The 124,976-nt window shown below is 31.5% G+C and overlaps 10 protein-coding genes across 14 annotated transcripts; 4 read left to right on the top strand and 6 right to left on the bottom strand.

Annotated features, from left to right (window-relative positions):
- Positions 1-34,191: 34,191 nt before the first annotated feature.
- Positions 34,192-40,523, bottom strand: LOC111000901. Of its 2 annotated transcripts, XM_022270505.2 has the most exons (9): positions 39,858-40,523; positions 39,445-39,595; positions 38,829-38,883; positions 38,456-38,585; positions 38,123-38,251; positions 37,033-38,046; positions 36,404-36,539; positions 36,095-36,160; positions 34,192-35,404 (listed from the first exon to the last, which is right to left on the bottom strand). In XM_022270505.2, exons 1-8 carry the CDS (start codon positions 40,236-40,238, stop codon positions 36,114-36,116), a joined length of 2,043 nt encoding a protein of 680 aa, XP_022126197.2. In that variant the 5' UTR covers positions 40,239-40,523; the 3' UTR covers positions 34,192-35,404; positions 36,095-36,113. The 2 variants fall into 2 exon arrangements, with proteins under 2 accessions (XP_022126197.2, XP_022126196.2); XM_022270504.2 differs by having other exon boundaries at positions 34,192-36,160.
- A 501-nt stretch (positions 40,524-41,024) lies between these two features.
- LOC111000905 (survival motor neuron protein) lies at positions 41,025-44,338 on the top strand. Its single transcript, XM_022270509.2, has 7 exons — positions 41,025-41,206; positions 41,453-41,600; positions 41,818-41,979; positions 42,496-42,645; positions 42,938-43,059; positions 43,276-43,415; positions 44,228-44,338. The coding sequence occupies exons 1-7, from the start codon at positions 41,159-41,161 to the stop codon at positions 44,256-44,258; spliced, it is 801 nt and encodes a 266-aa protein (XP_022126201.2). The 5' UTR covers positions 41,025-41,158; the 3' UTR covers positions 44,259-44,338.
- Positions 44,339-45,882: 1,544 nt separating this feature from the next.
- LOC111000891 lies at positions 45,883-61,186 on the bottom strand. The gene is made up of 4 exons (XM_022270494.2): positions 60,517-61,186; positions 46,834-46,919; positions 46,352-46,661; positions 45,883-46,162 (listed from the first exon to the last, which is right to left on the bottom strand). The coding sequence occupies exons 1-4, from the start codon at positions 61,065-61,067 to the stop codon at positions 46,057-46,059; spliced, it is 1,053 nt and encodes a 350-aa protein (XP_022126186.2). The 5' UTR covers positions 61,068-61,186; the 3' UTR covers positions 45,883-46,056.
- LOC111000890 (spermine oxidase-like) lies at positions 50,928-70,235 on the top strand. 2 transcript variants are annotated; one of them, XM_022270493.2, is made up of 7 exons: positions 50,928-51,054; positions 65,172-65,342; positions 65,754-65,966; positions 66,104-66,311; positions 67,342-67,526; positions 68,369-68,743; positions 69,493-70,235. In XM_022270493.2, exons 2-7 carry the CDS (start codon positions 65,179-65,181, stop codon positions 69,728-69,730), a joined length of 1,383 nt encoding a protein of 460 aa, XP_022126185.2. In that variant the 5' UTR covers positions 50,928-51,054; positions 65,172-65,178; the 3' UTR covers positions 69,731-70,235. The 2 variants fall into 2 exon arrangements, with proteins under 2 accessions (XP_022126185.2, XP_022126184.2); XM_022270492.2 differs by lacking the exon at positions 50,928-51,054 and adding an exon at positions 64,083-64,185.
- Positions 70,236-70,446: 211 nt separating this feature from the next.
- Positions 70,447-78,015, bottom strand: LOC111000900 (histone H4 transcription factor). Of its 2 annotated transcripts, none has more exons than XM_022270503.2 (8): positions 77,912-78,015; positions 77,325-77,578; positions 77,012-77,156; positions 76,239-76,480; positions 75,061-75,270; positions 74,405-74,625; positions 73,212-73,445; positions 70,447-72,843 (listed from the first exon to the last, which is right to left on the bottom strand). In XM_022270503.2, the coding sequence occupies exons 2-8, from the start codon at positions 77,553-77,555 to the stop codon at positions 72,084-72,086; spliced, it is 2,043 nt and encodes a 680-aa protein (XP_022126195.2). In that variant the 5' UTR covers positions 77,556-77,578; positions 77,912-78,015; the 3' UTR covers positions 70,447-72,083. The 2 variants fall into 2 exon arrangements, with proteins under 2 accessions (XP_022126195.2, XP_045484249.1); XM_045628293.1 differs by lacking the exon at positions 77,912-78,015 and adding an exon at positions 77,657-77,886.
- Positions 78,016-79,235: 1,220 nt separating this feature from the next.
- LOC111000898 (ribose-phosphate pyrophosphokinase 2) lies at positions 79,236-81,712 on the top strand. Its single transcript, XM_022270500.2, has one exon. It carries the CDS (start codon positions 79,440-79,442, stop codon positions 80,466-80,468), a length of 1,029 nt encoding a protein of 342 aa, XP_022126192.1. The 5' UTR covers positions 79,236-79,439; the 3' UTR covers positions 80,469-81,712.
- Positions 81,713-86,016: 4,304 nt separating this feature from the next.
- Positions 86,017-87,442, bottom strand: LOC111000899 (triosephosphate isomerase). The gene is made up of 2 exons (XM_022270501.2): positions 87,314-87,442; positions 86,017-87,059 (listed from the first exon to the last, which is right to left on the bottom strand). Exon 2 carries the CDS (start codon positions 87,027-87,029, stop codon positions 86,283-86,285), a length of 747 nt encoding a protein of 248 aa, XP_022126193.2. The 5' UTR covers positions 87,030-87,059; positions 87,314-87,442; the 3' UTR covers positions 86,017-86,282.
- Positions 87,443-89,007: 1,565 nt separating this feature from the next.
- On the bottom strand, positions 89,008-90,756 carry LOC111000888 (60S ribosomal protein L36). Its single transcript, XM_022270491.2, has 4 exons — positions 90,631-90,756; positions 90,359-90,482; positions 89,942-90,034; positions 89,008-89,160 (listed from the first exon to the last, which is right to left on the bottom strand). Exons 2-4 carry the CDS (start codon positions 90,479-90,481, stop codon positions 89,029-89,031), a joined length of 348 nt encoding a protein of 115 aa, XP_022126183.1. The 5' UTR covers position 90,482; positions 90,631-90,756; the 3' UTR covers positions 89,008-89,028.
- A 276-nt stretch (positions 90,757-91,032) lies between these two features.
- Positions 91,033-93,200, top strand: LOC111000904. Its single transcript, XM_022270508.2, has 3 exons — positions 91,033-91,195; positions 91,269-91,430; positions 91,864-93,200. The coding sequence occupies exons 1-3, from the start codon at positions 91,157-91,159 to the stop codon at positions 93,136-93,138; spliced, it is 1,476 nt and encodes a 491-aa protein (XP_022126200.2). The 5' UTR covers positions 91,033-91,156; the 3' UTR covers positions 93,139-93,200.
- Positions 93,201-94,601: 1,401 nt separating this feature from the next.
- LOC111000906 (organic cation transporter protein) lies at positions 94,602-111,762 on the bottom strand. 2 transcript variants are annotated; one of them, XM_022270511.2, is made up of 6 exons: positions 111,417-111,762; positions 109,516-109,720; positions 101,084-101,339; positions 96,591-97,223; positions 96,050-96,228; positions 94,602-95,748 (listed from the first exon to the last, which is right to left on the bottom strand). In XM_022270511.2, the coding sequence occupies exons 1-6, from the start codon at positions 111,581-111,583 to the stop codon at positions 95,566-95,568; spliced, it is 1,623 nt and encodes a 540-aa protein (XP_022126203.2). In that variant the 5' UTR covers positions 111,584-111,762; the 3' UTR covers positions 94,602-95,565. The 2 variants fall into 2 exon arrangements, with proteins under 2 accessions (XP_022126203.2, XP_045484154.1); XM_045628198.1 differs by lacking the exons at positions 109,516-109,720; positions 111,417-111,762 and adding an exon at positions 102,561-102,638.
- Between the last annotated feature and the right edge of the window lie 13,214 nt (positions 111,763-124,976).

Raw genomic sequence — 124,976 nt, forward strand, 5'->3', positions numbered from 1 at the left:
AGAAGTAAACAGATTTTTCTAATGTATTTTAAGAAATTTACGTAATGCTTGACCTGGAGCCATAGATTCGTACAGATTTCAAAAGTAAAAAAAGTAATAATAATTTAACACTACTTCCAGTTTTCAAATAGATTTACGTATTTTTTTTAAATTAATATTTTATTAACAGTCAGTTGTATTCAATACTTTTTGTTTGTTCCCTTTTGTTAATATTTGATTCTATCTTTGGGTATATTTTCAGTGTATTTATTTGTTATTATGTATAATTTTTGTTAGCGTTATAGGATTACGTAATAAATAAAAAGCTGTAACCTAGCTTGACCCTTCCCTTGATTTAAACATGAAGCTGATTCTCAGACTGTTTCAAAAAGACTAGCAGATCTTACTATTTAATTTGTAGCTCTCGTCTGACTTTGCAAGTGACTTTGTATGTGACTGACATACGTATGTGACTGACATACGTATGTGAAGCCATGTCAACTGACAAATATCAAATATGACACTTGTATACAAATATGCCCAACAGTGTCCAGACATTCATTACAGAAATATAAAAAATACTTTAATATTTTTACGATACGTTTGTACCAGAAAAAACTAAATAAAAAATTATATTCTTATTAATTTTCTGTGTTTGAACATTACAATTTGATATTACTGGACGTTTGATTAGATATATATAAAACTTAAATATTAAATTGAGTTTACGTATTTTCAATGATTATCCTGTCTTAACCTTGGTAGAAAACGTAAATCTTTTAGAAACTAGTCGTTACCAATTGACGGAAATCAAAATACATTTTCTATGCAGTTTAATGATATAACTGAATTGAAGTTCATTTTTAAACGATTTCTGCTCTTTAGATCTTATGATGATGAGTATGAATATAAATGCATGCGGGTCTACGAGCTTCTATAGAACGAATTATGCAAATTAAATTAACTATCAATTGGAGCTTTAATTACGTCCCAATGATAAAAATAATTCATTTAAACCAACGTATTTAAGACGTTTTAACGATTAATTTGTTGAAAGTGGACCTTTTAATTAATTTGTTAATTCAACAATTTCTAATTTATGAGAGTGTTATACTAAACGTTGAATCTATCTGTGATCTTAAGCAAATTCAATCATATTAGTTTAGAATTGAATTTGGATAAAATATTAATAGGAACATTTAAATAGAATGTTAAAACAGTGTTGTTATAAAAAGAATGTTTTAGTTCTTTACGTAGCCTAGTATAATGACAAAGACGTATTATAATTAGAATCATCCCATGCATTACATTTTTGAAGAAAAGTTCACTTTCAATTTATTTTAATTATGTTGTTTCTACATGAAATAAAGTGTATAGAAAAAAATACACGACATTAAATATTTTATACGCCCAAGCTTAAATCCTATTTTTTTCATATAAAAATACAAGATTAATCTAATATATTCTGCAGAAGAGTCCGAAAATTCTCACCCGAACTCTCAAAACATCAATCAAACTGAGCAGTAATCAATCAATGCGTTCATTATCAAATACTTTATTAAATTGTCCAAAGAACCGTGACTTCAGCGTTTTCTATTCCAATGAACTCGTAAAACGTTCATCACGTATTCTTTTTTAGGTATAAATCTTTATAACGCATTTAAAAGTTTTTATTTTACACATAATACGCATATACACCCCCACACACAGACTAGATCAATCGCCTACTGATAGCAATCTTCCCGAAAGAATGTGGATACGAGGCTTCAAACTGACCTGACGTTATACACCCAACCCCAATAACCTATCCCAATCCATTTTTGACGATCTGAGATCTTATTTCAAATATTGATAAAAGTGTGCAAATAACCAATCGACGGATTGTTATAGCCATCGATACAAGCTATCCATGGTAGGTCGGATCGGTGTATTTCGATACACCTTTGTATGAAAATGACAGTTAATCTGTGCCAATATTCTATCTTAAGATTTTAAAATACACCAGTTTTTAAAATAATTAAAAAGCTGTTTGATATGTTTTAAACATAGACATGTATATTTTAATATTATTTGTACTGGTTTTATTTAGTTTATACGTATTGATTATTATCAAATATAGAAGAGCGATATTGCATTGTATTCGTCAAAAATGGATTGTTTTCGTATAGTTTGGTTATTGCGATGCAGATAGGAGATCGATCGACTGTCATGGTCTGATCTGAGATTGTTGAAAGCCAGTACACGATGTGGACGCCCTAAGTAAGGTATCAATATTATCAATTAGTTTTATCACAATGGAAACCAATCAATTTTTTTATACATTACAAACTATATTATAAATTAAATATATTGTAAAAAACCTATAATAACTATCGATGTAATCTTATAAAATCAAACATAATTCAAACCAAAATTAAATAATATTGTACTAGTTAGCCAGTACTGTGTTAAATACTAACTGGAAATGCTTAAATGAATTGTCAATGTCAGTTGTGGCCAATCTGTGGTTAATTACAAATGGCCTCATTAACGATTACTACAAACTCCGATTAACATACTGCTTTCTGACCACAGTTCTTGAAGGAGCATAATTACTTGGCTTAGTAGCACATTTATTTGGTTTCTAACGCAGAAATGGGAATTTATTTTAATCGTATAATATTATGATATTATATAATTAGTAGATGGTGAAAAGGCATCTGTGTCAAGACATGTCACAATAAATAATAGCCAACACTTTAAACTTGACGTATACACAGATACTTATAAAAGTAGCGATGGAGACGGAAGTAAAACTTCTTATGTTTAGCGTTGTAATGTTTCAGTTGCGTTGTGCAACGTCAAAAGTCAAGTTTATGTCTTGACAAGTAAATGGTTGTTTACAGAATTATAATTATGATTAGTGCCTAAGAAACCTTATCTCATCTTTTCAGTACAAGTTTTTATTGAAATAAAATAACAATAATTGTTTTGAAAATTAGTCGGGTGGTTGAGGGTCAGTTTTGCTATTTGATACAATAATTTTTCCTCAAGTCTGAAAAAGGTTTGGGCCTGCACATAGTTTGATTTCACCTCTGTAAACTATTTCAGTAAGACTGTATCCCATTCTTCATTGAAAAATTTATTGCGTTTAAGCTCAAAACTGTCTAAATATCAGTTATTTCACATATATAAGTAAATAAATAAATAAGTAAAATATATCTTATAAAAATTTAAAGTTAACCTTGCTGCTAAGTTTTCTTTCTTACTACTTTAACTTAATCAAGAAAAGTATATTCTACACGATTGAATCACACATTTATAAAGCAAATTAACTTCTTGCAATCGATTTAATTAATACATGAAATTGTACCTCGTCGAATAAGTGGCTGATTCGTCGATTTTGAGATGCCGTCGACTCATCTTCACAAGTCAAACACTGGGGACTAATTAGACGAGTTGTTAAGCTTTCGTGTTCATTTGATTATCCAACTTACACAATCCCTGTTCGCTTGTAAAAAGTAATTTGTAAAATTTATGAAATTTTTATAGAACAGGGGGCAAACGGGCAGGAGGCTCACCTGATGTTAAGTGATACCTCCGCCCATGGACACTCTCAATGCCAGAGGGCTCTTGAGTGCGTTGCCGGCCTTTTCAGAATTGGTACGCTATACTGTTAATAGTTTTTGACGGTTAATATTTTTCCAATATATTATGTTTGGATAATACGTTACGTTAAGTGATATTTAAATATGTACAATGAATGACATTTAAAGTGTTCAGTTCCAAAGATAGACGCTTCGTAACCTATTCCACGAAGTAATTTTAGCCAGTGTATTAAAAAAATATTCTTCCAAAACGTATTTACGTATTATTTAATAAGTATTATTTTTTATCACGAAAATATGCACAAACTACAAACGCAGCTTCATCCGTTCAATATTTTTTTAAGTTTATTATGTTCATTTAATCAGACAATCGCGCCTGGGTACAGCTATAAGATACATTGTATAAATATAATAAAATGCGTAAAACGTACCAAAAAAAATCATACATTAAGTATATTTAGTGAATCAGAAGATATTTTTTTAAATTATGACTAACCACAAAAAACCTAAGAACCGAAACCTAAGAACATTTGTCATTGGAATTTAAAATTAATATAATAATTGAAGACAGTTATGCAATATTGTTCAGACAGGAATTTGTTTATGTTTCCGACATTTGATAGGCAGAAATAATAAATAAGGTCAGAATTTCAATTAAACATTATATTGTTATGCTGAGCATTTGACCGGGCTACACGGAATTAAAATTAAATCGCATTTTGGTATTGGTTACTTGACCTTTACTTATTTTTATAAGGGTCAAATTCCACTTAACTGATAATTTTTCTTTGTTTTGTCGTCGAAATCTACACTGTACGAAATAAGATACCTTGCCTTACTTGTGAGAAAATCCTGAGGTCATGTCTTCGAGCACCGGCTGTGCAACAATTATTAAAAAAAATATATAAAAAATATTTTACTTTCTATGAAAGTATATAAAGTTTTTGGTGAAGGTTAACATCGTATCACACTAGTTTCTAGCCAGCGTAATTGTAACCGAGTAATCACTAGATGCTTCAAGAAAGATCAAAGGAACGGTTCAAAGTCAAAGTAAAAAATCATTTATTCATGTAGGTAACAAACACAATGTTATGAACGTCAAAAAAAATATGCATTGAATGCTTCTAATTTTACATTTACTGCCATTTCTGATAGGTTGTCTAATAGGTTGATATTCGGAGCCAAGACATAACGTGGTAATGTCACTAGATTATTACCTCTGTAATTACACAAAGGAAATGTGGCTTTATTTTCCACTTCCTTGCGACATTTGTTTTATTGTATCTTTAGGCTTTGAAAACACCGATGACATTATTTAAACAAATGATGAAATATTTACATTACAAGGTCTGAGACGATAATATCTTCAAACAACTTTATATCGTCTATACTATCAAAGCGTGTATGAAGGTATTGATAAATTCCTGAATGTAAAAGGGATCTTTCAGTTAACTGGTGCATTCCTCAAATTACTACGGTGTATTGAAGTCTTTCAGCAACAAACGATGTATGGAACGTCTATAACATATTGAAGTTATTGAAGATTAATAGACATTTTAGTTATATGTAAGATATATATATAGGGCTTCCAGCATGCAGAATGCCAATAAAATGTATAAAAAAGGCAGGCCGAGGTTCTACTCCACAAAAAATTTAGTACAAAGTAGATTGCCGATTGCTCTCTTCGTAGTTCAAGTAATTCATATGATAAATATTTCAGACATCTAGCAATAGTAACTACATTGTTTATATTGTTTTATCAAAATAATATTCGTTATAAAAAGTCGCTTGAAACAAAATTAAACATAGATATCTTATTTTCGGGGAAAACACATATTTGGATATATAAAACCTCGTATTGTTGTATGCATCGTGCATATTGTGCAAAAACAAGAAAATTAAATATTTTCCGTATTTAAATCTTAATTCAAAGACACTGTGGAACTATAAGAAATCCCACATCGCATATCAATGTCTATCAAGAGCTGAATGAATACCTGGGAAATCAAAGGAAATGTACACTCTCAAATTCCTTTGTCCCTACGTACGAATTCCCTCCACCTACATACGGAAGGCTTAAAATTATTCATGATCTACGAAGCTGTATACGAAATTGTTCTCCTTGTATGTACGTAGATAGAATTAGTACCGGACTAATAAGAATAATTAAGTACATTTTTATAATTTATTTTACTATTTAACTTCACAATTGTTCGAGCAACTTTGTTCGATAATGTTCTCAGATATGTATGTACTTAATATAAATAAAACAATTATTCAAACATTATTGCAACAATAAAACCACCAAACTATACATTTTTTTTGGTTACTATACTTTAAGAACGGCGCATTTGGATAAAATAATTTAAAAAGATATGTATGACCCCAATAATTCCCTATTTGTGCTACACAATTCGTAGCGCTGCATCACGTAGCAAATAAAACAATTTCCGTAGACCGCTACGGTCTTTGTAATTTTCTAGATGCCTTTGACTACAAGGTAATAATTTCTGTTCTCTCTGTGACCCATATAACAATAGACTTTAAGGATATATCTGATTATAACCTTAAAAAAAACTAGTTTTATAAATAATGCTAAGTCATACTGGGACAAGAATCGAGACATCAACGTAATATGTACTTGACAATATCTAGCAGCTTCAAAAACAGTTTGATCCGCAAAGTATATGTATTATAACAAACTGCATCAAAAAAAATATACAGATATAATAATAAAAACGATTGATCTAAAATATACCAATAAATGAGAGCAGTATTGGCCTAGTGGCTTGGCGTGCGACTCTCATACCTGAGGTCGTAGGTTCGATCCCCGGCTGTGCACCAATGGACTCTTTCTATGTGCGCATTTAACATTCGCTCGAACGGTGAAGGAAAACATCATGAGGAAACCGACATGTCTTAGACCCAAAAAGTCGACGACGTGTTTCAGGCACTGGAGGCTGATCACATACTTGCCTATTAGATGGAAAAAGGATTATGAAACAGATTCAGAAATCTGATGCCAAGACCTAAAGAGGTTGTAGCGCCACTGATTTATTTTTATTTTTAAATAAAATATACCAGTAATAATTTCTTTAATTATCAATACTTGCCTGATTGCCTGACATTAAATTGTATAATTTATTGCTGATTTAATAATTCCAATTGCATTTTACAAGTTGTATATTTCAAAAACTGTTACTTTCATTATTTGTATCGCTGAATAAAATATACCATTGACTATAATTAAAATGTTATCCATACTTTGGAGATAATGCAATTTACACGACCTCATTACCTCTCTTTTGATATAAAATACGATGGATGGAATACTTTTTTATATATCTCTGAGAGCACTTTCAAATTTCAATTTCAATTAAAATACTATAATAAGCAAATAGGTTTTGTTATATTTGAATTAAAACATTGCAATGCGCTTTCAAATTAAGAATTTGATTTCTCAGAGTTTAATTTGTTTTTAGATGTTGATCGTAAAATTGATAAAGGTATTGATTCCTATCAGATAGAAGATAGAATAAAAGATGGAGTGCATAGCTGGCATTTTCATGAAATATTTATATAGGCCTACTATATTAATAATTACAGAAAACCAATTTTGGTTTTATATACTAAAACTGTGTTTTTCGAACTGTGATTTTAAAAGTCTACGAAAGATGTGGAAATCATCGGCAATATCCGGTGAACTTTAGCCTCTTTGCACTAGAGATCACGAACCAGATAATAAAACCAGGAACACGCTTGCAAGAGATAGCGATAAAATGTTTTGTATATAACTATTCTTACATAAATGCTAAAATAAAAATAGCACTTTACGCAACACTTAATCTAAATTCACTCCTCTCCAAACTAACTTGTTTAGACTTTATGGTCTAATTAGTACTTACTTAAAGTTTTACATTTTTATATATTATTATTATGAATACTTTATTATCTTATTCAACATACACATAACAAAAATAAAAAAAAAACATGTTTCAAAAGTTGTAAGGCAACGGACGGCCTTATCGCTTACAAGCAATTCTTCCAGGCAACCCTTATGTGAAACAAAGAAAAAAAACACCAACACAGGGTAGAGTACAATAAAAAAACTAAAAAAACACGTTACTAATAAATAAATATATGTGTAAATAAAAATTTCAAAGCCAATCAAAGGTTAACAACAGGTTGTAGCAGAGCTAATTACGAGGCAGAAAGAAAATGATCAATAACACGCTTTTTTAAATAAATTTAAAGGCTGAGTCTAATATGAATACGTAGGGAATTCCATATTCATATATTAGGTCTCATTAAAAAATATCAGTTTTATAACTCATTCGTTGATGTTAAATATTACGTTTATCAATATAAACCTTCTGTAAGAAGCTTTATTTCCCGTTTCACTCCTAACAATGTGCAGTTCCGAAGATAACGGCTCGGTGAATACAGTGACATGTTCTCTCAACAACTTTGCACAAGTTTGCCGAGACAAATTGATCCACTTATTGAGCGTACATCGCGTATCAAATTATATGTAGCCATTAACACACCATACCAGAGATGTACCCATTGAACAAGAAGTTAATATAATAAATGATACTTTCGATATTATATTTCATGTAGTGTTGTGTAGCTCTAGTTCTTAGTGATCCTGTAAATATATAAGCCCTTAATCGCTAAAATTAAATATTCTGTTCTCATTGTACTTGTTACAAAATATTCTTAGGGCCTGTTTCACAATGTATGTATAAAGTGCCAAATAGCTATGCAACACATAAATTATTCGAAAGATAAAAGTTCCGAATAAGATACTTCGCGTTTCATGACAAATAGCGCTATCTGACAGTTGTGAAACGCAAAAATACTGTGTATCCTACAAATAAGTAATAAATAGCTTATGTGGAACTTATCCGGACATTGTGAAACAGGCCCTTAGACTGTTTGTTAAATAGTGTAATGAGTCAACTTTTAAAATATGAATACGTTGACTTTATTTTTTTTTAAATGTGTGCGTGTAATCGTCACACGTAAGATGTGTAACTTCTTTATGACCCATTTTTACGAAAAATGATCTACTATATGCAACTTCACTGAAATTGGTTAAATAAATTAAATTAGATAAAGTTTAATATACGGTTATTATCATTGATCTGATAACAAATAATACAATTATTTAGTTTCGTTGCACCAAATCAAATCACTAACGGCGGTCCCCAGTTTAATTTAATATTGGTTTAGTTTTTTATTATATTAATTTTCTTTTTTTTTATATATAGAACAGGCCCACCTGAGGTTAAGTGATACCGCCGCCCATGGACACTCTCAATACCAGAGGGCTCGCGAGTGCGTTGCCGGCCTTTTAAGAATTGGTACGCTCTTTTTTACTTTGAATGTTAGCAAATTAGAACAAAGACATCTTTTTAAATCTCATTTATTAACAAATAAGAGTATAGAGGAACTATCACTATATAACAAGTGCTCTTTAAAATGAAATATTTACATTATTTACAATTATCGTCAAAATGAGACAGGTGGGTAGTGTAAGAAAAATCACTCGTGGATTGTCATTGCACTGTGTACACGATTGATTAAATATATAATCTTTCAACCATTCGATTGTATTTTTACAGAATTTCATTAATTGTAATAGAATTATTACCATCATTGTTACGTTATTATATATTTTTGTTATTAATGGCTTCGAATCTCATCGAATCAACCGTGGGAAAAGTAAAAGACGGTGCGTAACGAAAAAATGTGACGGTAAATGTCTTTTCCAATGCCGATAAAGAACACATCAAGTCCACAATTACTATATATAGTTAATATACTCAAATAACATGTAGTAATATATACAAGAACGCGAAACTTAAATTTAGCTTGATCCTGTCGTGACGAGATTTATAACGTTGCAATTCTACATAGTTTATGAATAATATCACATAATTTCAACACTATAGCTGTAGATAGCTACTTGCTAGTCCTAATAAAGTGTGCTACACCAATTAAAAAAAATAAGTTTTCCAATATCCGTTTTTCGTTTAGTGAATAACAAAACTCGTTTTTTATATGGCTTTTTTTATACATGCTCCACCGCAGGCATACCAACGATCTCTAAACGAAAACAGAAAATTTTTATGCTTTGTAAAATATACTTTAGTACAAACCAATGAACACCGTAAAAATTAAACAATCTTTAACAATGTTCTTACGGGTGTGGTGCAGCCTTATTATAAGTTAATAGAATTCGCCAGACAATACGTCTAAAGACAAGTTTCAGCTCATCACTAAAACAATACTTCTTTGTTCTCAAAGCGGTGTTCTGGTTGACTGATTATTGATCTTTCTTAATAAATAATCCAAGTGACAGGGTAAAGACGAAAAAGCATTAATTGGATGTCAGATTAATTTGTCGCGTGATTACAGTAAAATACCAGTTGGTTTAAAGTTTAAGCGTAATTTCTGGTTATTATCACGTATAGACATATCTTCAATATAAGTCCGAGCGAATAATGTTCAAAAAAAGACGTTTATAAAAACCCGAAACTGTTCGGAATAGTTGTTTGGGTCTACCATCACAATACTTGATTCCACTGATATGAAACGTTCTATACACACGGATTTTCTTGAAGAACTCTATGATTTGGTTCCTATCCCTTCTATATAAAATACTACAGAAAAACTCTTTGATTCGGACCCAAAAACCTACTAAGGAAAACATGGGATTCAATACACAAAAATTATTTAGCTTATCTTTTCTTCTATTGAAAAATAATTTGGTCTGTTTTATAATTAAAGAGTTCAAGAAGTTGCACTATCGGAAGTACGTATACATATTAATTGTTGAAGTCCATCGAAGCATAACTGAACGTTTCTTAAGACATTTACGCCTATATACAAGCAGACTCGGCCAAGCGTGGCTGTGGCTAAAGTTTTTGGTATATTACATAGTAGTAAACTATTCAAGGGAAATGGTAGGAGAACTTATGTGAAAGTTTGGTACTTTTAACACAACGCCATCTGTTAGAATTGTATCAAATAATAAACAAATATTTGCATAAAATAATATTACAATTTATACCCGCAAAGATGTAAGCTATCCTATCTTTTATGTTAGATCAAACTGCACACGGTGTGCAAATTTAATTGATATCGGTTTGGTAGTTTAGGAGTCCATCGCGGACAAACAACGTGTCATGTGATTTATATATATAAAGAAGAACGCAGCAATTCATAAACAGCGATGGATGTTTAAGTCCTCTTGGGCGTATCACTAAATATCGAGTGAACTCGTTTGTAATATAAAACAGGACTAAATTTTAAAACAGGTCAATGATGAAAATGCTGTATAATACGTAAAGTATTGGCGTTTGTCCGTTACTCGTTGACCTTTGAACGAGGCTAGTGAAAAACATTTTCATTTTAGTTAAGAGCTTTTGAGCTTTTGTTTGCGGTCCGGAAAAGCCTAGAGCCTACGAAACTGTTAAAGTGGAAAATTAATGTTTATTTTTGAATACATATTATTTTGAAGGTCGTCTTTTATATTTTTTCATTTAGATGTAATAAAACTTAATAGACTTCATTATATTAATAAACGATTCTAAATGAGCACTAAAATATATAAATTACAGTTAGTTTAAGAGAATCACTATCACTGTAATTAACAGAGAATTTGAATTATCGTCTATAATTAACGTAGTATTGGTTCTCGCGCCTTCAAACCTCTCCTCCTGATATCTTTCTGTGCGAAATTAAATCTGCGCAAATAAAAAAAGAAGTGTAGGATGCAGACAAATGAAAATTGGCAGTCCATTTGCCTATGCAAATGAAACACAAATAAAATATGTGGCCAAGATCCTAATATCTTAGCTTTAGTGAAATTAGCAAATAATAATGTTTTTCAAACAATTGGCTTTACAAACAACGAGCAACATTTATTCGTGAGGTAAACAATATCTTTTGAAATTCGAACGGACGAAGAAGACAAAATCTCCGCTTCCGCTTCCGTCCCGGTAACTAATGCTCAGCGATACGGTTACGGATAGTGTTGTAACGGATATCGTATATATCCGTACAATGGACTTGTGAAATTGTTGAACGGTTATGTTAGATATGAAATTCTCAGATGCCTTACAACAAATTGAAGTAGCCTATTGTATTTCGGCTTACATCGTATGGATTTGATAGCAATCCTATACATTCTTGCCTAATATAAACATTTTGTTTAAAATACTGTTGGTAAAAGTTTTAATGGAAAAAATCTCTGTAATAATACTTTAATATTAATAAAATATTTATCGTTACAGGATAATTATTTATTACAATTAATATTACAACATTCACTTACGTAATAAAATACACAAACTAGTAATACGCGTAAAAAACTTAAAGTACATATAACAATAGGAAAAAATCAAAAGACTTATTGAAAATGCTATAACATTTTGTTAATTAATGTTATACTATCAGAGATGTGACGACTGACGGTATTTAAAAAAAATTAAGTTGCGCAAACAGAATTATCTCGCCTAGAACGCGGCCATATTGTGCAAAACAACAAAGATTTGCAAACAAAATAAATGTATTTGGTGGTAATATATAATATATAATAAATAAAATATAATATAGTAGTAGTAATACATATACATGTCATGTCTATCAAAAATGTAACTCACATACATATTTTTTCCTTTATGTTATTGATTTTATAGTAGCTGACCCGGTGAACTTCGTCCGCCTAACAATAGTAGTAATAACATTATTATAACTTTTTTGCAAATACAGAACTGTTTTGTTGCTTTATATAATAAACTGTTACTGTTATCAACTTGAAAACCTACCATTTTGCTAAATAATTTTTCCACTAAAGGAAATGTAACAAAAATAATCACTGTCGTTATAATCCTAGGACATCTGGGAAGTGCAATATCTTTTGAAGTAAATGAAAATCCCGAACAAAGAGTAAGTCTGAGTGACTGCACTTCGATGTTAAAGAAAATATAGTGTCGTTCTAGAAAATTTAATGTAAACTTTCGCATTTAATATAGGAAAAATCAAGCTATGAATAGTAAATGTTTTTTATTACATTTTAGATTGTCTTACGGTCTTCACTAAAGATCTGCACCGCGTTTTATTTTCGAGTATTAAGCAACTTTGAATCGAAATATTATAAGCCGTTTTGAGTTAATTTAATTTCAAATAACAGTGTCTTAAGCCGGTTTTCCATTGACACAAAACGAATGTGTCAAAGAAATCAGGATTGATCTAAACGATTATTGTTTCCTGTTTGACCAACAAAACAGACAGCGGTTACATTTGACGAAGTGTTCCCTCATACAAGTGCTTTCCAATTGAGTAAGGTGGTAGGAGAGATCACTTTTTAATTCATATTTCGTAAATCGTTTTTGTTGTTGTTGAGTTCATCCAAAACTAATTGCTTTGCAAAAGTATTTTTGTGAAAATAATTACTTATAATCGTGGTTAACCTCTTTTACACAATTTGATATACCATGTGTTAATTAAGGCTATAGTATATACCTAGTTTTACTAAAAGGATTTCCGTCTATTTATTAGTAGTACTGGCAACCATTAGGTAGCAGTCATTACTGGAAAGCCCCGCCTGACCTCTGCCGCAATTACTACTTAACTAGTTGGGCCTTCATTTGTGGCTTTTTTAATTTTCCGAGTAATTGGAATTTGGTAACAAAAATGCGGTAGATATGTAAGACATATAATTAATAGGACATATATGATGAGACAAAAGTTTGTTTCAAAATAGTATTTCTTAAATCTTATCTATTAATCAATCATGTGTGTTAGCGGGTTGATTTCAACAGAATTAAAAATAAAATATCTGATATTAATTCTAACTATAGTGTATTAAATATGAGTTCCATTGTGATATTAATAGATATTAAATTTTGTTTGGTTGTTTATTACTTATACTTAATTAAAAATTATTTCGTCTTATTAACAATACAATTACTTTATAGTATACAGTTGTGATTCATAATATTTCGCTTGTGATTTATTTTATATGAGGAGTACCCTTTAGGTAATACTTACAGTCCCCAGCTTTGCACCAATGACTCTTGGAGAAATAACCATCGGACTCTGAGTTCAAGACCGACAAAGGGATGAAGCGCCATTAGATTAAACTTAAAAAACATGCCGTTTATTTTGTAGTCAAAAATTGCATTTTTACCGACTATTTTAAGGGAATACCGTTAATTTTGTAGTCAGAAATAGGATTTTACCGACGGAAATTTTTAAACGGTAAAGAAATTAAGTATTCTCTCTACCATAATTACACCTGGCAACATCGACGTGAAAGGGAAATTATAAAAGTTGGTGGAGAACGTCTGATTGAAAGTTTGACAGAAATTGTTGAGGCTCACTGAACCATACTCTACCTGACAGTAAGCAAGTTTAATAAGACCTTTATTCATGTTCATTTTGCTATCAAATAAATTATTATTCTGTTGTTTTTTGAAGGCATATATTTGTACTGTAGTCTTATAATTATCCATATATTTGATAACTAAATGATTAACAGAAAGAAAATCTTTGTAACGGTTTGGTAGCCACAAGGCTTATCTACTTAAGAGTAGATATATTAAGTTAGTTGAAGTATGATTACAATTTATCAGGACTTCTACGTAAGTAAGTTTTTTTATAGTGCAGAGGGCAAATGGGCAGAAGATTACCTGATGTTATGTGATACCGCCCCACTTTTCAATGCCATGAGGGCTTGCGATGCGTTGCCGGCCCTTTAAGAATTGGTACGCTCTTTTCTGGTAGTGCTCTTTTCTAAGACGAACTTTTTGAGTTATGCGAAATAAAATTGAGATTGCACTTTCGATATCTACTCATGCCGAACTACGCTCGCCAAAACAGCTCGGGCTGAGCTGTAAAGGCCCTTAAGGCCAACATCGAGATTGCATTTAAAAAAAAGACATCGACTTGATTCAAATTACGCATCAGTTTGTCTATTCCTTACAGAAGGAGAGATTTGTATATGTTTTTTTTTCAAAATTTATTTTACTGAATAATTATATTTAAAAATCGAATGTACTTGTTAAAGTAAAACAACCTCTAATTTAGTTTTTTTTTATTATCAACAACTTTGGTTAAAATTAAAAATAATTATAATAATCTGTATATTTAAGTAGGCATAAATATGATATTCACAAAGTGACAAAAACGTAGTTACTACATTTTGAATATGTTCGCTTAAGAAATACAAAATAATACGGGATATAAAGACCTAAATGTAAACCTATTAACATTCATTGTTTCCGCAAAGGTACAGCTTAATACATAAATTATTACATTTATGTACATACATACATACTAACTTGACCGCAAGACGGAGTTCCATGAATATTTATTACATTTCTCAGATTTTTGCTTCAGTGAAGGTTGTTTTTACCTTAACAAGTATATTAGATTTTGAAATAATTATTCAGTAAAATAAATTCTTAAGATACGAAAACGCACATATACAATAAGACTTCATGAAGCAAGTACAATTTTAATGTATTTTGGCCTAATAAATAATATCTCTCCTAGAACTCTATTAACGGGTCAATGTGTTCCTGTGTAGTTTTACTTAAATACTACTGATGTTCAGTATTTAAAAGTAATTCACTAATTTGAATGGGCCATTTATCATTGGTAATTCGAAATTCGGTACTATTGAAAAGGATTTGAATTTCGAATCCTTTTCAATAGGACCGTTGTCTCAAGAAATCGAGAAGCCTCGACATTCACGTATTGGTGGAGCCTTTGTTCGTGGGCTCGAGTAATCTTTTTGACAGTTCTGGTCCTATACATCAAGGGCCCGACATTATTGACTATTCTCCTGAGCACTTTATCTTGGAATCGTTGGTTAATTTGGATATAGTTCTTACTGGTTAGATTACGAATAATTTGCTCCTGTTGTTGGTACTGCTACTACTAATACTGTGGTAATGTTAAGAACATAACGTTCTTAATATTAAAAAAAAAGTCTTTATATCTCAAGTTCCTACGAATTCCTACAAGCACATCCATATTAGCTGGGCCGCTAAACGAATTACGTTCTTCCTTTTCACGATTTTCTTAATACAACTAAGTTAAGCACGGCCGCTACCAGTTTTAACACGCGACCGCTCTAAACATGTCCTTATACCATACGACATACAATAATCCGTATATTATTTTGATCGTTTTTTGATAGCTTACTAAATATCACACGAATACTAATTTTAAATTAAATTTAATCACTAATTTTATTATTATTATTATATTATTAAATAAAAATTATACCGAATTATATGCCAGAACTAATAAACAGCATGCCTGCCAACTGGAATCACAGCGAAGTGATTTTATGCAATAGAAGTAATTATTTGCTTTGATCCAAACAATCTGGCTACGACGATACGAGCATATAATCTGGGGAAGAACGTCAAGTATTAAGTCAATCGTATCGTACGCTATAAAGAGACACCAGCACCCGAAGTGGTTGAGCAACGTACTGCGGTATTCGCAAGTAATCCGCTTTATAAGATACCTAAGATTAGGAGAAAATAACTTTAGAGTTCACGACCTTCTTCTTAGCTTCCACAACTTCAACCGTTTTGCTAGTCTTTACTTGTTCGAAGACAGTTTAGCCGTTTGGAGCAAGTACGAAGTTATTTACGAGACTATATTTAATATATTTTTATTAGTAAAGTATTGAAATATATTTAACGATCCGAAATATATACGAAAGCAACTCACAATAATGTGGTTAAGAATATGCTTTATAGATTTGTGTTGAAGAATATATTCAATCTACAAATGATAAATGTCATATTTAACCAAAGCTGGAATAAGTAGGTAGATCCTCTAGGAAAGTCCTCAATGATGCCATGATAAACGCTAAATGAAATTACTGTTGTTAACTTGCAATTACGCGGTACGAACACATATTACTATTATATATATTATTTTATTACATAGTTTCTGTACTCGTTTAATACGTGTTGATACGTACAAGATTACGTAAAAACATTAAAAAAACACAACTGAGGACGTGCTTAGTCTGACTTTAATAAAATGTTCAATGAAACAATTGCAGGTAAAAGACAGAAATATATCTATAATGGGTCGTATGCAAAGACTTAAAATATTACAATCGAAACAGCTCTTTTAGTTGGGGTTTTATTACTTGACATTGCATGGTTAACACAAACAACTATCAAAATAACTAATATTAAGATAAAATATAATATTATCATAGAACACTAAATGTTTTTAATATTGGAGACGAATTCGAATACTCGTAGATTAGACGACGATCAGATTTCATCATTCGAAAAGTTAATCAAACTATTTCATACCTTTATCAAATGAAATCTCTATAACATGGTAGTTGGAGAACAGATTCAATATTTTCTTATCTCTTCACCAAAGACAGGATTCATTCAATAACTGGCATAAATAGTAATTTCATACAAAAACTAACAAACCACAGCAGGGCTGGTAGAAGACTATTGCAATTAAAAAACCATATAAGATCTGTATTTTGTGAACATTTGTTTGTCTTTGGGACGAGAAACTATTAAGTTATGCCTATTGCTGTATTAGATAATTACTGTTAAATCAACATTTCATCAATCTTTATAAAATTCTAGAAATCTTTTAGTTCTTTACTAGGTTTTTAGACTTCACTTCAAACTGTCGTTGACGTAAGATAAATGTAAAAATAACAATATATACTTATAGTCTATACTCATTAGACGTTGCAAGCAACCGAAATACAAGACGATGGCGTTGTAGATTAATTATATTGGTCACCACTGGTCGATGGGCACCATTATACATCATAATATTACCTACGTTCGTTTGTACAATAATAATCAAGCCCACGATTTCGTCTATAATTTTATATTCTCACACTGAGTGTGTTATTTTGCCAAATTCATTTTCTTAGAAATAGAGTTGATATTTATTTAATTATTGATGTATGTTTATTAAGGTAATGTATTATTTTATTTGAGCTTCGTTTCCACAATTTTCATGCCTTGAACATATAACGTACCATTACATACAGATTACTACAATGCAGCATGTATTAAAATTTATATCAATTACAACGTATACATAGAGAAGAATACAACACAACAAAGACTAACTATTTCTTACAATTATCCATACACATTTAATAATTCCATATATATGTGTCATGAGTGGCCTTTTCTAACGTGTAACTCTATCACATGAAACATGTAACTATGAAGCATGTTGCCATATTGCTTCCTTTATAATGTACTTCCCCACAGAACCTACTACAGTTAATAAATACCACTTGGTATAACCCATGAATGATATGCTTTGGTGGCGTGGTAATTTTTTGTTGTAGCAATCTCTCGCTATCATATTATGGGTACAAACTCGATTCGAAAAGTCATTTTATAAATTCGCTTCTTTATCTGTTAGAAATTCAAATTCTTCAAACAGTAGGTGACGACCCTACATGAATTGTATGAGCAAATAAATTGTAGTGAGACCGTTTTATCTTCTGATTTGTATCGTAGGCGACGTAAATATTTGCCCCCGAGTAATATCTTACCCACCCAATGTCAATAGCTATTCGAATATTATTTACTGATACTTCACTTTGAGAATCCCTTTTCCTTGATATTGTTTGTGCTGGCGGTAATTTGAATCAATCGCGAATGTTCTTTTTCTGTTTACGACTTTTGTCACCGTAAAGTTTACGTATGACGAAATTTAGAGATAAATTTTGAGTTAAGACGAAAATTCAATAGATTATTCTAGTGGTATCCTGTAGGAATAATTATCAAAATGTCTAAAAACAACTAATATTATTTTAAGAGACAGTTAATTATACCTATTTCTAAAATTAATATATTTCATTTAAAATGCTAATTGGCTAGAAATACAATTACGTTTTGTGTTATCGGTAGTTAATGTTATCGATAGTTTCCTGAAAATTCACTTAAAATTAAGTATATTTTACGTGAATTTCGTTTCGTTATAATTCAAATAAGCTGAAACTCTTTATACATGCAAAAGGTATAATTTAAAATGTAAGGTGACTTCCGAGTATCGCAGAAGCCTTTTAAGAAAACAAAAGAATGTAATTTATGTACGTAAGGCAAAATATTAGGTAAATTGAATTCTCGCGTTAAGATTTTTTCGAGAACACGAGATGTGTATTAAGAGGGCGCGGTATTTAATTGAACGAGGAATTTAACCGTTACTTTTATATAAATTAGCAAACGCCGACTCCATAAACCTAGATAATACGCCACAGATGATATTACCTATTACCGTTTTCGTTGCTCAGTAGTTAATTCACATTGCACACATAAACCGGAAGTAACAGGTTCAACTCTTGGCGAACGAATAAATGTTTAGGTTTGGTACGCATAGCAGTTTTGTCTTTTTTCCAATATACAAAAGTTTTAAGTACTGTTTTTGCATTTTTTACTAGATGAAACTATGTATTTTAATTATTAATTAAGAAAAAAAATCCCGAGTAGTTTGTGGTCTCATATATTCCTGGACCTCTAGAGAGTTTAATTTTCATGAAACCTGTGATTTTGACAGAGAACAACAACTTCCATATAGTTATTTGATAATATAATTATGTGCTTCGAAATAATATTTTAATATCATTCGAAAGGATTATATTTAAATCATGTATCAACGTTTTTATAAATCTCTTTTAATTAAAAGCAAATAAAGTCGCCCCTTGACACATTAATTATAACCCAAAAAGTATTCATCAAATAGAACGTATTTTTACCGCCTCATACAGTATTTAAATGAGTAGAAAATTAATAGAAATTCAGATACTATTTAAATAAAATTAAAGTTTACCTAATCTAGATTGAACTCCCTTCTATTATTTGATATACCTTTATAGTGCATATTAATGTTTCGATTACCTAAGATATAATAATTATTTTTGATTGAAGGTAAACAAATCGATTTAGCTAAACCTCTATAGTAGTTCTTTACAATATCCGTGATAGTAGTCGAAGTCAGAATCATTTTATTTTACTTATTACTATAGGTATCACAATGTACCTACACTTATGAACGTGAAAAAAGAAATACATATTAAATGCTTCTAATTTTACAATTTTACTGCCTGTTCTCCAATCAAGGGCGTAATCAAGCAATAAATTCTCCGCCACTCTTTTTAATCGCCAAGTTTTTTTTACACAAGGTAAGGAGCTGCAACCATTAGACCATATTTCACATGACTTCTCAAGTAATGAACAGTTTAATAATAATCATAAAATTAAAACAAAGCTTAGAGGACAAATCAGCAAGAGGCATGGTGAAATAGGAGAACGCATTTAAATTATTGTGGGAACAACACGCAAAGACATATTCGAATTAACTGACATCACCGCGTACATGAATTCAAGTCCGACCAGTCACCACAATTAGCACCCGTTCACGAGTGTGACGCATGGCCAGTAACGTGTCCATAACGTGCCCCATTGATTATGATGATGAGATTTAGAAAAAATGTAGAATAAAAAATAAACATTTTGAAATACCAGTAACTGAAAGGCTATTTCTATATAAACACAATAATAATGTATCTAATAAATATTTACTGGTAGTTGTTAATAATATTTTACCATTTAATCAGGTTTTAGAGAGAAACAGATCAACTTCATTGCTTTAAAATTGCTAAGAAGCTCAAGGATCAGTTGAATTACCGAGTCATCTGATGCCCTCAATGGCCCTCATTACGACTAGGGACAAACATTTAGTCGTAAACAAAAAACATTACCACAGATTAGCTTATAATAAAGAAGTGATTAAAATTTATATGTAAATGACATAATACTATGTTCAGATATAGCTCAGACTACTTTTAATTGTGTGTCTTGAATAATATAACCTGATTATACGTTCACCTATCCACGTCGTTTAAAAAAATTCTTATTCATATAATTTGATGTGTTTTCAAATTTAGTTTTATATCTTTTTGCTGGCGTAGCTTTTCTAACACGCGTATTATTGCAACTTGTGTTATAACAATTCGTTTATTAAAATCATTCATTTCAATCAGCACAGCAATAAATGTTTAATATAATGCTGTGCTGATTTATATATATATAAATATATAGTATGTGCTCTCGGTTAATTGATCCTCTTAAGTTGAAACTATGTTTATTTCAATGCTATAATTCTACAGAAATAGTTGGTCTATGGCCCGCGGGTCATCGCAGGGATCGCTATTAATGTACCCGGCGTGAAATGGCAAAATGTCTGGATCACGCAAACGAGTTGAGATAACTCGGTGGCTTTTCAAAATAACATTGTCTTGACTATAATATTCAAATAATTTTACGTCTTGGTATATAGGGCTGACCCCTTATTTGTTATATAGTAACTACGCAGTTAGCTAAATAAAATTAATATTGAATATTTACTGCGTGTATTGTTTTATTACATTTTACCAAAATAAAGATGAAATTTTATTAAATGTAATCGTTTTGTTTGTGTGAAATTTTAACACTAATACAGCCATTTCTTACTAACTTCACTTCAATAAGATTTCTTTACATAAAAACATTTGTGTATCAACATTTAGATACTAACAACAGGAACATCAACAGCAACAAACATGTTGTACTTTGTAGGAAGCTAAGTATAGTGTAGGAGAATGGATGAGATAGGAAAAATTGCTTGTTTACCGTAACACGATAACATAATAGAATGTCACTTCGGCCAAGAGCCCGGTCACTTGGGGGTAATGAGTGTTCGTGACTATAAATTTTTATCTTACTTTCTTCTAGGAAGTCAATTAGAAGACGGACGTTTATTAAGTGTACTTGGCTTCCTGAAGAACAAGTGTATAAGAAACAAACTACATATTCTGAATCTTGGAATTATGTTATACACGTCAAACAAACAAAAATCATTTATTCATATAGGTATAATGGACACTTATGAACGTCAAAAAAAAAGAAATATTCATTAAATGCTTCTAATTTTAAATTTACTGCCAGTTCTCAAATCAAGGGCGTAGAACGGAAGTCTAGGAACTCTTTTTAATCGCCATTTTTTTTTTTAATAATGTTTGTAAAGAGCTGCAACCATTACACCATGTTCCATATGACATCCTAAGTAATAAAGAATAATAAAATAAATTAAAAACAAAGATTTGTCCTCTACCAGCAAGAGGCATGGTGAAATAGGAGCACTCACTTACATACTCGTGAGAACAACACGCAAATCCGTAGAATAAACAACTAATATCACTACTTAATACTAATTATTAATTGATGTTGATTTTGATCTCGGAGAGACACTGCGGCGCTTTTTCCTAATTCTAAGTCATAAAAACTATATTAAAGTAACTAATACGTGTATTATAAATACACAAGGTGAAATTATATAAACTATTTTCGTAACATATTCGTACCTAACAAACGAACGGTCTGAATGATATTTCAAGCACAAAGGCTACGATAAGCCTTGGTTTAGCGCGTATCCCCAAACATTACATATAAACCATTATTCGTACAAATATTTTACAAAGACAGAACCTTAACTAATCTTATAGCAAATTACTCTAACAAATAAACCAGTGCCGCTTTAGCAACATAACAACCGTTTAAGTCGGGGCCTCAAATTTATCTATATTTCGCGATAATTTCTTATAGAATAAGCAAGTAGACGATCAGTCTTCTGTGCTGACACATGCCGTCGACTCTTTGAGACTATCCTGAATTTCCATCCTGCATCGAACTTACGATCTCAGTGATGAGAGTCGAACACAAAAATCACTAGACTAACTTTATAGATTTGAAATTATAAATAAATCAAATAAAATAAGTTAAATTTGTAAGCAAGCGATTAACTTAAAAATGTTTTAATATATTTAAGATCCATTCATTACATACTACATAATGGTCGGAGATCGTTCTCTAGTCGTAGATTAATTGCAGTGCTCAGTGACTATATGTCTGCAATCATTTTCCTCTTGAACTTTATCTTGTTTTATTATAGGTATTTCTCTTTTAAGTATCAGTCCTTTATAAGCATTGTAATGCTATAGTTATAAGTTAGTTAAAAGTCCCTTATATGCGGAAATACAATTTGGAACATGTTCTTTAATTCACAGTCTAAAACTCGTGATGTAAGAAGTAGTTTAATATAGTTATAACTAACTTATATAAAAGGAGTCCCTTTAGGCAAGGTTCCGAAGATACTAGCAGCGTTCCCTCTTTGAATAGCTAGACTAATTCTTTGTGCGAGGTAGCTGCCAGCTCTTCGTTCTCCTGTGATGTCGACTAACCTTTTTGATAATTCCCTAAAAAGCTTTAATGCGCTAGGACCCCACGGACCAAAGGTCTCGACACCGAATGGGACAAAATCATATTCAGAGCCTAGACCCCTGTATTTGCAGACTTCAGCTTTTTCAGCCGCATCACAAGCCGCACCAGCTCTCTTGTTAGTTCCATGAAGATTGGAAGGGGCCAGTGTGTCTGAACAGGTGGCATCCCATACCAAAACCCGACCCATCTTCCATGGAATCAAACTCATACCGTCCGGTCTCTTGCCATCGTCTCTAGCAATTCCAGTCGGCTCAAGTAGATTAGGCACGTTGACGGTGGCAAGGGACCGATGTATGATATCGTTGAGTGCGGCATGTCTCGAGAAGCGGCTAGTATCTTCGGAACCTTGCCTAAAGGGACTCCTTTTAATAATATTTTTTAATAATTAAATTTTAAGGTTAGTTATTAGATATATTTTTAGTTTGTAATTGTATATTAATATAATTAACTTATATAAAATGATGTTACATACAAAGAAGTATGTTGCTTAAGGAAGTAATTAATTGTTATTTTTAATTAAACGACATAATCGAAATGTTGTTTTTATGTTTTGGCGTGGAATAAATTATCATCACATTCCAGTTTAAACCGAGTTAAGTTTTAATTGCTTTTAAGAACATATTACTAAATATTATGTCCGAAACAATATATATAACATATTCCTAATCTGATACTCTTGATAATATATTTCCAATAAGTAATATTTTACGTCCCTCTTAAGCCTTTGAGTCGCCGATGGTCCATTTGCAGCTAAACGACACATCATAACTATAAATTCTCTGAAAGCATATCCTTCTCTACGTCGGAAGTAAGCGGAAAAGCTATAACTGGCTTACGTTTCTATGAATTTTTTTTTTTTTGTAACAAACATTTGTATTTAAGATTATTTCATACAAGTACACCAAATACATAATTATAACTAAATGAATTTACTTTGTAAGGTCGATCTATTTCTGTTATTTAAATGAAATTAAATTGCCTGACGTATTCGGTATTCATTATCATGTAAATTATACGTGAAGTTAACTTTGGTAATTTTTAAATTTGACGAATTCATTCAAACGGATTTACACGGACACTAAGTTTTCGGCAATAAAGACAAGTAGATTGTTTTACTTTTAATTTAATTAAGGTACAATCATATTTTATTACGATTGTGACCTCTTCATGTCAGAATCACAGCCTAAATCCTTCTGGAAATGTTTTCTACAATGATTTTAATAACATTTCGAGGAATACTTTCCCACTCTTCTGCAATAACTATTTTTAGCAACCTTATGTTTTGTAGATCAGGTTGCGCTGATCAATTCGCGACTTTAGTAACGATTATTAACAATAATTTCTTTAATATTAATTTCTTTCGTTAACATCAAAAATGAAATTTGGACGTAAAATATAATCATGTCAAGATGATTATAGAAACATGCCAATACATTCATTAAATCTATTTCTGGTAATTATCATTAAACTAGAAAAAAAACAGTATAGTTTCCGTATTTTAGCAAAAAAATGTATAGGTATATCAGTTACCTACCTGAAACCCCAACCTGAACCCAGGGCGTGTATTTACTGTTGAATAATGATAACCTGAAAGCAACACACACCAGTATTAGAAATGTCACAAAAACATTCAAATTTATAGGGGTAACCTATTAATTGAATTCGATTCAAATTTGAAAAGAATTGAAATACAACACCTAAACGCGAGATAAGAAACAATCCGTCTACAACATTAGACATAACCGGACGATGTTGAGCTCGGCCACAGGCTGTGCAGGTCTAACCAAATCCGGCGAAATGTTTCCGCAAACTCATTTTAAAATCCATTTCCTTTGAATAACTGGAAGTGCTCGATTTTTTGATATGGCTACGACTTAAGTTAGTGCAATAAACTTTAGAGGGATATTTATATATATTTCGTATTTTAACATATCAAGGATATAATTATTTATAGTTATGAATATTATTATTTCAAACCCCTCCTTCATTACAACGTCCTAGCAAACGTTGTGTTCCATATTAAGATAATCATACTACGTTATATTACGCTATTAAAAATGGGGCTTAGAATGGAGAAAATTAATGGTTATGTGTATTTTAATGCCTTTTGACTTTGCAGTATAAATAATAGTTTACGACCTATTATAATACTTGTCGTACATACATATGTATGAGGCTTTTTTCTTAGAAAGAAATAGCAATAATGAAACAAAAAGGCGGATATAGCATCATCTATCAAGACGTATTCGTTGAAAGATATTGAGACAAAAACTATTCAAGTGTCCCCTTTTATTACCCAAGAAAAATGAATATAAGCTCTATCTTCCGTCGAATGGCTTGTAAAAGTTGAAGTATTTCGTTTCGCAAATATTGCTGAAGACAGAATATTTGCGAAACACAATTCGAGCGAATCATTTTATAATATGAATGTCTTTATGCATTTGCCGCATTTCGGTCTGATATTACGAAAATTCACCGTCCCCTTGGCACTTTTGGCAGCCGTGTTCTCGATTTAATCTCTGTCGAAGGAACATTATACTTTTCTCTTAAATTTTGGCTACGGCAAAGCTGTATTAATAAAAATTTAGCAAACTCCGTCGTAGGCAAAAGAGCCAATCTGACATTGGCCTCATAACGAAATATTAAACTTTGGTGAATCTGTGCCAATCTGAAAGTAGACTCAATTGATTCAATAAATTCACTTTAAGGTAATCAGCAAAAATATTGTTCAAATATAAAGAAAAGAAAAGAAAAAAGAAAAAAAAATTCAATTCAAGTAAGTTTTTTGTCCTAATTGATTTCGAAGTCATTTACGGCGTGGTTAGCTTTCCCATGCCTATTAAATCCAGTTCGCGTTTTTAAATTTTTGAATTCTTAATTCAAACCCAAATATTCTTGAATTTAGGTTATGTTTATCATAACACTTTTGCTTTTGTACTCTGTACGCAAAGTAGTAGTTTTGCTAAAGCTCCATTTTGTAAGTAGTAAAGTTACTATTAGGTGTAGAAAATAAAGACTATGCGCTTGCGTACACTTCGTCTGTGGTATTACCGACTTAACGATTAACGCAGGGCAAACAGTTCTACTGGGTACTATTCACAATTTACTTATAATAATTCAGTCACAAGATATTTTTATAGCGCTAGATTTCTGAATGTTTCCTTACCTTACATTCACTGAAACCTTGCGTTATCTATTTTTGGGTGTCAGTGTAAAGCTTAAAAAAACGTACTGCCGTTTGCGTCATACTTTCGGATATTTTTGTAAATAAATTTAATTACAAAAGAAGTTTTCATCGAAGAGCTATGAGGTATAAGTGCGGAAGGTATAATGACACTTGAGTTATAAACAAACCCGACGTCTAGACGTTTTGCGGTTTTGTATACTTGTCGGGCTCTTGTTTTGTTTTAGCGTTCCTATTGCAATTATCACCCATTTCTATTCTAACAATGTAAGGCTTGGGTTACAACATAAGTACTTTTTCGAAAGTCTTAAATACCGTCAACATACGTCTGGAACTTGTTAACAATTCTTAAATACAAAGTGAAGTTTAATCATCTTACGTATTTTTACTCGTAGCTTCGCTGTTGGTGCTATGTAGTATTGTACTAAAAAATGTCTTTAATTACTATACTCATGTGACCTTTTAACGAATTTATTAACGAAAATTACATTAGAATTATATTAAGAGTACACACAGCAACTCAAACTACATCGAGATAGCGTTTTCTTTATTAAATACTATTAAAATATATATTTTGATAATGATTACTCTATAAACGATAATATATAATAATTTAAAAAAATAATAAACTTTGAATTAAATGGTTTGGTATGGTCTGTAAAAGAACTTAATAAAAGTAATGATTGTTAATAAGATACATTACAAACATACAAAATTTTGCTTTATATTTGAATTTTAACTTATATTAAGAGAATACGATATTAAGTAGTTTTCAAACAGTTTGTATGAAATTGATCAAATATCAAATCACACACTCGGGAATAAAACGGATCATAAACTTTCGGAGCATTGCACTGTTTGAAAATGTATTCTATACTTTTGTTTTTATTCCTTTAATAAAATGAAAATGATGTGAGTGTTTTTTAACTACTTTTTATTTATACATAAGTAACGAAGTCAATATTGCCGCGTTATTTTTAAATCTACAACAAAATTAAGCTTAGCCTTTTATTTAGTGGTGCTAAGTTTTCCATCAGTCTCCGGGATCTATGTCATGTGCCTTAAGCAGTATCCCACTTGGGCCAAGACAGAAGATATTGTATATAATACTAGCAGACTCGGCCAAGCATTGCTGTGGCTAAGGTTTTTGTTATATTACATAGTTAGTAAGCTATTCAAGGGAACTGATGAGTAAGGTAGACAGCTTATGTGAAACGTTGGTACTTTTAACACAGCGCCATCTGTTAGATACAATATCAAATAATAAACAAATAACTTGCAATAAAATAAAATTGCGACTAATTTGAGATTTAAATTATCCTATCTCTCAAGTTGGATCGAACTGCACATGGTGTGCGAATTTTATTATAATCGGTTAAGTGGTTTAGGAGTCCATTGAGGACAAACATTGTGACACGAGATTTATATATATTAAGATATGGGTATAAGTGGGCTATTATTTCTGTATAAGATTTTAAACCTGTGTTTGGGTAACTATTTATTATACATCACTTGTCCATTAGTAAATTTTGTTCTCTATAAGAACGGCATATTCTTTTCCGTCTCGTAGATATCTTTTGAAAAGATACGTACTAATTTTCCTATCGAAGTTGAGATTTGTCTGTGTTCTTGTTCGACATACAGAAGTCTAAGTAGGCCTAAGTTCGTATCATAACCCTCACATCCAAAAATAATGATAGTGCCAGAAAAAAATAACTTTTATGATTGAATGAAATTGACATTTGCTTGTCCGTTATCTAGTTACGCGATCCCTTGATTTTATTACTAAAATACTCATAAAACATTTATTGTAATCGTTATACATCTATTGTACCTAGCATAGACAAAACAAACAAATTTTACTGACTTTATACTTTCAGTTATACTTAATATATTAGGTATATATTAAGCCGCTATAATCTGATTCTCATTTACATCCCATACACCGCATACATCCTTTATACTTTCATTACAACGCAGCGCAGATGGCCGTAATATTTCAATGTCAGCTCGAATCTTCCCCTTAATTACCCTCCATTTTTACCTGTCGCAGTCCATTAGCGGTGGAATATTAAAAATTAACGGCTCATTAAGCCAAAATCAAAGCCTGAAATGAATGATATTTTTAATGAAGTCGTTTTGATTAGACGTTTATCTTTCGCTCAATCAATTCGGTGTAATGTTGTAAGAGCTTTTTCTAAGATTATATTCATTCGTATTATCGTTATAAATTAAAAAAAAATTAAAAGCGATGGCGATCTTTATCCAATCAGACACGCGTTGAATAATCTTTCAGTTTGACAAATGAAAAACAAACGAGCCGCGCGTAACGACTTTTGCTTTAAAGTTTCTTCCGCCTTGATTTTTAAATCTACTTAACAGGTATATAATATAACAAATTTTCACATTTGGAATCTTAAAGTGAAACGATTTGTAAAGTAATAAATATAAACGTATATACTATATGTACGTTTAGCTCTAGAGTTTACTTAAAGACCTGAACAAATTGTCTATAGTTAGAAGCAGCGTCTACACTACGTTTTTGAGAAGGAAACTAGTAAGTGGCATAAGTGTACACTCGTCTTTATCAGGGGTCGTGAGTGGTGTTCCGTGGAGGCCACTTACGCTGAGCTTTTCATTGAATTCAAACAACGCTCTAATTGTGTCTAGTGTTCTATTGTCTATGTAGATGACTTTTAATTACTAGACAAATGACTCAGGCTTATTAGCCGTATTGGACGTTTGATACAATCCATTTAACACTTGTTTGGTTGTTCTAATTGCTTTTCTAAGAAATTTGTCACGATTTCTAAATTTTGCTCAAATCGAATGCCCGAATAGATACTTGGGAGACCAGTACTGACTTTTGCGACTGAGGCGTAAATTAGCTGCTGTGGTCTCTGGCAGAATGACCAGCGCTGTGAAACATTTTGCTGCTCAGCATAATGCTGAGCCAGGGCCAATTACAACCAAAGCACACATGCATAACACATTTGAAACGAGCCGAATGGGAAAAGGATTTTTTTATTGTATTTGATATTTTATTGATATTTTGTGTGGTTATGTACTCACATTTATTACAAACAAAACACACTTGTGTTTTGTTTGAAATAAATGTTATCTCTGTCTCTTTCTCTGTCTCTGGCAATAGAAGTCGTTAACTGTGTTGCAATTTTGCACAAAAAACTATTTAAGGCAGATCAACGTAATGATCACGCGACTATAGCATTTACTACTAATGCCCAAACCCAATAACCTATCTGAATCCATTTTTGAACATCTGAGATACTTTTTATCCTAATATTGATAAAAGTGTACCAATAACCAATCGACGGATTGTAATAGCCATCTCTCGATACAAGCTATCCATTGTAGGTCGGATATGTGGATAGACCTTTGTATGAAAAATACAGTTCAACTGTGCTAATATCGTATCTTAAGATTTTAACTTACACCACTTTTTAAAATAATTAAAAATCTATTTGGTATATGATATATCTTTGATGCGGCTGAAAAAGCTAAAGTCTGCAAATACAGGGGTCTAGGCTCTGAATATGATTTTGTCCCATTCGGTGTCGAGACCCTTGGTCCGTGGGGTCCTAGCGCGTTAAGGCTTTTTAGGGAATTATCAAAAAGGTTAGTCGACATCACAGGAGAACGAAGAGCTGGCAGCTACCTTGCACAAAGAATTAGTCTAGCTATTCAAAGGGGGAACGCTGCCAGTATCTTCGGAACCTTGCCTAAAGGGACTCCTTTTAATAATATTTTTTAATAATTAAATTTTAAGGTAAGTTATTAGATATATTTTTAGTTTGTAATTGTATATTAATATAATTTAATTATCTATATACATATATGTATAGTTTAATAAAACCAATTGAAATTTATTTTAACTTTTTTAGTGTTCATTTATTAGTACTTTCCATTGTATAAACTAGTATAAGTAATTAAATCAATAAAGGCTTTGGTATATTTTAAACATAGACATGTGTGTACGGTTTTATTTAGTCTTTTTGGTTTATATTGTTTTTCAAATATGATTGTAAAGAGCGAAGAGATTGCATTCTATCCGTCGCCAAAAATGGATTGTCTTCGTAGGGTTTGGTTATTGGGATGCAGATAGGAGATCGATCGACTGTCACGGTCTGATGGTTTTTAATCTGAAATTGTGGATTAATTATTGGGTTCGGGCGTAAAACAACAACATATCCCATTTCCTAATATCTAAAATTGTTAAAAATTATTCTGTAATACTTCATATAACATGACAAATTTCTGACTTCTGACATAGTCCTTTCTAATAAATACATTCTTATACCGCTATTATTTGTCTATCTTCAGATCACAGATGTGGTCTTCTGTCATGGATAGCGTAATGTTATGACTTATATCACGTTAATGGCACTCGACCGCTCATCGATCTCGACATATTGCTTCGATAAATCACGAATATCTTCAGAATAACCCCCATATATACCAGAGAATATTAAACGTTAGTTTATTTTAATACTTCATAGTAATTACTAAAAATATTAGTTTGTTTCATAAAAGTTTTATTGTAGGTTAGGTTCGACCTGTGTTTGTGGTGTATGTGTGCTTCGGACCCGTTAGGATCCTCTACCAGTCTTACAGATGATAAATCCTTGCGGTAGGAAGAACTTTGAAGCGTGTTTATAGTATGCTGATTATAGATGTCGTAATAGTTTCCAAGATCTTCTTTTTGCGACTTCACATACATCAAAAAACATCTACTAAAGTAAAGTTAGTATGTACTAATTAAGTAATTTTATACATTAGCTAACCAACCACTCAATGTTAAAACATTAGAAACACAATGCTATGACGAATTTATATTTGATTATAATTTCTTATACGTAAAAAAACATGATACATGATCATAATTACTAACACAATTTTGTAGGTTAAGAATATTTTGTTCTATTGTCTCTGTGTCTATTTTGGGTGATTTCTTTAAGATTACATTTTAAGTTGTTTTCACATAGCCAAAATGGGTAATATATTATTGTTATTATTATTAGCTGTTATTTTCATATTTGTATAGCAAAGATAGAAAAATATGACGAGCAAACATAATTAAATATATGTAATTTTTAAATCAACCAAACTACAATCTTCATAACCACATTTTCAATTTACCTTAATTGGCGTAATAATGTCAGTAGTCTCAAAATTGGTCGGGTGATCACAGTGAAAAGAATTCGGAAAAATATGGGTTCGGCAGTAACGCAATTCTCTTTATTGAACACTAAAACTGAACAGGATAAAGTCGGTAGCTTCGGAAAATTTTACACTGGCATGATTACCTGCCTTTGCCGTTTATTTAAAAATATGGTAATATAATTACAAAGTCTCCACATATACCACCACCACCACATAAACGAGATACGTATGATAAAAATACCGGTACAATTAATACCGCCAGGTTCCATTGGGTAAAATTGAGCACTGGAACAGACCTTTAGACAAGACAGAGAAAATACCATATGGTGAATGACATTGATTTTTCATTAATATAGATCGGAATATAAAAGTGTCGACATAGTCTAAAATATTTTTTTTTTTAATTATTCAGTATGTAAGATTATGGATACTGAACATCAAAATATATGCAAGATATGAAATACAGTTCTTATACATACACATAAAATGTAAAAACTTTTATTAACATACGAGTAGTTACTACACAACGAAACCAATCCTTATATACGTCTACCCCATGTTATATACCTTTAAGAAATAATAAATATAATAACAAGAATAAATAATATATAGTTACGCGCAGATTGCAACAGTTTAATAATGCCAGTGTGACACTACCTCATCAGCGTAAAACAAAAAAATCTGTTGTACTTACTTTATTAGATTTGATAAATTCTGCGTTCCTTTCAAATAAGTAAAATTTATTTGGATTCGTGAGCCAACATTTTAATTAAATTAAAATATTTTTACTGTTATGAAACATTTCATATATTTTAAAAATATGATAACTTTTAGATAGTTTAGATTAGATTTATAAGTTATTTCTTTGGGGATTTTATCACCAATTTTATGGTACCTATATCGAACGACCTGATTTTTAATCAACAAACTATTTTTAATTCAATTGAAACTTCTTACCGTTTTAAAAATACATTCAGTAATAAATGCATGATAAAATAACTTGCACAGCTTTAATAAAGTTCCGCCGATTATTCGAAAAGTTTTATCGATAAGTAATGTCAATAGTTTGATACTGCAATAATTGTTGTTCGAACAATGAAATACGCTTGCTGTCGCGATCAACGTTCAATTAATGAGGCTGAACTGTAGGTTTTGGTAGCTATTGTTTGGAATCATAACTGATTGCTTGATCTATAATATTGAGACAATAATTTGTCGCCATTTTGAAGCTCGCTGTTATCTGATAAACAAAATGGCGCTTTTGAAGATAGAGCCGCTAAGGTTACATACATTATTTTACAGGACCTGGATGACCGAGCTTAGCTCGGTATTTTTTTTTATAAATCGTGTTTTTTGGAAATCTTATTTAAGTACGAATAACATACTAATAAAAATATGAAATATGAATATAAATAATATTTAAGTTTTTATTTGACTAACATCTTTAAACGAGCAATTCTATTCTTCTAAGTTGATAAAACACGAATAAAATGACATTTTCTAGAAATGATTCCTAGCTAGATCGATTTATCGTACCTGAAACCCTCCGTATACTAAATTTCATGAAAATCGTTGGAGCTATAAAAGAATTGCTCGTTTAAAGATAATTTTACATTTTACATTTACGGGTCGTAGCGTGACGTCATCGTCAGCTACGGCAGCTACGTCGTAGAAGTCACTATAGGTCTCTAAACAAATTATAACATGTATATCATATTAATCAAATTCGTGATATTGGGTGCTATGATGCTGCAAAAAAGAATGAATAACACAAAGAATTAACACAAATTATGGGAAAACCCCGAACTATGAGATAGACCAATATCATATGATAACTAGAGAATATTACGTTAAAAGTGCATTTCACTTTTTATTTCGTGATTTGTTTTTATAAGCTTAAAAATTCAATGTCCATACCTATTCAAAAAATAATAAATCCTACATCAGAAGTGATAAAACCAGGGATATTTCTTGGCGCCCTTGCCACTTGTCATTCTGACGTGAAGCGTGATCAAACAAATCAAAGAAAATGGAGCGATAATATTATAATTTATGACTCCCATTAATTTATTGATCGGTGACATGCCCTTGGCCGTTAAATGATTGTTATTTGTCAGCTTATACCTAAGTCAAAAAAAAGTAATCATTTAAAAATATTAAGGTTTCTTGTTATATTATCTACAAAACGGTACAGTTTAAATTTTATAATATCAGTTCAATCTTCAATTACTATCGGACCAGGCTCAATTATCACGGTAGGATTTCGCATTATCTTAATGACGTCATTTACCCATGAAACGTTCAGATTTGAGGAATTTCGGCTGTCGCATAAGCGTAGATTAAGTTACCGCAATTGTTAATCTCATTTTGCGTTGCTACTATACCTGGGTCTTCAAATATTGTTCGTTACATTTTTTTTATAATATCTGCAAAAGGAAGCATCACTTGTAACACTTAACAAGTAATAACTACCTATATCGACTTTAATTAAATTAATAGAAAATATGTTGTAATGTAAAGTAGGTATTATTTGTCAAGGCTTTTTTTTATTTTTATTTTAAATATTTTTTTATAGAACAGTAGCCTCTGAGTAGCTGTTCTCAAAGCTGTGGACCGACGGAAGTCGAGATGATACAAGTGGAAATTCATATTCTACCTCGAAGTCCGATGGGGAAACTCAGCTGCAGGTCAAAAACATTATCAGAACAACTTCTCTATACACTCTCCATGGTAAATGTGGTAGAGAAAGACACCACATCGCTATGCAACGCCAAGAGATCAAGCCTCGCCAAGCTCGGAAAGTTATTGGTAGTTGACGATCGAACCGCTTTTCGTTAACTATGACCTTATTATGGAAGGAGCTGGACTAGGCCAAATAAAACATATTATGCGTTAAAAAACTTTATTAGAATACTACTCTAGAAAAACAAATAGATAAAGATACTAAAGTAGTATATTTATAGTACGTAGTGTCCACCTAGGATCCGATTCACTCGCGTGCGTTGTAATAATGTAATATTCCACTAAATAGCATTCTAGTTGTATTAAATATATATCGACCTAGTAATACAAGTTGCTCCATTACTTAAAGTATTCATTATTATACATAAAGTATATATTAATACATTTAAATTAAACCTAAAATTATGCATACCGTTTTCTTTTACTGCTTCCGACATAAACTGATTAGGCGTTAGTACGAGATACACTAAATACATTAATTCTTATTAAAATCTTAATTTAATCTTAATCAATTTAATTTAAATACATTTCCTATGTCTATTAATAATAACTAATAAAATCTAATTAACTATTGATAAAGTATTGCCTGGATAAATTATTGTTTATGCTTTTATAAGTATTTATTCTAAATAATTACTATTAAATCCTATTAATAAGTGCGTGGGAGCAAAATAATCAATAAAACCATTACATTAAAGATTTTTTAATTATAAGAAATTGGCGCCTATAAATTCGATATGAGTAATAAGATATTATATTGGATAAAGCCTTTAGACAAATGTTATAGTATACAAAAAAAAATATAAGCATGCATTATTCAAAATTTAATTACATAACATAATCTGTGCTGCTGCTGTTGCCATAGACGAATGTAATGTGATATGTTTGTATATAAAACTGTGACTAAAGAAAACGATGACTGCTTAAAGTCTACAAGTGTTCCACAATTGGCTATTTGACAGTGCGTAAAATAAAGTGTTATGAGTAATCTGGCAAAAACTTGGCATTAGAAATCCTTATGGAGTAAATACTTTATTAATTTATCAAAAAATCCGTAATTAAAAATATTTATACAGCAGTCACGTGACATAAGAGGGTCACACATTAGTCGAAACAACGATTATTCATCTAATACCAAACATCACTAAATAACATGGTAACATTATACTAGCAATAATGTTTCATTAAATTATTATAACTAATTATTATTGTTCAAGTTCGTATTTCACTAATTAAACACTTAAGTTATTTACACGGCTTACATAAATTATATTAAGATAAATAATTCATTAAAAAATTAGCTTATCAAATGTAAATCTTAAAATATTCGTAATTCTAATTAAACTCAAATCTCGACTGCGAAACGAAAGCTGAAACAATAGTGCGTTCAGATTGTGATTGGTGAAACGAAAACATGCATTGTGTCAAGTGTCGGAGAGCTCATTTCCCAAACCAATTTTTGTTTATTATATTGTGATTTAGAAATCAAAAGATGGCCAAACTTATTTCGCGTTATAGCCGCCTAACGCGTAACTGGGGCCTTTACTGAAAAATGGCTTGCCTATTAACATGAGAATCGATTACTGTTTCGCTAGTGATTGAATCTAATACCTCCCACTCAAACCACTTAAAATTCAGAATGAATTTTCATATTGTTTTATTCTGCATACTCTTACAACTTTCGCAGAAGTATGTATTTTAGCAATTTTGTAAAGCGAAGAAACATTAAAACGTCTTCCACCAAAACATAGAATGTAAACGACAAAGTAGGCGCGTAATTTTTATCGCTATAAACAAATTTAAGACTCATTTGAAAGTAAAATATTCGTTTCGCGAGCTTTATGTTTCCTTCGGGGCCAATTGAGGACTTTGGACCCGTATCTCATTATTGGACTATTTCTTAAGTGCTCAAGGTGTTCCATTTACCGTGGAAGTGGAGTAAGTATTGAGATAATATATCACCTGACGCCGTATTTTTTCTTATGAATCGAATACTACTATTCATTTGGAGAACGAGATCACATTATAAATACAGTCTTATATATACGTAAAAACATTACCATATTAAAAATGGTCTATTCAGACCATTCCAAGTTCGTGGCCGAAGCGCGATGGACTGAAATATTCTGATAATATTATTAAGTATTTATTATGAATATAGTAAATTTATACAAAAAATCCATAAACATTTATGCACCAATTGTCGGAACAATTTGACCATACAATTGTCTAACTGAAGAACTGTCCCGGAACTCTGTAACTCGCAATAGCTATAGCCATTACAGAGTACCGAGGCAGTTCTGTAGCATTAACAGCTGGAACGAGAATAACCTAAATAAAATATATGAAAATTTAATAAAAAAGGATACGAAAACACCTCTCCGCCTCAATGCTGTTGCTAAATTTTACCAACGCGGAACCAGGCGTAGTAAATTCTAATGATACTACTTGAGCAACCTTTGACAATTTACAACAAAGATTTGCAAATCCTACTTGCGATGGCAACTAGAAAGAATAATAAAGCAGAATAAAAAAATGACAAATGCATAAACGAAACACCACAAATTTTACAACGATATCATTATTATTTATTTGAATTTAATATCAATGTTATAATATACTTCTTGGTGGTAACTATTTATGACTGAATTAAATATATTTTACTATAGAAGCATGTGCAATCAATATCTTGAATTTTAATATTTTGTCATATTAAAAATAAATAGTACAATATTTTTCATCATTGATATAATATGGAAACAATGTTATTACCACATCAGCTCTACGAGTTTGAATCACTAAGGAGTTAAACACTATTTTGTAAGGAGGTATACAACCTCCTTTTGACAACTTTGTATGACGAATCAGTGTTTTATCTGTATCTGTGGTCACGTCACTTTTAAGAGTTTGGATTCAAACATTCTCACACACAAGCAAAGTCTGCGCCAGTCACAAAACGATTTGGCATTTTTTATGTATTCATTAAAAGTATACTTACATTTGTAATATGAAGAGTAAAAGGATCTTTTGCCTTCAGTACCATAACAGGTTGTGAGCTTCTATGACCACTAGATAACCCTGGCCCACTCGCAAGTCTAGATGGTGATGCCGCCATGGGCTTATCAGGTGGGGGCACGGGTATAGGGTTAGGCTTAGGTCCTGAGTTTTGAACAGGTGGGAACATTCTTGGCACAGGTCCAATTGGCCCATGTTGCATAAATGGACCTTGAGGCCTAAAACTCGGAGGAATTTGAGGATTTCGCAAATCGAAATGTCCTGGACTTTCCTGTCCAATTTTGGCTCCATTTGGCGAAACTTGGAAATTAGTCACAGGTTGAACACTAGGTCCCGGCTGACCTTGAAAATTACATCCAGGGTAATTAGGACCGGGTGGATATTGACCCGGAACACTTGTAACTTGGTTGTAATTAGGCCTAGGAAAGTTTTGCATGTTAGTATTTAAGCACCTAGACTGAACGATTGGTGGACAATTTAGAGGTGGACCACTTTGAATTGTCAATTTTTGACCAACTGAAGGCGATTGCATACCACCAAAAGACCCTGACGCTAAAGTATTGACAAGCATACCTGAAGACTTTTCATGGCGAATTCCCATTAATAAACTAGAAGGTTGGGTCGGTACATATTGCGATTGTGGGGGGCTAAAAAGTGGGTTACTGGAATTAGTAGGCTGAAAAGCTGGTAATTTCTTTTGACCAATTGCACCAAACTGGCCCGACGATCCGCTAGGTTTAGAAGGTGAGTATCGATCAAAATCATCGGGTATTTCACCTGATTTACCGAACAAGGATGCGTTAATAAACGAAGGAGCACCGTTTACAAAACGTTCGTATTCTGCTACAACATCGTGTAGGGGTTTTCCGGTCTGCCCAAGACCTGTGCCAAATTTTTGGAGACCTTTTGGTAAGGGTATTGCCGAATCTGCCATAGGATCTAAGGAAACATTAAGGGATTGCCCATAAAATATTTGACCATTCAATAAAGATATTGCCTGAAATAAATATTTATAACTATTATATGTATCTATTATCATTTCATTGTATATAAGAAATATAATTTGTTTTTACCTGAACGGCTTCAAGCGGATGGCTGTACATAATTTTCGCACATTTATTAATTGAATGTATTATCACACAAATAACCACGCGTCCTGCCATTTCGAAGAGATCGCGTAGTTCTGACTTATCACACCGAAACTAAAAGGGTGTATAAAATTTATCTTTACTTTACTAACTTAGAAATTAAGTTAAGTTATAGTATCGGGTACAAAAAAGAATTTGTTTTATTTTATTACGTAAATAAATATAATAATTGCATTAATTTAGTTGAGATACAAAATTATATATAAAACATATGAAATATAAGAAAGAAAAATGTGTTCAATATATGTATAAACTCACATTTGAAACACTAATCCATTTCACTAATGGTGGTTCAATATTAAAACTTTTTAGAAACTCTGGATTCAAACCATAAAGATAATTCTCTAGACCAGCTTCACTAAGCTGGGATTTGCATGATGGTGGTTCACTGTAAAAATACAAAATATATACCAGAGATGAAATATATAATTTTGAACTATACAAATAAATTTTAACTAGTTATAATGTTTGAAAAAAAAGTAATTTTAAAAGTTACACAAACTTTGAATACCCAATACTAAATAATTTATTAGCATTGGTGCACAGCTGTGGTTCAAACCTTCCGTTGCTGAAACTGTTAGGCCAATATTGCTCTGTAATGTGGGTCGTACATCTTTTTTTTTACTCTTACCTTTTTTCAATTAATACTGTTTCATCAGAGATTTCACTTTCTGAATCAGTTTCGCCTAAAAATACAAGTTCAGGTGGTTCATTGTAAGCAGTTTTATGCACAATAACTGTTTTATTTAAATACAATTAGAATAACAAAAGATAGGTAAGTATAAAAACTGAATTTATGTCAATTTAATTTTAAGTCTATTAAGGGTCAATATTTGAACTATCTGCAAATACTTAAAATTATTTTTATAATTAAATTTTTCTACTTGCCCATAATTATTTATGCTTAAAGGAAAATTGCAGGTCTCTAAACAAATTAAAGGTGCCCTTACAATTTATTATTTATTTCATAAATCCTATTAAGTATTGCATAAACAAACAAATTTAAAAAACTACTAGGCCTGGTTAATAATTTGAAATTCAAGGTTTACAGATTATAAGATTCAATAGTTATAATGTCAATATACATAGGGCACAGAACATTATTACAAATAAATAAATGAAAATTGTCAGAAGAAATGTATCTTTGCTAATTGGCAGTAAAATCAATTTAATCAATTGGCTTTATCTAGTGTTAAAATAATTATAATTATTATTAATTATTTCATACTTCTACTGTATTTACTTACCTTCAACTTGAATTTTAAGGTTTCCTTCACCTTTACTTTTGAGTTTACTAAGAATAAATTTATACTGATCTCTATTATTAAACCTAAGCCGCAGTTGGTAATCAGACTTTTGACATCGTGAATCTATCATGCCCATAACATTGACACCACACTGAAAATGGGATAAAGTGTACAAAACTTAGTATTTAATTTGACTTCTTCTGGACAGTTGTTATATCATTTGTAGCAATAAGAAAAAAAATTTTCTTTCATTTCATTACTTAACAAGTATTTCAGAACATTTAGTTGTCAAAAGTAACAAAACCTTTTGCACTAAATCATTAAAATAAGCTTGTAAAATAATAATATTTAATTTATATATTTTCTTACAATATTTTCCTACAATGTTGTAAAATTACTATTTTTTGGCATACCTCATCAGTAACATATTGTTTAATTTCATTGTATGTCCACTCTCCAGGTAAATTTGAGACTGTCACAGCAAATTTACTTTTACTTTTCCCTATATTTCGATAATCATCAAGAAAAAAATCATTTGAGCTGAAATCCTGACTGTCAGAGAACCTCCGTCGTTTAGTTTTATTTATTGATGAGTTTAATGTACTATCATCGCTTAGACCATCAAAATCAAGTTCTGTTTTACGTTTTGATGCAAGTTTATAGTCATCACCAAGGGATTCTTCACATAACTCCGGTTTGTTGGTGGTCTTAGATATGTCATGTAGCTTTTTCAATTTTGTAAATATTGCATGGTAATTATTAATATCTGTAGTTTCCTTTTCAACCGAGGCCATTTTTTCGTTTTATGTAGATGAATAAGTATCGTTACGTTTTCAAAGATATGTTGAACATTGCGAGTAAAAGTACATAGTAGCAGAAATAGACAACTTGGGTTATTTCTTATTATTTTAACAATAATTATGATCCAATCTTCCAAATATTATACCCGATCCTCACTTCTCATTTATAAAATAACAGCTATGAAACATTTTATTGCTTTATTAAAAATTGTATTTGTTATTATTTACCTACTACATTATTTACACACAATACAGATATCTATCTAAGATGTACTCTAGACTCTAGCGCCTACAAAGGACAATTTATTCAAAGACTACAGATCAAGTAGTCAAAAGACTGACTGTGTTTAGTAACATGTGCTTAGAGTTAGATTTACTTAGGTAGTTTGTTTCAAAATGTGTTGGTTTTCTAAATGGAACGTATTTTATTAAATCGCAATTTTACACTTGAACATTAATACATACTTCATAAATGTTTATTCATTATAGCCTCACTAGCGGGTGTCTTGAGATATTGTAATATGTGTGTTGTAGTTTGATTACGCCTGTACACATTTTCTTCTGATGACTCCAATATTTATATTGAATAATGCAAACTCTTTATTTAAAGTCGCAATATGTGAATATAATATAATAAACTATTTTCGTTTTAGTTCATTGGCTAGAAGGGCGTGACATGCGTTTTTTACTTCAGAAACTTGTCTATTTAATTATATATAAATACTCGTCTACCTTATCTGTGACAATGCTACTCTACAAATCTGTAGTTAAAGAGGATTCTGTGGGAATCTGTTTATTTTTTTTTTGTAAAATTTAAACATAAATTTTAAAAACTATAAAAACTTATAAATTTAAGAGTTGCACAAATTTTCTATTGTGGTTTGTACTAAATTTATTTTAAAATCTTCGGCACCATGTCTCAGAATGAAATTCTTTACGTAAAGGGAATGGACCTGGATGAAGTAAGAAAGTTTTTCGTATTCGATTTTTTTATAACTGGTTACCTAGCTATCATTATATTATACAAAAAGTCCATGAAATAAAATAATAGCGTGACTAATTGTACATCATTATATAATCCATGGTTTCCAAGACGTATTGTGTTTAATTCTATAGAAAAAAATGACTTTAAAATACTTAGAAGTATGCGAGATTGCAGCAGGTGTCCAGCGACCACCGACACCGTTGTGATAAAACTTTGTTTTTAGTCTCAATCTGAAGAAGATGACGGCAATGTCTGGGATGACAGGAAACTAAATAATGCATATGATAAAGCTATAAAAATAGTGAACGTAGAGGTAGCCAAAAGGATTGCTATGTCTACCAACACTCAGACTGAAACTGATTCAAAACAGAGTATGTTAAAACAATTTAATTCACTGCTTAAACTTTAATGATTAAGATTATGCAAAGTACCCAAGCTGTATCTGTATCTATTATCTATCCAATGCTAGGTTTTAATATACATATATTAAAGATTTTCATTGCCAAACTTGTTTAATGATTGATAGTTATATCCCATGAATAATAGAACATTTATTATAAAATCTCATGTAAAGCCATTACATTACAGATCAAGTAAAACCAAAGAAGGAACAACCCAAGAAAAAATCTAAGAAAATCAACTGGAAAGCTGGAATGTCATGCAGAGCTTTATATGATGAAGATGGACTCGAGTATGAAGCAGTAATCCTATCTATACTTAATGACAGAGAATGTATAGTCCAATTTTCTGGTAAACAATTCTAACTACTATTTATTTATTTCATCTCACATATCTGTATACTGGGGGTAAAATGAAACCAACTTTAATAAATCTAAGTAAAAGTATTCACTGTATGCTTGGGGTTTGTTTACCATTTGATTTGCAGAATACTAAAAAATGTATATTTTTTATTTGTTGTGTATATAGCCAGCCTAGACACTTATCTCTGCATTCTAAAATACTATATTAGTCTAGTTGTACTATTTATACAACAGTGCAATGTAAAGAATAACTATAATTTGACCACTCTTTATATCATAGTTCAGATAGTCAATCCTTATTGTATCTTATATAAATACTAGTTGATAACATTTAAAAAAATATATTTGAATTATAACTATGTGCCAATTTATAAAAATTATAAATTGTGTTAAGATATTCTGAGCTCAAGCTAGTTTTAATATATGCACAGTGCAAATTACGAATTACCTATGTTAAATAATTATCAACAATTTCAGTATACCTATATCATTCTGAATTTTTCAGAATATGATAATTTACAGAAAGTAGAACTTAGCTCTTTGCACCCAATCATTCAAAAGACTCAATACTCTCAGTTAGAAAAAGATGATGATGGATTTGAGAGCCAGTCCCCATATGCTGATGATGCGGAATTAGCACCCACGTCACATGTGGGTAAGGATTAAAAACAAATCTTTGTTTTGTTAATCATTTACTTGAGTTTTGTATTTGTTTGGACATTAATTAGTCCTTAAAAAAATTTAGAGTTTTTCAAAGTTATGTACACTTATACATTTTGAAAAAATGTGTAAATCTTTAGTTTTAACTGCAACCACTAAAACATTATAAATCCACTTCTATAAGTCAAAAAACTTATGATTATTTGGAACTTTAGGCCACTCTAATGAAATATTTTTGTTACTTAAACAAGTCTACAGCTAACAGTCTCTTTAAACTATGTTTCCAGATTCTATAAAGCAAATTTATGAAAGAGTAAGTTCTAACAAAAAGAGAAATAAACAGAAGTCAAGAAATAATTCATTCACATTACCCGATATACCAATGCCTGATATGTCTATGATTAGAAATGTAAGTTATTTATTGTAACTATAATTTTCTAATTTAAAATATCTCTAGATTAATATTCAGAAGACTTGATTTGGTACTTTTAAGTAACATTAAAAGAAAAAGTATTTTTAAGTTACGACATATATTGTTGATGTATATTCCCATACATGTAAGTACTATAAATGAAGGATTTTTTGCATATATATATATATATATATATATAATGTTTAATTTTAGATGGGTGGTATAGAGCTTCCCTTTCCACCACCTCCACCACAGTTGGGTGAAGTACATGATGAACAACAAGCGGTGTCCTCAATGCTTCTCAGTTGGTACATGAGTGGGTACTACACCGGTCTCTACCAGGGTATGAAAAAGTAAGTATTGCATCTATGATAAAACATATATTGTAGTCATTCCCTATTAACTAATAAAATCTCTACTAAGCCACATATTTACATTATTGCTACACATTCAACATGCCTTAAAAGTTTTACCTACTAGACATGCAAATTTCCTCACCATGTATTTCAACACTACGGTCAAGTGTAAAAACAGAGGCCATATAAAATGAAAATTCCATTGTGCAAAGCTTGACCTCAAGGTTAACATTCATATGCTCAAGTCATTATGTTAACACTGGCCTTAAATTATAATTCCTGTTAAGCAAACATAAATTCTTAAGGCCATATCCTATCAATCAACCAAACTTCTAATTTAGCAACTTAGAATTTACAAACTACTAATTTACAACTTTAATATTTGGTCGGATTCGTGTAAAAACATGTACAATTTTACCAGAAAGTAATAATGAAAAAACACTCGTTTTATTCAGTTTTATCTACCACATCATTTCAGTCATAAACAAGTATGTGGATCTATGAACTCACCTTCCTATAACATTTTTACTAAATCTAGGTAATATTCCAAATTCGAGTTGGCAACACTGATATGTAGTGCATTACTAATCAGTATATGAACCTTAGTTTTATCAAGCTATTGTGAAATTATTCACCACTGAATAGAAAATAAGTTATTAATTTGACATGATATTTATGTTACTCTAAACAATTTTATGTAAATAATATATAAATATATCACAATAAAATAATTTCTACTATTGCAATTTCATGAAAAGATTCAATTCATTTACTAAAGACATAAAACTAATTTGTGAAAAAAATTTCAGGGCCAAAGAAGACATTAGAAGAGGAAAATAACACAAGGACATTAAACACTTTTTTATTTTGTGTCTAAAAATTACATAAAGTTAATTAAGAATAAATTAATTATGCCTCCAGATTCGTGTTTATGTACAAAATATACAATAAATCAACCAATATAGTACTATTTAACATTCTCGAATTGGCTAAAATATTTCCTAAGAAATATCTGAATAAAATCAATGCAATGCAAAATTTGTGCAAATACTTTAAAATATTTTTTTCTTAATTTCCAATTTTATTATAGTTTTATCTGCATCACAAATGAGGGTTTTGATACCGTCAAATCTGATTATAATTTGACAGATGTTAGTTCGCACTTAGTTTGCTTTTGAATGTTAGCTAAACGGTCTTAATCATAAAATTAACGTTGCCATCAAATACAAAGATAATGTTTTGTCACATATATTAAGTTATGGAGTCGAATATTTAATACAAATTTATTTATATAATATTCATGTGATATAAATAAATATGTATGCGTTGCGGACCATTCCTTTAGACAAATAAGTTAGGCTCATGTTCCCGATATCTTTAATTTTCTATAAACGGTTTTAAAGTAAAATTCACACGGTAAACTTTGGACTTAAATTATATTTAACTAAGTTCAAAATTATTCACATAGATTTTCCACATGTAACCACAGATAAACAGTATGTAAAATGACACTTGTATTTTCATACATAAATATTTTTTAATTCAAGTTACTAAAGGCACTGAGTCTTAAATTAAAACATTTATAAATATCTTATTGATTTACTTAAATAAATGGCGAATTTAAATTAATTGATAAATATGTACAGATATAATACAGTTAACCGTAATGGTTGGAAAAATCACAGTCATTCCAACAATCTATTTTCTTTTGAAATTGTTATTTAATCAGGCAAATGCACCAATTTAACCAAAGCACTCTTAACATACTTTCTCTTTCATCGCATCGTAAACACAATTTGTCAGAAAGAGACGAAAGAGGATTTTAGTTAAGTGTTCAATTAGACTGATATAAGTTTTATGAACAATGAGATTAGATTGTCGTTAAAACTTCTGTGATTTGAGTAGCCACACACAAATTTTCAATATTTTTGTTTCATTACATTCATGAACCAAAAATATAGGTTAAATTGAAAAGATGACTTATATTTTGTTAAGCTTATCACTGTTAAAAATTATTTATAGAAATGCATACATTTCAACCAAAAGTACTTAGTGTACAGACAGTTTGAAATTATATTTGTTGAAATTAAATTTTGTATATAACAAGAAAACAATCGAAAGTTTTCAAGTTAAGTAATTATTAGATTTAGATATTTTTTTTCACGTTAAAAATGTTAAAAAGAAATATTTTCTGACTGTCCAATTCTATTTTCATAGATTAATTAATTTGCCATATTACTTAGCGACTATAGATAATTTCAACTTACAATTATTTAAATTTAGGGTATATTTCAAAATGTCCGGATAAGTTCCAAATAAACTATTTATTACTTATTGGTAGAATAAACAGTATTTTTGCGTTTTACGACTGTCAGATAGCGCTATTCATTCTGAAATGCCAAGTATCTTATTCGGAACTTTTATCTTTCGAATAATTATGTGTTGCATAGCTATTTGGTACATTATCCATACATTGTGAAACAGGCCCTTAGTGTTCTAAATTTAAATAATTGTAAATAAAAATCCTTAGCCGTAACTTTACAATGGACATTAGTAAAGAAAACTATGACTGCCACATATTTTCACAGAATTTATATGACAGTTGTGTTAAGATTGGCTATGCTAGAGTCTGTGGAGTTTAAACAAGTGTGCTAAGTTCGTGTGTGTCGTGGCTTAAATCGATGGTAGCAGCTGGGACACCTGGAGTTGCCGCACCTTCACCGGGTGGTGTACTCGTTGGAGGCCTGAAACATGAAATTGAAGGTAAGAAAAATATTGAAACAAAACCTATACAATTCAAAACTTCGGGTTTGTAAAAAAAAATCGTACTTATTACAATTTATCTAACACAGAATTTAGGTATGAAATATTATTACAAAAAGTTATATAAATAGAAGATTACAATGTCATTATATATTTAAAAAAAAGATTACCTAATAATATAAGGCCCGCCCTGCTGCAAAAGCGTGATTGGATGCGTATACGGCGCAGTCATGCTGTGGTGAAAGCTTACATTGCCGACTCCAGTGTTATTCAAATGTCCATTCATAACCACCCCGTTTGACGTGTTCATTGCAATTTCTTGCGTACGAAATGCTTTCACCAAATTGGTCTTTTCCTTCTGCCATACGAAGACGTTGTGAACCATAGCGCACCCGCAGAATATAATGCCCACGCCAATAAATACCGATGTGACTATTGCGGGTGTTGAATGGAATTGTATAAATGTGTAAAGTATTATACCTGCAATGGAATAGATTTTATTAATAACTTCCAGTTACATTTTAAGGAATACAAAAACACGTCTTTTTTAAAGTAATTTATGTGTTCTCTTAACGAAATTATTACTTAATTTGTTTAGCATGAAACGTTACGAACATACGCATCTTAATAATTGTTAACTTTAAAAATTTACCTGTTAAAAATACGGGTATAGAAATAAAAAAGCCTCCGACGGCACAGACTCTTGTGATGGCTGACTTCTGCAAATATTTGTTAGACCTGGAAACAGAAAATCATTATTAATTCATATTTACACAATCCGTAGCTAGTTATATATTTATCCTAATTTTTATTGAATCCAATTTAAAAGAAAGACTGTAGAATAAGAAATGGAAATATTTTAATCCTCATTTAAAGAAGCCATAGCTCAAAGCTTGTTTGTCAAGAGACTTATTTTGTTAGCTAAAGGATTATGGACTTGGGGCCGGTTTAGGATTTCTATGAAGTCTTCGTAGTAAGAACTTTCTATTGCATCCAGAAAATTATACTACAACTACAATTATAACAATACTTGTTATGTTATATGTCCCTAGATGCGGTTGATAAAAACCATTGCAATTGGAACCTAAAGTTCAACGGAATTTATATTACTACAAAATTTTTATTATGTAATAATACGATTTGAGCACGTTTAAAACTTGTTAATACATGTAATATATTTGCTTCAAGCTCACGGTTACACCTGGCTCATATAGGGCTGGCAAAACAGACGCTCTTATTATTATTTTATTATATTAGGCCAAAGTTGTACATACAATTGAAATTGTTTAAGTGCTCGGCACATGGACGGGTCGCGCATTTGTGGGCCTCTGGGCCATTACGGGGAAGTCCCCTGTAAAATACACTGTCCGAAACCAAGTGACGGGGAATTCCCGTTCCGTTCGATAGACACGCACGTGAGTTTATTGATCTCAAGGATTCCAACCTTAGGATTGATTTTTTTTAATAGCAGATTAACTGCAGTCCAAAAATCCCTTAAATAAATCCGCCCTGCAAATAGGTTGGTCAGAAACTTTGGATGCGCAAATGCCGTTTTTACCTAGTTTTAATTACTATTATTATATTTTAAAAATTAAACGCTGTCGTCTTTCGCAAATAAATATTGCGCTTTGTATATTCTAAACGTTATATCACTACGCCCTTCTGGAACAATGAGAAATCTTCTGGAATGGTTTTCATAATCTAATATCTTTACGCAGCAAAGCTCACTCGCAAAACATTTTCAATTCCCACGTCGTTCAGGGTTATGCAACTTCTACAAAAAGCTACATAAATCCAGTTTCAATTAGTGACCTACAAAAACTTGTCTCTGGACAGCCCTAATTATAACGCGGCTAAATTGAATCGCTACCGGTTCTTCAATTTCCATACGTGTCATGTAGTTGTTTATTTTAATCGGGTTATACTTGTGTCAGTGACATTTCATTTAATAACTGTCATTAAGTGCAAACCTGCGGTGTTTTGTAACGTTGAGATGTCTCAAAAGACCGGTATGATGGGAAACCAATCCAACCAAATACTCCAGAGTTCCATGGTTTAGGTTTTATCTGTAGCTGTATAGATAGCGTCAACTACAGAGTTTAAACCATAAAAAAAACTATGATTGTCCAAGCCTTTGACGGGCGCTTAACTTTGAACGTCAGACTTTTGTAAATAAAAAAAACATTTATATCGTATGCTTCAACGATATTTTATTTATTACAAATAAATTTTTAACTGCAGGTTTGCCATAATATTATCATCAAATCGGGTTACCAATGCATCCTTGTATTATCTGCATCAAACCATGACATTAATTCGTGCTCTGCAATATATCAGAAAATAGTTTTCTTTAAAAGTTATTTTTACTGCATAATTACTTTGATCATTAAATAACTTCATAGCTGTATCTATTCGAAACCAGTTTAACTAGTACGAACGTATTGGGCCTATTACCATATTTAAATACGAGCATTTAATAAACAATTTTCAACTAGATTTAAAACTTCATTAAGTAGGAAATGTCAAGGGGACATTAAATTTAAAACAGCCTACTTGTTAACTAACAAGGAAGTTAAGATCATTTACATTTGTTGTTTTTTTTTTATCTCAATGTGTGTGTCCCTTCTAGTTTGAAATGTGTTCCACAAATTTAGTATAAGATTTGTTATGCATGATATAAGTTTAATTTTGATGTAAAGGAATGAAGGCTCAGGGCTATTCAATGACGCACGCAGTGCCCTTACAGAATACATATCTATTTCGGAAATATCGAAAAATTGCAATGGAAATAGAAAAAAAACAAAGAAATCGGAAAAAATGAATAACTTAGTAACTTTTATAAAAAAACTATTAGTTATTGTTAATTATTGCAATAAAAGTCCTAAAAATTATGGAATATGTCACAAAAAGACCGTTAAAAATAATTATGTTTTATAAAATTTAAACAAATAGTCGTTGGTTAAACCTTATTTTATATGTATTTTAACCTATGTCAAACGAAATGAATATATTTAGCGTGTTATTGTTCGAACTCTGATAAGAAAATGGTAATTTATCCGAAACTACATTTATGTTACACTGAAACTTTTACTTTGAAACTCTACATTTTGTTTAAAACACAATAATTCAGGAGTATTTGTAAATAGTATTGAATAAGGCTGATATTGCCTTTAATGATAAAATATTGTAGCGACTAGCGACAACTGTGATGACGTAATACGCTTACAAAGTTATTCTAACCGATTAGGATATATACAAATTCGCCACTTATGTATAAACCACTGAGACCTTTAAACTAGTCAGGTTTTAACAACTTCCTCCACGATATTCTATAGAAAACTTTATTTTTGGTAAATAGTTTTATTAAGCAGTCCTTCACAGATTTTCCTATGGCATTACAATGTTATTTATTGTAAGAGCATTAATTATTAACGCAAGTGCATTATGTTGATTAGTGCGATATGATTATCTGCATAATAAAATAGCATATTCTATGTAAATAGTTTATTTATCTTATATACTATGGTGGTGTTTTATTCCAATTTAATAATTATGTTATGAGATATTCTTTCATGCTTAATCTACGCGAATTTCATTTCATTACAATAATATCTTTATTAAACTTTAAATATCTCTTACATAATTGTACATACATCACAATACTTTTATAAAACAGTTAATAATTGTTAAATAAAACTTTTCCCGCTTCCCGATATGAAATTTTTAAACGTTTATGAAACAAAAGTAAAAGAAAAAACACGATTTCTATATAAATCATACCTAGTATTGCAAATCAATGAAAGTGATAAATGAAGGTTTATTTTTCAGGGACCTTAGTGTTTTATTCCTACAAGTCGCCGCTAAGTTTCCGCCCAGTCGAAATAGATCGGCAACTCAACACCCAATGATACCAGACTATGCCGGGGTCATGGATACCGTGGCCAGACGTCCCGTTTTGAACGGACTGTCCATTTTTTTAAATTAGCGTCCCGGTGTCCTTGAAATTGACCCGTTTTTAGAAACCACGCGACAATTTGAGCAGCAAAATATAAACATATAACATATAATAACAAAAATATCGCGCGAAGAGTTCATTTTCATTTATGTTTAAAATCGTCGCCAGCTATATTAGAACAAATTTGTTCTTCTGAGAAATATAAGTATTAGTAAAAATATTGGATACCTATATTTGTGATTCGTTAAAAGTTATTTGGACATCTAACTGTTTCTAAATAAATAATTTAAAGTTTTTTTTTAAATTGACAACTTATTCAAATAACATTTTTTGTACTTATGAAAGTCAAAAAAGAAATACCATTGAATCCTTCTAATTAAACATTTACTGCCAGTTGTCAAATCAAGCGCGTAGAACGGCAGAGAAGAACTGGCAATTAACTCTCTGCCACTCTTTTTGATCGCCATATTACCTTTACACAACGTTTGTAAAGAGCAACCATAACACCATTTTCCATATGACATCTTAGGTAATTAATAATAATAAAATAAATTAAAAATTAAAAACATTATTATTTAACCTAAATTAAACCAATGTCCCGTTTTGAGTCAAAGAATAAATGGTCACTTTAGTCATGGATAGCATACATTTATACATAGTATACATTTTATACAAGTGATTTACTTATAAAGCGGAAAATAATAAAATTATTGTAATTATACATCATCCTTTAAAAACAAATAGCTATACGCGATTATCCATAAATTGATAACTAAACCATTTACAACGTAAAAGGTAAACAATGTGAATTTAAATATGTCCAGGATAAGATTGTGTTATCAGTAACACTTGCTGCTTCGCCGCCATTTTTGTTATTCGCTCTCAGCTGACGACCGGTTCGTACAAGAAATTCTTAAGGTATGTATATTCAAGTAATCGTGAACATTCCTCTGTTTGACTCGTGGAATTTTATTTTTATAAATGGCGGGAAAGGTCGTTCTGACTCGGTTACTAGTTTGATTTATTAGTCGATCTGTATTTAAACAAATTCCCCAATTAATACTAAAGTATATAACTAATCATTCACGTTTCTTTGTTTTGTTACACATACATAGACTCCGTGATACAGTTAATTCGAAGATTTGATTTCAGATAAAACAGTATTTAATTACTTTTATGATATCCACCCAGTGCGAAACTAAATGCGTTAGATTTCTAATAACTTCTCACCGTTTTTTAATTGGATTATCTATGTATCTAATTAGTTAATTCATTTAATTTAAAAGCAAAGCGTTTGTTATGCTTTCACATCAATACTTTTCAAACTTCTGTAATTACAAAACCAAAACATTTTATAATAGAATACTCTTTTTTAAATGTACACATATACATGACCTGGATTCAAGTCCTTTCGCCGAATTGAAAGAACATTTTAATATAAACTGATTGGCAAAGAAAACTATTTATCTATTGTGTTACTCACAAAATATATAATCAATTATTACATTACAATGTTTGCAATCATGATACTTCCCATCGTTGTGAGAAATTTCACACTCCATTGTTATTTATTTATATTTGGTAATTGGTTGAAACATCAATTTGCAACTGACACACATAAAAAGCTTTATATTTTCCTCATACAATTAGGCAATCATCGCCTACGAAAGTTAAAATATATGTACTGGCGACCTTTGATATCGAAAGAAACGGACAGTCCCACTTCTCCTCCTACTCTACTAAGAGACCTTGCATGCAACTGCTACAGCAACCCTCCTACTAAATTTTTACCGTCTTTCAGTTGTTTATTGACAGTAGGATTGCAATGTCTTGCACACAACATGTGATCCGCTAATATATTCTCTCGCTCACACATATACCACTAATACTTAGGAATTATTCAAATAGTGAAATACCTTTTTTCTAAATTTTTCCTTCTGGATAAAATTAGTATAGCTGAATTTGGTAATATACTCCATTATAATTAATCTTACAATCGGTATAATTCAATTTGGTTCCATTTTTGCTTGATAGTAATGCCCTTGGAGCTGTTATTATATAATCTTGACGTTTTAGTTAACAGTATTTTAATAACTCTTATTGACATCATCATGAAGTAGTAAAAATTAATTACACTCTCGTTACAGCAGATATTATCACCAAGTAGGTTTCCTTAATTATTAGTGATCTGTGGCCACTGTCGCGCATGCGCGGTAATGCTTCTTTTGGCGCCATTCTGATATGCTTTTTTTGTGCTGAATATGGCGGTTTTTTTTTGTTAATGTGATTGAAATTTAACACTATAGCAATTAATCAAAATAACCTCTGTTTTTTAAATCTATTTCTCCTTTTGGAATACGAAAGATTAAATTAAAAACTGAAAAACACACACAAATAACAGGTACGATACTATTACCATAAGACCTTTCATTGGGTAACGATACCTTTTCTAAGTAATAACTCTCGGTGAATCAATGTATGTGAAGTTGAATTTATAGGTGTGCCTTGAGAAATATTTGGGGATATTGGTTATAGAAGGCAACCCTTGCAATTTGCAAAAGAGCGCTCCTTATCGCATCGCATTCCCTCACTAAATTCACACAAAAATAAATTCTCATACATTGTATTAGGTAGCATAATTCATTGTTTACTTCGCAATATCTACCTGCATCTGAAGGTCGTACGCATTGCTATAATCATCTTATAATTGCGTATAAAAGGTTTATATCTACATTCTACAATGTACCAAGTACCTGCCCTTACTAACATTTACTTCGAAGCCTATAAGAGGGAACCGATGTTACCATGGCTATTATTTCTATATAAAAAACATCGTAACCATGGTAACAAGCACGATACTATCATCTTGTAAATTAAATGTTTAATAAATAAAATACAACACCTATCAAACTTCTTAATCGTGCGTTAGTTTGCTTTTATAAATCAGTACAAGTAGTTTATTTGTGATACAAAAGAAAAAAAGTCCTAGTTTTACACTGAAAGCGCGAGTGTGATTATTAACACCTGAAAATTGCAAATATTGTATCGTAAAAAAAGATTCTCACTGTTTGTTCAACGGTTTTTCTATTAAATGTAAATTTTCTAAGTACAGGAATTTGTGGTGAGTGGTTGAATTCGGATTTTTGGTATTTTTGCATTCTTGGTTTATTCGTTATCTAAGAAAAAAACCGGTTAGATGGTTGCATTATATTTAAGACGCAATATGAAGACCAAAAGTCAAAACGTAAACCTTTGTTTGTATGTTTTTGTCTGGCCTAGCCAATTCTGGAGGTGAGAGCAAAAAGTTGGAATGCTTTTGTAACGGCCGCTATGGAATTCGCATGCCGATACCATTCCTTAAATAACATTGAGTATAGCTTAATTTGTGAGAAGCTTTAGCCTATGGCCTAAAATAATGTGTGAAACTATCACACTTAAAACTTTTGTATTGCTATATTATCTACCTTAATATATTTTACTAATAAAATTTCATTAATACATTTTTATATAAATAAAAACGCGCAACAGAAAACTATTCTGCTACTAATTTATATTCCGTTTAATTATATAAGTAAATTTGAAATTAAATTCTTATTACAGCGATATGGTTAAATTTCTTATAAAATGCCGTCTTAAAATGAAAATATTCTCACCCAAGTTTTTCCATTAATCCTACGTTCTTATAATGCCTTAAATAGAAATAATGTTGAATATGGAAGTTTATTAACTAGGATAAACGGGAATATGCATTGTATGGAGATCATAATCTCCTTAATTTTAAACGGTTTAAGAATGCAATTTGTAGGGTTTCTGCAGTCACGAACGACACAGCATGTGGAACATCTATTATTTAAAAATAAGATAATTTGTATTAGTTTTCTTTTATTATATCTATTTTTTTCATATTTATCTTTATCTTGCAATTTTATGTTAATATATCTAGTGTGTATCCAACCGTGAAGGCTTCAAATAAAATGAAAACGAATGATTATGTATGTCACTCACGGTCATAGCTGTCAGCTTATGTGTTGCCATAGGTATTGGTGAAATTTCTTGAGCGAGCCTCCTGCCCGTTTTTTCTTTAAAAATAATAATTTTTCTAAAAAGGTTTTATGTATCAACAAGGGTTTTAGGACTCCAAATTAAATCTTTAAAGTGTTACGTAAACTTCGGGGCAGATAGTATGTATGACAATTATTATCTATTCTCTAATTTCAAAGACGCAAATTTAACGAATACTGCATTCACGAACACGTACTGTACGTACCTATAGATCAATGATCCTGTATTGAGTTCGTTAATAAACTAATAGTTCCTTTGCATCGATTCTCACGATGACAAAAATAAAATGCCACATGATACAGGAATTCCGCTGCGAAGCCTTAATCGACTCGAGTCAAACCCGTTTCCCGTGTTTCCTCACCATACTTTTAAATTAACTATTAAATCAAGGTAAAATCTTTTTCACCTTCAAAAACATTTGTATATATCAACATGTAAGAATCCTTAAAATAATTGCGAAAAAAACACTATTATTTATATAACTAGTAAATTGTACCTATTGTTTTGTTATTATTTACAATAAAACTATATGAAATAATGTCTGTACTGAAAAATACTCTTAGGAACTATGGAACCGATTCCGAAAATTCACTAGAGCTGTGCTAGTAATGCATGGTATATTATTTAATAATATAACTTAGAAATAATATACATAACTTAACGCAATATCTTTACTTTAATAATCGCGAATAATAATTATACTCCTAAACGGTTGGACCGAGTTTTTGTAGATGTTCAAGTGGATTCGATTTATAAAATTTTTACTTACTACGGTCCACAATTGTTCCGTCATATTTAAATAGTTATTAAATGTATACGACAACGTCTTTCTGGTCCGCTAGTTTAATTTAATAAGGTTTTTCAATTTTAAACTTGTGTTAATATAGTTTAAACATTAACTCATCATTCCACTATAACCTGCGTGGGAGTTTCAGAATGTCGTCCAACACGAAGTTGGCAGTTAGCAAACAAGCTTACCCACGCATTTCTACATTTCTTCACAATTAGTGGAATTTGTAAGCCTTAAGCTACCGTGTACGCATGTTAAGTAAAATTACATTGAACTTGGACATATTATTTATTGATGTAAATAAAAATAATATAATATTTTTCGAGTTCAAATTAAATTATATTACCGAAATATCTTTAGTCTTGCATTTTATCTATCCTAGTCGATTTTCTTATAAAAACGCAAAATAAATTATAAGTCTGCAAGGGTTGAGTTTAAGGACCTCCCGTAGAGTAATTTTTTGCAGCTCACCTCATCTATCCCCTAGTTTTTAGTAGTTTTATCCACAACATTTTGGCCATCTTGTATAATTTGAATTTAACTTAAAGAGGTCTTCGTTTCTTCTTTAATTTAGGCACTAAGTTTTTAATCTATGGTTCTTATCTCAATAACCTTAAAAGACAAAAGTTGTGTAAAAATAAATGCTAATTAATTATAGACTTAAAACTCAAATAAAACCTAAAATAGGTAATCCGCTTAAAATGAATGAACTTGATGAATGAAAAACTTGTTAACCTCGTATTATGATTCACTTCTTAGCCTTCTGATACGTTTACGGTATCACTTAAAATACAAGCCTACTTTTTCATATTAAATTAGCCTACATTCAGCGTATTTGAAATTAAATGTAGGCGACGATACAATATAAAATATTATGTCATACTGAGTAGAACCTAAATAGTATTTATGTATCTGTCTGAAAAAAAACTACTATCTATGGTGCGCGCACCGACATTTTTGTTTAACCGTAACATTGAAAAACTTTGCGAGGTCAGTCTTTAAATTTATATAATGGATATAATGTGATAAATAGTATGACTGGTATTGTAACATTTTGGTTCTGTTATTGTTTTTTTTATCACCCAAAGTATTAAACTAATGTTACAGCGATATCGCACATTATTTACATTCATATTCACAGTTAAAAACGCAAAGCCCGTAAAAGCATTTGTTATGAAGTTGCTTCTGAATTTTTACTATAGCTGTGTAAGAGTTGAAAAATATTTTACTATTCATACAATCATATTCAATAGCTTATTATTAAATGTGGCTAAAATTTATACCTTCTTTAACGTATATACATGTTTAGTATTTAACAGTACTATACATATCAAGCTACTAATATAAAATACCTTGGTAAAGAAATCTTACAAAGTGCACATAATTAACGTTTCTGCGAAATTTAATTCGTATTTTTTAAATTGTTTATACTTATTATACATTATATGTACGCTCTATCCACACTAATATTTTTAAAGGAAAGATTCGATTTTATGTAATGAATGGACTGAATGAAAAGCTATTAGAATCCCTAATGAACATAGACTATAGAATATTTTTCAACAAGTTAAAGTTTCGTATGAAAACTTTCATGATAAATTATACCTATAAAATAAGAAGTAACTATTGACAATAGAGCAAAGACATTCGGTACAGTTTTGTAGAACACATCTTTATCTATTATAAAGATACCATGTTATAAAAAAAAATCCAGCCACATTTTTTGCCTAGCATTACGAGTATAATAGAAAGAGGATGTCTTAACTTGACACCGGGGTTCTGCCCTAATAACGTGCAATGCAGTATCACAGTATAAAATTTCTATACTAGGTTTCAGAAGCGTATTCATTACAAGTATTAACTTTAAAACCCGTCTTCAACAGAAACAAAGTAACCATAAGTACTTTAATTAATTTTCCTATAAATTCGTGCATAATGTAAAGATGATGGGGCGTTATTAATTTAAAATAAATCTGTCATAAATATCTGTGGTAAATGCTCCCAAAACTAAGCCAGTAAAATACAAATGTAACAGCTTTTAGAGTTGAATCAATGATCAGTTACAAGGGAAGAATTCAAATAACTGCGGACCCTTTTACGCTGATAGAACCGGTTATCAGAAGATCCTTCGACAAGGTTACAGAATCCGATTATTTCCGGTCAATCACGATTCTAACAATTTGTACAAATTCCATTTAAATTTATTGTTCATATTTGTTATTTGGTTTAAATCTTAAACGGGTGTTAAAAATTGAACATATTATAGTGTCTCGTGCTGTAATAAGTTTAACTGGTTTTGCATATGCAATTTGCAACAAAAATCATAATAACGCAAAAGCGAAAATAAGAGTAAGGAGAAAGGTAAAAATGAAACCGAACTAAATAAAGAGAAATCTGGACATTTCATGAGCAACTGTAAGTGTTACGCAACGGAGACCGAGATATATGTATACTGAAAATGTTAATTTCAGGTTTCGAAAAAACTTTTATTTGATAGTCTCAGACCGGTATAGTCATAAACATATTCATCCGATATCTGCCATTCTTTTTCAATCCTTTAAAAAAAATTTCTTACTCGAACCAGCCAAGACAGTAATTTTTCAATCCTATCCAGGTTTCACTAACGAGTACTACCGACCAAACCAACTCTTCTTTATAAGGTTTTCGTGTACAAGTCTAAAGTAAATTTACCTAATATTCTATAAGATTTATATGTAAAATAGGTACTGACATTCTCAGCGCGGTTGACCCAAATTCAGCTGATATAGTACATTTCGTAAACGCTTGTTTACTCCTGCAATAAGGAAGTTTTACTTTCATGTTTCTTGTCGTGCCAAAAATTTTGAAACATCCGGAGGAAATAACATAAATGTGTACCAGTGTTAATATTTTTACATTTTATAGAAAGCAAAATTTTACAGTAAAATTGTACTGTAGCTTCTTATAATTTTTATAAGTACTTAGAAAAAATTTAATTGAGTCTAAAATTAACCATAGCTTAGATGATACAGTCTAGTCCCTAGAGAATTACATAGAGCAAATTTCTGAGTGCATTGACCTTGAATTCTCTTACATAAGATATGTATGTACGTACCTGTTATGCACGTTCTCTTTGATTCATTTTTATATTCATTTCATGGTCGAAATAAAATGTGTAATTTTATTTCCTAGTAACCAGAACATATCTTCTTTGATGATATTATTAAAGATTGATTATCAATATTTTCTCAATCGACGATAGCGACGTAAGTTCAAATTACACATATAAAAGTTGTACATGTTTACAATTTCATATTTTGGGCTTTGCAATTAAATTAAATAAGTGGACGATGGTTCAAAGTTTTCAAAGAAATTTTGTCTATCTTAATCGGCTGATATAGTATCAGAAACTTGTTTTTTTTTTTTCAAGAACTCATCTCAAAAAACATTCCAATAAAACTGTTTTAAATGTATTATTGGTAATCACTGTTTCCTAATATCATCCGTTTTAAGTCAAGGACTACCTTGATGTGTAATCATTAATCATTACAAATTGGCACTTATCTTTTCAATACTTTATTTATTTAATTTTACTTACAAACAGGAACATTATATATTCATAAGACAATATTTTGCGTAGGTAAGTTAACTGGAAAGTTGTGAGGTTACTTTCAAATTTTAACCAACTTCTTTATACTTAATTTCTCAGTTTCATTTTTATTTCACTATAGTAAGAAATAATTCATAATTCCCACGTAAATGTTACAGTTTTATTCCTGTAAAAGTTTATTTTTATGTACTATCCCCGCAAATAAAACAAACTAATATGTAGTTCGATTCATATTTTGAAAACATATTAAACGGCTCAGTACTATGCAGTAGCAGAAGTTTTTGAAAAATACATCGAAATTTATAATGTCATTGTATCATAATCAGAGATCGATCTACCTGGACTCCGGTAAGAGGATCAGTCATTTAAAGCATTTTATACTACTCTTGGGCTCGAAAGTCAGTGTTTAACATTAAATTTCATGTTCAATAAAACTATATCGTAGATACTATAGTAAAAACCAACCATTATCACTGACACATTAAACGTATGATTGAAGTAGACTGGCGCCCCTTACATCACTGAAGATGCAATATGTCCCTTAACACGTCAACATGATAATATCAAACGGGTGCGCCCAAGCACGCTTTACACCTCGGATTTAAGGTCATGATAGTCGGAAGACAGACCGGTTCTCAACCTGTCGGCATTTGCGAACTCGAAATATTTTGATTAGTCTCTATCATCACGAGTCCCGTATCCCGTTGTTGGCTCACATACCTTTAAAATATCTAACATTTATGAATCTGTGTCATTCGGCAGACTAAGCGAAGATAAAAATCAAAGACGCCCAGGTCAAAGTTTGTTAAATTTCTCAGCCGTTTGAAAATAAAGTCATGATTTTTTTATTATTATTTCGGTTTTCACTTTAGCTGCTAGCAATGAAGTTATTTAATAATTATCGTTTCATTCTCTCGGCTTGTTGCTCCAACAGTGAATGTATACTTGATCCAGCGAGCTAGAACCACAACAAGAATTCCACGCGGAAGACCGACTACCGGTACCTATATCTACTTAAAGTTTAAACCAATTACTAGTTTTATAAAGGATTGAGTGTAACGGAACATAAATATTTTCAGCAGTTTCTTATTTTGTAAATAATTGAGGTTTACTGTGGGAATGAAACTATAACGGAATTGAAACACGTCTTTGTTAAAATAACTATGTATACTAAATAAAGTCTGGTTAGGTTCTGGTTAGATTTAATCTAAAATCTTCCTAAAGTAATTAAAATTAATGCTGAAAAGTATTCCAAGTACTTACTTTCAAAGTTTTTTTATATGGAGTATTAAATCAAATTTTACTAAGCTTAAATAAATTAAGGTATGCCATAAATTGTAATTATATTTTAAATCAATAAACAATTTCAAATCCTACACTTCTTATCGGACCTTTACAAATCTTTCTGTAATGAGTTACCATACAATTTCTATTAAAATGCTATTACGGAAGAGATTGAGTCTATTTTGATTACTTAATCAATTTTCAAAACGACAATAGATTCTCAGCCAAACGAAAACGTTACGCTAATTATAAATGTTTGCAGAACAATTACAAATATAGAGCGTGTGCGCACGTTTTAACCGTTGAATGCGGAACATTTTTTACCCGCCATTAATAAATAACCGACACAACGACCGTTAACACCTGCCACCTTATGACTCCTAAACACTGATAATGCGATACCAATAAATTAAAGAAACCTGTAATAATTTGGAAATCGTATTCGGTAAATCATCCGAACTGGGACATCATGAATTCACGCATACCAAATATATATTCCTTACAGTTACACGATCTGAATTAACCTTTACAGATAACATATCCAAATATTTAAATAATTCCGTAATTGCACGTAACTTTGTATCCTAACCTGATCGCAACCGGTTTATCGTAGTAACGGATACTGAAAGTACCAGAAATTGATTGATTCACTCACCGGCCATTCGGCGCGGACGGGGAATGTACCAGCTTCACCGCAAACAGGAACTGAATAGCACAAACCAACAAACAGCAGAGGTTCAATGATAAAGTTAAGGCACATAGGGCTAATGTCACTTCATACACCACCGCAAATTCCTCAGGCGCGCTCGTCGCAGGCGCAGAAATTTTTAAAAGAAATAGAAGAGCTAGCAAAGCTAGGAGTAAGCTAACCAGGCATAACAACGCCAGGGATGTTAAGGCTTCCTCCGTAGCAGCTCTATTGCTTCTACTTCTTGAGGATTGTCTTGATGGCAACCCTGTTACGTTCCCATTAGCCAGTTTAGGTGGAGAAGTCACCGGAATGGGTGCGACGACTGGCACGGGTGGGTTTGTGTTCTGTGGTTGTGCTCCCGGGCTCACGCTAGCCGAAGTTCCTCCGACGGAGTGTTTGGATGAATCCAATGTGGAGACATTCAGGGGGATGTGATGGTGCGGCCGCCGCGGCATGTTTTGGTAGCGATGTTCGGCATCGTTTGCCGCCGGCGGCCGCTGAGCATGTTTCAACATAGCGCAAATCTTAATCTGAAGCCCGCCATCCCGCCGACTGGTTTTCCAGCATTCCGATTACACGCAACGCGAGCGCTCGCCGCGACGGACGCGATTTAACTGAACTTCCCCCCGCGGTTCTACCTGCCGTAATAATGTCAATCAAACCGGTGCAGGGTGCATACAATACACCTCTACCCCAACAATATACAATAGTCTGCAACAAAAAACATCGAGACAAAAGTACTTAGTTCACTGATTGTTTGTAGAGCGCGTGTTTGTAAACTGATATTAGAAAGGAATTGCAAAATCTAAACAATTACGTCACGAACGATTTTCAAGATCACGTACCTAAGTTAGCAAAACATGTTGACTCTACATGGTACATGCCCATTCATGAACATTTTCAATATAAAATCTTTACCATCTTTAATATAAAGAAAAATACTGCTTAATTCACAGTTAGGTGTCTCCGTGTTATTTATATATTTGTATAAGATAGCTATTATTTACATTGGCAACTGGGTATGTTGCTACGACTCGCACCCCTTCTCTTATCGCCACATCGGATATAACTTAGCATTTAATCGATATTTATTTTACTGAGAAAAAAATTACCCTGATAATTGTTCTCAAATTCAATAATCTTTAATAAAAAATCTTTCAGAATAATTCGCCAATGCTTGATGCAGGAAAGATGATGAAGCAACGAGAATTAAATAATTTATTCCAGGTCTATTCTCAGTCATTGAGGTAAATGTGAACTGCTCCGTTATGTTTACAGACGAATCATCTCAGCCTCCAGTTTTGGTATTTAAAACCTCCAACTTTTTGTTTATATAAAAAGTTTTTCATGTATGGGACGCGTGCGTCTCCCACCTGCGCAACAGCTGGCTTATAAAAACCTGTAGTCGGGATAGAAATCATGATAAACTTGTATTATGATAAAAAATATGTTATCTCTAGGCTTGTCTTAAAGTAACTCAGATTTTAATCCTGAGATACTTCAAGTCATAAAAACCATGATCATATTAATACCTAAGTATTAATATAATCGTCACAAGTAACTCAAGTATCTGTAGCTATTTTGTCGTTAATACTAACGCGTTAATAATAAATAATAGGAGACTTACGTAAATTATAGAGTATATGCTCTTGCGTTTTTGAATCAAAGTGATTAATTTATCCATTGGTAAAATAACATCCATAGCCAAGGGAGTTGAAAGATCTCTACTAGATGCTGAAGATCCTAAACAGGCATGACATTCAGTTTCTGTTTAAAAGAAGCTACGCCAACGCTTTAAAGATAAAATTATAATTACTAAAATTGACTTTGTTTTCACGTTTTTTTTTTCACCTACTGCTTAGTAAGTGTTCGAAATTAATAGTTTTAACGAAAATCCAACTTTCTTTCTCTTGTCTATTAAATCTACACATGTTTAACCGAATTAAAAACCTGGGTCGATTACAAATTCTACGTGTGCTGCTTATTCAGTAATCCGCCTTTGATATTAAAAAAATATTGCGTGCTTATTGAATAGAAAATGCATTCGATATTACTACGAAGGTAAACATGAAATTCGAAACGAATGTCTATATTGTGTTTTACCACAATTATGTACAGTCAATATTTTATACACAATTTATAGCTGGAGGCTTATACCGAATCTTTAATAGTAATTCTATAGAATTTTTAGATTATTTATGTAATGCACTAAAGGTATAAATTAAATTTTAGATTTTCCTCCAAAATATATATTAATTAAAGACTTCGTTTAAAATTATAATTCTAAGAATACGAAAAACTTTTTTTAATTATTCATAACCTAAGTCAGTGTACACATTTTAGCACTATTAAATTGCCGCCTCTATGCGTAACTACTTCTATGCTAATCAGCAGGTAATCACTTCTGCATAAATTTAATTTACAGCCGGGAATCGAATTCATGTCCACAAGTAATAAATCTTACACATCATTGAAAGGACATTGTCCGCGGCGATGCGTATTATTTAGAATCTCCATGATTGCAGAAAAATTTGGACAATCAAAATATAAATTCTCTAAATTTAATGTGTACAATGCAGCCCAACAGATGACATGATTATTTAAGATACACAAGTATCTATTTATATTTTTATTCAAAACTTAATATTCAACAAAATAGAAACATGTCATAATTTAAGTGTATTAATAGGAGTCCCTTTAGGCAAGGTTCCGAAGATATTATTTAAGAATGTATATATAAAACGTAATAAGAAAAATTAAAAAAAAAGCTATAAACATTACATACAAATATCACGGAATCAATCACGGTACTAAAGGAATAAATAGTAACTACGAATTAGGGTAACATAGTGCACACTAACGAAGACTAAGGACTGTACTATGTAATATTACACAATAACTCATTTATTTTTTCTTACAGCCTTCATGGCTTGTATTTAGTTGCAATGTGATTAACATAGAGCTGCTAGGCTTGAGCTCTGAAGAAACAATAATTGTAAGTAAGTATGGAAGGCTACATGGATGCATTATTCCTTGATTATACAAAATGATGGACACCTAATCGTCATGTCGCAGGACAGACGAGGCATCAAGAATGCTGCAAGTCTAGTTCTAGTGGTAAACCAAACATTGCTTTATGTAATGGAAATATATTGTTTACAAAAGGATTTAACGCTTCAACGGACTCTGTGTGTCTGTCGCACTATTAACGACACGAAAGCGAAAGTATTTATATAAATTCACAAATATAACGTTTGTATGATTTTATTTATTAGCTCTTGTTTACAAATGTTAATTATATTACGTACATTCTATTCAATTGCACTAGCGCTGTCTATTCGCAGGCCTCGTCGATTTTACACATTACGCGATATTCAATTGTTATTTTTACGGAAATCTTAATCCCCAGTCAACTACGCTGGCGAAATAAATAAAGAAAATAAAGAAACGCTAAATGTAAGTTTAGCATTAAAATTACATAATTGTGTGTTTATAAAAATTTAAATTATCAATTACCCGACAAAGGTCAAGGAGATAATGCTGACTTCATGTTTAAGTATGTATATTAAGACGTTTGCGATGGTCGTGTGAAAGATTTGTTCTCCTTTATTTATGGTGTATAATAAAAATGACGTGAGTGAACATTTATTTACATTATCAACAATTTTGGATAAATTTATAGGTTATGTCGCGTGTCAGCTATAGATACGGATATAATATTCAAAACCACGTCTTACACGCTTAACCTACTTAGTGATAACAAACAAAAATGTAAACAGGCCCTTATATCTTTAATTGGCTCTTTGAACCTTAAGGCCGAAGAGTCTCGCCTCCGAAGGGAACTCAAATGGAAACTAATTTTGTAGGAAATACTTATTTTTGTCTTATAGTACTCCCTGCAATATAAAATTTAGCAAACCGGCTTTTCGATATAATTGTTATTATGTGACGACAGTGGACACTGTGATAAGGATAGCACTAGGTATATAGAATGCAAAAACTACCGGAGAATACAGGAACCATCTCATCTCGGTGTGTTGAACTTCTTGATGAGAATTTAATGGGAATATAATACATTTATTTAACTATACCTACATTATGGAATATGAAATTTAACTTGATTAAGTTATTAAAACTGTTAAGTTTAATCTGGTAACAATTCAGAAATCCGTCGCCCGAATTTGATGATACATTATTTATTGTTTGGTTAGGTTAGGTTAGTTTGTCCCGGTAGACGTATTGGCATGTGGCAAATGCATTTCCACCTCGAATATTAAAAAAAACGTTAGGTTAGTATATTACTAGTATGTTTTTTTAATAACGGAGTTATTCTAAAACGTGCTTACCATTAAATATTTGCCGCAGTGGCGTTAATACGTAAGTACAGTTTAATCAACAAATAAATCAATCAATGAAGGTTGTAAAATAACCAGGTCAAATGTAACGACACACATTGCAGCAAATGGCATAGCATTAATGGCGTTTGAATAACATATTTAAAAAATAATTCCAGAAATACAAAATTTATATGGATAGATGTATCTATACGTCATACGTTTACTATTGACACAATGTACTCGATTAAAGATTTTATATTTAAAGATATATTATTATTTCAGGCAAATAATGGATGTAATTGTAATTGGATGCGGTGCGTCGGGCATTGCGGCTTTGCGAAAGCTCCACGATGCCGGTTTAAAGGTACTGGGGTTAGAAGCTGACGATAGAATCGGGGGAAGAATTAAGACCATTCAATATGGAGACTGCTATTTAGATCTTGGCGCTGCTTGGTAAGAGGATATCTTTATCTTATACACGTATGTCACATAATTTAACGGCCTAGGCCAGATACAATTCATAATGTTTTATTAACGAAAAAGGCTTGAACTTGAATAAGATTGTTAATCGTACGTTACAAATTTTATTTCGGAAGAGAACGATTTATAATGTACTATACTAGCTTTTATTTCTTAAAACAATAATTGATTTCGATTATACAGCTGTAATTATAATAAAATAATATTTATTTGCTATGTTTGTAAAAATGTGATAGTATATAGTATGAATAATTAAGCGGGTACTTAAACTTGAAAAACCCTTATATAATAAATATCTACAACATTTCGTAAACACTGTTTATGACAGTTGCAGAAAAACGGGCTTTATTATATTAGTAGAGTTATTAATTGGGTTTATTTTAGGTGTCATGGCGAAAAGGACAACATAGTCTTTGAAATGGCGAACCCTTTAGGCCTTTTGGGACGCCCTAAACCTGACCATAAATGGTACGTGCTGTCAAACGGAGAAATTCTCAAATCGGACTTGAGTGAATCTATCATTGGCGCTTTGGATGAGGCTGTAGCGAAAGCAGATAAGAATACAAGCCAATCCGTTTCTGAATGTGTTAGAAAAGCGTGAGTATATTTTAATAACTTTTTATACGTTATGATCTTAATTCCCAATAAAATCCCAGGTAAAAAGTGTATTATATATAGCCTGGCTGAAATGGAAATATTATGAGACCTATACTACAACTTTTACAATCTTTTAGAGTGAAAACCAACCCCACGCTGACAAAGGATGCAAAGCTATCCCATTCCTTTCTAGAATGGTTTGAGAAAAATAACCATGTCGGAGGCCAAACCGACCCTCTACATGGCAAGTCGTTGAAGGGCTTAGAGGAGAGTTGGGGATGTGAAGGCGAATTCATGTTGAACTGGAAAGGAAGAGGGTACAGAACCATATTGGATTTGTTATTGGTAAATATTTTTAATAGATCACTTATCATACATATTTTCACTAACATTATCACAGTCATCCACTTCTGATGTATACAAATATCTCAACCATGTAAACCTGTATCTTTTTTTTAGTAATAAGTCGAAGCTTTCTATTTTCCTTTAGATAGTATTTTGGTACCAATTCTAAGGTTACAATTTTATTAAACCGTTGGAAGAGCGCAGTATCCTGATGTACAGGTCTCTCTTGACTTAGTTCAGGGGCTCCAAATGTGCTATTGGAATACAAATAGGCATCCCGGAGGACTCAATAACCTAATTGTTAGCGCAATTCTGGATATGTCATCGCCGTGATTGTAGCCGAAGTTTACAGGTGTCGCTACAACGATTGATATGCGGGAAGTCCCTAAGTCTCGATTCTAAAAGTCGTTTATGAAAAGTTATTAATTCAATATCTTATAAATCAGTCCAGGGTGCTTAAGACTAAGTACTTTTGCAACAGGCGACTCACTAACGCTAAGCGAATTTGTATAAAAATGGTCACGTGACAAAGCCTGAGCTAATGTCGTTCCCATACAAATTGGTATGCAGATAGTGGGTCACGCCTGTCAAAACAGATGTTTACTCAACAGCATTAGGAATACAGTGTTGGGCCGATATTTAAATATAATTAATAGTCTATTTTGAGAGATATTTCGTAGAACTAACATAAGTATAAGGATGTCAGTCCTATGTTCAAGAGTTAAAAACAAAATCTTTTCGAGTTAATTTGTAGAAACTAAATAATAACTAGATTCGAATATATGTCTGTATATTTATAAATTTCTTTAATCACAATTCGGTCTACCACTTCTTTTGTCTGCTGATCTTTTCTGCAAGATTACCACATCTTATTTACACACATATTTTATTATAAGAAAATTCTATTCGTTTTAACAAAAATACTCATATCCTGACACAGTACGTGTCTAACTGTGTAACTAATCACTGGTACGTGGAAGTTATGCTCGTACAACTTTTGGCGATTCAATTTTATAATTTTGAATTTCAGAACAAATATCCCGATCCCTCAAAGGAATTGCCCATTCAAATCAATTTTAAGAAAGAAGTGGAGACTATAAAATGGCGGTCACCTCAAGCTGGCAACCCTTTGGTGCATGTTAAATGCAAGGACGGAAGTCTGTATTCCGCTAAGAGTGTTATTGTTACTGTATCTTTGGGAGTTTTGAAGGATAGGTAAATGTTCAATTTCTAAACTTAATCGAACTTAGGTTTTGTGGTAGTCAGTTGTAGATATATTTTTCTCGTGTTAGTTATATTTTAATTAAGATAATGAAGGTTAGTTCACTAGCGCCTGAACCCAATAATTAATCCACAACTCTGATTGATAACAATCTGACGTCAGACCGTGACAATCGATCGATCCCCTATTTAATATCAACCCCTCGATTGGTTATTGGCACACTTTAACCCATATTTAGATTAAGATCTATCTCAAACGGTGTAAAATGGATTGAGATAGGTTATTGGGTTTGGGCTTAAATCTTTTCCGCTAGTTTTGGTTTGAATATAACATAAGGCTGGGTTTTCAATAAAGCAGTTTTGCCCTAATCGACTCATTAAATCGAAAGGAAATTTCTTTGTGCGCAATTATTACTTGCTTGCGATAATAAGTTCGTGAGGTCTCAGAAAACCAATATGAAATAGAGACGACAAAAATTTCTTTAAAATTCAATCATATTTCAAATCAAAATTTTGCGCAAAATATCATAGCGCATTTTATTTTACTTTTTACATAGTAATTATAATAAAATACGCTTATATACATAATGTTAATCGTATTAAATAATAAATATATAAAAATATGCTTCGTTTATAAGGCTTCCGTACCTTTTTTAAGTTAAAGATGTCACACGAGTCAGGGTTCCCAGTTCAAAAATTCTCAATTTAAATTCCTTAACATTTTGTACATACAGCTTAAGTTAAGGTTATAAATAAGAGACTATATTATAGTCTCTTATTAATTTAAAACATAAATAAAAAAATAACAATGTTATTCATAAATATGTATTTTTTAGACACAATCAACTATTCAAACCACAATTACCAGCTGAAAAAATAAACGCAATTAACAACCTGCAACTTTGCGTGTTGGACAAAATCTATATCGAATTTACCAAACCTTGGTGGCCCGAAACACCCGGCTGTTTCACAATTCTATGGCGGGAGGAAGACAAAGCAAAATTTAATAAAAGCGAACAGTGGATTACAGAAATTTCTGGGTTCAATACCGTTGAATACCACCCAAATGTTTTGCTTGCCTGGATTTATGGTGCTGCAGCTGAGAAAATGGAGAAATTGACCGTTGATGAAGTGAAAGTTGGGATCGAAAAGCTTTTGAGTGTGGTTTTCAAGAAGGGCTTTAATGTAGCTCCCGTGAAATGTGTTACTCGGTTAGTATTATTATTATTGCCGTCAGATCCCCAACTTAGTACCTAATTCTTAATCTTCTTTTTACGATTTTCAGGACAGATACGACAAAAACACAAAGTGCTAAGAACCGTTCTTGATATATTTCAATGTTAAGAAATGAACCCATATGTATATTTTCTACGCAATCAAAGTTTTGAGCTTTATATTTTACTTAATTTATAAACGCCAATGTTTGTTAGTATGAATGGTTATATTTATGTTATATAATAGTTTGTTACTCCTTCACATCAAAACTACTGAATTGATTTTAATGAAACTTATCAATAATACAGCTTATAGCTAAGGATAACACATAGGCACATTACAATTTATATCGTATTGTGTGAATTGTCCAGGGCTCTGCAGTGCTTGGTTACAATATATCTCATGTTGACAATATTAATACGTTATTATATTGCGAATGTATAACAATATTGTCAAAAATTTATAACAGATTTTTTTTCAAATGTGACCCAAAAGTTATTTTAATGTCATAACATTCGTTCTTTTCTACGCCACGATAATACTAATCCAGTGCAAAGTCGCGGGTACCAACTAGTTGTTCATAATCCTTAGATTTACAAAAGATTTTAGAACGTTTACTATGAAAAGAACATCCTTCAAACCATACCCAAAAGTTTGAAAAAACGAAACAAGATTATAGGATGTATGATTATAATTGTAATTCTGACTTCAAACACGAAAAACATTAAATCTATTTTATTTTCAGAACGGAGTGGGCCTCAAATGTTCTTGTAAAGGGTTCGTACTCCTACCGCAGTGTTGCTAATGAAGAAAAAGGCGGCAGTTCAATTACCTTAAGTGAACCTTTGTATTATGGGGAAAATTTCCCAATTGTTTGTTTTGCGGGTGAAGCGACTTCCCACCATAGATTTTCTGCCGCCCATGGGGCTGTAGAGGCAGGTTTTAGGGAGGCAGACAGATTAATTGCCAGTTTCAAGAAATAATATCATCGTAACATCGTATATGTTATCCTTCAATACTTGTGTCTATTCAATTTTACTTTAAGTATGCTTTCTTTATGATTATCTTATTATAAATATAAAGCCTTCAATAATTTTTCTTTAAAACCAGCTTCATCCCTTACAAATTTTCCTATTTTTTGAAGAAAAAAAAAAGGTATAAGTTTAATATTTTACGAGTACTTCATATTTATACTACAGATTCCTAATATTCTTCAAACCCTATTTTCATAAAATACAAATCTTTTGATAATTTCAGTTTGGTTTTATTACACTCTTAAGGCGATCCAATTATGTTATTAAGATGGGACATTATTTTATTGTTAAAAATGAAATTGGTTAGGAATCAAACCTAGGGTAGAATAATTCTCATAATGCTTAGTTAGTATGATCTACGCATTATATCAAAAATGGGATATTAATTGATTTTGTCATTTATTACGTAGACATTTTATTCCTCAAATACATTTTTGTTGTTATAAACGATTTTTGTTAATTTTAAATATGTATATAAATTTTCTCATTATTAAAGTGTTAATAAAATTACTGTTTTATTTTAGACATTTATTTATCCATACACTCATAGAAATCTTTTGTTTAATATCACAGTCACGCTTATAAAACCTCGCCTCCTTATTATTCTTAAACGATCCTATGAGCCTCAAATAATATAGAATATTATCAACAATTATCATAGTCTGAAAACCAGAAACAATATACGAGACATAATCCTTGAACGGATATAAACATATTTTTTTAAATATAAGAACGAATGCTCTTAAAAATAAAGGAAATGAAAAAAAAATAAACAAAGGTGGAAGAGCAATGTTGGCGTATGATGAATCAATAATTCTTAATAGATTTCGCATATTACAGTCAAATGGCAACATTGATTCATAAACTAGAGCAAATGCGCTTCCATCTGTATTTCACATTTAGTTGTCTACTATTTGACATATACACAATATAAAAACTAAAATTTTAAATGAAATTCAGTTACATTATAAAATCTAAGTTTAAATCACATTATATTTATATTTAGTCCATTTTAATTCCACTACCAAAACCGCTAAATATTTATAGAGAAATTAAATAAAAATATAATTTGATAATATTGTCAGAAGAGTGAATCAATCACAAGCACTTACTTTATTTGAAAAATATAAAATTTAAATAGTTTGCAAATCATTTGTTATATCATTTAGTATTTCCATAGTAATGGATTATAGCTAGGAAGCTGGCGAGCATTTAACTTAGACCCTCCGAATACAAAAAAATCGGCAGCCATTTTACTTACTGACTTTAACCATTACAGTTGGTTGAAGTCCGCGAATCAGAGGAAAAGTATGATGCTTAATTATTGCGATTATTCGTAGTATGACCATCTTTAATTTGTTTTTATTGACCTGCAAATATAATAAGTTTTCCGATCCGAAAAAAAAAACATGAAAAGTAAACAAATGAAATACAAAAATGAGAATGATCTGTTTTCGGAATATCTGGGGCCTGTGACCTTTGCCTCATTTGGCTTTTTAAAGCAATATTTTTGAAGCGCTTTGAATAGAAAAACAGGCCTTGTAGGGAGCAGATTGCGGTCGTTCGCAGGGGGAAAGAATGACTGCAGGTCCGCCAAGCGTGCATTTAAATTTTTTTATGTATATAGAAATGTACGTTTTTTATGTATGTAGATGTTTTTTTTTATGTATATAAAAATTTCATGTTGCCACATGAGCAAAACACAGATATTTTGCTCCCCAGCTCCCTAGCTATTAGGTAACCAATTGGCATTGGTGATTGGACGCTAGGTATATACTTTAGTACCTAGTGGTACTTACAACAAACATCTGTTCCATATTGAACATTAATTGACATATTTTTTAGTAATTTAACAATAATTTTTGATAGATCATATTATTTCATATTTAATTCCTTCTACAGACGTAAATCAAAACGTCATTTGTGCATCGACACGTGGCGTAATAATACAGTCAAAACCGTTTACGACGACATCGTTTAGAACGACATTCCGGTAATATTAACCAAAATCAAAGACCGCGGCTGCATTCTATTGTATTAGCTACTTAACGTCATCGGCTGATACGACTATCGGTTTTAACGACCTAATACGAGTTGGCCCTTCGATGTCGTTATAACAGATTTTGAATGTAATTTCCGGTTCAAATAATTTTTAGCAAACGGAAGCAATTAATAAATGATTGTTTTGTGATATTTAAAATGGAAACCAACGGTACTACGCATTCGAACAATACATTCGAATTTCAAAATATTACCAATTAATACAACATAAAATGAATGGCTTATGATCGAATGACATTCTTTATTTGAGATATGAATAAATAATTTTAGACTGTATAACTTCTGTATTCAGTACATTCCCCTGTTCGTCGACGTCACACATTTCTATCTCCAACGCGTTACTCATTGGCTCCTCAATTTGTTGTTTTACTTCGCATTCATTTTCTTTATTCATACCATTCATATACATTTCAGTATTTTCTTCGCTTGAAGATTCGTAATCTTCAGGTTCATGTTTTGATATTTCATTATATTCTATGATTATACTCTCTGTTGAAAGATTATCTTCTAAATCTTCTGTATGTTTGACATTCTTTAAGAGTTCATTTACTTCTGACTGAACTGTAGATTTTGTTTCTAGTTCCATTAATCTTTCATTGTCTTCTACATCCTCTTTTTCTATCACAGTTTTACATTTTGTCTTCTTCACTATTGGAAGTTTTTCTTTCTTCGTTCTTTTCCGCGCAACAGTTTTCTTTTTAGGTTTCTCTTCTTTTTTAATTTCTTTCCTTCCTACATCACTTTTTATCTTTTGTTCTTCTTTGTGTACTTTTTTAATTGTCTCATGGTTGTCTGTTTGTCTCAAGCCATTTCTTATGGTTATTTCGTAACGCGTTGGAGCAGTTGCAGTACAATCTGCTACCTTTCTGATATTAAATTCATATTTATTAGAGAGGGTAGCATTGGGCCCGCGACAACCGTCAACGATTTTCTTCGACACTTCTAAAACTTCAAATCTAGTAGTTGTAAGCCTGAACATACCGTCTTCGCATTTTTGATACCTAAAAACGCATGGAATTGATAGTTTGAGTATTAACTTAATCTTTTAATTTTTATTATTACACTATGTTTAGTTTATTTTTAAATTATTTTATGAAAATAGGGAGAGGAAGATAAAATAAACCTGATTGTAGGCAAAGTTGCGTCCAGAATGGAGCGATAAAGGGCAAATTGGAAGGGTCTAGAGGAGAAATTTGTCGAGATTGGCAAACGTACTTATTTTTTTTTTAATTTGTGTCGAAGGAAAAGTAACTTTATGTCATAAATGTTACTAAAAGAGCAGTAAATTAAATAATAATTTGTATATTTTTGACAATACCGAAGACTAGATTGAGGCATTTTTTAAATTATATTTAAAAAAATAACTTACCTAAACCTACTATGCCCACAAGGCCATTGAGCTCCATGGACTTTAACCAAATGCATAGTTAAATATGTACCTCTCGCAAAAATCGTCGGTTCACTATCAGGACATATATGGCAAATGTATTTTTTTGTATTTTTTTGCTTTTTCACTTCACAATCAGAGTCTGAGTCGCTAGACCTCTTACGTTTACGATTGTGAATTTTTATATGAGCGCGTAGATCATATTTGGTAACAGCCCTGAAAAAGATATACTTACATTATAGATGCGAAATATGCTATCACCAGTAATAGGATTATATTAGTTTTTTAAATTGGTTTGGTCAAATTAATAAAACAGTTTTACTAATATTAACTTATTTAACTATATCTACACTAATATTATAAAGAGGAAAACTTTGTTTGTTTGTTTGTAATGAATAGGCTCATAAACTACTGTACCGATTTTAAAAATTCTTTCACCATTCGAAAGCTACATTATCCACGAGTAATATAGGCTATATTTAATTTTGAACAAAAATAGGGTTCCGTAAGATATTAGGGTTTTTCGGACACAAGGTGTAAAAAATCAACCAAAAAGGTTACTTATTTTGCGTACCCTGCCTAAACTATTAAAGATAGAACCATACAATGTTCTAAGTAATTGTAGATATTTATAAGATCTACAAAAAGTCCGCGACACACTATACCTATCTATGTCGAGTGAGGCACAACAACCATAAATGACATAAGTACATGGCAAAACGATGTTTGCCAGGTCAGCTAGTTTACTATATTTATACGAAACAAAAATTAAAAGAAAACAGCGGCGATACAGCTTTTAGGGTTGGGCTTAGATTTGTGTATCTGTTTCGTAATCATTTGTTTATAGGCATAATAGGTAAGTAGACAGTCCGAGACGTACGCCGTCGAAAATGTGCCGGACTTTTCACGTTTTCTTCCTCCGTACGAGCTGGTGTAAATGGGGACATAGTAAGTTCATTGCGTGCTCGGAATCTAACCTACAAACCATACTCTAACACTCCTCTACACACTATGTATGTGTCATTCGCGATTGAACGGTTCAAAAGAACCAGATCTTCAAATGAACGAATGAGTCACTTCGTTCAAAATTATTCGTTCACTCAACTTTTTCGACATCCTTGTTTTAGAGTGAAGGTTGCAGTGCCTGTGGAGTACAATTTGGGTTAATAACTTACTTATAATCGCAATCGGGACACGTATGCCGTCTCACATCTTCGCTGGCCATGTGCCTGTACCTCACGTGATGTGCCAAGTCGGCGGGCGTTGGTTGGGACATATCACACAACGAACACGCGTAACAAGAGACGTGACGGCGGACATGTTCGCGTAACAAATAATCGCTAGCGAAGAATTCGCCGCAAATCGAACATTTGTGACCGGCCGATGGGTCGACATTCTGTAAAATAATCTAAGGTAAAGTAATTCTGAAAATGGTCAGGTCAATCAAAAGTATCGGGATTGATGTTGTGGAGACTTACTTAAACAGTACATAATTTCTAATATGTAAGAAACAATATCTTAATTTGTCTTTGCTTTTCTTTAGCCAAAGTCATCAAGAATTTTTCCATATAAAGATTACTGTCGAACTAAAGACGTAACATAAATAGATAAATAGCACTGCTGCGATCTCAAACTATAATTATACAAAAAATATTTTCATTGCACCGTTTCAAACACAGGGAAGTAAACCAATTTTTTTTATTGATCTTCGCTTTCGAATTTAATACAAAAACCTAGTAATTGCATGTTCTTTATACAATTCTTAACTAAAAGTTCGCAATAAGCATTATAATAGAATGATATAAAGGACGTTTAAAAAGAATCATCTCACCTGTCTCAGCAAATGGTCGGACAACTTTCTATTAAGCGCAAAATGCGTTCCGCAATGGTAGCAGGCAATAAGCCGTTCCAAAGTATGCGCTCGCACGTGTCGACTAAGTTGGGCTTTAGCAACAAATACGGCGCCACATCCCGCCCATGAGCATATTACTTGACCTCGCGAACATGATGCTATATGCGTTTGAACGTGGTCTAAAAAATCCTAAAAACGAATTACTTTTCAACAAACTCTTAAATTAATTCTAAGATTTAACACAAAGATTTTCGATGCTGATCTTAATGACCTACGTACGCTTCGAATGCTATAAAGAGAAATAATGTATCTATTGCTTCTCTTTGTATTTTTTGGCGTTCTTTCGAATTAGTAGTAGTACTACTATTACTGTGTTAGAATAATGTAGTGGAATATTTGGGTCAGTTATTCTGAGTCGATATTAACATCTCATCCAATGATCAATACATTTATGACAAACGGAAGTCATTAATTAGACTAAAAGTTTGAAGGCGTGTCAATCTACAAACCCTACTTAGGATAGCATAAGCATATCTGTCTGTGTTGACTATTAATAGAAAAAACAAGATAGAGTCTGTGAAAAAGGAATGGGTGTGGCAGTAACGACATCTAATATAATTCTTATTTGCTATTTCATTTATTCACAAATTCATTTTTTTATTCTTTCACATTATGTATTAATGTGACTTAACGAAAGGTTTAACACTGTAGTGAACTCAAACCGATGGTTCTCTTTCCGCACAGACTATAAGCATAACCTCAAATATTCTATCTTAATAAACAAGTACTCCTTTCTTTGCTCGTCTTCAGTTATTGGGTTGATGGCATACTGTTTTCCTCAACACTTTTACCTTTTCGGTAAATATGGTGAGGAAGATTACTTATGTGGACATAGAAATAAAAATCTATTAATGAACAGACTTGCACACTTTATCAGCTAAGTCAGGAGTTTGTATTACTCTTTTAATATGTTGGTGGAAATTAGCTTGTTCTGTAGCAGAAAGTTTTAGATTTTTTTTGCTAGAGTTATGCTAGAAACTTAATAATCATTTAACAATCAATTCATTTTTTCCCAATTAACTGGACTAAAATAAAATCTGAATTAAGTAGAATATATTTGTCATATTAAAACATCTTTCGATAATAAATAGTCTCACCTGTATAGAATCAAAATACTGAGTACACCCATACCACATACAGCAATGGTCACCTAATAGTGGTGGTAACTGATTTCGTTTGGTTGAATCCTTTTTACACCTCTCTAACTTTAACGTCGCCCTTGCATTAAAGCCAATGGCAAGTAATTTAGCATGATATGCATGATAATTGATGTGCCGTATAATTTGATCTCGATCTGATGATTTGTGTCCACATACATCCCAAAGACAGTGATAGAACACTAAAATATGAAATTATTATTTTTTACTGCTTCTATTGCCTAGTGTATATATAGGGACTTGGTTTTCAGAAACTGATTAAGTTTGATTCATATTAGCCTGGTCATCTACCTACTAATAAAGCTAAATTTTGTTAACTATACAGTTTAGCAAATATATAAAACCTAGTAGCTGGGTTATGAATTGGTTAATTGTTATGGTTAAAATCATAAAGATTCCATTAGATAGGCATATTTATTCACAATAAAAAATCAAGAATGTATAATCCAATGATGACAAGTTCTTGATTTTATTTTACCTAGGTAAAATATTCAACATTTGCTTATTTTGAATATTTCATTTCCTAAAACCAGGAATTTTAAAGGGTAGCTAAAGGTTTTATATTTTAAATTTATTTCTATATATTGTTGATATAATTAATATTCAAATACAACATGATATTCTTAATAAACCAAGTTCAAAACTACAGTTTTATTAATCCTAGAAATAGGGCTAGTAGCAAAAGTATTATATTTTTGTTAGTAATAACTCACCATTTCCATCCATTTTAGTAATATGTACATCTGAGATATGCCTTCTAACATGAGCTTGAAACATCACATAGTTGGAGAAGAATTCCCGACATGATGGCCATTCGCATTCTAAACATAATCTTTCATGTCTCAACTTTTGGACAGGCTGGAAGAAAGAAAACAAGATCACAGATTAACAGACATTAAACATATACTAATTTCACATTGTACTGTTAGATTTTAATAAAAAATTGATTAATTTAAGGCTTAATTTTTGTGTTTTTAAAATAATAGATGTTCCATCACAGCATTAATGCTCTATATCACAACATACCACATTTCTTGGCTCTAATTCAACTTCACCAACACCAACAGGTACTGTTGCATCATCTTCAGCTGTGAGAAAAAATTTCTTCCTGTGAGCATTTGTCTCTATTATAAACTGAATATCATTCTTATTTTGCAAGGATAGCTTCTTTGGGTTATTCTGTTCCTTTAACCAATCAATACATCGGGAAATTCTATCTTTTGTGTTTAATGATTTTACTATTGGTTCTTCCATCATTAATTTTAACTGTTTTGCCTTATCTGAAACAATACTAGATTAGTTTAATAAAAGGTTGGTTATAAACATTTATATATTATGTATTTCCATTTCCATAATACCATTACTTTTCTGCAGAAGCTATTTTATTAATCCAAAACTATATGTTAATCCGAAACAGGAAAAAGGTTTCACTTTCGTTCGTAAATATTAAGATATTGGGGGTCGGTGGCGCGAAATTAGTATTTTATGGGGAAACTAGTATTTGACCATTTCAACGCTAGAACGCCAACAGAGCTCTAAAATTACATTATTCTTACAGCGACCTTTATCGACACCTATTTCTTTATCTTAAGAATAAATACAAAATTACAAACCATCACTTTTTTATAGCTCAAAACTTAGTGTACTTGTAATTTGTATGTACAAACAGCAAAGTTATAACTTACAACCGTAGACGGCAGACGTCAGACGTGCAACCCGCGCAATCTCCACAGACCATTAAATGGTATATATAATTAAATTTACATATAACTTAAAAATAAAAAAACTTTTTCTAATATATAATAGCAACAGTTATAACTTTATGCCAGTTTCAAGTAAAGGCTCTTAAAACACTTTAGAAAATATCAAAAGCCAAAACAGATTACATAGATAAACAATATATACATTAAACAAATAACAAGTACATTAATAGAAAAAAATATACAGGTGGCCAAAAAGTCGTGGATCAAGTAATTATTATTATTGATTATGTAATGTCTCGTATCCTTGCTAAATGATGAGGTGTTCATACATGTCCTAAACGCATTCTGGAAACGATAGAAGTAACTATTTCAGAACTTTTAACTTTAAAGAGTCATGGTTTACTGGGGATCCTGGGTTGACTTTCAGCATAATGTTTGCCTATGAACTCGCTGCTTTTGCAAACATTATTCTATGACTCCCAAGATGGGTTTTGGAAAGAGCAGCTAAATCATGACAATAATTCATGTATGATACTATATCTCCGTCCTTTAGAGCTTGCTTGGTCGATCGGCTTTTTCATTTCCTTTGATACCAACGTGACTTGGAATCCATGCAGAGATAATGGCGTAATTTCCTTGAGAACATATGAAAAGCTTATCACGTATTTCGCAAATAATAGGATAACAAGGTTACATTTGAAAAGGAAAATTTTCAATAGTTTGTAGTGCACTTTTTGAGTCTGAGAATATGACTGTTCTTTTTGATTTTAATAAAATAATTAGTTCTAAAGCTTTTAAAGGAGAAAAACACTCTTCAGGATTCAGGAGGAAGTTTCTTTTGTATTATTTTATGCTGCCATTGAACTAGACTAACTCCAACACAATCATCAACAGAAATTGTAGAGGCGTCTGTGATAATAATATAATCCCAGCCATTGCAATTTTGTTCCTCAACTCTACTCATTAAACGAATATTTGTCTCCAGAATATCTTTCTAACTGACGCCTATATTTTATCTTATATCCGGAGCTAGTATTATATTGACCTGTGTCATAAATATGGGTAATGATCGATAAATGCGGCTGTGTATTGTTTTTTTCAATTTTATGTAAGAAACTTACTATTATTTATGTTTGCATAGTATTCTGTGGTCGTCAACAGTTTATTTACTACTGTCTTTAACATGTACTTCTGTAATCTTGAATCTTGATCTGTAATCTGTATTTTGTGTCATTCTTTAAAAACGTGCGTGAAGCGACAGGCATATTCAGTATTTGTGTATTATCTACCTCTTGACGCGAAGCGCGGAGACATCCGCGTGGCGTGTTATTATTAAAGTTTCTTATCATAAATTAGCCTCGCATAAAATAGTTGACAAGTTTATTACCGCCGCAGTCACAGCTAGCGACGGTCCGGAGATCATTTCTCTCCGTCGCTGATGAAATCTACTGTAACGCTAGAAGAAGTAGTAAATAGATTAGATAATCTGCCTTCACCATTAGCAACCAGGATGCCGAACATCAAGGTTTTCAGTGGTAGTTCTCACCAGGACTTAGCCCAAAGAATTGTGGATCGATTAGGAATCGATTTGGGCAAAGTAGTAACCAAAAAATTTAGCAACATGGAAACATGTGTTGAAATCGGCGAGTCGGTTCGTGGCGAAGATGTGTATATTGTGCAAAGTGGAAGTGGTGAAATTAATGATAATCTTATGGAGTTGTTGATTATGATTAATGCGTGTAAAATTGCGTCTGCTTCTCGCGTTACAGCCGTTATTCCCTGCTTTCCCTATGCAAGGCAAGATAAAAAGGATAAAAGCCGAGCTCCTATTACAGCTAAACTTGTCGCCAATATTTTGTCTGTGTCTGGTGCTGATCATATCATAACTATGGATCTCCATGCATCCCAAATTCAAGGATTCTTTGACATACCTGTTGATAACCTTTTTGCGGAACCTGCTGTACTAAAGTGGATTAAAGAGAATATTCCCGACTGGAAGACGAGTATTGTAGTATCGCCTGATGCTGGTGGTGCTAAAAGAGTGACCTCTATTGCTGACCGTCTGAATGTTGAGTTTGCTCTTATTCATAAGGAGAGAAAAAAAGCTAATGAGGTAGCTTCAATGGTACTGGTAGGTGATGTCAAAGACCGTATTGCTATCTTAGTGGACGATATGGCTGATACTTGTGGTACTATTTGCCATGCTGCTGAGAAGTTGATTGAGGCTGGTGCTATTAAAGTGTATGCAATTTTAACTCATGGAATATTCTCTGGACCTGCAATTTCAAGAATTAATAATGCTTGCTTGGAAGCAGTTGTTGTCACAAATACTATACCCCAAGAGAGGCATATGCAAGACTGTCCAAAAATTCAGTGTATTGATGTATCTATGATGCTAGCAGAGGCTGTCCGCCGCACACATAATGGAGAGTCTGTATCTTATCTATTCTCAAATGTTCCATATTAGTTAACTTTTCTTTTCCCCATATATTTAAGGTGATAATCATCAATAAGTTTGATGTAAATTAAGTATTTTAAATAGCCACTTTTGGCCACAAAAAAGTTGAGAAAATTTGGCTTTTTGTCACTTATAAAATTATAGCAATAACAAAAATGTTGATCCGCTTTCATATCATTTTATCTATAGCAAATTTTTACTGCAATTTTGTAGGTATTAATTACTATTCACTATTTTAAGTGGATTTATTTTCAAGGATAACATCAAACTAGTTAGATACAAAACCTACTTGAATTAAGTATTTCACTAGTAAAATATGGCATTTACCTAACTGTTGCTTTTGACCCTGTTAGCAAATAGACCAATTAAAAGAATTTGTAATTTAAATAACTAATCCGTCAAAAAATATCAGGATATTTGCTATTGCTATAAGCCTAGTAAAAATCACTACATAAGGCTTAAATTCTAAAACCACTGTTTTAGTTGTAATCTCATTTAAAGAAAGTGCATGTGTCATGGTAATCTTAGCTCTGCATACAAAATTTAATATAGCATACATAATTTGTATTTTCATATGAATATTGTGATATTGGATACAGCTTTTATGACCTACAATGAAACTAATAGATATTTTATACTTTTAATCAAATTTTATATTCATTTCAAGTGAAAGATTTTTGGACAAATTTCTTTCAAATTTTATGAAATATTATAAAATATCTAAAAAATATGTGTATTGTTATTAAAACTGTTTCATAGTTCAAATGTTATTGTAAACATTTTATATTTTTTTTAGTTTTAGTAAGTTTCATGTTGATTCTGCCAAACTTAATTATAAATTTGGTTTGTAATTTAGTTTTAATTCCATTGTGTTAACATAGGTGTAGAATTCCAGGGTTTTTGTTGTAAAATTAATTAAATTTTAACTTTATCATAACAGGTTAGATAAAAATGAACTAATAAATATGAGTTATAATCAGGGCTTGCACCTAAAACTTTGTACGCTATAACTACACCTATGGATGTTTAGTAATAACAATTATTTTTAAGCATTAAATCTTCAAAAAAAAATCTGTTTTATTAACCAATGTTATATTTTATTCAGTTTTATCTTTGTGGAAATAACGAAAGTAAAAGTATATAATTAATATTGCATCATAAACTTTATACATATTATAAGTTCTTTCTAAATTTGTAGATGAAATCTGTATATTTTGACTTATGACAAAATTAATAAAAAACGAAATTTATGATATTAAGGTTTTATTAAATTAGTGGCCTTGCTAGTTATTGGTATGAGTTTCATATAAAATCATTCAGGGACAATTTAAGCATTGATCAAAATATTTAGTTCAATTAAACATGATCATTTTGACTTTTCTGAATGCAATTAAAGTAATAAAATCATATATTCTTCAAAACATTAGTACTTTAATCAACTTATAAGCATATAGTGAGTAAATAAGTTAAATAGGTAGTTTTTCTTAGAAGAACACTGCTCTTTAATTCATTTTGTGCTTTTATAACAGTAGAAAAAAACTTTATTTCAAATTTCTGAAGCCTTTAAATAGTTGGAGTAAATTATTCCGTATATTGATTCATCTCAATTACTACATAGATTCGTTATTTTGATCATGTATATCCAGTGTACAGAGTTCCAGTTAGTAATCCATTACTTGGGAAAATACTACGTCAAAACTATATTCTAATCGGAGTTTATTGTTTTATCATACTACGTAGATACCTATTCTGTAAACATTTTAATGTATTTTCGTCAAAGTAATCAGTTTCATCATAGTGATATCAGTTTACTTGACCCGAGGTCGGTATCAAATGATGCAAAGTGTATGTTTGTATTTGTACGTTTAACGTTACCCTATCGAAGCAAATGTTTTAATAATATGAATACTAAGAAATATTTTTTCTTTTTCGTTATATAAATGCAATCAACATTTTCATGACTTAAACAATGAATTAGTACATTGTTTTTGCTTTATTAGTCTGTCCTAAAATAAATAACGTAGCTGTCTATAACTACTTCACAAGGTTACAATAAAATAATTGCTTGTAATCAAAATTGAGGCACCCACCAAAGTTGAATGCGGTAGTGACAATATAGCTATATCAAGGCCATTGATGTTTAAAGTGACGTCATCATATAACTAAAAATATAATTAGGTACCTAATAGTTTTAAATTCACAGGTTGTTGTCTGTCACTTTTTTGTTAGTCCCCTTACTCCCTGATAAGTCTGGCAAACATTTCGGCGTCAGATCTATGATAATCTAGCAGACTATATTGTTTGATAGACATCATCGATTTTTTTTCGAATAAGTTGGTTTATTTACGACGTTTTCTTTCACCGTACCTACCCAGTTTTGGTTTTCTACCAATTTAAAACGCAGTTTGTCTAATACTGCCGTTTGTAAGGTTCAATTTTATTTCAATTTATATTCAATATTAATAGAACCTGTTCTATTAATAATAATCATAATCGAGCAGCAGGTAGGACCTGTTGTCAAGTGATTGTGGCCCTTGAACAGAAGGTTCACAAGTGCGTGGCCTGCAATGTTCTTCTTCGGCTGGTTCGACATAGGAGTGGTGCGGAGAAAATAGTGTCGAAACACTCAGTTATAAAACGATGCACATTGAGGTGGTAAATTGTTATATTCTGCCTCGACGTCCTATCATGAAACTCAGCTCCGTGGTATATGCGGTAGAAGATTCAGAGTGATCTCTTCGCAATGAGACGGCGAGACCCATAGAGAGAGTAATCTCCCCCCATAACACTCTGCATATTTGTACAGGTGTATTTTTTTAGGTTTTAGGTACTGTTTACATGTATTGTGTTATGTGTACTTTTAATTTTAATAAGCATGTAATTGTTTGATGTAGTTTGAAGGACGCAAGATTAGCCCTACATTGTCAAAAACAATAAGCATGCTTAGAATGTTTCAGGCACGGGTATACGTACAAGCCGGACCATACCTGCTTAAAGTCTTTATCGTTCTTTAACAGATATAGTGACCACAGCCATGTATGTGTCTTCGAATAAATCGCCACGAATCAGCCTCGTCGTGTTTGTATAGGTATGTATTCTTGTATTAAAACTAAAGATTTTACTAAAGAAGTACAAGTACTCCTACATACTTTCAATCATTCTAATATACTACATATATATTTCTGATTGAAAATATTGTTTAATACTAAACCGCGGTACAACGGTCACTTCTCGAATGCTTACTGTTTCGCCGCTTACGCTGAATGTGAAATACCATCGGAAAAAATCTCTCACCATTCTCAACGTGAATGAAATGCGATGATGCTTGTAACTGAAATGACCTAATGGACTCAGTCATATTTTACCCTAACTCATATTTTTTTTCTAACACGAATACGGGCAGGCACTGTGCAAAGTGTACCTAAGCACGCACATTTATATAACTATTGCCTATTTTCTATTATTCTTCACATTGTTATTTTCGACTTGAGCAATTGGAAAACTAATACATATCTCGATAAACAACTCGTGTATTCGTTTCATTATCTAAAAAAGCATTTATCATGCAACGAAAGGATGTCGATTTCTAATGACATCGTTTAAAGTATAATTAACTAACAAGTTCTTTACACGAATATTAACATTACAATACAGGTACTTAAAGACTGGACTGTTTTATTTTTATGATGTTTATTTTATAATTTATGCACAAGAGAACAATGAATAATATAAAATATATAAAGATCAATATCAAGCGTTAGTGTCAGACATGGACTTATTATCCTTTATTGGTGAATCAACCCCTCCCCGCAACATTTGTAAGGCAAAAACGTGTAGGGAACATAATGATTTTAGTATAGGAATAACACAATGTAATGAATAAAAAATTCTTAAAGACCTGACATACCTCACTTAAGACTTAACTGCTTTTTAAGATGTCAAGAGGAATGGAATAGGAAGTGTGTTCCAAAGTTGTATTTCAAACATCTTGACTTTATATATATTTCACATAACTTTTTTAATTAAAATAAAACATCTAAACGATCTAGCTATATTACGAGACATATTCGAATTCAGGTCAGGCCATATACGGGAGTTGATTTTTACTTTTAGATACATTCATCGTTAACTAGTACAATATTTGTGCAACCTCATAGCATGATCCCAAAGTCAATTGGGCTTGGCAGTAATAATGTGTTAACTAATACCGCCTACTAGATATGCCTCCCAATGAAAATGGGATAAAAGGTTACCAATAAAATCGTTGATTTTTTTGTTTTCTAATTTTGTTGCTCCGTCTTCAGTAACTGTAACATTTCATACATATACATAATATGTACTTCTAATTTTCCGGTGTCTTATCGTATGGACCAATTGTGTACATAGATTTGTATGCATAGTCACATAACTAGGGATTGACACAATTAAGATTTTACATAACTAATATTGCTTGTAACAATCTCGAATACACCTACAGGCTATAAATTAGAAAATAACATAATACAACCACAACAAAATATATAATAATAATATATATAATATAATATATCCATATCTGATAATATGATTGTGTTAGTATTGGTTAGTGGATTCGGTTTCCACACTAAGACGCTCATGAGTTCCGTTATGCGTAACTACGCGGCCACTAAGCTGACCACAGCATTGGCTTCGATGACACTCTCCCCGATGTACCGTAGGTGGTAAGAGGTGGAGTGGCCTATATCCATCTGTGTGGACTCCTCTCTATCCGAAAGTTGGATATGGATATTTTTCATCAGGTAGCTTTTGCCCCTTTCTTGATCTCAGACTCTGGCACACAAAAGAAGAGTGAGACACATGTCGGGTCTTGTGTTCTTCGTTCATGTGACAGGGTCCATAACTTAATGCTTATGTCCCGGTCCTGCCTCAGAATTAGTTTCCTTTTAAAGTTTCTGTGCTTCCATTAAATCATGCTACTTGGAGTAAAGTAGGCAAAGAACCTTTCTAGGTATTGCCGATTAATGCCGAACCATTAACTTGGCATTAGTATGGCAGACGTAATGACATCACATGGTCTGGTTAACCAGCTTAGCATGAAAGCATCCTCAAAGCAGGTTTTAAAGACACCATCCGATAGGTGAGCTTTACAACGGAACCTGTGTAACGTTATTATGTTTTGCTGACAGGGAATCCGCCAAGAGGTCATCCTGAAGCTTTGCCTGGTCCTGCAGGCGGATGTTTTCCGCCTGTTCTTGAGTCAAGTCTAAGGACTCTGGCATAACAGCAAAACAAAGTAAACGTTGGCTTTATATGATGCTGCCGCATAACTAGGCTGAGGTCCTTCCTACTGGCTGAGGTCAGTTGGATTAGACCTTTTTACTTTCACCAGTCGGTATAATGCAGTCCTGCGGACGGTCGCGCTTCTGGCCCTACGTTTTTTTGTTTGTTGTGTGTAACCAGATTGCTACTCTCAGCCTCCAGGACTACTTCATAGGGTAAGTCTGTGCCTATGGTGCCATGTGATGCTGGGAACTATAGAAGCATAGGCCCAGACATACTATGACAATAAGAAGAAATATGTAATAAAAAAATTTATTATGATGATAAATAATTTAAACAAAATTAAACTTATATACAAAACAATTTTTAACAAAATTCTGTTTCACTTGTATAGCTCATACACACAATCAGCTGTAGATTACAATTATTGACTCTGTCTCTATATAATAAAACATTTAAAGATTTTGCTTATATTAAAATGTTTAATCTCTATTGCCAATTTATAGACATGGCAACTACAAAACATGTTTTTACTGTTTCATGTCATATCCATTACTAACAAAATTATGCAGTTGCATTGACAATATCAACAAATTCTGGCTTCAAGCTAGCTCCGCCAACAAGGAATCCATCAATGTCTGGGCAAGCACCAAGCTCCTTGCAAGTAGCTCCCGTAACAGAACCTCCATACTGAATACGGACAGCCTGTGCTATGTCTGAAGATACATTCTTTACAATCCAGTTTCGCAATGAAGCATGCACATCTTGTGCTTGTGCTGGTGTTGCTGTTTTTCCTGTACCAATTGCCCATACTGGTTCATAAGCTAAAACTACTTTATCCCAGTTATTTCCAATAGCAGGTAGCAATGCCTTTGTTTGACGAAAGACCACCTCCTCAGTTTTACCTGCTTCTCTTTCTTCCAAAGTCTCACCAATGCATGCAATGACTTTAAGTCCACTCTCAAGAGCATGTGCAACTTTCTCAGCAACTAGGTCATCTTTTTCACCAAAAATTGTTCTTCTCTCAGAATGCCCTAAGATTACCCAAGTTGCACCAACATCCTTTATCATTGCAGGGGATATTTCACCGGTAAATGCTCCTTTAGCAACCTTCCAACAATTCTGAGCAGCAACAGAAATATTATCAGGGGCAATGCTTTTTACATATGCCAAGTAGATAGCAGGAACACCAATAATGACCTCTGCATTTGGGTCAAGGGGACCTTTTTTTAAGTTATTAATGATTTCATTTATTTGATTTTTGTCACCATTCATCTTCCAGTTACCACCAACAACAAACTTGCGGCCCATTATTGATGAATATCAATTGTATTATTTTACCTGGAAAATTACAAAGAAAAGGATAACATAATAAATTAAAATTATTTTAACATTTAAAAAAAATAATGGGATTAGAGAAAATGATTATAATATTATATAGATAACTTATGTGGACTTAGAGGCAACCTTCCTTGACCTTGCAATGACCTTTAATGCTTTAATTAACTGTACATACTTCAGTCATCAAGTTAACTTATAACTAATTTTGTAATACATATAATAATTATAAAATATATATATATATATTAAATTACCTATCGAATAAACTTCAAATCAGTGATCTTGAATAACAAAATCGACTTGACCTCTTCAACAGCTGATTTTCAGTATTGCCAAAGTTAAGAAAAAAATTCCCAACCGTCATCCTACAAAACACAGTTCTACCGTGAATAAATGAACCTCTAGCATTTCAAGTGTTTTTTATACAGAAATATGGCATTTGATTGCAGCTCCTTCTATGTAATAAAAACATAACAACAAAAATACAGCTTACGTGCCATTTTGAGGACAAGTGCAACGTACCCGGTGAAAGATATAGTACATACATATAATATCTCTCTCATCAAAGATGTTGATATAGACGACGAGGGTGATGTTTTTACTCGATTAATGAAATTACAAAATGCCGATTGACAAATATTAAGTAGAATTTTAATGCAACGGACTAGTGATTCAATCGACATGGATAGTGAATAGCGATGGAATTTTTTAAGGTTTCGAGTTACCCGTGCGAAGGTAGGCTATCTGAACTAACTGCCCCTATATTATCTTAAATGAACTAAACAGTTTAAAAAACAGCGATATCATATAAAAACTGGTCCAGATTTTCATAATCAGATCAATTAGGTGTCCATTCATGTGGGATTATGATGTGCCAATAATTGTAAAACTGTATTTCGTAGTCGAATATTTGTAAATAATCCATGTATGTGTAGTGTAGCTCTATATTGAATTAATTTTGCCTTTTCTAGGTAAATCTTTATACGTTTGCCACACTGCTGTCTTAGTGAGACTACAGACTAAACTAGAACACAGACTATTTATAAAGACTGTAATTTATGAACAGAAAAGATAAATGTCGATTTGGCGATTATAATGGCAAACCAGTGTTCACAACCATACGATAAGTAACGTACATGTACGATAATTTCATAGCTACGTAAGATGTACGATGGTACGCGACTATCGTACACAGATTGTACGATAATTTTCGTTCTCATGAAACATTTGATGATTACACAGATAGCCCAATAATAATTACGGTTTTTAGTGTTAGTGCCATCTATTGGCTCATTGTTTTCTTAACATCACATGCCGTTGCTTCATGGCGCAATCCTTTCATTGGTTATTACTGTTGTTCAATATAAATTCGAAATGTTGGCACGTTCATGACACTCGAAGTGCCCTCGTCCGACGTCCACTCCCAGCTCAAGTCTTGCCATACGTCGAACATTTAATTTGAATAATTATTTTTTAAATTTAAAAAACACAAGTTTACAAGATTTAAACTATAAATCATTTCCTACATACATTATTGCACGTTTCATATGATTTTTAAAAGTATTTTATCCATTTTCCTGACTTGTACGATAATTTTTCGGCCTCTGGTACGATAGTTGCCTGGCTTCAGGTTATGAACACTGTGGCAAACCCATAAATAGGTTGAGTTTTAATTCATTCAACTTCGACAATCACAACTTTTAAGTTGATTTTAGAATTTATCGTGGTATATTTACTGTTAGTGTATATAGACTTGTTGAAGCTTGACAAAAATTGGCAGGCATAAATATGTAAATGTATAGTAAAATAAGAATCAATTATAATACTTTGGAAGGTTAGGCTAACCTTTTGTAGCTGTCCTACTTTGTTTTAGGATAATTCCTTAAGAATAAAAATAACCCTTATTATTTTAAGAGCAAGACCAACAATCAAACTATAAAAAAAAGCATTTAAAACATATTATTATTTATTAATGAGCATGATGGGCCGCCTTCCTCATTTGTACAAGAACGTTGCTCATCTCTTCACGCTTCCTCTTGGCGCGAATGTGCGTGCCTAGGCGTCTCTTTAAGAACTTAAGGGCGCGCTTATCTTTTGAAACCTAGAAAATACAATATATATTACATAATTGTAAATAAAAATTAAATAGCCTTTTCTAAAATGGAATTTTATTAGAAAAAACAGACTTTTTCTTAATAAAAGCTAATTCAATATACTTGACACATAATATTTTGGGAACACTCTTTTTTATTGTTTTAACAGGTGGATTATTTATTTTCTACTTATTGTTAGAAAATTATTTAACATGTTACAAACTAAGACAAAAGTTTAATGTTTATTATGTTGAATTAATCAAATGGGATTAGTTTAAAAGTTAAGTAAAATTGAATACTGTTTAGCTGTATTGAAAATCTTCTTAATATGTAATAATTATTTAATAAAATGATAAAGAGTATAATAGGTTGATTATACTAATATTCAATATATTTAAAACAAATTGAGAACATATTTACCTAAAATAATGTAAAGGTCAAGAAACCAAAATAATTCCCCCCTACTCCTAAATTACAACAGCTATCTGGTTAGTAAGTAGACAGTTTATCAAAAATAAACAGTTTGACTAGTCTTTCCATTACTTGATTAAAAAATAAATATGCAATATATTTTGAGGAATGGCGTCAATGTGAGTTTTGCTGTCAATATGTATTATTTAATTTTAATGGTGAAAATGCTGTTCAGCTACTTTATTTATAGGACTAATCAATAAATTATGATATATTGAGTTAGATATTTTTTATTGTAGGTATGTTCCAATGCTATATTAATTTTAGTACTGTAAGTGTATCACATTGATTGATTGTTTATTACTATTTTATATATACCTTAAGCAATTCCATTACTCTCTTTTCATAAGGAGCATGACCAACCACTTCACGTACCAAATCCCTTACAAATTTGGAGTGCTTTGTTTGAAGCTGAAAATTAAGACTTTTATTAAAAATATGAAGTTAATGTGTAATCATACATTTCTTCACCTATAAGAAAAAGATATTTAATTAGATGTAGAATAGTTAATATTGTAACTTAAAAAACTGCTGAAATTAAGAAAAAATTGATTTAAAGTCTACCTGTAACATGATAACAATTTCTACAGTATTTCGTAAATATGTAAAACCATAATATAAATTTTAACGGCACTAATGTGGAAATATATACATAAATACATGGAGTCGAACCCATATAAATAAGAATCTACAAACACTTTTAATTTATAATACAATAAAGCATTGAATACTTACACCCTTCAACCTAGCAGGTCTAATTCTAATTGCTTTATCTGTAATTCCTTTTTTTCCACCGGAAATCTTTGTTGTTTTGTGGCCTTTCTTAAGACCAACCGCGATTTCAAACCTCGGAGCCATGCTGAAATAATCGAATTTATTATGATATTATGCTACGATATAAATATTCACCACACATTTATATATTATAGTTATTAAATTCACTTCATTTCATACAAAGTATCAAACGATTTTAAAGATATTTAAGAATTTAAAACATCGAAACCTACATGATTCTTTGACAGAATAATCGAAAAAGGATATTTAATTTGACAAATACTTTGTTAATGTTTTCAATTTTGGCATCTATCTCTAACAGCTGTCGACTGTCAAAGTTGTAGTCTGTGGCTCTGTAGCAAATATATTATAGAATGTTATTTCCTTCTTTGATGCTTTGCTTATATCTGCTTTATAGGTTAGAAAATCAAATGTTAATAATCCTTAATGCTAGATCCAATTTTGATTATTCATATGTTGAATAAATTCATTTTCTAATGGTATATTTTAGAAAGAATAAAAATAAATTAATTGGAATAAATATAAAGTATGGTTTTAGTTCAGGCGTCGAATTCAAGAGGGCGTGTCAGCAAGCAATTTTATGTTACACATATTTACTATTTAGTATACTAAGTACTTGTAGATAGTAGATACTGGAAAACTCAAAATAATTATGATAACCTTAAACTTTTAAGGTACCTTTTTAAGATAACTTTTAAGTTTTATCATAAATGTTTAATTTAAATTAAAAGCGAAACAATGGAAGTTGGAGCAGTGAAACAGGCATTTAATAATGAGGTTTAATTAATTGTTTTTATTAATTTAATTCGTCTTCCTTCAGAGGTTATTGATGTTATTAATTAATTTACAGGTTATTAATTTAAAGAAGAATTTAAATCAAGCAAAAATTCAAACTATTCATAAGCTAACCAGAAAAGCGAAAACTTTTACTGAAAGAAAAACTCCAGAAGCTTTAAAACTGAAACTTGAAAGGAAAGCTAAATCAGCTGTTAATGAAGTCTTGATAATAAAGGTAGTATATGTTTACAATACATTATGTTTAGCACTGACATTACATTTATAAACTATTCATTTATTTGCTTGCTTCTATTGAGTCTTAAAGATTTGATTTTTATTTATTAATTTTTTATTTATTAACACTTTGGTGCATTACATAAAAGGAAAATATTAAACATAATTTAATGACAAGCAACTGGCGGCCTTATCGCTTTAGAGCGATTTCTTCCAGACAGATTTTTTTAGGATATTTCTTATTTACATTAAAAAGTTACTATTCTAAATTTATTTACTTAAAATTTTGCTGTTGTAATTTTTGAGATATAATTGAATCTATATGTATGGAATTAATATATAGTACATACCTATTGTACCTTCAACAACATTTTTTAAGTTTAATATTCATCTTTGGTTAAAGATTTTGAATTAACTTAAATATTACATTATAGAAACTTAAGCCTCGAGACATTGCAAGATTTACCTTAACACATTCAGGCAAACTTAGTGACTATCTTAACAAATCAGAAGTGGATCAAAACAAAGCATGTGCTAGGCTTCTATTACATAAAGCCTTACAAGAGAAGTATAAAATGATAAGAGAAAGATTTGGAAATCTTTCTATTGATGATTTGCTTATGTCAAGACAAGAACGTAAAAAGATTAAAAAAGATTTGAGAGATAAACAAAAAGAAAAAAGAAATGCTAAACTGAAGAAAGAAACCAAAGTGGAAAAAGAATCGGAGGACATAGATGGCCCTAACTATATTCAACAAAATTTGGAAGTAGAAAAAATTAATGTAGACAAAGCTTCAGAACATGACAGTAGTGATGATGCTGAGATAAGGGAAAATGAAAAAAATTCTAGTGAGCCTTATTTAATTGAAAAAGGTAATTGTAACACCCATAGCTCAAATGATAATGATAGTGATGATGGAAATATAAATGTAAATAATGATTTAGGGAAGTTTATCAGACCTCCACCTCATGATACTGATATGAGTGATAATGAAAATATTTCTAGTGAGCCTAATCTAATAATTGAAGAAGGTAATTCTCCAGCCCATAGCTCGAGCTATATTGATAGTGACAATGGCAAAATGGATGTAGGAAAGTTTATCAGACCTCCTCCTGATGAAGGCAGTATTCAAAGTGCCCAAAAAAATCATTCAATGATAGGAAACAAGGTAATCCAAGAAAAAAGTTACCCCAAAACTCAAGATAGAAAACTAAAATTAGATAAACGAAAGGAGAATAAAAACAAAAATATCAATGAGAAAATATTAAATAGGAACTTTAAGAAAAAAACAGAAGATATGCCACAAGTAGTTAAAGTCGTTGATCCCTTCTTTGTAACATCAACGGGAGATAACTATCTATCTCTTGCTGAGCCTAGAGCACCAGATGAAATTAAAGAAGTACATAAGCAAGGGAATAGACAATATAGAAGGGCAGTTATGTTTGGACATGTTCCTAAAATCAAACCGAAAAAGAATAATTATGAAAAGTTTAATCAAAACAATTCTAAATTTAAGCAAAATGGTTTTATTGACACAACAAGTGACAGTCAATTTAATAGAAAAGGTAAATCATTTAATAATATTGTTAATGAAAGTAATAAAATTGAAGAAAAACCAGAGAAATTACATCCATCATGGGAAGCAAAGAAAAAACATTCAACAATAGTACCTTTCCAAGGTAAGAAAATTGTTTTTAATGATAGTTAAAACAATGTAATAATGTATTTATTTTCTGATGAATCCTAAAAACACATGAAAAATATATCATAAACCATTATATTTGTTTCATTTATTATACATAAGTTTATAATGATGTGGTGGAAATATAAACAAGAAATTGTTTTTTGTCCTTCAGTATATGTAATAAAATGTATACTTAAATACAAAAAATATACTATAACATGACAAAATTAAATTATGCATACTAAGACTAATAATGCATTTATATCTATGCCCATCAAAATAATTAAAAATCTTATTTGGGTACAGAGTGTGTAGGTACTTTAATATCGATGTAGTAATGTTTATTTCCAACATAGGTTTTATTATTTATTTGACTTTTTATTAAAGTTTGTGTATATTCTGGGTTATATTATATTTATAAGCCACAACTTTGGGCTGTTTAGTGACAAAGACATTGCGTAAAACTATTGAAATATTTCACTTTATAGTATATCGAGTTTATTTATTGTGTGTAGAATACATGGTTTATTTTAATTAATTTAAATTTGACCAATTTCATTTAATTAAATAATACATTACATAAATCATCCCCATATTATCACTACGATATTAAAGTCGTTCGTCACTCAGCCTGTCAACACTCCAATATGGCGACCTAAATCGTTTGAAGACACCTAAAGCACCCAGAGTGCATTCTGCGTGGAATTATGCATTTTGGGGGTAAATCCACGTCCGAAATTAATAGCAGGTCGCCGAATTGTACTCGCATGCAAATACCACGTTTATGATTATTGCACTGCTGTTGTTTGATAAGGAATGTTATATTTAGTGGCGTTATTAAGGTGCATTTGCGACGTTGCAATTTCGACTATGGTAATGACAGTTAAATTTATAATCTAAGGTTACATTTAAGGATAAAATATTTTGAGGAACAAACATAGAACATATAACGTGTTAAAAAATGAAGCTTAAGGTTTGCCAAATATTAAAATATGCTAGCAAGAGGGATCAGGGTCACGACAAAAACTTGTAAATTGTTTTTGTCCGAAAAACGCTTGACCTTTATACCAAACCCTTTTTTCGTATAAATCTTTCGTGTTATGAAGGCAAAATATAAATCTCTAAAATCGAGCACTAAGTTTATGAAATCCAAGAGTGAAGTTTTTTATGAAGGGGTTATAGGCCATTGGCTTGATATTGCGTTACTGGGTGCATGATAATAAAAATTAAAACAATATTTGTTTATAGGTAAATAATAATTTTATATGGGTTTTTTCAACACTTACAAAAAAGGTACTTACAAAAAACACCTAAAAACAATGTATTTCACGTAGACATAGACGTACATTTAGTATGAAAAAGAAAACTTTCATGAATAAATTTAATTTTAAACATTTATCTTTTCATTGTAAAACAACTGGTACTGGTAAAAATATGTAATTCATATATGGAAATATACTGATATGAAAATTATAATTGTTGTAGTTGTGAACATGAAATATAACAAAATATAAAACTACATTAAAATATAAACCATCAAAAAGTAAATCATATAATTTTAATTTATTTTTAGGAATTTAAAAAACCAATCTCTATAAAAATAAGACAAGATAGCTCCACCATTAGTTTACATTCATAAATACTCTGCTTATAAAGTTTGTAAGTATTTAAAATCTAAAAAAATTAACGTAAATACCAAATCTGTTTCATGCAAATATTTGGGAAACAAGCGATTAATACTTTATTAAACTCGATAGAAGAAAAGGAATATTTTGTTTAAATGATCAAACCATTTAAAATCCAGATATTTAGAGGAATAAAATCTTCTAGTGATGGTCTGATAGTATCGATAAATAGATAAAGGTTCTTTCATTTCCAAGTTTGTCACGTGCCATAAAATGGAGTCACGTTTACACGAATAATTACGGCGATCTCGATTTCACACGAAACGAAAGATTTAATATCCTAAGTTGGTGTAAACCGTTTTAAATTAAAATTTTACGTGACTTGCATTTCACAAAATTCGTCCTGAATTAGGTACTTTGGTAGTTAAGAAGATTATAACGTAGTTAAAAATGCAATAATCGTTAATTCATCTTTTACACACACATAAGTATGAAATTATGGTACACGCTACATAAAGATTGTATAAACCTGCGTCTACCTATATCGTTTATGATACTGTAAAAAACTACTTAGAAGATTTTTGTGATATCTTAAATTCCAACTGAGATGCAATAATCTAAATAATCCAATTATTTTTAAAATTGTATACAAAATCATATTACGTAAAATTACACAATATATTACAACTTAAAACATATTATACACATTATAGAATACTTCAGCTACAAAATTATTATTTATTGTACCTCAACGTTTTCTCTAACAAATTATCGACAACTTATTCACAGCCCAGCACTAATTCCTTGATAATAGTTTAAAAAAATATCATAGCCTTGTTTTATTGTCTGTGGTCTTTTCATTTGTGTTTTTTCGGTCCTGCGCTCGAGCTTCTTTGAGAGAGTCGGGTAATTTCTGATTGTTTGTCTCTGGTAGAGTCATCACAATAAGGCCGGATAGGGCTGACATAACCCCGAATAGAATTGTTGGCAGGAACTCGTACAATTTTGACTGAAAAAGAAAAGTAAGTTTAGCTTTAACGTGAACTTAAATCGACACAATATAGTGAACTTAAATCGAGATAATTGAAAACGTTATACATCTCTTTCAAAAGTTTGATTTTATTTTTAGTACTTATAGGAGTTCTATGACATACAAATTGACAAGATAAAAAAAAATTAAGTATGCAACTTTTATATTTTACTTCGAGTTTAAACACAAGTGTCCGCATACATATTGCAGCAATATCTTACTTGTTATGCAAATGTACTTTGAATATGGAAATAATGAAAAAAAAAAACATTAAACTTACCAATAATGGAGTTTGGGGCGCAAGCGTAGAGCCAACTCTACCGAGAGTAGAACAAATAGCCAATAACGTCGTTCTATAGTTTGTGGGAAATACTTCCGCTGCGAATATGTAGAGTGAATTGTATGCGAGTGTGATAAAGAATTTTCCACCCAGATAGAAGGTAGTTGACCAATAACCACCTAGAAATTTTTTTTTATTAAAAATAATCAAATATTTCATTTGAGATTCAGGGACGAGGCTAAGCGTGAACTCTAACTCCCGTATGTCAAAATCCAATACATTTTTGACGCAGTCACACTTAGCGCGTAACTGGGCGCTAGTATCCTTAATATGTATATTTTATCTTGAAAAATATGAATAATTTGCACTAAATATTTTATTTAAGAGACACATTTACGTATATAATATATAAGTTGCACTTCATTGTACATGGGCGGCTTTATCTCTAAGACAGTATTGTGACAGAGCGAATATAATCTGTTAACTATGAAAATGCAAAAAGTGCATATGTTTCAGGTAATTTAATTAATACAAATAATACCTGGGATAAATCCATAAGCGATAAGAATAATTCCAGTCAATACGAATGCTGTTCCGATAACTTTCTTTCTTCCGAAGCGATCTAAACAAAATAGCTTGCATACATTGGCTGGGGCCTCAATTAATATCACGACGATATAATTCATATAAGCATTCCCTGACAATTCTATCGCATTGATCGATAGACCGTAGTAGACCAGCGTAGAAGCTGTCCATAGGAACGAGCAAATAAATAATCTCTTCCATATTAAAGCAGAGCAAAACGTTTGTTTGAAGGATGACGAGTTTGCTTCTAAGGATTCAAATTTCACAGCATCCCGTTGTTGCATGGCCTGCTTTTCAACTTGATCATAATGGTCCGTCGGAACAGACACTTTGTTGAACTTTTCACAGCTTTTCAGTACGTTGATGCCATCTTCGTATCGTCCTTTACTAAAGAACCAACGAAAACTTTCGGTAAGGGACCATATGTAGAAGAAGACTAAAATAGCTGGAGTGTAGATTATGAGAAGGAGATGTCTCCAACTTTGTAGCCACCAGGACAGTGTCGTCACAGATACTCCGCCAAGAATGAACATTGTATTGAATAGTAGGCTCACCAATACTCTTCCTTTTGGCCCAGCAAGTTCCATAGCTGAAAAGAAAAGACATAATAAGTAGTTTTTATACTTTTGGAAAAAATAAATTAGGGCTTAAAGCCTCAGATTTCTGTATCTGGTTCGAGATCATTTGTTTATAAGCAAGGACCTAGGGGACCAGCTATCTGTGTGCCAGTTGTGACAATACTAGTGAAAAAACTCTTTCAACAGCAGCTGAAGTGCTTGGAAAACATAAGGAAATTTCTATTAAAACTTTTAAATTTTCATATGGGATATGTTCTACTCTAAAATGCTGAAAGATCTACCCATCATTTGTCAAGTTCTTTTTTATCATCGTTACATTTCTTGATTTAAACATAAAATTATACAAATGAGTACTTTCAGGGTACAGGATTTGAAAAGAGTACGGTTTGCGAAAAAGAGTACAAAACTCAGTAATTGAGTATAGTTGGTCACCTTAAGTATAACGTTCTGGTAATAACTTTTGACAACGTTTTACATAAGTTTTTGAATACAAAAATAGATGTATTTCCTTCTAATACTTAAGAATTGTTTAGTGAGAGGCTTCTCTCGCCTCATTTCGCTCGTTTTATGCCCTTGATTTGAAAAGTGGTAATAAATGTAAATTAGACCTTCAGTTTTTTTTTCTTATACTGTACTCATTAATGTACACTTAGTTACCAATATTAAAGATTCATTTTTGGTATTGATTTTATATACTTTCTATATTAGAGAGAGTTTACCATGTTTGACTAGGTTTAAATTTGGCGACCATGTCGGATGCATTGTGTCTATTAAAGTGTGTTTATAAAACGTAGAAGTATTGATTATTACATTATTCAATATTTTGGCATACGAATAATACATTTTAAATCACACCTTACCAGGGACATAGACACGGAAAAGGAGATTCGCAAAAAGGGTAATTAGTTCGGCTGTTCATGCGTAAAGGTTAGTTATTGGCCGTGGATGACCACAGGGTGTCGTCGCAGATCGATTTATGTTTGTCAATCATAAATTACTATTTTTAGTAATAAATAAAATAAATAAGTCAGTGGCGCTACAACCTCTTTAGGTCTTGGCCTCAGATTTCTGAATCTGTTCCATGATCATTTTTAAATCTAATAGGCAAGTAGGTGATCAGCCTCCAGTGCCTGACACACGTCGTCGACTTTTTTGGTCTAAGACATGCCGGTTTCCTCACGATTTTTTCTTTCACCGTTCGAGCAAATGTTAAATGCGCATATAGAAAGAAAGTCCATTGGTGCACAGCCGGGGATCCAACCTACGACCTCAGGTATGAGAGTCGCACGCTGAAGCCACTAGGCCAAAACTGCTCTTTTAGTATTAAATAATGAGTATATTAATAGGCAGGGTTTTTTAACTAGTACATGTTTTGTCGATGTCACTAGTATTTTACTTAAACTGATGTAGAAGTATTTATTCGAAGGAAATAAACGTACTGTACTCATAGTAATTGTGAAAAATAGTAATTGTAAGCAATTAAAAATTTTCGAAACATTTCTAATTGCGAAATAACTGCACATGGAAATAATTTTACTATTGTTATTAAAATTTTGAAATATGATAAATCATGTATAATTTACGATGACGATTATTAAACCGAACTAAGAAATCGATTTCACAGTTATTATAATTCAATGTGACTCATTGTTAATACTACAATGTATTTAGATTGGTAAAAGTGATTGAAAATTGTGTTTTGAAAGAAACTGTTTTTCTAAAATATTAGACATTTCATTTCTAATTTATGTTTTACTTGAAGTGTTAACTGAAGCGTTATTGTGTTAAACTATCAATCATCTAAATTATCTAAGCTTGCTAATTATTTTTTTTGCTAATTATTGGCCCCTTCCAATCTTCATGGAACTAACAAGAGAGCTGGTGCGGCTTGTGATGCGGCTGAAAAAGCTAAAGTCTGCAAATACAGGGGTCTAGGCTCTGAATATGATTTTGTCCCATTCGGTGTCGAGACCCTTGGTCCGTGGGGTCCTAGTGCATTAAAGCTTTTTAGGGAATTATCAAAAAGGTTAGTCGACATCACAGGGGATCGAAGAGCTGGCAGCTACCTTGCACAAAGAATTAGTCTAGCTATTCAAAGGGGGAACGCTGCTAGTATCTTCGGAACCTTGCCTAAAGGGACTCCTTTTAATAATATTTTTTAATAATTAAATTTTAAGGTTAGTTATTAGATATATTTTTAGTTTTTAATTGTATATTAATATAATTAAATGTATTTTATATAGTAGATTATTTATCTCATTAATTAATGTCTTATTGTAGATTGTATTGTTTACTTTGTTGGTTTAAGATAAATTATTTTTACAAATTGCCTAATTTACTAAATATTAGAAAACACAACGAACAAACTCTGATTGAATACTTTCTGTCAAGTATACAAACATTAACATAATAATATGTAAGTTAAGTTATTAGTGAGTAGTTAAGGGTCTGTTTCACAATGTCCGGATAAGTTCCAAATAAGCTATTTATTAGTTATTGGTAGGATAATAGAAGTCATGGCTTCGCAGCGTTAAGGAGTGGACGGGTATTGCAAATGCGGAAGAGTTGCTACATCTGGCGCAGGACGAGACGCGTTTCAGGAAACTGACGGCCAACCTCCAGTAATGGAGAGGCACTTGAAGAAGAAGGTAGGATAAACACTATTGTTGCGTTTCACGACTGTCAGATAGCGCTATTCGTTATGAAACGCGAAGTTTCTTATTCGGAACCTTTATCTTTCGAATAATGTATGTGTTGCATAGCTATTTGGTACTTTATCCATACATTGTGAAACAGGCCCTTAGAATTATTGTCAAACTTTTAATCTAGATACTCGCCCACGCTATAAAAGATATATAATAATATAATTACATATAATTACAAGATGTTTTATATATAAATCTTGGTGACAACATACATCATAGCTTATTGGCACCATTTTTTCAGTAATCGTTAGAGTCAGTGTACATAAATAAACAAGAAGCAATTTGATAGTAACGCAAAAACTTGGCGACTAAGAAAAGTGGCGGAGACTTTCTAGTCAGTTGTCGCTAACTGTACGGCCTTGATTTGGGTACAAAGCGGATAATAAATAAGTGAAGTTTGTTTTGATTTTATAGCAATATAAAACATAGATCAAACATTTTACAGAGGGGTTGTTCAAAAATTGTATGAACGTAACGTAATTATATTGTATAAGGTTTGTTTAAAACTCGTTCATGCGCAAACAAATCAAATTATATTTCCTATGTCATATAGGAACTTAAGTGAACAAATAATAGGAAATGTTTCGAGGTCAGTAATTATTACAGTTCAGTTGAAAAGATCAAAACAGTATAATAGGAACACATACCATACATTGTTCATTTACAGCCTTGACTTTTTATTTGATTAAGCTGGTTCTTCATAGTTATAGAATTTTTTAATACTATAACGTACAAATTAATACCATTTCGATGTATTTATAATTTAACACACAATAACTTTGACAAAATGATCGTTTTATTAATATATTCGAGTTGGTAGCAATTCTTCCTGGTAAAATGTAGTCTCCGAACCAGACAGTGATATTGATACCGATCTGAGGTTCGTTCTATATTTTTTTACAAATAGACTGTTCACCTTAATATTTATTTATTTATTCACACTTCGTTGCTAGAAAGAAACACAATATATATAAATTACAAGGGATGCAACGGGCGGCCTTATCGCTAACAAGCGATCTTCCAGGCAACCCTAGTAAGAAAAGAAAACAATAAATAAATAAAAAAATGATCAGTGCAAGAAGTGCATAACCAGAAGTTATATAAAAAACAAAATTATTAAATTATATATTTAGTAATACTAATAATACGTTTCGTGTATCACTCACCTAAAACAAAACACGCAGTATAAACACCCCCACCAAGCGCTGGTTCCAAAAATTCCAGGACAATAAACATTTCATAATTCAGAGAGAATGCTCGTATGACGCCGAAGACACCGTTTGCAACGCTCGCGAACACGACTGCGATACGTCTTCCGTATTTGTCGGAGAGGAGACCGGTGAGAGGTATGGATATGAAGAAGCCAGCATTGTGGACCGTTCCTACTAGAGATCGCTTCCAGTCCTGACAGCCGAGGTTGAACTGAAATATATTAAAACAGTGTTAGGGCAATGGTACATACAATTTTGTTTGCAGGAAAGATACTAAAATTGCACCAGCGAAAGATAGGCTCTAAGAGACTGTTTGCGTATGCATATTAAACTTAAGTTCTCATAAATACAATCTTTTTCATATCTAGTTAGCTTAAACCGAAAGTTTTTTGCTTAATTCAAATGTGTTAAGATATAAATAGTAATTCATTTTGTTTATATAAATTTCTGCTATAAAATCTTAATAAAAAATTTAGTTTTAATTTTCCTTTTTTCAGTTTCTAACTTTTAATATTACTATGTACCTTTTTCACCTTATAGAATAGGTGGCAAACGGGCTCACCTGATGTTAAGTGATACAGCCGCCCATGGACACTCTCAATGCAAGAGGGATCGCGAGTGCGTTGTCGGCCTTTTAAACATTCGTACGCTCTTTAAGTATAAACAATTTTCTTGTACCTAGGTTAAGAAAATTGTAAATACTGTATATTTGATTGTTATGTTTAGTTACACGAAAAAGTTTATTCTGTAATTAGATTTTTAATTTACCTACATACATTTTATATAAAAGAAACAGTTTATCGGTTGTACCCACAAAATAAAAATTACATTTTAGTATATAAAACCTGAAACTCTTATATACGGCTTATGCATTGTGATATAAACATAAAGTACGTTTATAAAAACTAATAATGCATTAATATGGATAGTTTCTATTTATGAGCAGTATTTATTGAAGAATCTCTAGAATGTCCTAGGTATCTATGATGTTTGTTGGGCTAGATCTAGAACCTACTCCATTAATTATACCTATACCTAACAACGTAACTATGTTTACCGTTACTACTTATAAAAACTTATAAAAAAATAACATTGGTGATTTAAAATAGAGACATTTTCCTGTTCTTTACGTTCTTTACGTTCCTTCTACGCCCTTCATTATTTTTACTGAGGTTCATTGAGTTACCTAATGAAATTTATTTAGATTTTCTAACTGTACATTATTTTTGAAAGTATGGTGAAGACACATTAAAACATGAATTAAAAACACAAAGGGTCTGATTCATAATGTCCGGACAGGTTCCAAATAAGCCATTTATCACCAATTAAACTTTTGTCTTCCGAATAATTTGTGTTGCATAGCTATTTGGTACTTTAAGCATACATTGTGAAACAGACCCTTATAATAAAAATATAACGCTTTAAAAATTACCCAAATCATCACATAATTATCAATGTAAATGTCATAGATTTGCTCACGAAAAGGCATGTTCTAAATTCAAATAAAATATTTTTTAAAAATTTATTTCCTAAATGCATTATTGTTGCTTAATAAATTAACTAATAGATAGTAAGTAGAATAGAAAGTCCCACACATAACACTCCTACTTATCTTTTATAATTGATAAAAATATTTCTCAATACATCTGTAATGTTTCATATCACAAATGCATATAACTGTTACAAATGTCAAGTTCAGGTACATAATAACTCTTGTATGGGCTAATCAGTTCCGCAATGTAAAACCTAGTTCGATTTATCGTATAACAGATTAGTAGTAGATTTAGTAGTTCCACAATATCTTATTAATTTTTGTTGATACATTTTGGACTGAGGAGTTTTACCAAACAATTAACATTAGACATTTATGTTTGAATGATATGTATAACTTACGGATACGTACATTACACAATTATGCGTGAAAATTAACGCAGTAATTTCTGTATATAACTGAAAAATAAACAATATTACGTATTCACCCTGTCCCCGCATAGATAAGGCTGTTTCTATTGTATTTTGAAATGTCCACGACCTTCTAGTAAGCATGATGGTAAAAGTAAATATTAGCAGATGTTATGCTAGTTAAAAACGTGTCATACTTGTGAAAAATATTACGAAGTAACTTTATATTCAGACGTCGCTGTAGCAAAAGCATATTATTGATAATCATGCTGTCATATAAAAATATAAATAAATCAAAATTATTCACACACAACAATAGAAAATTGCAATAAGTAATCGCACACTGCCCAAAGATAAGGTATCCGTCTATTAGTTAGTACATACCAGAGGACCTTGTGCCGCAGAAGAGTTAATGTATTTTTATTTTAAAATTCAAAATGTTTAAGATAGTTTATTGCTATAATAGATATAGTTTAAAATAAGCAATCGCTTTATGAGCGATGTATTTTGGTGCATGGCTTTCATAAAAGCACTTTGTGATATATATTTTTCGTTTTAGCTTTCTCGTGTACATGCAATGTTACAAATAAATGTATAATCTGCTTTTCTTATATTAAATTTTCTTATTGACGAATACCATGTTAATACTTATTATCTGATAACGGATAAAGACTATTCTAAAAATACAAATCATGAAAATTGCTTCAACAAATATATTTTTTCAGAGTCACATTTAAATGCATATAAGGTATTTAATTTCGAGACTGACAACTTACTTTACAAACAATAATTATTATTTATACTTTTTAGCCTTAGATAGACACAAAGAGTCATAACTTATGTCTAATTTGTTCCTAAACTATATTAAATATTGACAATTAATATATTTTTTTATAACGTTCATCAACGTTTACCTATATGAATAAAGATATTTTGAGTTTGAGTTTAAGCGTTACAATTTCGTGAAAAACTTGATACGACGTTACAAATTATTTTATAGAACGGACGAGCAAAGCTCGCTTAATGGAAACACTTCCGCTTCATGACATCAATCACTTATGCGTCGTTGAACCTTATTTCTTAAGCTATTTTTATTCAAGGTAAACAACATAAATAAACATATTGTTGCGACTACAGTATACATAACTATACCGTATACATATTTTTATTATTTAATTTGTTGTCATATTTAAACTTCAAAGACAACAGATAAAAAGTCTATGTGCAGGCAACATTATTATCAGTTATTTAATGTATAGAAGAAAGGGCTAAATGGCTATTGACATTGCTATAACGTTTATAGCTGTAATTTTCTAAAAAATAGGTATAAAGACAGACAAATCTATGCCGTGTTAGCGATTATCATGCAATAACCCCTAGCGATTATAATACAATTTACTTTATAAATATAGTAATTTGTCAAACATTTATGACACTTTAGTAATAACATGTAATTGCGATAATGCACAATAGGATGAAGCTCAAATAATAGTTGACTACATGTTAAAACCCACATACAATTTGACCAAAACTATTAAATGTAATAATAACATTTAAAGCTATTTAATCAATTATGTCTAAGCGATTAAGTTATTGCTGGCATCCGTGTCTTTATTATTTATGGATATGTAGGTAGCGTAAGTAGGAGTAGAGACAAGTATATTTTGTTTAGGGCCAAATTTTTTATAGTTTTTTTAATGCTCAAAAATGAAATGTTTGTTGTTTAGTTTCGTGGCAAATCGATGGTTTTAACGAGCTTGTTTTATAAGCGACTGCAAATGTACTTAAAAAATAACTAGTAGTTTCTGGTAACAGTGTGACTTTCAATGTCTTTAGTGACGTTAGTAATAGATACTTAGAATAAATAACAGCTGGTTACGAATACTGTTAACGAGGAGCACATGATTCGATGTTTACGTTATTTGTTGAAATCACTAAATAGATTTTTTTAAAGATAGATTGACGGCGTTTGGTAAAATTTTGTACGTCGCCATTTTGTCTAATACCATTTTGTCTCGTTCATTCTGATATCTTTTTGTATAGTTGTAACATTATTTTAAAAATAACCCTACCGTGCGCCACCATACTATACCACGCGTTATTTACGTCTCAAATTATTATATATTGAAACAAGGTTTGAATGTTAGTAGTAATTTAGACAAAAAAATATACCTTTTAGATGCACGCATTGTCAAATTTATCTTTCTGTGTTGGGAATTAAAACTATTTTTATTGTTTTTAATTTTGAGGATTACCTAAATATTTATAGTATCTGAAGAGTGTAGATACAATCATACATTAATGCATGTTTTTTTAAATAAGTCGCTTATTTTTTAAGTGAAAAAGCAGTATATTAAAATTATTCGACTGAGAATTGAAAATAATTATTAAAAAAGCGATGCCGAACAATACAATGGTCACAGTTATGTCTCGGTTATCGGAAAAAAATAGATAGATACCAAAAGAAGATAGACTAAAGAAAAGTTTTTATCTGCTTATTGATAGAAATTGCATATTGAACAAGTTATTGAAATTTACTATTTAAATAAAATGCAAATGGAATTGATTACCTCTTCCTTCGAGATGTTTTCAAGTCTGTTAAAAATTAGAAAAAAATATATTAAAATTATTTGATTAGCTAATTAAGTTAAACTAAGTTGCCAAGGAACTCCGTCATAAACGTGAATAAATAAAATAAAATAATTAGTTTTTCATGTAGTGGAAAATTTACAAAAATAAAGCCAATACTAGTACATGGGTTTAGTAATTGACAAACATTTGATGTTCATCCCGTCCATACAGTGAACTCTCCTTTCAACTTGAAAAACATGTTGAAATAAAGGTTCCGAATCGACATGGATTATAAACATATTCTAGATTATAAACATGTACAATAATGTTAGTTATGAAAAGGGATCGATTTATTTTGTGTAAGCTATCGAGCTACTTAAATCAAGTTTCTTTTTGTGTTTTATGTTAATAAAGTTAATATTTATTCTGTATTTATAGTATTACTTTCTCAAAAATAAACAACGTTCAGCTAATCTGTAACACGACGTACATTGACTGTGAGGCGGTACGAAGTTCGCCGAGTCAGTTGTATAATATAAATAGGTAAATACAATACAGATTAACAAGATTTTTACATATACATTCCGAGATAAAATTTATCTCTCAAAGCATGTAAAGCAATTAATTACATATAAATGCATAATTAGGTAAAAGTGATGTCTGTTTATATAACAATGAAGCATTGTCTTGCCTTGACACCCGCACGAGAATTAATTATGAGAATTCAATAATACTATCTTTTGTTTCAGTAAATTAGGTTAAATTCTCCTTCGATTTTTTTGCAAATAATGACCGTTAAGTTCGTTGAATTAAGAACAATCTTAAAATTATTATCATTAACTATTTTCAAAAATAAAATAATATACTTTTAAACTGTTTTTTTTTGTTTTATGTTCTTTAAGAAAAAATAATTGATAAAATGATATGTATTCATATATGATATATATATATGAATTTTATTAATTGTACATGTATTGTTTAACAATTACTATGTAGATTTTACTCAATACGTACTTATGAAAATTGAAAATTAAAGATATTTTCAGTGCTACGAATTGTCTAACTAATTTTGATAAGCAGGTTTAGTTCAAGGTGTGATGATTGTTTGAAAATATTGTCTTAGAAATGCACGCGATCGCAAACCTTGACATAGGAAATGAGGGAATCAGGTCTTCTTTGAATCAATGATATATATTATTCCACAATGTCAACTGTCAGATTATTTAATAAACCATTGAGAAGGTTGGCATTTCTTTTTGAACGTTTGGCGTTTTAAGACCTCCAAATAAAATAATTCGTTCTTACTAGGCTCACAGTTTGCCTACTATGAACTCGTTTTTTTTTGTATCTAGGGGATATGTGCGACTGCTATGACAGTATGTGTTTGACATACCAAGGGCCAGAAACAGTCTGTTCTACAGATCCCCGTAAACAATGATGTTGTGCCTACTGAATGCTCCGACATTATCGACATCTTTATATGTTCGCTAAGCGAGTTCACAGTAGCTATTAGTAGTATATTGAGTATCTTATGTATTTAATATTATATATTTTATTTATAATTTCGTTGTTATTGTATATGTATCACAGTCTAAAATCATTTACTGATATAGGAACTCAATGTGCATAAATGTAACGTCAAAAAAAATACATTAAATGCTTCTAATGTTACATCAACTGCCAGTTCTCAAATCAAGGGCGTACATCGGAAGAGAAGAACTGACAATAAACTTTTTAATCGCCAAGTTTTTTTTATTTTACTCAACGTTTGTAAGGAGCTGCAACCGTTCCACATGACAGCTTAAGTAATAAATAATAATAAAATAAATTAAAAACAAAGGTTTGTCCTTTATCAGCAGGAGGCATAGTAAAGTAGGAGGACGCACTGACATTCTCGTGAGAACAACACGCAAATACATAGTCGAGTATATTGAGTAAATAAAATAATAAATAAATTTCTAGGCTTCACGACGTTTTACTACATTTACAGCAAGTGTTTCCGTACACAAATAGGAAAATTAATTCGTGATTCGTGGGATTCTCAGGGTAAAAATCGCTACCATACCATATACATATCCTGATATGTGGGTGGAAAGATAATTTTTAATTAGCGGCTTAAACTGATAAGAAACTAATCGATTGAAATTTATAATTAGCTCTGGAATGTGCTATGCTAGGCTATGCCTTTTATCGAGTCACGTGTGACAACTTCTATTGTGTTGTAATATCTTGTTATAAAGTTATGAAACTTTTATCATGACCCCAGTTTAAACAGCATTTTCTGCACATGAATAATTATATTAAATATGTAAATCTGTTTACTGCCGGTATAAGTTTACGCTTCGAAAGTAAGGTTTACGGTTTATGAAGTTTCGTTTGTATAAAACCATTGTTTCTATTTAGTACCGTAAAATATGTACCACAAAAAAGCATCTGTCACCCATAACATGTCCCTCGTAGTCCCTAGTGTGGAAACAGCAGCTGTACTAATAGCAACCATATACATTTTTAAATAAATATTATTACTATATGATAGCGAATTTTCATTATGATCTAAATAAACGCAACGCAATAAACTCAGGTTTAAGGTGTTAGCTATTATTCATTATGTGTTTAAGTAAATTTAGTACCTGGGTGGTTATAAATTGTGTCTTTTGGATATTTAAGTACGAATTACATACTAATAAAATGATGAAATATGATGTATGATATGAGTATAGATATATAATTGGAATCTCGGAATCGGCTCCAACGATTTTCATGGAATTTAGTATACGGGGGGTTTTGCGGGCGATAAATCGATCTAGCTAGGAATCATTTCTAGAAAATGTCATTTTTCGACCTTACCGACAGAATAATAAAAAAATAAAACACATTTAATAAAATGACATTTTCTAGAAATGATTCCTAGCTAGATCGATTTATCGCCCGCAAAACCCCCCGTATACTAAATTCCATGAAAATCGTTGGAGCCAATTCCGAGATTCCAATTATATATCTATACTAGCGGATCCGACAGACGTTGTCCTGTCTACACGTCTTTAATTTCAAAATTTCAATTTTTAATAAGCCATTTTGATGAAAATTATTATTCAAATGTTATGACAATATCTAACGATCCAGCACATGGTCACACACGATATAACACAATGATAACAAAACTTTTTTTAAATTTCGGGACAGACTAAAATTAAAATTCGAATATTATTTAAAATTTGACACTGCGATGATAGCGCCGTCTGTCGGATCCAATGTAAAACATTCCAAAATCAACAACAACTAATAAATTGAAAATTAATTAAAAAAACATTGTCCAGCGGACAAAATTGTGAATCTAAACCATTCCTAGATCCCCTTGAACACACACAAAAAATTTCGTCTAAATCGGTCCAGTCGTTTAGGAGTTCAGTCACATACACACGCACACAAGAAATATATATATATTAAGATACAAGAATTGCTCGTTTAAAGATATAAGATTATTAGAATGAAATATACCAATTATCGTTTAAGACATCGCAAAAATCTTGCAAAAACAAAAAAAAACGAGTCGAAACTGCAGCTAGTAAAATTGAAATCTCATTATCTCATTGAAAATTTTAGTTTTTAGAATTCTATAAGAACAGATTTGGCTGTGTTACCGCATCAATAGAAATCAAATGATTTAATCAACGCGCAGACGACAGTTTTCGAAAAAAAACATATTGGTACACTTCTGAATCCTTGGACCTAAAACAACGTGCTATTATTTCTTTAAACATTTTGATTGTAGCAAATTTTTCAGCTTACAAATTATAAAACGTCCTCCATCCCTCTTTAGGAAGAGCCTTAAAACTTTAAATTATGCAACCTTACAGAACCATTAATATTTATAAATCTGAAGTCAACTTCTATGTAAAACATTAAAAACTTACCTCTTTCACAATAGAATGCTCTTCAAAGTACACATAAGAATCGCACTTGATTTCAGTTGAGGTGTCATAAAAATGCTCTGAGCAGGTATCATTTAAACTGACGTTGGCGAAAGGTGCGTAGCGGCGGCATTTGGACGGCTCTCCATCGACATGTGGTATACTGAAGTTCACAACTGCTGGGTCTTCGCATTCTGGTACTGTGCATCTGAAAATTATGCCGAATTGATAAAGAAAAAGTTGGACATAATTGTGTACAAATATGGCGGGAAAATTCTTCAGTTACAACAGCTTCTGATCATAACTAGAGTTAAGTTAGTCAGATTCACCATTCGATGGATGGATATTGTAGTAACTTTTTCGATGAATTAACCAATGTTTATGATTTAAAGTAACGGGTAACATATTTCTAGATAGTAGTTTATCTAACAGTAAAATAATTTAACAATATTATACATTATTTTGGTAAGTTTTATACACTACTTTCGGTAATCTTAGATAATAGAATTTTCTGCTACTATAGTGTAATAAATATATCACATACATTTTCTGCTGTTTTTACAGAAATATACTTGGTTAAACCAACAAAATTGTAAGATAAATTCAGTACAACAAAACTAATGGCGCCAAATCCCAGCAGCCATCACATCACCTTGCATGCGGAAAAGCCACAGAAAAGTAAAATTAATATCTATAGACATGACACACTTCGTCTATGCATTTCAGTAACCAAAATATTGATAGTACTTGCGATACGAATACACATAAATCATATTAATTTGTTTTGAGTTTATCGTCGTATTTTACTATCTTTTTGAATGTAATCAATGTATATTGTAATCGCTGTATTTTTTTATTTCTTCACAGTAAAGTACAAATCACTATTACATAAAATGTGTATGCTGCTGTGCATTTATTATAAATAAAAAAATTGACAAATGTTTAATATGTATACAAATATTGTAATAAGCGTGCTTCGCTTGCCTAATCTTATTTAATATGAAATATCGAGTTAATTAAGCATAATAGAGTACAATTTTCTTTGGTATCTTTGGTTAAAATTTTAATCACGGCTCCAATTTAACTTTGAGCTAAAGACATTGATAGTTGCGACGCGAGCTGAGCATCGTAGATCCCGATGCTCAGCTTTCGTGGATTAAACAACGTTTATTTTTTTTTGGAATACGAACTCTTTTGTAATAAACACCGTTCAACAGTTGACTGGTTCTGTAGTTTTGTAGGGCATGTGAGTATGGAGGTATTAGATTTCAAATCCCTTAAGCAATGAAAAAATAAAGGGGTAGCCTTGGATTATTAAATGCATGTAATGTAACGTGGTCCTGACCAATGGGTTTTGTTTTTGATTTCAAAGCGAGGTTGGTATAACATGATTTAATGTTCTGCATTGAAAAAGCCTTAACAACATGAAATAAAAAAACCAGAATGACATAATGATGCTAATCGTCGTCAAAGAGATCCTATTCACAAATAAAAAATATTAAAAATAAATAAGTAGTTTCTAGGCTGTCGGACATTCACTTCCTTTTGCGTTGCTGACTGTACGATTATATTTACTATCAATAGTATCAGGTTTATTTTATATTAATAATGCATTTATCTCGTGTCTAACTAGTATGTATACCAAATATAGGCGCACCGGTTGAGCCTTCAGTTGGTTGCAAGTAAAAATAGAAGGAGTAAGAAAGAACAACAGTATTAAATCTGTGGATCATTTATTGTTCTCATTTGATAATTCATAGCAATAATATAAACATTATGTGATAATTATATTTGTTGTTACTCTTTACTTAATAAAGGAATCATTTCATCCGCCTTCAAATAAAAACAAAATGTTATTATTACAGAGTTTTAGGAGCTTAGCTAATAAATAATAAATGTTTTACCTATATTTAAGGTCCATTGCTTCAAAATTATAAACTGAAGAATACATTCCCGCCAATAAAACCGGAAACAGAATCAAAATATAATTTAATGAATGAAATTTTCCAAACGGTCCGAGATCTAACAATATATCGTCCACTGTAATTTCCTTTTTCTTTTCCACATCCATGATTGATTCACGCGCCAATTTTTTAATGTCAATAAAAAAGTAAACTGACTGGTTAAAAAAAAATAGTAGTTTGACACACACTTTTCAAATTCGGAATGTTTTTTTTTATCGGACGCACAGTCTGTCGGTGACGTTCCCGCGTCGCGTCCGCCTCGGTCACCAGGCTATAGTGCGCGCTAAACCGTTTGATACTTACTTTTTATTGTTAGTTTAAGAACAGCTTATCACCTTCAAGTAAATGTTAGTGTTATTCAATTATTCACGTTACGTCAGGAATTGAGTATTGCACCTATCGTCGATTGAACATGTAGCTTCTGATTTTACACTTGTACAAATATTTATTACGATGACAATATATTATCAGCATATGATATGTTACTTACATAAAATATATTACTATTAATTACATTAAATGTCAATAATTAATGTAACAGTTGTACGTTTCTAATGAATCTTATTATATTATAGTTATTCATATTTTTATATCATTTACTATTACAAAAAAGAGTGTCTGATTTTTGTCACGTTTTTCTTGGCGACCACAGAACTGCATAGTTTTTTTAGACGAAAATTTGGCAAAAACGTTTCCTTCTAGTACTTTCACTACGAAACAAACTAGCGCATTGTAATCCCATGAAAGATTTATATTTTGATGTTCTTCCATAGAATGAGGAAATAACTTTATCTTCTAGGTCTTGTCATCTTTCATTAACATATATTATGCAAGAAAAATTAATTATTAACAGTATAAAAATTAATAAAAATTATATTGACCAATGAGTATTGTGCAACGAGTCTTTACTTATAAAATATAAACATCTATTTACGTGATGCTGTTAATTTAAATATTCAGATAAATTATTTATTTATATTATACGCCTAAGAATTTATAAATTTCCTAGTCGCCATTCATTGTTTGTGATTATATAAAATTCTAAATAATAATTAAGGTTATTAACTAATTACAATAAAACAGTTTTGAACGGAATAAAACGAATAAATTAGTATTTATTATAATTATAATTCATGGTGTTAGAGTAATTCTAGTAGCAATTCTGTAGGATATTTTAAATCGGGAATTGTTTGACACGAAAATTATGTACTGAAATATTACTTGTAGTCAATATTTAATTCACAAAAATAAACATACACGCCTGTTAAACGCAGAAAGCAATGCTGTTCTTATTTATTACGTCTTTCGCCATCTTGGAGGGGTAGGTAGAATGCAGGAGTGGACTAGGAAGACAGAGAATAGCTTACATAGACCAGATCAAGGAAAAATAAAAAAAATAAAAAAAAGGAAAAAAAAATATTGCACTGAGTGGCGATTAACACAGACAAGAGCCCGGCTCTTAAATTTGAAAAACTTCCACCAATGCCCTAGATATCAATCTCTAAAAGTATATCCATGTGTCATTTAAAAAAAAACGTAATTAAGCTTAGTATGGTCGATCGTGTTTGCGTTCTTCCCGCAGTAGCATTAGAGCATGCTGAAATTCCTTGCTAATAGAAGTTAAATGTTTGATCATGTTTATTTTTTACAAGGAATCATGTGATGATGGTTGCTCACAAATATTTGTTAAAAAATAAAACCTTTCACGATTTATATGAGCGTAGGAGACCTTAAGATTCATTCGAGATGTCCAAGGAGACTATTTCGAATAATTACTGCAAAATGAACCAATATTTGATTCAACCAACGAAATGTCACTAAGGCTGTCAACGAATTTAATTTAATTGTAAAGAATTGAAAAGTCTCAACAAATGGTACAGAGGTGTGATGGCAGGCGAAGTCTGACCGAATAAGTCAATTATGACTTCTATTCGGATCCTTAATGCCATGTAGAAGATGAGGAAATGGTGTGAAGGCAGCAAGTCCATGCATCTGTTTTTCAAGACACTCAAGACCTTTACTAATGCAGATCGCTGACGTTTATTAGTGCACATTGTACCCAGACAAATAAATGATATTTTGATTTTTACGATGATTTTTATCATAGTTATATAGGAAATAGGAACCAATTATAGTCCTGTACTCATGATTACTTTATATATACGTTGTTTTGTGTAATGTGTGGTATGCATCATATTAAATTACTTTATAACACTGAAACCGAACCGCATAATAACGAAACTACTAATTCACATGCCTTTTACCGCAAATTCTCGTTGAATATATCACGGCATAAATGTAAACCACAAGTTATTATAAGTTTGTATATGTCGAATTGAGGTTTAAATTCGTTACGGAAAGGTTCCAATTGCGTCAGTACCATCGTGTATCTTAAAGTTTTATAAAGGCAAAAAAATAACGCAAACGTACAATAAAATTATATGAATGTGATGAAAAAGTTATCTCCCGTCTACTACTCAATAAAAAAAAATCCCAATCTATAGTCTAACCACCAAGATATAAACTCACAAAACACATGAAAATTACGCTAGCTGATTTGGATGACGAATCTACAGAGTAGAGGCTACGTATTTTGGCATGACTGTAGATAGATATGACGAGATATATTTAATAAAATACTTTGTTTGGAGGTGGCTAACGACCGACTTTAATCGTTTAAAGTGTGAGCTTATAACTAATATAAATAAGTGTTAGTAGGGTCACTTACAAGACCTAGAACTTGGCTTAGCTAAAGGTTCAAAAATCTCAGTGAAACTTCAATACAAGTGTACGGTTTTTTGGACATTATCGAAGAATGAATGTTGCATTACAATTAAGAAGTGAGGAATATACTAAACTCATTTCGGCTGCAAGTGTGCGATGATTGTTTACATTTTGTTTACCCCTCTTAACTATATATATATCTTAACTAATGTTAGATTACACAACTCTCTGAGGTTCTAAAAACTAACACAGACACATCGCACACACACACCAATTCACATACGCATACATTCATGGATACTTAATGTATATACAACTTGTGTTTGATCAGTTGTATATATTTATTACACACCTATTTACCACTGACTAATTGTCAAATAAAAGCCAAAACACAGCGGCTCCCTTTTGTGGGGACTGGCGATATAATTTTATTACAACTATATGAATAAAGTTTTTATAAAAGTATAAGTTACATTTTTAGTAGGAACTCCCTCCACAACTAAGATTCCTCCAATGAATACGTACGAGCCAGTTACATAGAAAAAAAATTGGACCTCTTCGTGTTACATGTCTAAAAAAACCTTTCATGAGGAGCAGAGAAGAGAATCCTAGCATCCCCATCTACCACATCATAAATCTCAACACTGATTCTACTGTTAAAGTTTTCAAAATTATTATAAGCTAATTTATCCTGAGATGCAAGAAGATCGTTTTGAATAAAAGCTTTTAAAAATAGAGACTTTAGCAAAGAATCATTTAGAGATTACATCCTGAGAGTCTTTGGCTCAACACTCAACTTGTGTCGCGGATTCCCGCAATTTTATTCCGTCGACGTAACCCTGTATCCGATATTGCACATCGTAGTGCCTCTAGATATCGATACTGCAAGGATTTTTGAAAAAATATATTATGTGTTTTTATATTATCCGCAGGGTTCATAAGAAATAAATTTTCTAAAAAAGTCTTATACATGATATTGCTTCTAGAATACGCTTCGTGATAACTGCTATATTTTCTCATTTCCGTGATGATGATATTACTATAACAATAAATAGATTTGAATAAATCATATATTTCCATACATTTTTTATAACATTTAATAATAAAAATATATTACTTAAAGATGTAAATGTTTTCAATAATTTTCCTTATAATCCTTTTAACTAGATAGCTACTAAGAAAAATTTCTCATTAAATGAGTTGTTTCAGACGTTAGAAAAAGAGTTGAATTGATAAGAAGAATCATTGTTATTGATTTTTGTATGGGAGAGGGGCCAACGAGTATATAGAACATGTTCACACCGTGGTACAGGGACACTTGTTACACCGGGAGGTTCACAAGTGTGGTCGTAATCAAAAAGATATATTAATCGATATGATTTACACATCACTAAGTTTGTCTATTCTCAAGTAAGCTCTTTGTGGGATTGAAAGTTTTGACTTGCGGGCGATGTGGATTGTTGACAACAAACTACTACAAACAAATGCACTATACTTTAGACTATACTAATGTTATTACTTCACAAATCGAGAATTATGTGCGACCACATAGTCAATTGTTACATATAGAGATTCTGGTGTGAATTTTAGTTTACAGCGAGACAGGTACAGAGAATTGGTTCTTTCTCCCTTAGTTGGTCTTTTAAAAATCGGAACGTAGTAAGTAGCCTAATTTTTTATAGAACAGGGGGTAAATACCTGAAGTGAAACCGCCGCCCAGGGAAACACTCCGAGAATACTTGTCAAGTGCTTTGCCGGTTTTTAAATTGTTACAATCTAATCTTAATGGGGCGTTGTATCTTTGTTACAAGAGTATCGATTTAAAGAGTAAATTTGTCTATGGCAAACTATACATATATTAAGCATACGGCATACCATAAGCTTGGTTTCTTGTTGTTGCTCCATTATTCCTTACTTTTACTTTACCGGGTATTATATTAGCTATGCTAGGGAGTGAGGAGGCCTGGAGTGCAATGGTCTCCGTCTGTGAGCATGTTATGCTGCTGAAGGATGCAGCTGAGCGATTGAGGGAGAGGTCTGGGGATGACCGTTGAGGGACCGGTAGTTCAAGGATGGGGGCTCGACCTCTAGTGGTCCGGAACTGCAGGTCTTGAATGAGCTCTCTATGTCAGATATAAGCCCGGGTCCCTTGGGTAGAAAGCCTAGCGAACCCCGAGGGCCCATCTTAAGGGCGTGTGATGGGGTGAAGTGTTTTTAGTGGATGGGGTCTAGCTAATCCTCTGACTATAGACCCACAGTACCCGCGTCAAGCTCGATATTCTTGATGCGGGCCTGCGTAAGTGCATTTACACCTCATAAAAAATATTCCATAATTATTTTTTGGTTAAACTAATATTTTTATTATGGGTTGCCCAGGTTTTCGTAATATACGTAGCTGTATATATACGTATATTTTCGGATATTAAAAGTCATAATATAAAATATAATGGAAGAATTTAAGTAAATTCAAACCTTATTGTGTGAAGAATTAAATGTACCAGTATACCTTAATGCGAAACACGGGCAAGCACTTAGCACTGCGTATGGAATATTTAGAAGAGTAATACGTGTCTAGAGTAGAATTATTTAACCCTTAAGTTATAGTGTTATAGCATATTTGGATTTATTTTGTTATTAACACTCCGTTGCAAAGGAGGGCAACTGACGGCCTTATCGCTTTTAACGATCTCTTCCAGGAAAAAGAGCGAGAAAAAGTGCAGTACATACGATATATAGACATAAGTAAATGGGATAAAACAAAATAGTATATTTCATTACAAGTGCGGAAAGCCTGTCATTGCAACGAGTTCCGACGAATGTCTACCCGAGCCGAGGCGCAGCCGAAGGTGAGGGTTGACAGTCGGGACAAGTTGCAATGACGGTTCCGCACGTGTACTGAACGACTATTTTTAATACAGTTGCGAAAAAATAAAGCAATTTAATTAAACAATTTGCTTTTTTTTCTCTTCTCTCTCCGGAATAAATTCGTTGCACGTGGATATGTAGCGACTTATATGTTTCCGGTAAATTGTTCTCCGAAGCATTTTGTGCAATTATACTGCGTTCGGGTGGTATTCATTCAAATAAAATATCGTCGAAATTACTCATTTTGTGCAACAAATAACTCAACTCGGAAGAACATTTTTGGAAAATGGCGCCAACCGCAAAGAATATGAGCCAAGCTTGTTTTTTCTTTTCTTCACCCATTCTGGGTAGGCAAAGGGAACTTGGCCCATACAGCCAATTCTTCAGTAGACTATTTTTATTGAAAGAAAACCAAATCCAATCATTAAATCTGATATTGAAACAAATAGTAGCTTCTTTTTAAAATATTTGCATGAATCATAAAAACTTCTGTGATTTTTCTAGTAAAAACTTCATGGTTAGTTTTTTCTTTTTAATATGTTTTTTATTGATATGAAATAAAATAAACCTAACCTAACTTATTGAATCCAATTATTAGTAAACTTTTTAAAAATACGTATTTGCATATATATGCAATTACGAATTACAATTTATAATATTATAAAATTCTTTTTAATATTTTTTAAATTGATATGAAATGAAAAGAAACCTAACCGAACTTATTGAATTCAATTATTATAATATTTAGAAATCATATATCATAAAAACTTCTATGAATCTTTTTAATAAAACCTTCGTGGTTGGTTTTTTTCTTTTTTTTAGACATTGTTTTGACAGTTGGCAAAGAAAACGCACGAGTGCGGGAATGGCAAAGAAAAAGCACGAGTGTGTAATAGCCCACTTTCCGAACGCTATACCTCCCTGCAATATGCCACTTTTTGAGCAACTGTATTAAAAAATATATAGACAGTTAATACAATATTTAGACATATGAAAAAGATAAAGTTCTCATGAATCATGGTAATTTTAGATCAGTTTCACATCAGGTAGTACGAAAGTTAATATAACATAGCCTAAAATATAATAGCATATCTGCCTGGGTCATAATAGTAATTATAGTTCTATATATATTATGTCAACACATGTATGGTACAATTGTATTCCAAATTTCTTGAAATAAAATAAATAAATTTAATGATGCTTATTTGTATGTCGATATTTGTGTGTAGGTTGTATTTCCAAGAAAAAAATTTAATTCAGTGAAGGGTCTTATTCTATGTAGTTATTATACAGTTCTACAGCGTATATTATCAAAAAAATTTGTTTCTGTGCGATGTTAGTCTATGACATGCATAGATTTATTAATCGCCCGGGGAGAGGCATTACGCGAATGTAAGCATGATGTATCATTGTTTAATTAACATCCTAATTAATAATTCTATTCGCATTCAGTGAGTGCTTGGAGACGCTTTTTTCACTTAATTTAAAAGTTATTAAGAGTCCTTGGGATTCAATTAATTAATATCCTGAAAATATTATTTTTCATTTATTACGTTAGGCAATTTATTTCAAACTGCATATAGATAAATATTTTTGGTATTCCTAATTTAGCAGTTTATTTCGCACAGACAGAGATTGTGCGTAGTTAAAATAAGTTTGCATTACCAAGGAGTTTCTATTATAATTTTAGCTGGGATACACGTTTTTTATAGTCTATGGCTCTCCGCAACCCACATTTATACAATAATATTTAATATTTATACTAATATAAACTTACATAATCTATAAATTTAATTATTGGAAGAGTTTTCATGTGATGGTCGCACAGGACTCATTTTCCTCGTATTGCATATCCCATAATATGTTTCTAATGCATTTTGTATGAAATATCCAGAAGGTTATCAATCTGCAATCCCTACAAGTTTCATATGAGCGCAATCTTTTTCTAATATCATCTGATATCGCTTAAGTATCCGAGACGTAGCTTAGTCTATGGCTATTCTCATATAAGCGATATCCAAAACGACAGAGTGTCGTTGGAAATCTAACAAAATCGATAGCAACAAGCAATTGTTTAAACGATTATAATTTTTGTTGTTATTTCACTCAGTTGCACAAGAATTGTCGTGCTTTTGATGGTTAAACAACACCTCTTTTGACACTAAAATTTACACAAAATTCCCATTCGCTTATTTAATTTAGTTAAAATGTCACATCAAGCTTAAATTATTTTCGTTTTATATCAGTCATTTGGTAGATACAGACGACTAGGTTTATTTTAATTATTTTTTTTGTTTAACCGATTTTATTATTACCTTCATTGTATGAATCTCACGTAATTCATCAGAAACAATGTGTTTGTGTTTCGAGGCGTATTATTCGACAATTATGTCGACAGTTTGATATCACGTGAACAAAAATAGGACTCCAGGATGTAGCTTAAACTTTGCTACGTGTCTGGTAAAATTAGAAAAGTAGCACAGCTTTAAACTCCTAAATAATTGATTTTGAAACCATGCTATTCATTTTTGCATTACGTCCCTATTTTGAGATAACTTTAAAATATTTAATGAACATTCGAATTTTAAATGTCGTTTGAATTATCTTGATTAAAAATGTTTTAAATTCTGAGCATGTTTTTATGAATTTCGTTACTGTCAGTTGCATTTCTAAGAAACTTTATTATAATTTGCAATAAGAATAGGAATGTAAAAATGGTTGCCATCTTTAATGTGTCAATGTCCGTCAAACAAACAGCATATGAATTCGATATTCGAATGTTATTTTTTAATGCATAATGCCATTTTGTGACAGTCAGATTTGAACTGCACCCTACTGTATACTGTTTTGTATTGAAACTAAAAAATATTTTTAAATTATTATACATACAAATAAAAATAATGATAATTGGTGAAGTAAGTTATGATTGAGTAGATTCGCAGACAATGAAAATAAAGAAGAACATTCACCCTCATTTCAAGGCAGAATATAAACATTATTTTTAAGGATCCTTTAAGGATTAATAATGTGCTTAACCTTTTCTAGTTAGTCGGCTAATGACGCAATGTGGCTAACCATAACATCTAACGAACTTGCAGCCACAGTTTTAAATGTTAACAGTAGTACCATTTAACATTGCTCAAGCGATGACTTGTAACAATAGTTTTAAATTACCTATTTAATTATCGGAATGTTGCTTGCATTGGTCTCAACCTGCAAGCAAGACAAACCTTAACTCTTACCCTCAGGCTTTAAAATTAGTTTTAATTTTTAGGAAATTTAGTTTAATGAATAAAGCGCCAATACATCACAGTCTGGACCGCAAGTAGCGATGGATAGGACTCATAGACGGTATAGTCCAGCCGTTATACTAGACTTCCAAACAATATTCCTCGCGCGAAACCCTCAAAAAACTGCTCAGTGTCAGTCAACTATGGGCAAGCACACGTTCCGAGTGTCATACGTGTTCAACTCCAAAACCATTATTCCCCGGTGATTTACCTTTAATCATCCCTCGTAGAACTGTTTCTGTTGGACAAAATCTAAGAGCACACATCTTGGAAGCGGGCACTGTTGCGAACATGTGGTTCAACCTGAAAAAGCAAGTATGTCTGCAAAATTGCTTAAATTTTTTATTGACGTGGTGAGTGGCTAAAATATCCAAGCTTATCCTTCTAGCGTTATTTTTAATTGAAATGGTGTCCGTTTCAACTCTGCCTTATCTTATTATTACATATCAGGAAATTAACAGTCGCAAATTCCTATTGCAGTGGGAAATGGTGGGGACAAGATGAGTCGCAGTGAAGCATTTAAAATAGAACTCTAGGCAGTCTCCGTGACAGGACAGTGGTCCTACTTGCACCTTGTGGTACGAGCTATTGACGGGAACCCGCAGGCTATATCAATACAATTTATTTATTTTAAAATATAATAAAATCAATTAATGTGTATGTATTAATAAAACATGATTATAAAAATCAGTCATAAATTACATTATGTTAATAATTTTTTAACTTAAATTAGTGATGTAGTAGAACTAAATTTTTAAATAAATCTTACAGTTTACATTAGTCTGTGGATCAGCCCTCCGCAGAGAACTTAACAATTCATGACTCTCCTAATTACAAAGGTAAAACGTTCCGGGAAATTAAATACAAGAATGGCGCAGTATCCGATTGTAAATAACAAACTTTTTGGATTCGCCAGTACTTTGACCTTATGTTTAAAAATAAAGACTAAATGTATTTGTGATGTTGCAGATGAATTTTGTTCAATTTAAGATTGTCGATTAGAATCTTTACATATAATTTGGTAAGGTCCTATTTTTTTTATAGAACAGGGGGCAAACGGGCAGTTATCTAGTTCGGCTACCACTTTTCTAAAGTTGTAAGTATTTGTATGTTAATTACAATATTGTTATACGCTACATAAAAATAATATTATTTGTTGATATATATCACATAATTTTATTCTTCGAATTTCTAGGTTTATCAGTACGTTTACGGCCTATATAATTACTTAAATTGCCCCATACTATTTGTGTATATGGCAATACAAAGTGCGTTTTCGAACGAAAAAAATTTAGAAGGGCTTGTCGTTTATTACCTAAGTAAATTGTAAGATTTACTGTATTAGTAAATACTTTTAAAATATTAATAAAATAATAATTTATCCATAAGTTTTCAGATTAAAAAATGTGATTTCCTGTATTTCAATTGCACTTGAGCATCGTCTAGCTTTCTCAGTGATTGTAAGAAGGAGGTATCAACTTTCAACAAAACACTTTCTTTGTACTGTGTTCAGGTCGCGGACCCCAAATATTGCACTTTTAAATAAGTAGAGATGGGTTAACTTATCGATAAAATAAAATAATGAAGGATGTGTCATATCTGATCGAATTTTAATGTAAGAGCTACGCAATCATTCTTCCAGGACAGATCTATGAAAGAAGTTCTCGAAACAAGGAATCCTCTAATACAAATATAGACACCATTTAATAGTGAATCTTTAGAACATTAGGAACGCTTCACTAGAAATATTTATGTTACTTTGTTTTATATAATCGGTACAAATGGTGTTGCCAGCGCGGTCCGATTGCAGGATTAAGACCTGCCCATGGAGTCCCACACTGCCACCCTTTTAAAAGTAGGTACGCTTTTTTCTTAAATGACTCTAAGTAGAATTGGTTCGGATATATTTCTGTGTTTAATATTCACGCGGCACATATATCAAGAATCAATTGATGTATAGAGACACATCAATTGTTGTTCAAATGTATTCATAACAAACATGAAAAATCTCATTATTAGGAAAAGGAAATATTAAAATATATTTTTTATGGATATTTGAGACGAAGTAATATATTTTCCTTTGTAAGTTACATTCTTTTAAAAATGCGAATCATATAATAAGGAAAATTGGATGATTTCCTATACATTCTACCTAATATGTGTTTTCCTTTGAGACTGAAAAGTAAATAATGTCATAGTTGACATGGCCTCATTATTTACTTAATAAACATTCATGGAAAATATATAACAACCCATGTGTTCTTCGTTATGCCTAGGTATTTTGACGCAGCAAATCTTTCAGCACCAGATTTATTTGTAGCCAGCACATCCCTAAACATTAATACACACATAAAAGCTCTTTGTGGGATTGAAGAACAGTTACAGCGCGCGGCACTCATTCCCACATAAATAATGAGAAATTTTTGATTTATGCTAGCTTTCTTTGTGTTATGCCTGTATTAGACCAATGGAAACTGATTGACGTCTTGATATATTTAAAAAATTAATATAAATTATGAATAAATATAATATATTATGATAAAATCAAGTATCATAAACGAGAGATAAATATATAGCTCACTGTCCCTAAACACAGAATACTGCCTTTTCGTTGTAGTTTACGATACAATGCAATAAATGCTGGAACAACTTGGCACCTTCGAGGCATTACGTCTTTAAGATAAAATGTAAAAGTTATCTTTTGGAATGTCAGTCGGTTGGGTTGGATTTTAGTTGCATTGTTTTAGATTTTGTTTGTTTGTAATTTGACTCTTTTATTTTCATATTTATTTAGTGTATAAGTATCTATACGATAGTATGAGTCCAATGAAAATCAGTGTTGCTGATGACGGCAACTTAAAGCTGTGTTGGGCCCATTATCCTGGTTCCCTATCCGTACCACTTAAATAACGTTTCTCTGAAACTGCCTGAAAATCAGGAAACTTTCAGGCTCCTGAAAACGTAACTTTATTTGAATTACAATTATGATACGTGATCGAATTCATGAAACGGTCAGAAACCTAGTTTTCATTCCAGAAAAATCGAGTAACATTTCAGTCAACCCATCTTCGTAACAATAGCATAATTCCCATCCAATTCAGCCGCGGGTAGCAAGTGTTCTTTCAATACTTTTGTGCTGCCGCGGGCATGATTGAATAAGCTTAAAGCTTAATGTTAAACATAGTATGTTAATATAAGCGAGTGTTTCACTAATTACTAAGATATTCAAGAGCTGTTTGCGGTGAGAGTGATAGTGTATTCACAACAGCGATTTATTGGTACGGAAACACTGTTTAATATTGTATGGTATAAATTGTGGACAGTACTGATTTGCGAATTAAGTAAGCATAGCCATAAACTCCAGCTCATCTTACAATTGCAAATTTTAGTATTATTTGAAAACGTTTCATCTATAGTCGTATTATGAGATTAGGCTATGTTCTTTTTTTTTTTGAAACTTACCCAAATTCCTAGGTACCTACCTTATGCCGATAATATTATTTCGGCCAGCAAAGGTGATGAGAACTTGGAGAAACTGATGGATGTCAGTAATACAGAAGGTACCAACAAGATCGTGAGGCTGTGCATAACCAGATATACCGATGAAAGACTTATCGTCCTCAATACTGTTATAATAGAGGCGCTGGACAGAAACCGGCGGAATAATCCGCTCTATATGTTTTTTTCGTGACCACAGATTATATTTCTTAAATCAATGTTATTATTTAAAATGACAGTCTCTTGTCTTTGTTTTAATATTTCAATGTTGTGAGATAATCGATCCATTTTAGAACATTTTTTTGCGGACGTCAGTGATACAATCGTCGAACCAAGTACAGTACACATATGATCGTAAATATTTAAAAATGTTAGAAGAACAGTTTCAACTTTAAAGACATAGAACTATTCGCCACTGTTTTAAATCGCCAAGTTTTTGGGTTATAAGGACATTCTAAGGAACTGCAATCATTACACTTCACATGTTAAAGTCAAGCGATAAGTCTTAAGTAGAGAAACGATTACTCTTAGGAATCATTAGCGTCATCAGGTACATTAGCCTCAGATTTCTGTATCTGTTTCGTGTTCATTTGTTTTTTCTGATAGGCAAGAAGAAAGCCTTCTGTGCAAACACTTCGTCAACTTACTGGGTCTAAGATATGACGGTACCCTCATCATGTTTTTATCGAGGGTTAAATGCGCGTATAGAAAGTCTCTGGTGCACAGCAGCGGTTCTCACCTTTGCCCTTACAGACAAGTCGCACATGAAAGCAACCAGGCCAATACTGCTAAACAGCATTAGCCACATTTTAAAACTAATGACTATTAAAAACTAGTAGACTAGTAAAATTAATGTTTTTGGTTAAAAATCTTTATTGTGTAAATTAAGTATTCGATACGAAATAAATTAATACAACTATTTAACTTCTAGATACAAATTCACACGTAATTTAATACGAAAATTAATAAAAGCTGCTAATCGATTGGTCCCTAATTCCAATTACACAAAAATACTGATTGTTATGTCTTAAAAAATTGAAAAATTCACTAAGAAGTATTACTTAAGATTAAAATATTCGTGATAACAATCTTAGATCTAAATGTTCAATTGAAAAGTTACATA

Source organism: Pieris rapae, chromosome 5 (assembly GCF_905147795.1).
Source record: "Pieris rapae chromosome 5, ilPieRapa1.1, whole genome shotgun sequence".
Classification (NCBI taxonomy): Eukaryota; Metazoa; Arthropoda; class Insecta; order Lepidoptera; family Pieridae; genus Pieris; species Pieris rapae.

What these genes read in the sequence shown, in the direction of transcription:
- LOC111000898 (XM_022270500.2), top strand. Translation starts at nt 79,440, where the DNA reads ATGAAATCTACTGTAACGCTAGAAGAAGTAGTAAATAGATTAGATAAT.
- LOC111000904 (XM_022270508.2), top strand. Translation starts at nt 91,157, where the DNA reads ATGGAAGTTGGAGCAGTGAAACAGGCATTTAATAATGAG. An exon ending in AACAGGCATTTAATAATGAG is followed by an intron (nt 91,196 to 91,268) that starts GTTTAATTAATT and finishes ATTAATTTACAG; the next exon opens with GTTATTAATTTAAAGAAGAA. An exon ending in ATGAAGTCTTGATAATAAAG is followed by an intron (nt 91,431 to 91,863) that starts GTAGTATATGTT and finishes ATTACATTATAG; the next exon opens with AAACTTAAGCCTCGAGACAT.
- LOC111000888 (XM_022270491.2), bottom strand. Translation starts at nt 90,481, where the DNA reads ATGGCTCCGAGGTTTGAAATCGCGGTTGGTCTTAAGAAAGGCCACAAA. An exon ending in GACCTGCTAGGTTGAAGGGT is followed by an intron (nt 90,035 to 90,358) that starts GTAAGTATTCAA and finishes CTTAATTTTCAG; the next exon opens with CTTCAAACAAAGCACTCCAA. An exon ending in GAGTAATGGAATTGCTTAAG is followed by an intron (nt 89,161 to 89,941) that starts GTATATATAAAA and finishes TGTATTTTCTAG; the next exon opens with GTTTCAAAAGATAAGCGCGC.
- LOC111000901 (XM_022270505.2), bottom strand. Translation starts at nt 40,238, where the DNA reads ATGGCCTCGGTTGAAAAGGAAACTACAGATATTAATAATTACCATGCA. An exon ending in ATCCGCTTGAAGCCGTTCAG is followed by an intron (nt 38,047 to 38,122) that starts GTAAAAACAAAT and finishes TATTTATTTCAG; the next exon opens with GCAATATCTTTATTGAATGG. An exon ending in TGAGGCGGAGAGGTGTTTTC is followed by an intron (nt 36,161 to 36,403) that starts GTATCCTTTTTT and finishes TAATATTATCAG; the next exon opens with AATATTTCAGTCCATCGCGC.
- LOC111000891 (XM_022270494.2), bottom strand. Translation starts at nt 61,067, where the DNA reads ATGTTGAAACATGCTCAGCGGCCGCCGGCGGCAAACGATGCCGAACAT. An exon ending in TATACCCGTATTTTTAACAG is followed by an intron (nt 46,662 to 46,833) that starts GTAAATTTTTAA and finishes ATTCCATTGCAG; the next exon opens with GTATAATACTTTACACATTT. An exon ending in GGCGGGCCTTATATTATTAG is followed by an intron (nt 46,163 to 46,351) that starts GTAATCTTTTTT and finishes TTCATGTTTCAG; the next exon opens with GCCTCCAACGAGTACACCAC.
- LOC111000900 (XM_022270503.2), bottom strand. Translation starts at nt 77,555, where the DNA reads ATGATGGAAGAACCAATAGTAAAATCATTAAACACAAAAGATAGAATT. An exon ending in AATTAGAGCCAAGAAATGTG is followed by an intron (nt 77,157 to 77,324) that starts GTATGTTGTGAT and finishes TCTTTCTTCCAG; the next exon opens with CCTGTCCAAAAGTTGAGACA. An exon ending in CCGACCATTTGCTGAGACAG is followed by an intron (nt 74,626 to 75,060) that starts GTGAGATGATTC and finishes ATTATTTTACAG; the next exon opens with AATGTCGACCCATCGGCCGG.
- LOC111000906 (XM_022270511.2), bottom strand. Translation starts at nt 111,583, where the DNA reads ATGGATGTGGAAAAGAAAAAGGAAATTACAGTGGACGATATATTGTTA. An exon ending in AGCATTCTATTGTGAAAGAG is followed by an intron (nt 101,340 to 109,515) that starts GTAAGTTTTTAA and finishes AATATATTTCAG; the next exon opens with TTCAACCTCGGCTGTCAGGA. An exon ending in CGCTTATGGATTTATCCCAG is followed by an intron (nt 96,229 to 96,590) that starts GTATTATTTGTA and finishes AAAAATTTCTAG; the next exon opens with GTGGTTATTGGTCAACTACC.
- LOC111000899 (XM_022270501.2), bottom strand. Translation starts at nt 87,029, where the DNA reads ATGGGCCGCAAGTTTGTTGTTGGTGGTAACTGGAAGATGAATGGTGAC.
- LOC111000905 (XM_022270509.2), top strand. Translation starts at nt 41,159, where the DNA reads ATGTCTCAGAATGAAATTCTTTACGTAAAGGGAATGGACCTGGATGAA. An exon ending in AGGGAATGGACCTGGATGAA is followed by an intron (nt 41,207 to 41,452) that starts GTAAGAAAGTTT and finishes CTTTGTTTTTAG; the next exon opens with TCTCAATCTGAAGAAGATGA. An exon ending in TGAAACTGATTCAAAACAGA is followed by an intron (nt 41,601 to 41,817) that starts GTATGTTAAAAC and finishes ATTACATTACAG; the next exon opens with ATCAAGTAAAACCAAAGAAG.
- LOC111000890 (XM_022270492.2), top strand. An exon ending in TCTGAATGTGTTAGAAAAGC is followed by an intron (nt 65,967 to 66,103) that starts GTGAGTATATTT and finishes ACAATCTTTTAG; the next exon opens with AGTGAAAACCAACCCCACGC. An exon ending in CCCGTGAAATGTGTTACTCG is followed by an intron (nt 68,744 to 69,492) that starts GTTAGTATTATT and finishes TTTTATTTTCAG; the next exon opens with AACGGAGTGGGCCTCAAATG.